The 102,652-nt window shown below is 40.8% G+C and overlaps 3 protein-coding genes and 1 long non-coding RNA gene across 6 annotated transcripts; 3 read left to right on the forward strand and 1 right to left on the reverse strand.

Annotated features, from left to right (window-relative positions):
• Nucleotides 1-15,517: 15,517 nt before the first annotated feature.
• Nucleotides 15,518-19,448, forward strand: MOCS2 (molybdenum cofactor synthesis 2). The gene is made up of 4 exons (XM_056324125.1): nt 15,518-15,665; nt 16,054-16,175; nt 18,545-18,691; nt 18,801-19,448. Exons 1-3 carry the CDS (start codon nt 15,654-15,656, stop codon nt 18,669-18,671), a joined length of 261 nt encoding a protein of 86 aa, XP_056180100.1. The 5' UTR covers nt 15,518-15,653; the 3' UTR covers nt 18,672-18,691; nt 18,801-19,448.
• LOC130142365 (molybdopterin synthase catalytic subunit) lies at nt 18,816-25,800 on the forward strand. Of its 2 annotated transcripts, none has more exons than XM_056324123.1 (5): nt 18,816-18,953; nt 19,842-19,977; nt 20,811-20,964; nt 22,381-22,504; nt 23,674-25,800. In XM_056324123.1, the coding sequence occupies exons 2-5, from the start codon at nt 19,857-19,859 to the stop codon at nt 23,740-23,742; spliced, it is 468 nt and encodes a 155-aa protein (XP_056180098.1). In that variant the 5' UTR covers nt 18,816-18,953; nt 19,842-19,856; the 3' UTR covers nt 23,743-25,800. The 2 variants fall into 2 exon arrangements, with proteins under 2 accessions (XP_056180098.1, XP_056180099.1); XM_056324124.1 differs by having other exon boundaries at nt 18,835-18,973.
• Nucleotides 25,801-29,504: 3,704 nt separating this feature from the next.
• On the reverse strand, nt 29,505-100,265 carry ITGA2 (integrin subunit alpha 2). The gene is made up of 30 exons (XM_056324122.1): nt 100,116-100,265; nt 79,119-79,242; nt 70,974-71,083; nt 69,664-69,755; nt 65,775-65,889; nt 65,278-65,405; nt 63,993-64,141; nt 62,764-62,914; nt 62,176-62,341; nt 60,819-60,892; nt 59,230-59,368; nt 57,056-57,201; nt 56,181-56,324; nt 53,850-54,053; nt 52,928-53,064; nt 51,321-51,460; nt 50,187-50,338; nt 49,017-49,127; nt 48,344-48,426; nt 47,392-47,533; nt 45,682-45,774; nt 44,605-44,681; nt 44,426-44,509; nt 41,106-41,208; nt 40,176-40,286; nt 39,549-39,653; nt 39,109-39,222; nt 36,763-36,852; nt 33,237-33,353; nt 29,505-32,465 (listed from the first exon to the last, which is right to left on the reverse strand). Exons 1-30 carry the CDS (start codon nt 100,156-100,158, stop codon nt 32,376-32,378), a joined length of 3,534 nt encoding a protein of 1,177 aa, XP_056180097.1. The 5' UTR covers nt 100,159-100,265; the 3' UTR covers nt 29,505-32,375.
• LOC130142367 (uncharacterized) lies at nt 33,460-47,383 on the forward strand. 2 transcript variants are annotated; one of them, XR_008819371.1, is made up of 4 exons: nt 33,460-34,063; nt 36,436-36,548; nt 37,428-37,718; nt 46,694-47,383. It is a non-coding gene; the product is annotated as an uncharacterized LOC130142367 (long non-coding RNA). The 2 variants fall into 2 exon arrangements; XR_008819370.1 differs by lacking the exon at nt 46,694-47,383 and having other exon boundaries at nt 37,428-37,732.
• Nucleotides 100,266-102,652: the final 2,387 nt, after the last annotated feature.

Below are 102,652 nucleotides of genomic sequence, written 5' to 3' on the forward strand. Positions count from 1 at the left end.
GAAAATAAGATTGCTTGCACTGTTGGGGATTAGGAGTGGCCTTGTTAGCAATGGTACTCTCGGTGGTTTCATTCACCAAACTCCAGGTAGCTGGCCAGGTACCTGAAATTAGGAATGCAGTCATTGTTAGCTCCCTCTTGAAAGTGAAGGGAAAATCTTTCCAGTGCTCTTCAGCTCACCCCTAACTTCCCCCTGAAAATGTCTCTCTTTCTTAACAGACTATTAAGGCAGCCTAGGGCAAATATGCTTCTCATTTAAGTCCCTCACTTAAAACTGGGTGAATCGGACCTTTACATTCAGCTCATGACCCACAAACCTAATTCACATGCATAAAACTGAATTAAGAGGAAAAAGTGTAGAACTGCAGGCAAGAAAGTGATGCAGCTGAATCCTGTGTGACACTTTTATTCTGTCAGTAGCATAGCGCATGCCGTTGCATGAGCTGGCACCATGCATTTGTGTGTTGGGACATATGGTAAGCAGAGAAGCCACAGCACTGCTCAGCGCTACAGGCAAAAAACTTGCCGGTCTTTGTTTCTTACATCCCCAGACGCTCAGCTAGCAAGAAACAAATGTGGAGAAGTCTGAAAGAAACCCGCAAATATGGGTCAAATAGTGGAACCAGGTTTCCTACTCTCCAAGGAAGATGCACAAATAATGACTTTTTCTGCAACTGAACAGTTTGCAATGTGATAGGTTGAGAAAAAATCTAGGTATGAAGAATCCTGAATGCTGGGTTAGTTCCAGCTGTGGATGAGCATTTTCTGTTCCAAACCCAATACCTGGACAGAAAGCAAAAATCTAGACTGTGCCTCAGCTGAATAAAAACATGAACTTGATTTTTTTGTCTTAGGTCTGACTACAAACTTTTAATACCACTGACCATGTGAAAATGCAGTCAGAACAGCAAGCACACAGAAGTATTTTGGCATCCAGCCTATTAAGAAACAATGACCTGGTTCTGATCCCAAGAATATATAGATTAGCATCAACCCCATTCAAAAAAATTATGTTAGCCTGCTAGAAAGGTAGTTTTTGTGAAAAGAAATTCACCTTCTACTAGTGGTGATTAAGATTATTCAGTTCTTACATAAGTTCCTAAGAAAAGTGTCCCAATTTTAAAATAACCATTTAATCTGTAAAAATCCTCTGGCTCTCATTTCCTCCTCCACAGTCAGTTATTTTATTTTTTTTATTTTTATTAATGAGGGCCCATTTATGGGCTGACAATTTTGAGAAGGCAATAAATGTGTGGTCCTGAGCACAGGGATCCATTGAGAACTGAAGAGCAAGAGCTGAAGCACTCAGCACTTGCTGTGGAAGTCCTCAAAACAATAGACTCACAGAAGAACTAGCCCTGGAAGGGAGCTTGGGACAACACTGAGTCCAAGCACTTGCTCAGAGCAGAACTACTTTCAGTGTCAGGTTAGGCTTCGCAGTGCCCTGCTCAGTTGAGTTTTGAATGGAGACTCCACATCGCTTCTGGGCAACCTGTTCCAGCGCTAGCCCAATCCCATTCAGAAAATATTTTCCTTAACATCTTCAAGGGGTAATTCCCAGAGTAAGAGCAGGCGTCCAATTATCTTGAACTGATTCAGATAGAGGTCCAGTGCTTGCTTTCCCCATCTACACCCCCACGCCCACAAAAAAAAAAAAAAAAAAAAAAAAAATCTCAAGTCTTGCCTAAGCCTTTCCTGGAAGAGATGAAAAAAAGTATTTTTTTTCCTGGAAATCTAAAAAAGTAATGTTTACAGAATTATTCTTCTTCCTTTTACCCCTTGAGAAAGTTGTTCTTGGAAGAGTAGCCACTTCAGAAACTGCTATAGCTGGAAACTCTAGAGATGCCATAGCAAAATGAAAATAAAAGGGGCAGATGTGTTGCAAAGTAACCTAGAGTTTTGTGTTTTACGCTCTGTTGTGTATTGGAATTAGGACAACAAACATCAAAAGAGTCTTCGTTGTCATCTACAACTGCACTCCTGGCAGTTCATTCTGTTTCAAGGCTGACAAAACTTTCAGTGTCTCAATCCAGCAGGAACATAAACAATTATTTTAACAGTCACTGGCTGCACAGCCTTGTGATGAGACCATTGTCACGGCCAGTTTAAATCAATTCTGCCACTGACCCCTGTTTCCCAACACTGTTTACAGTGACTATCCTGTTCTTGCCCCATGACTGAGTGTAACACCGATGTAATGGTGAATACTATTGTTACACACCAACAGGCAAAAGGTACGAGAATTACTCAATTGCAGATTTTACCAACCAAAAGTACTGAACTTTGTAGCTGGAAAATTTGTGATGTGTATAGTTGCATATTATCAATACCTGCTATTTTCCTGTCATATACTCTGCACATTTATCCTTCCTACCAGAGAGATTCTAGTCCCCTGGGATTGCTCAGTGAAATGAAGCTGGGGATCTCCATGGTCATCCCCTGCTTTGGGGAAGGCTAGTGAATTCCCAGCACATCAATGACCAAGGTGTGCAAGATCTGGGACAGTTTTGCAGTGAACATGAGTGACAAGCACACATCAGTGAATATCTGTTCACATTTCTCACCTACAGAGTGGTGTTATACTTACATTTCTTCTGCAGAAATATGTATGCTTTACTTAATAGCATGGACAAAAATACTGGAGTGATAATGTTTTCCCTTAGAACACCTCTCAGTATCACACCCTCCATGAATGCTAACAGGCTCTGTTGCTTGGGACTTTTGTGCTGTCATGCCTTCTTCCCAGCTTGACATGTTTTTAAGTTTTAAGATTATGGTGATCTAGTCCACTTTAGTCTGCATGGTAACGAAATTATATAAATTGGTCTTAAAAATAATATTTAGTAGCATCATTTTATGTATTTTAACCATATTTAAAGCTTCCTCTTGGGGTAGCAGTACTGTGAAAATTTTCATATGCTGTGAAATATTTGGTTTAAAAGATTGTTACTCTATTAGAGGTACTTCAGTTCATACAGAATGAAGTACAATCTGTTCTTGATAGTTTATATTATTTCTCCTCTTATTTATTTAATGCTGAGATACCTTCCTCCACATTTACTAAGGTGCAGCATTGTCTCTGAAGCCCCAGTAGTCTGACTTCAACAGTAAAACATCTTTGAGAGTGGTCAAGACAGAACTAACTTCCAAGATGAATATGTAGGAGCATCGGTTATGCAAAGTCTTTGAAAGATAACTCTGCTCTTCCATCACAGGTCCTACTTCTTGGAGGTGCTGCTCTAACTCATTCATGTGCTGGTAATACGTGGTGTATCTATATACAGTCCTTTCAAATATTGGTCTTTGAATGTGAGGACATGACTTTTATTTCAGAGCTGCCAAAAGCAAAGTGCTGTAATATGCCCTAGCCTCCTAAAGAAACCAAAAAGAAGGATCCACAGTTAGAAGAGGCAAAAAGAAAAATCTCTGTTCAGCAACACATAAAGGCAATGCCAAAATGAAGTCTTCAAAGCTTGCATGTATAGCTAAAGTGGTGCTGTGATTTGCATGAAGCATTAAATGTTTTTTATCTCTGCTGGGTCAAAGAGAATTGTGAAAAGCTAAACCAGGGACACACAAGGTATAAATGATATTAAGACTGGTCAGTAATTACTTGAAATTAATTCTCGCTCTGTTACCTTCAGTTTCACAGTCTCTGAGAGCCTGAGGTCTACAAACCAGACTTGTCACATTCTAAGAGCAAGAACTGGACAAGACAGTAGAAGTGATTCCCAAACCACAGTTCCTCACATACACTGTATTCTTTGTCACACATGGGTTGTATCATAAATAACAACTCCTACTCACTTTGCTGCAGAGAAGCATCATCACTACATTGAGCAACAACTCTGAAAAAGAAATCACAAACAGCTCCATTCTCTCTCTGTTGAAATACAAGGGAAAGATCCAAAGCAAAAGCTCAGACGTATACAGGCTTGCAAGCTACAGGTTCCCACTGACCATATTAGACCACATTAATTTATGCATGGATGAGTGTGTGCATTGTCCAGTCTTAGTAACAAAGAGGCTAAAACTGGACATGACCAGTTTTAAATTGGACTGATGCCGGAGCTGTGTGAAACTAAGATGGGAATTCAAGAGGAGAGGTCTAAAAAGAGGCATTTTCCCTCAGTCCTGAGAAGCATTCCCAAGATGCTTTTACCAAAGGAAAAGTAGGAACAGAAACACTGAAGAAAAGAGTGATTACCTTGGGGACACTGGAGGAGGCTGTGTAGCATTTAAGCCCCTACTGGGTTTGTTACAGCTCACATTCATTTCCCAGGTCTGAGATCTGTGTACTGAGCCCAAAGGAAATTCCATATCAATTTCTACTTTGAAGAGTTCACTTTTACAAGGAAAGCTTTACTTCAAATTAGTTGAGTAATCCATAGGCCCCCACTTAGGATGATCTAGAGATTTCCCCTTGTTAACTTCAAATACCACTTCTTTAGTCCACCTAATCACTTGTGAGTTTTTAATTTGATAAACCAAGCACAGAGTCTAGACTTATTCTCAAAATATAGGACAATTTTATTTCCAAGGAACTACCCCTAGGTCTGCCCACAATTGCAGCCTATGTCTGGGGGTACCAGCACATTGACTCCAGTCATATACATCAGTGGATGATGTGCATGGACAGCAGATGAAATGCACTAAACCTCATGAACTTGCACCTTCATTTCTTTGACAAAAGCATGCCAATCTTTATGCATATTTTTTTAAACTAAATGATGTATTTTTTAAATTCAATATTGAGAGAACAATTATATTCTGGTATCAGATACCTGAAGTTCTTCCGAAATCTGGGTTTACTTTCCTGTTCTTACATTATGAATGGTTTAAAAAAAGACTTTATCAGTGCAAGTTTCTACTTACATACCATTGTTACATTGGCAACCCTTAGTCAGTAGACCCATGAGCAGTTGATTTTGGCATAAACCCCACACTGTTGCTGAAATAAATGATCCCATGTTCCCACTGCTTGTTCCCACCTGTACCTTCTCCCCTGAGCTGGCATCAATGTCCATGCAGCTGCATGGTGAATTGATACACTTTCTTTGCAGGTTTTTTTGGCTGGGGCTAGACGGCTTTCAGCAGTTACCATATTTGAAGGCAAGGCTGGCTAAATTAGCTGAAAGTGCTTATGGAATTAGAAATACTACACATGTACACGCTATGGCAACAAGTGCCTTTGTTAGCCTTTTAATAGAAGGATAGTAAGCATTATCATCAGGTTGTTTGAAGTGTATCTGCTCATTATCAAAAAAGGGGTAATGACTAACCAGTTATCTGCAATACTTTAAGGGTATTATGAAATTTGACAGGACTTGTACATGCAAATTCTTCAGAAGAGACTGTAAATGTCCTCATTGGAGAACGCACATAAAGCTGCAAGAAACTCAAGCCTGCAGATAACCATGCTGTGTGTTTTAAGCATACACGGTATGCTTCAAGCTTTCCAGCTATTATCACTTCTCATTGTTTAGATACACAGGCTTAAGAGGAAGTGACATAGCTATAAATTCTGGCCAGCCAGGAAAACCTGAGTTTCAGTAGTGGTTTTACCCCTGCATCTAAAATGGAAAGGCAAAGAGATTTTTTTTTTTAATTTTAAGCAATATTCACTTTCCATTTGTATGAATCCTGTGGAATTTGATTGAGGGACACCAGCTCTCTAAAAAAGACCCACGTCTGTAATTCCCAGAACCCTACAGAGTTGCTGTACATCAGTACAAAGTACGTGTCTCTCAAGCTGCTACGGGCAGCACTTTAACCACAGTCAAGCATCCTGCAGTGTATCTATGCTCACTGCAAAGGTGGCGAAAAATGGGTTGCTTCTTTCTGACCTTCAGAGCAAACACAAGTCAGGAGCCAGTAGGTCCAGGTCCTGCTGCTGCATGGAAAAAAAGGCTGTGGTTCCCTGGCTGTGGGTGTTATATATTTATTAAACAAAAATGTATAAATATTAAAAATAAAAATCTGAGGAGGCCAGGAGAAGTCCAGACTGAGGAAGGGGAGGCCAGAGGACTGCCTTGAGGCTGAAATGTGCTGGGAAAAAACAACCGGGATCTGCCCTGAACTAAAAAGAGAAAAAAGAAAAGTAACAGCATAATTCTACTCAAATACTCAAATATAATTCATACTAGCAATGTTTGTCTTTACGTGGCAGTTGGAAAAACACTGTCATTACTGCAGTTTGCCCTAAGATCTTTACCAATCATATCACTACTTGATCTCCAAGGCAGAGATATCTGGTAAGTCATCTGAGTTAATCCATGGAAAACATGGTAGTGCTTCTGCTCATGAAGGATTATTCTTTTAATAAACAGATTGTTGTTTTTTTCCTGTTAATTTTCATTTTAATTATTGAATAGCATTACTCCAAACACAGCACTGGAAAAGCAGGAGCCTTTTAGGAGACTTTAGGGCTTGTACCATGCAACTTTCATGTTGTTAACACATTTGGATTCAGTTTATTAAATAGTCCACTTGAACTAATTTACTTTATTTGTGTACTGAAGTGCTAAGAAAGCAAAACTATTAAAACTTTCTTATTTAGATTTATAAGCCATGCAGAAATTATCATCATTCAGACATGAGCTACAAATGCACAATGCCACCTACAAATTGATGGGCCTACTTCACTTAACTTTAGCTGTCTAAAAGGTAAGTGTCTAATCTAGTCCCATATGATCCCTCTATAGTCAGTGAAGCTACATAGACGCCTCTAGACAGCAGACACCTTACCCAGGGTAAGTATCAAAGTCAGACTAGTGTAAAAGACCTGAACCACTTACTGAAGATGTCTCTGCCTCTTCATTAACTATAAAAAAAGCCTAGGCCACAAATTAAGGCTCCTTAAATAACCCTTGAACAGCTAAAATTAGATCAAACGACTCCCATCCTTTCTGAGACTTCAGCTCAGAAGCTTCCCACAGAAATCACTGCCACTCTAGCCAGTGCTGCCATCACTATGCACTACAGCTTCAGTTTATATTCTTTTATTTGTTGTCCTTATTTCAGTTCTCGTAGTTCCTGTGATGCCTTCAAAATCTCTGAGTTGTCAGTACCAATTAGACTTGAGACGCTGTGACTCAACACACATCAAGTGGATCGTGGCACACAGAATGTTATCACCTTCACAATTCGTTTCAGGTACGTGAAGCTATAAGCTCCTATAGCGCTTAGGGTACCAACCCACTCAGGGTTCTACTAAGCAACAAAGCTACATTTTCTGCATTATTTCTGCTGTCTCAGTGTGCATGCTGAAGTCTCAGGTTCCCTGTTTTGCATCAGTAGCCTTACCATCTCCCAAGACACCAAAATTTTCTCCTGTATTGTCAGCTATGTTGAGCTATCTTGAGGTCTCACCTACGATAAAATCAGTCACCCAGAACCTTTAGAAATCTTCCAGAGCCTCCAAGGCATCAGGCCTTTCAGTTGATGAATATGTATTCACCTAATTTGGGCTTCTAGAGAGCTGAACAATTACTTTATGGATCAACCAGGACCTCTTTCATTGTAGCACAACACTTAATGGCTGTGCTGCTCACCTCCCCTCAAAAGTACTCTGAAAAAAAGCAGTGCAAAAAGACAAACAGCTCTAATTCCCCTCTGCACCTCCCCCAACATACATCTGTCACTGAGATACCAGATACTTGCTGGGGCCTATATCATACAAGTATCCATAGTAACCTGTTGCATTTCTCTTGGTAACAGCTGAAGAAAGGAAATAATTACTTAACATAGCTCTGGTGCCAAAACAATATCCTGAAATACAGGTCCATATACCTAAATAACTTTACATTTTCTGGCATGCATCTAATTTATATTTAGCGGACATGAAACACCTGCATGGAGAACATTTTTTTTCTGTGCATAGGTGATGCAGGGAGAGATCTTACAGGTATGAACTACTTCTTTCCCAAAAATAGTCACTTGAGGATTTTGGACCTAGAGTACTTTTGTAAATTTTGCAAGACTAAATTACTGTGCTAAAGGGAGGATATTGTCCTTCCAAATTACCATTTTTTTTTAGAAAACAAAAACCAAAAGATTTTTAAAAGTCACTACTTTCCTTCAGGATTCCAGTAGATTCACATCTTCAGAATTTTATAACATCTGCTCCAATGCTCAAGTTTGTTCCTATGCTATGAAACATGCTTCTGCCTGTGTTGCATTTGTGTTGCAATAAGAACAGAGGATAGTCCTCAGCTCAACACCTTTTCTGATGTTTCAAACTCTGTGTCTTTTGGCTGAGAAAAAATTTTCCTAGGCTTTCTCCACTCCAGAGGGATATACTGTACCATGATATCTCTAATCTTTAAATAATGGTATTTTGTTTCTCTGTCACTAGGAGAATATCCACTGAGACCAAGATTAGTCCCAAGAAGCCAGTTTCTCTAGACCTCCCCAACAGTCAATGGAGAAACAGGCTTTGGCCAGGGACAAGCAAGAAAAGAAGTTAATTTGTTCTTCTGAATCATTCTTTGGAAAAGCCTATGGATTTCCACTGCTTAGAGTCTAGGGAAATTAGCTTCGTTAGGCTAAAAGAGCTTTTTGCAAATACCGTCTGGAGCATTTTAGAAGTTCCTGACAAGTTTCTCTCTCCTTAAAAATGCCATCCAGTTGATTCCAAAGAAAAATACCTTTTATATCACTTCATGCTGTGTGCAGTCACCTTTGTCAAATAACCCTGCAGTCTGCCTGGGTAACCTTCCCCATTTAGCTAACATACTGTTACATCCTTCTTATAGCATGCAGTCTGTCGACCCTTGAAAAAAGCCTCAAGCCTTTGCAGATTTGATTGCCTGATCTTTGGGAGCTGGGAGAGGAAACGTGATTGTTCCTGTACTGTATTTATGTTGGTCAACATTCCTCAAGTTCAGTGGGGGAAGTAAGAAGACAATCTCAGTCCTGGATCCTCAGCCTAACCCAGAGTACAGGACCAATTCATTTGCTTTTTTTAAAAGATTGTATAACTTGTACAAATGGAACAGGTATTGGCTGCATATTTTTGTGGATTTAATAAAAATGAGGTTAAAACCTTGGGATTTTTATTATCCTTTCAAAACTAAGAAGTAATAAACTTTATCAACTTTAATGAGAGTTCACTTACATAACATTATGCAGCAAGGTTAAAAAAAAATTAAAAAAACCCTTAACATCCTCACATCTCTATGTAGTTGAAGTTTACTTCAAGATTTCTGTTGAAAGTAGAGTTTACTGAAAGTAAAAATACTGTTGCCCTAAGAATCGAAAAAGAATAAAAAAAAATTTGGGAGCAGTAACATTTACGAGTTCAATCTTTAGCTCTGTAAGTATAAGGATGGAGTGACCATTGACTGACATGTTCATTTCACAAACAGCTTACACACTGGTCTGAAAATAAGATGTCAGCTGGTGCCCTCATGTGGATGTGTGAGCCTTTATATATAACAGAAAATTAAACTTCTAGTCAAAAGAAAGCCATAGAAACTTTAGCATCTCAATTTTGCACACAAAATTTGGACAGTTCATTTAATACAGGCTTTCATTATTCACTTGCAGGGCCTTATTAAAAAGTAAAAGCTATCAAGTGGCTGGCTTTCAGAACTAAGCATAACTTTTTTCCATGGTTTGGAAAAATTTCAACAGAATATAATCTTTCTTGAAAAAATGCCTTTCTTACTTACAAAGAAAGCATTCCAGTTGTCAGCCAACACAGAGGAGAGTTGAATATGCGCAGGGCATATAGGCTGGTGGAAGTAAATCCAGTTTGATCAGCCTCAGTGGAAGACATTGTCAAGATCTACCCATGTTTTTCTGGAAATGTGTGAAACAAAAGCACACAACACTTCCAGTAAGAATACTGATTCAGTTTTATATATCAACTGTATAATGCTGAACATCTGCAGACTGTCAGCAAGGGTCCTATGTAGATGGCAAAGGGGTAGGTATGGGAACACAGCGCGATGTAAAGCTGTAGCCAACGCCCCAGCTAGGGTCAGCGCAGATCTACTCCTAGTGTCTCTTGTGCCACTGTCTCTTTGGAGTGCTTATAAAAGTCTATGCTTTTTTGACCCTATTACTCAAAAACGCTAAACTTTAAATGTAGAATTAAGCAGAATGTTTGAACACAAGCCTAGCATTCTACAGAATCAGGTATATAATCTTTACATTTTAAGTGTAAGGGAAAGATTAAAGGCAAACCAACTAGAGTAATCCAAAGAGTTAACTATGTGATAAAACCAGAATCTAAACCTAAGCTAGACTGCCATCTGCAGAATATCCTGTCACAACTGTACTGAGTGTGCCCCCAGAGTAGGTAAACTTACTTACCTGAAATACTGCAACAACTTCAGCAAAACTTCCATTCTCAAGCTAAGCAAAGCAGCTACAATGATTGTAAAGAATTGCTAAGTAGAGTAGCTGCAATCCAGGAGTCTGACATACAACTGTATACCTCAAACCCCAAATTCTCAACTGGTGGGTGAAGAAATTGATTTTGCTTTCCTCAGCCACCCACAGATCAGAGGAACTCCTGTGGAATTCCACTGGCTTCAGCAAATCCATTATGACAATTAGAGGTCAAAGGATTTAACCTGGGAATATAAACTAACACTGTATTATGTTATACATAGGCCAGAAAAGCTTACAAGCCAAGTGAAATACTACAGATGAGAAATTTTATCTTTTCAAACACGGAATCAGAGACACGACTTGTAGATTTGATAGATTTCAAAATTCTTCGCACTTACAACTCTTCTGTTGCACAAATTCAGGGTCTTTGCAGGAAATAATGCTTTTTTGCTATTACAATTTTTTTCCATAAAGATACTTTTGGTATTTTAAATATTTAGATTTCTAGACCTACAGTTTTGATATTTAGACCTAATGGGGGCCTACAAGAGGTCAGGAGAGGGACTTTTCACAAGGGCATGTAGTGATAGAAGAAGGGATAATGGTTTTAAACTAAAAAAGAGGAGATTCAGATTAGATATTTGGAAGAAATTCTTTACCGTGAGGGTGGTGAGGCACTGGCACAGGTTGCCCAGAGAAGCTGTGGACACCCCTTCCCTGGAAGTGTCCAAGGCCGGGCTGGATGGGGCTTTGAGCAACCTGGTCTGGTGGAAGGTGTCCCTGCCCATGGCAGGGGGTTGGAACAAGATGATCTTTAAGGTCCCTTCCATCCTATGGCAAACCATCCTATGATTCTATGATTATCCAGATCAAATATCAGCCAGGTAGTCCAGTACAAGACACTTTAAAACATGAGATTCTATGGGTTAAAACTTGTGTTTTCCCTTGGCATCAAGGGTTGCAAGAACTGTTTTTACCTTATCATCATCACTGAATGCCCTAATACCCTTTTCCCATCATTCTTCAGAGCATGTGTTATACTGCTTAATGACCATCAAAAACTCCATAGCTAGCTTTATTTGAATGATGCTGGTGTGCATACTGGTTTAATACAACTTCTAGCTGTCCTTTGGGGCAAACAACAGTACGAAAGCACATCAGAAAATGAAAGAAGTCATCTCTTTAGGAACACTGTAGCTGTCAACAGAAAAGGAAAATACTATACAAAACCTACAAATTTATGGATATTTTAAAATCTTATTAAAGAAGTTACATATTTCACTTACTGCTGTTGCTCAATGAAAATAAAAAGCAATTCTTGTAGAAAAGACTTGCCCATAAATGAGACGGTTGAACAGAAAGGGTTGTGTGCCTATAAATTATAGTTCCAGACTGCTTATAGTCTGCCTTAAAGCTGTGTATTCTTTCTCTGTACTTGCGCAATGCATTTATATTGGAAGGCCCTCTTAAAACTGGGTGATCTATTGGTTTAGGGAGCTAAAGATTAATTCCAGATGTGGTCATGTTCTTCTAGCCCTTCAAAAAGTAACTACTGCACCATCTGTTTCGTAATAGACAATTTCAAAGAGTGCCAAGGGGAATGTTAAAGACATTGGTCAAATGGTCACATATACCTCACACACAGGAATCCTAGAGTTCACAGTGCCTCAGACAGATTCATATTTTCACTTCTTTGTCTCCATTGTTCCACTACGGAAACTCAAGGAACAGCTCTCCTTCCTCCCAAAATAGGAAGATGTTTTCCGTATTCTTACCAGTGTTGACATGTATGAGGCCAAATTCAGACCTGAATTCATGGAATGACTGGAATTCATGGTGACATCTCTCTTATACCTGCTCCACTTTTGGATCCTTATAGATTATTCCAAACAGCTTGCTTTGGTTTTGTTTTTTTTTGGAGGGAGGTTGGGGTTTTTTTTTTGTTTTGGTTTTTTTTTTTGTGGTTGTTGGTTCTTGTTGTTGTTTGGTTTTGGTTTCATTTTTGTTTTAAAGGAACTCAGTAGCAGGAAGTTAATGTTAAACTGATTTTGGATCTGCCTGGCTGCCCCAGAAAAATGAAGGACGCAAGAGGTAATGAAGGGTTATTCCACACAATGATGATTTTTATTTTCCCTGGTTATTTCAGGAAGCTCAAAGTAAAGCAATTGCCTCTGATCTTCTCTATTCAGGGTTATGCATCAATATCTACACCTCAAGTGTATAATAAAAATGCACTCAGGTCTAGCACCAACATAACTTAAATTCTCCACAACAGTAAAACCAGAGTATAAGAAGTTCTCTGAAGACCTTCTAAGTATAAATCAGGACTTCAGAGCAGTAACTCATGATTTATACCAAGTAGTCCTAAGAAAAGGTCTAAAATGAGAACAAAAGGAAACAGAAAATCTACTAGAGATTAGACAATCACCATCTTGTCCAGTTCCAGAGAGTAATTTTTTGCTGCAGGGACATTAAGTAAATCATTGGTGAAAATAAATCAAGATTAACAATATTTCTCCAGTCCATTCTTCTGGATTTTCTAATGCATACAGCCATGTTTTATACCAATTCTTGTAATAAGTTATTACAAAAATAGCTGAAAACTAGCAGGCTACTGCACCCACCTAAGTTTTGTTGACTTTGCTGTGGTTCTCTCCATTCAATAGCACAGTGCAGAATCAGTGCCTTAGATTGTAAGCTTAATGTCTGGATATACTCCAGCTAGATCTTGAAGTTCAAAGTTTGCTGCTGGTAAGTAAGAAATAAATTAATAGGAGTAACAGCTCCTCACCATTTGCCGCTCCTTAGTATTACTGGAATTGAATTTCTCTTAAGCCATGGTCTGTTGGTCTGTTTGGATGGTGAAAGGGAATTTCATACAGTAAGATCTGCACTTTTACAGTATTAAACATTATTAAAACAAAGAAAGGCTGGAAAGTGGAACATGCTGCTTTGGTGGGCTTCATCACAGTTTTTAAAATTAAGAACATTTAAAAAAAAAACAAACCACAAAACAAAACACCCTGAGAGGCTAATATATGTATCAGTGTGGAAGGATGCAATACACACCTGTCACCTAAAGCAAAAGGCCTCATGGCTTAGGACAAGACTTAATTCAAAATACTAGACTCAATAAATAACATTTAGAACTAGACAGACATCGGAGCTACTCAGAATTACACTCCAAACCAGAAACTGCAAAGGAGAAAATGGTGCCTGAAAGAAAAGGCCAAACCAGAAAATATTTTTAGGGAAAATCACGTGGAGCTAGCCTATAGGAATCGCTGAGAACTAACGGTATTGAAATCTCAGGTTTCTACAGAACTAACGTTATCTCTTCCAGAGCTACAGAAACATCTCTCATTCCATCTCATGTAGTATCTATACTCTGCCAGACAACCTACAAAACAAGCCAAACAAACAAAAGCAATACAAATAGAACTCACTCCTGCAAACCAAGCGGTATAGTAGTCACACCACTTGCTGGTGTGATCAGAACAAAAGACCTCCAGAATGAGGAGGTATTTAGGAGAGTTTTAGACATTCATAAATTCCTGCTTCTGTTTAAGAACTTTTAACCTCTTTCTTATCTGTTCTAGACCATAGTTAAAAGATAATCAGTCACAAATCCTACTCTATTCCTGTGCTTTCTAGGTGCAAATCTGCCCTTAACTAAGTCATGCAACACAGAGCTGAACACTGATGCATCCTTTGAAAAATACTCAAGAATTTCCTGGGGCAAGTCAGTAGCTGAAGATCAAATAAAGAAAATCCAGAAATTCAGTAGTAGTAACTCCTCCCCCTCTCTCCTTTATTCCACAGTGGACCTAATTCTACCAGTAAATCTTTGAAAGCTCACTGTTTTCTGGGCTGAGAGGCTAATTTGCTCCAGATGAGCCCAGCACTCACCTACTTCACTCTAAAGACAGACACCTGTGGCACATCTTTTGTGTGGGAAAAATGTGCCAGCCACTTGCTAGCTACTGGCTGGGTCATACGTACCTTGTCAAAGTGATCCATTTAATTTAAGATGTGTAGATGCAAAATTACACAGCCCAGAGAAAAAAGAAAGCAATAATTTTATTCACTTGACACATGCTGTCTTGAGGAGAGTTCAGCTTGTAACAGTAGTTAATCATTCACAAACAAAACAATACGATTAAAAAAAAAATACTACTTGCTCCTCACAGCAGAGGATTAATACATGGTGTACCGGGTAACTGGTACAAAACACACGCTCCACGGAAATAACTGCATTTTTATTGCACATTTTTGGGAAAACTTTATCTCTTTAAACTTTCATTGTCTTTGTACCTCAGAGGCAAAAATTACTACATAGAAAGGTCTCTTTCCTTTCCCGGCCAGCTTTTTAAATGACTGGATAGTAGTGGTTGATTTAAGGGTGGGGTTTTTTTGGTTTTATTTTGTTTTTTGGGGTTTTTTTGGCTGATGGTATTGCATCCAACTAGGACATGTGTTTACCGCTTGACCACCTGCCTGAGTAACAGTAACTGACCACAAACTCTGCATTGTTAGTAACAACTGCAGAGTTTCCTTGGGTTCGCCTGACTGAACGAGCTCTTCCTTCATCGTTGTGAGGTTAAAAGCATGGCAAACAGCACAGACGTTAACACTGGCCACCCATGAGGACTGGGCTTTGGGGCACAGTTGTGCCCTGTGGAACAACTGCCACGTACCTCTCCTTGCCCACATCGCAGTGCAGGAGGTCAGCCAGCCTCTGTCCACCACACTATCCTTCCACGAAGGCAGTTACTGAAAGGATACAGTTGTCCACGGGGAGACAGATGCCACGGCAATCTCCACACGGAAACAAGACACATCCTAGAAACCCTGTGTCAGCATTTTAACACCACGTATACCGATTATGTGCACTTGCAGCGGCTGTATAATGATGGCAAGCGCCTGATGTGCGATGTTTGCGATCATTTGCCATCCCCATGCACTCTGGGGACTGAGCCCACGTGAAAATCTGGCTGTTAAGGTGCCGTCCCCAAACTTGCTGGCAGCGTTTGGCGGGCAAAGCCACAGCCTCTCACCTCCCGCTCCCCCACCGCTTTCCGAGGGCCGCCTGCCGCCTCCGTGATCCACCTGTGGCGGGGAAGGGCCCCGAGGCATGGCTGCGCCCAGCTGGGCCCGGCCCGCCCGAGCCAGGCCTCCCAGCCCCGGAGCGGGGCCGCGCCGCGATGCCGGCCCAGGCCGCAAGGGGCGGTCCGGGCCCGGCGCCTCTCTCCCGGGCGCAGGCGCCGCCGTGAGCCCGCGGCTGAGGGCCGTCCGCCTGCGGCCGGCGGCTCCATGCGCTGCCAGGTAGGTGCAGCCTGCCGGCGCCCCCGGGGAGCGGGGCCCGGCTGGAGGCGAGGCGGGGGCCGGGGAGGGCGACGGGGCGCCCTCAGCGCCTCCCCTCGGCGGGCAGAGAGAGGCGCGGGGCGGGCGAGGCCTGGACGGCGGGAGCGGGACGCGGGCCCTGCGCCGGCTCACCCCCCGGCCTCGCACCACCCCCCCGCGGTTTTTCCTGCTGTCCTGACCGCCGGGCAGGAGGCACGCCACGGCGAGATTCGGCGTTAACGAAATCCAGGGAAAGCCTTTCCTCGCCCCGGTTTGGTTTCGGTTGCTTGCTTGGTTTTCCCGGCGCGTTAGGCGCGGGCGGCTGCCTTGCGGCAGCAGGCCCCGCTCCCTGACGGCGGTTCTTCGGCAGGTGTCGGTGCTGTACTTCGCCCGGAGCGCGGAGCTGGCCGGGCTGCGCAGCGAGGCCCTCTGGGTGCCGCGGCAGGTCACGGCGCGGCAGCTCTGGGAGGAGATCGTCAAGGCGCACCCCAGGTACGCGGGGAGGCTGCTGCTGAGGCGCACCGAGCTCAGCCTGGCTGGGGCTTCTCGGTAAACACGGATTCAGCATGTAAGGTTGAGCGGGAACACGTATCAGGACTTTGATACCGTAAAGACAGTGACATTAACCTGCAGCGAGTGTTTTGGCCAGCTGGAAGTGCTGTAGCTTTAGGTACGCTCAAGGAAAGACTGGGTCCAGTAAACGTACCCAAAAGTTGAGCCTGAGGGGTTCTTCAAGAGGTGTGACCCATTGCCCAGAAGGGCTACGGTGTGATCACTCGCTGCACGTGAAAAGTGAGCGGTGCTAGTAACCAGCAGAGGAGGTGGGATGTCTCCAGGAGGGGTCAAGGACAGTCAGGGCAATAAATAAGACATTCATGATAATGTGCGGGTGTTTCCAACCGCTTATCTTTATCTGTACTGTTAGCCTTTGGTCTGAGCTTGTGGCCCACTCTGGAAGGCAGGTCAGGAAGGGAACTGAAGCCATGCCACAGGCATCCAGCCAGGCAGCCCTTACTTGAGAATGGAGATCAGCCACTTCAAACCTTCTCCGCTTCCCCACACAGTTGGTTGCATTTCATAGGGAGTCCAGTCCTAGAGAGCGCTAGGTGTGCGCTGTAAGGACCCCTGCGGGTGCTGGTGCTCTGTAAGGTTGTCAGCAGAAATTCACCCTGAAGTTAAGGCTGAGGGAAGGTGCTCAATCCTGTCAAGAATGAATCCGATAGTCAAAGGTGCAAAGTGGTTTTGGAGAGGGGAGTGAAAAAAAAAGAAGTTATAACAGAGGTCAGGGTCCTCAGGGCTTAGTGCTGAATGCACTGGAATTTTCATAACTTTGGACTTAGATGCTAAAGTCTTCCTTTAGGCACCACCCTTCTTTATTAGATCTACTTTCAAAGGCTATGACAAAAATTAACTATTTAGCAATGGCATTTTTTTCTGAATGAGAAGTTCTAACCAAATGTTAGACCAGGGGCCTTTTCATCACAGAGAATTGAGACCAAGTGTGTTTTGGGGGAGGAGGCAGTAGGGAATGAGCGTATTTTACTTTGCAGCCTGTTACTTGGTGTCAGAAGTAACAGCAGTAGCACCAGCACCATTGGTTGGTTTGCCGTAGTTTGTCAACTTTGTCCTTTTATGAATGATGACTTGGGGCAGTACGTTTTGCATGTGCAGTTACTTCACAGCGGCCTTCTTGGAAAATGCTTGTGATTCTAGCTTTTCTGGAAAAACTCAATGTAATTGTAGGGCTTTGACCGCAGACTTTTGTTCACATTGCTAATGGATATTCAAACTGCAGCTTGAGTGTACTTGACAATGCTCTTCTGTTCCACCCATTTTACCCAATGAATTAACTTGCAAGTGACATTAATTAGAACCCATCCTTCCAATGGGCACTTCAGTTTCATAGTTGCACTTGGTTCCTCAGTGGTTTGCTTTACTTTGATACAGTCCCTCTCTTCAGTCTGCCCTCTGAGTCAATGCTACTGTGTTTTGCTTAGCTTGTGCCTTGCCCACGGTTGTCGAAATAGGATTTTTACTTGTACCCTTTTGGTGTGCGGGCTTGTTTCTAGGCACTTTCTCCGCTGTCTGTGTCAGATCTTGTAGTCTCAATAATGGTTATCATGCCTGTACCTTCTAAAGTAAAATGTTGGCATTCTTTTTCTGTTGTCTTACTCTTGCTGCCCTCATCTTTACTGTGTCATTGCACTTAGTCATGGAACTGCCTCCCTGCCTCATGGTATGCAGAGCTGTGGATTTTCACATCACAGCAACATCTTATAGATGTGAAATCGAGTATAGAAGGTCTACCAGAAAATGCACCATATCTGCCTGCTTAGTTCTGTAGCCGTGCCTTATCAATAGCAGATTTCAGACCTGTAAGTACAAAAGGCCCAAAGCCTGATAACTGTGAAGCTGCACAGCAAGAGCAACACTGACCACTTCATGAGATATCACAAACAGCATCCCTCAGTGCTTCTTGCCGTGTAACAGAATAGCTTCAGTCCAGCCAGACTGAATCAAGGGAACTTCTAATTCCAAAGTACATGGCTGCTGCCTCTTGAGTTACCTACTTCTTCGTTAGAAGCTTCATTCTGATGTAGGCCTGTAACAAATCCAATTCCTGACTTGTGAAAATTACACTGAATTGGTTTCTCCTTAGCCACCACAAGAAAATTCAAGAGTAGGAGGTGGGTGTTTCTTGCATTTTTGAAAGTGTGTTGGAAGCAGAGTTGCATCAGTCTTGGTGGTATTTACCTCAGCCGCCCTAGACTGTGCATCAGTTTGTTATTTAATGAAATCTTATGGTTAAATGCAAACGCTTTATTTAGAAACCTGTTTGTGCTCCTGCCAATCCCCCTCAGGCTTGCTGTCATCCGGGATCAAGTGGTTTTTGCTGTTCGGCAGGAGTACGTGCTTCTTGGAGATCAGCTCCTGGTCCTGCAGCCTGGAGACGAGGTTGCCATCATCCCACCAATTAGTGGAGGCTGAATTTGCCCAGGCTGTGTTAGGTAGGTATCACTTCTTGCTAAGTTTCCTGTGCAGTGTTGTCCTGTGCTAAAATATCTCACGGATTCTGTTTAATGTTCCAATAATATTTTTTTTTCTTCTTCTTTTCAGGTTTAGGCCCAGAGGTGTGATGCAGTTCTCTCCCTCCACTCCAGTCATCTTTTATGAGAGCATAACTTGCATTTCTTGCTGGAGAGGACCATTGTGCTGACCAGAAACTATAAGCTCGTGCAACAATAAATTATTAACACATATGCAGTAAATGTAAGAAAATTGACAGAGAGGTCAGGCATTGTTTTGGATTTGGGTTCATTGTTTTGAATTTGGGTTTTATGTCTCTATTCTTCCATAGTTGTTTCTGGCTGCCAGTAGATTTCCAGCTTGCCTAAATAAGATAATAATGAGAAACCTCATGCAACTTTTTGGCAGAAAAGATGATACAGAGAAAGAATTCACTGCTGCTTAAAAAAACCCCCTTTTTTGTTTGGTGCTGTCAAAGGAACAGGTGTCCTTAGAGTAGCTTTATTTCTTTGCATGCTTTCAAGTGCCAGTCCATGTATTTACTGCAGTTTGTTCTATTGCTGATGCTCAAAATACTTCTTTTCCTCCTCATTCTTAGATGAACTGATGACTGGTTTCTACTCAGAGAAGTTAAATTTTCTGCTGTGTCACTGAAACAGACTGATAATATGAGGTCCTTAAGGTTTTTGAGAGCAAATTAAACTTCAGGATTAGAAATCTAATCCATGTTTATCAGAACTCATTGTTTCGAACTGTGTTTGATTTCAGGGTAAGATTAGGAGGAAGGGCTGACAACCTTACCATAGATTTACTAGCACAGTGGTCCATGATGGTTGATGGTACTGTTCAACTGGGGCCTTAGACTAGTTCTAGTTTTGTCCTACTGGACCAGACTTTACTAGCATGAAGGAACCTGTATGCATTAAAAATCAGGTCATTGCTTGATATTTGCAGTTAATACTCTCTCAGCAAGGCTGCTGAGAAATGAATTTGCTGGGGAGACTGGCCTCTTGGGGTAAGGAAGTAGTAGATGGTGCATGTTTTCTGCATGAACTGGGGCATCAGCACTGGATATAAAGCATTTGGCCAGTGCTAATACCACCAAAAAAACAAGACCCTGTTTGATTTCAGCTTTTCTGTTGAGCTATGGGTGAAAGTGAAGAAGTGCCAAAAGATTTTATCAAGCTCAAGTCTGAAAAGCTCTCTGTAGATGAAGTATCAGAGCTGGTCATTTCACCATACTGTGGGGCAGTGTCTCTTTTCATTGGTGAGTTTAATATTTCTGAGCTGGATCTCTGGGTGTGTTAATAGTATAATAAAGGGAACTTAGGTTGTCTGCACCCCAAACTCATGCTTCTCAAATAAATAAATTCCTGGACTGAACCCAGGATGTTTATAAAACACATTCTGAATTATTTAGAACAACATCATAGCAGCATTTAAAAGTTGCACTGGGACAAAGTGGTGAGAAGCTTCCCTGCTCTTGTGCCTGTCACAGGACTGAACAGAACAGCAGCTCCAGAGTACAGGACTGCTTGGGAGCTATTCGCCTCCCCTTGGACACAGCTTGTTCAGGGTGGGAAGTGGGATGCTGTGGCTATGCAAACTTGTATGAAAGCTTCTGCAACTCACATCTTGGTTGAAAGTAAAGTACTGTTTTACCCATGGGCTGGTGCAGGTCAAGGCTGATAGCTCTTGTCCTGTTGCTTAATGTGCATGGTACACATGCTGAAACCCCTTTGTACTTAAACCTTAGTGCCACTGGGCTCCTAAATACTGAGCACTTAAACATTGCATGGACAAATGCAATAATAGCGCCTTGGCAGTTAACACAGAAGATGTACCAACCTTGGGCATTACAGACTGCAGACTTGTGTAATGTGTAAACTGAATTCTTGTGTAGTAAAGATTCACTTGTTCAAAGAATCTCTTTAGACAGCCATGATTAGGTGAAGTCATTTAAATTTGCACAGGGCTGACCTTGACCATAGGAGGAGATCCTGGGTTTTACTCGGTATTTGTTTATAATATATTATTATATAATAAATATATAATATATATTTATTCATCCCTTTTGGTTGATAAATGATTTGTCTTTAGGTACTACAAGAAATAATTTTGAAGGGAAAAAAGTGATTCACTTAGAATATGAAGCATACACTTCAATGGCAGAGAGTGAAATAAAGAAAATCTGCAGAGGTGTTAGACAGAAATGGCCGTCAGTCAAACATATTGCAGTGCACCATAGACTTGGGTATGTATTGCCAGGCCCCATCCTTCTGCAAGTGGGAGTATTAATTCTTGTCTAGTGAATGGCTTTGCTTACATAGTTGAAGGACACGCAGGAGTCTTTATGAACTAACACAGCAAAGCTGGCTTCAGGATCAAACTCTTGCTGTGGAGCTAAATTTCAGAAACAGTCTTTTCAAAAATGTGTGTATTGGTAGTGTTTGCTGGAGTCCACATGTAGCCTGCAGGATCCTTGATGCCGGTGCGATGGTTTAAAAGTGGGAAGGAGCGATTGAGATTTCATTCCAGGGAAGGGGAGGCTGTTGGTTGGTTTGGTCTTTTCTTAAGCACTTTCTTTTGTCTCTCTTACATTGAAGTGCTGCAGAATGTTCTTATTGTCAAATTTAAGTCAAATTATGCCACAGGGAACCTGAAATCTTAGACTACGGGGAGGCAAGGGGCACAGTAATTGCTAGTAATAGTTGCCGGAGAGCCTCCTGTTGTTCCTTGAGTCTTGGATAAGCATTTTCTGTTGGGTTCAAAACACGGAATACTAGTGTCTGACATACTTTTGAGCTTTCACTGTTCATAAGATTTCTCACTGAAACGAGCAGGATTTGCAAAGTCTGTTGCAAATGCTTATTTCCCTCTCTCAAATTAATTTAGGAGGTGACTACAAAGGGTAATACTAGCTTTGAGAGGTATTTTTGGTAGGTTTCCTGTGTAATCAACAGAGAGAGTGATTCTCTCTTGAGGGCAGCTCAAAGCATTTAAGCGTAGATTTTTTTTCCTATGAACCATTTGCCAGAGGAGTCTTACTCTAGAGGGAGGGCTGGGAGGCAGCTTTTGGGAATTCTACCCTTATGAGAAGCAAAACAAAACCTTGTGCTACTTCTGTTAAGTTGGGAAAACGACATACCAAACAGGAAAAAATTGTAATTTGAAATCAGAATTTGTAAAAAAATGAAGTCTCATGGCAAAATCAGAAGTTTGAGGCACTTAATTTCTTGTTCCATAAATTCTTCTGCAAACTGAGATGATTTCTTATGTTTCCAGATAAGAACTGGCTGTTCCTAACTTAATGTTCATTATTAAGCCAGCTTCCAGTGAGTTTCCTATGCGTTGTTGCAAGTTAGCAATTTTCCCCTCTTAATTCCATAGACTTTGTTTAAAAAAAAAGAAAGAATGGAAGAAAAAAGCCTGTGTCTGGTGGGTTTATTTATTCTAAAGTGTGGAATTCTCACATCTGGAACTGATTTTGGTTGTGGTTTTCTGTCTTTTAAGAAGTGTATAATCTTTTAGACATGGCTTGACACTTGCTCAGTATGAATGAGTCAGGAGAGCGTGTGGCCAGAATACTGACGTGACATGGCCACAACTTTTGGGTGCTCTTGATGTTAAGCATTAGCTAAAGCTGCTGTTGTTCCTCTTCTCTCCCTAGTGTGGTTCCAATAACAGAAGCAAGTGTAATTATTGCAGTCTCCTCTCCACACAGAGCAGAATCCCTTGAAGCTGTAATGTACTGCATCAATACTTTAAAAGCATCTGTCCCAATATGGAAAAAGGTATGTTTGGGAACAAATTTGCATTTTAGGCCTGTGCCATAGTCCTAGACAGCCATGCTAAAGGAAGGTTGCTTGTGCTCTTAAAGGAAGCAACTGAAGCATCACAGGCGGCAGTTGCTCCTTACAGGATGTCAATGTCTAGCACCAGTGAGTTTCCCCTAATGCAGCCAGGCCCATCTGTGGCAGGTTGGGCACCTGGAAAGCCCTCCCTTGCCTCTGTACAGCTCCTCTTCCCCTTAATGCCATCTTAGGGTCAATGTGAAGGAGCCCTGAGCTTTCTCTTTTCAGTGGCAAAACTTAGTTCTGCGCAGACTTGTGGAAGAACTTTGAATCAGCTTTGCTTTGGACAGCATTGCAGTTTGCAAGTAAAAGTGGCATTTCTTGTGTTTCTTCCACTCATCCATGTGGCCATGGGAAAGCACAGAGCATTAGGCAACAGCACACAATAAAGGGATGAGCAGAGGTCCCAAAGCTAGTATGGGTACACAATGTGTGGAGAGACCAGCCTGGGTATAGAAAGAGCCTTATTGTATAACCACAGTGTTGCGTGCAAGTAGTGAGCATTACCTCTGCCTTCTCTCCCAGGCAGAACTTGTCATGTGGTAACAGCAATGTTCTCTGCTTTGCTCCACTTCTCAGACACCTTTCAGGAAGCTGGAGTTCTTTGATCTCAGTAGGAATAATCAGAGCTCAGAGCCCTGCTGAATTTGCTGATTAGGACTGGACTGCTCGTAGTCCAGTCTGTCCTGAAGATCTGTATTTTGTTAGACATTTTTTTTAATATTGACATTTTGTATATGCTTAAAAACTGTCCTAAAAATGACGGTACATTAGGTTAACATGCCGAAGGATGTTTGGCAGTTTCAGACACAAGTGCTGGGTACTGTACCGTTTTACATCTTTTCTTTTAGATCTGTTTCTCGAATTGACTTCAGGATAGATGGACCCGACTAAATTTAATGGGGCTCAGGCTGAGGTTCAGCATCTGCCCATGCATAAGTTAGTATGTTCTAAGTGTGCTGCCCTCTTTTCTCTTTGCCTGCCAAGTGCTGTATAGTCCTACCGTGATCAGTAAATAACAGCAGGATGGCTGTTGGGTTGTTTGCCCCGACTTGTGGCTGTATGTAGCAAGACTGACAGTATTTCCCATTCTTTGTTTATCTTTACAGGAGATTTATGAGGATGAATATTCTTGGAAAGAAAACAAGGAATGCTTTTGGGCAAATTCAGAAAAATAACTGTACTCTTAAAAATAAAGCGTTCCTAGTGAACATACTGGTGTAGCTTTGAGTTGTCTTTACAGAGAATCTACATGTTTTTAAGCAGGTGTAATAGGTGTTTCACTCTGAATAGTTCAACTAGGACTGAAGGAAATGAGTAAGTAATAATGGGGGTTTTTAAGTGTTCTTGACTTTCCTTTGAAATCATCTCTGTGCATTTGAACATGGAGTCAGTTTTTAAAACAACCTGCCCTAAAATTCTTGGTTGCAAGTATTTAGTCCTCTGTGATATACACTGCTTTAATGCCTTTACATTGGTAGTCCTTGTTCATTGTCTGCATGGGAGGTCACAGGACAACTGATATATTATTTTTTTTTTAATTTTGAAAAAAGTCCCGAGTAGTTTAATTTTATATGACTGTAGAATCAGTTTGCAAGCTTTATGCTATTTTGACATTCTTGTAACAACACAAAAGCTACTTGAAGTAGAGTAAACATTTTGGTACAGACAGAGAGGAAAATATAAACTATACTCCAGAGTTCCTAAATTTTTAGTAGTGGTTACATTCCAGTAGCTCTGCCTCACAGAAACATTTTTACTGTGCAGCTGATACCACAAGTCTATTAAATTAAAAAATATGGACAGACTTTGATTCAAAGTTAGGTCTAATACTCTACCAGCAACAAACTTGCATTAGTAGTAACATGCAAACCTGTAACTGCTTGATGCTAGCCAGAAGATTAATTTTGAAGGAGCTTTATTGGCTATTTAATGAGTATTAGTAGTTTGACTTTCGACATGTTAGGATTCAGAGTCACTGGAATTGACTAGTTTTTCAAAGGAAGTAGAGTCTGTTGAACTTTTTGCCGTTTATATATGCATTTATATTCACATTTGTGATTTTAATACAGTTTTTCTCTTGTTACTGTTTTGAAACCTAGTTAAAAGAGAAAAAGACTGACAGTATGCCTGTGCTTCCACTAGAAACAATGGACTGGTCATCTGAGTAAGATTATTTTATTTATGTAATTTTACTGTGCCATGACAGTGTTTAGAAGATAAGAATTTAAAGTCCCATTGTGTATGGCATTTCTACTAATGCTGAGAGGCAGTTTTATCTAGTCATCATTAACAATGTAGACAAGATAGATACAAAGGAAAGGAAATGAGGTAAATAAAAGTAAAATGATATGATCAAGTGTAGATAATCTTTACATTGCATAACACTTAAACCTCAGCTGTATAATCCAATTCATTGCTTCTGCTGTAAAAATCTACAAACAGCTGCTAACTGCACAATATAAATGGAGAAAAATAAGTTATGAGCTTTCCCCACCCCCTCAGTGATTTGATTCAGTTTTAATACTTAGTGATGTAAGGTGTTTAGACCTCTGTGACATATACTGCTTTAATGCTTTTACATTGGTAGTCTGTTCACGGTCTGCATGGGAGGTCACAACAGGATAATAATCTTACTTGGATGAGCAGTCCACTGTTTCCAGTGGAAGCAAACATACTATGTCAGTCTTTTTCTCTTTTAACTAGGTATCAAAACAGCAACAAGGGAAAAACTGTACTAAAATCATAAAAGTGAATATAAATGCATAAATAAACTGCAAAAATAATCCTGTGTCTGGATTAAGTAAACCCCAGTGAAACAACTTCATGCAAAAGCATGGTTAAACCATGCTTGTTAACTTACTGATACCCTTTTCCTTAGTGGAAGTGAGTGAGTCCTTCCTCTGAAGGACAGCAGCTGCTCCTTGCATGAATACGCAACCTCCAATCCATGTGGGCCCTCTTACACAGGCAGAGCTGAGCAAGTTCAAGGTTGAGTTTTCCTTTGCTTTGGAGGTTGGAGAGATGTCCTCTGCTATTTGAATGTAATTTTTACCGGGAATTGTACAAAACCCTGAGTACAGATCACTTTGTCAAATAATTATTTTTAGTTTTAGAAAAGAAAGAAATACACAAACTTTCCCATTTTTGGTCTTCATTTTTCCACATTCATGTTTACTGTTACCATGCAATTAATTATTGTATTTCACAAAAATAAATGGCTATCTTGCCTTGTAGTGGATGGTTCATGAATGAAGTAAAACTTGTGGAGTGCTTGCTTACTGGTGCTGTGCTCTGATGCAGAAAAATAGTGGTATTTAGAACAGGTAAGTTATACTTGCAACCCTGTGATCAGGGGCACTTCCTCTGTTGCACGAGTGCGTCTCTAGTGTTGCAGTCTCCTGGAAGATTTCTCTAGGGTGACCTTAAATGCACCTTCCCCATCAGCAATGCAGCTGGGAAGGAGGGTGCAGAAAAGAAGAGAAAGAATAATTGTGTACTTCCCCACAGTGACCAGGAACAATGAATGGAAGAGATGTACTGAGTCACAGCTGAGTGTTACAATGTGTGTACGCTGCCATGGTCAAAACAATGAAATGTCATTTTGTGTCCCTAGCTGTGTGTGAGGCAAGTACTGCTTTGTTCTGGAACAATGATGTATCAGTCTTGTGTAACTTTGGGTTCTTCAGCTGGCATCTAAAAGCAAAATGGAAATGCCCCTAGGAGGGATGATGTGCATAATTAGAGGTAAAATGTGTTTCACTGAAATTTAGGTCCATATTCCGAGCTTGGTGTTCCGGCTCCCTCTGTAGGGCTACCCGCTATGCTGGGGCAATATTGCTGTAAGAGGGCAAATTCCTCTGTTCTAAGACAGCTGCCTGAGGCTGTGTCTGGAGCGACCCAGGAGTGCTTCCAGATTTCCAGGTCAGGGGATGAATTCCAGATGTGTCGGACCGCATGTCAGGGAAAGATGTGGCTGCACATGTCCTGGTTTCCCCACATGCAGGACTAGGCTGCTGGACAAGGGCTACCTTGTGTTCTGGTGAGGTCTGTGAGTGGGATGGTAGGCAGTGTATATACACAGTGCAGCCGCTCTCTGAGCTGAGTCCAGCTGTTTCTCTGCCTTGGCTATAGGGGAGAGTAATCCCACCCGTCCGTGGCTCTTCCAGCAGTGTCACAGCGCACTGCAGAGGTGGTGGCTCCAAGTGCAGACAGATGTTCCCGGGAACAGACACTGCAGACCAGAGGGTCATTGTGCGATTCCTGAAGAGATCTGCCAGGTAGGGGGTGTTTGTGGAAGGGACATGCATGTCTTAAGAGCGAGAATTTGTCCTTTTGGGAAGACGTCTTGGGCTTGGCTGGCAACACTTGAATACACAGATGCATCCCTTTGTCTGACAATGTCCATGTACCAGCATTGCTTAATTTTAAGAGTTTCCTGCCCTGATTTTGAGCTTTCATTCTTGCTCTGCTCTCAAGAGAAGCTCAGCCTGATGTCTATACGAAACAGTAACTGACGGATTGTCATGAAATAAAGGGGGAGGCAGGGGGACGGGACTGTGTTGCAAGGCGCCTACCCAGGAGGTGGCAGCCGAGAGACGGCTGTGCGGGAGGAGCAGCTACCAGCCTGCCCAGGTGCTGGCTGTGCTGGGAAACAGGCACTCACTGCGGCTGTCACTTGTGAAGGTGCCACTGTCGCGCTCGGGAGTGAAGACTTTACATTGCTTAACTTTGAGCTTGATTTTTGGCTTTTCTCTTAGCTCACTTTCCCTCAGCTGTTGAAGGAATTTGTGGGTTTATAGACTAACACTTTCATTTGCTCCCTCAAAAACATTAAAAGGAAACAAACTATTAACAAGTGAAATTGTCTGTGAAAGCAGATGGTACTACCCCTTGCCCCCCCAAAAGCTCTGAAAATCAGTCTTGAGCTGTTCCATTAAATGTCCTGTGGAGGTACTTGAAGAAGGAGAGTTAAGAACAGGCTGATGATTATAAATCAGCAGTTTGAGTACTTCATGCCTGTTTTTTAAAAAGAAATGAGCTGTACAATTTGATCTTGTCATGTATTTTAAAAATTAGCATCCTGATCTATATTTATAGCAGTTTCATTTCAACTGTTTTACAAATGAGGACATCTTAAAAACTGCTACCACACCAGAGCCTGTGATTGCGTATGAATAACTGACCATAAATGAAGGTAGAAAGGTTGACTTAAAAGACAGGACTCAACTTTTCTGAGGCTGTATTATGTACATTTGTCACCTTGAAAGGCAATAAAACTTGAGGCAATTAGCTGTAGGTTTTTAGATGCATTTTCTTACCTTAATTTTCTTTAATTTGCAAGCTTTTGTTGTACCTCCATTTTGGATATGAAGGGTAATACACTGTTGTGGTTTAACCCTGGTCAGCAACTAAGCACCACACAACTGCTTGTGCAAACCTCCCCCACTGGGACGGGATGAGAATCAGAAGAGTAAAAGTGGTAAAAGTAGTGAGTTGAGATAAAGACAGTTCAATAGGTAAAGCAAAAGCCATGCACACAAGCAAAGCAGAAGCAGGAATTCATTCACCGCTGCCCATGGGCAGGCAGGTGTTCACCATCTCCAGGGAAGCAGGGCTCCATCACAGGCAACAGTTAGTTGGGAACACAAAGACCATCACCTTGAAGGTCCCCCCATCCTTCTTCTTCCCAGCTTTACATACTGAGCATGACATCCTATAGCAGGGGTCTTCAAACTACAGCCTGTGGGCCAGGTACAGCCCCTCAGGGTCCTCAGTCTGGCCCCCCGTTATTTACAGAATGCCCCCGCCCCCCCCCAGGGGTTGGGGGGGGGGGAACCAAGCAGCCGCAGATGACTGCCTGCCACTTCATCCGTGCGCTGCCCCCCTGGTTAAACAGTTTGAGGACCCCTGTGCTATGGTATGGAATATCCCCTTGGTCAGCTGGGGGCAGCTGTCCCGGCTGTGCCCCCTCCCAGCTTCTTGTGCACCCCCAGCCCCTCGCTGGTGGGGTGGGGTGAGGAGCAGAAAAGGCCTTGGCTCCGTCTAAGCGCCGCTCAGCAACAGCTAAACCATCCCTAAATTACCAGCACTGTTTGCAGCACATATCCAAAACATAGCCCCATACCAACTACTATGAAGAAAATTGTCTCTGTCTCAGCCAAAACCAGGACATACATGCAAGTCAGTGTATAAGGAATGTGGCTTTCAATTCTGCAGAACACTGAGACTTTTGGAGTTTGTGCCTTAAGATTAGGGTCATCTGGTTCTGTATTACGGGAGTGTTAGCTGGTAGCATGTATGTTCATGTATCATGTTTTACTATGCGAAAAGTATAGTGGAGTTGAAAATGGGGGTGGGGTGGGAAGGAAGCTCCATGAAAGTGGCTAGTTTTCAGGTGGCATTGCCTGCCATGACTGTCTTCCTATTTGCAGCCACATTCCCTCCTCTGTTCCTTTCCCATGGTGCTGCTGCTGAAATGCTGCGTTCGCCTTTTCCAGGGTGCGGTCGGAAGTAGCTGGAGCTGGTGTCAGACATGCTACTGCTGACCAATTCTGTAGGCAGTGGTAGTGCAGGGCAGGGAGGTGGCAGAGCACACTGTGACTTCAGATTGCAGTGGTGAGAGCCCCATGTCTATAGGAAGGGCTGACCATGGCAAGGTGTTAACACCAGTTATTCAACCAGAGCTGTTCAATTACAGGTATTTTGCATTGATGTGAACTGACTTACACGGCAGTATAGCTTTACTGGTAGTTGTCATACTCCTTACTATAACCTACAAGACTTCAAATGCAGCTTCTTTGTATACCTAACAAGAGTTATCCCCTTAGGGTTTTGTGTGCAACTGGAACAAAGACATCTCTGGCCTCATTTTATGTAGTGCTTTTTCAGTAGCATTTCTCCTCTTTAAGGATGCTGTTTAAGAATAAATGAATCTGTGTTCAAAAGTATTCTTGTTTTTATTGTAGTAACACTGTTAGGCCGTCAGGTAGGCACCACAGTGATACAGTCCCTGCTCCCATAGAGCTTACATGCTAGCTTTCAGAAGTCAGTTTGATTATAAACTGTCTTGTACATCCCACATCTATACATAGGCTCATATGAAACTATCTGATTTTGGACTTGATTCTAGTCCTGCAAAAAGTCAGCAGCTAGATTTCGAGACCAGAATCAGTCATAACTTGAGTTTGCTGAAGGTATTCCCGACATCTCTTGCTGCAAGCACAAACAAGAAGCACATGCTGAAGTTCAACATTTCAGAATATTATTTCACCTGTAACATGCTGTTTTAAAAAAGTAAAACTAAAAAACCCAAACCAATCCCTTGCACATAATGCAAAATATACATAATATTTCCAGCATTATTTGCAGCTGTGCCAACTTAAAAGTGCAATAGACTCACCCATTACAAAAACTGAATTAGCCATTTAAGTATTAATTGTAGAAGAAAAATAAACTAGTAACTTGAAGTGGTTAGGATACAAATACCTTACCCATTGCTAAGCCTTCCCTTTGTTTTGGGAAAAAGTATTGTGTCCAGGCTGGGGTGAAAAACCTGTGGTGTGGGCCAAAATAAAACCCGGTGAAGACTAGTGAGTTGAATCATTTCTACCTGATAGATAAACTGTTAAATCCCCAAAGAAGCCAGATACTGAACTGTACCACCCACCAAAGGTGGAAGAAGGAAATCTGACTGAATGCCTGACTTTCCCTTGCAAGCAGCACCAGAAATGAAAGATGCTGCCATCTGCTGTGTTGTGAAATTCCCCCTCCAGCCTGGAGTGCATGACCCTGGTTATACACATACGGGTGTAGGGTTTTGTTTTCTTCCTTGCAAGTTTAGACAAGAATTGAGGCAGACAAATTTTTATCTTTACTTTCAGAGCATTTTCCCCTCAGGCTTTATAATTACAAGTTAGGGGCTTATTCTGTAGCTTTATGCAATTGCTGTATTCCCCACCCCCCCCCACCCCACCCCCTTTTTAAATAATTGTTTTGGCCACAGACTAAGCTGATGGCAACGATCTTGTTTGACAATCGAGATCAGAATCTGGATTGTTTTTCAGAATGTTAAAAAAAAACCCTGCCCCAAAACATAACATTTCATAGATACAAAATAAATTCAAAATACATATAAAACTACACTGAGCACAATCCAGCTGTCACTGCAAATGAAACCATTATTTGCCAAAGAGATGGTTGGCTCCTGACTGATTACTGATAAAAGACTAAGTAAAATTTTCAAGCATGCTCAAGCCTAGTTTTTGAAGAATCCCCAAAAAATAATCTGAAAGGTGCCTAAGCATAAAGAAAACATGACTTTGGGTTCTGAATCAGGCACATTTGTTTTACTCTTCAAGTAAATCACCTCAAGTTGGAAACACTGTCACTTGCATGGCAGCATGCGTACGGACAACACACACATCACTTCTTGCAATTGATTATAAGCATAACTGCCAGCTACGAGAGAAAGGCAGCCAATTCCCCTTACTGTTACCAGTCGTACAGCACGGGTCTTTTTAAGACTGAGCTTTCATTAAAACCTGGCAGCATAATGGCATGTGATAAACTTGAGGTGTGTAACCAACACAAAGTAACCCAAGTGTTGTGCTCAGAGCTCCTTCCAGAGCGCTACAGTACTTTACTCTATAAAAGATAAGCTAACTTCATCAAGACATGGACATGTGGGACCAAATAAAATGTGACAGGTAAGGAGGTCATACTGAACTTTGGTCTCCTGGAGGGCACAGAGATGCTAAAGAAACAAGTGCAGTAAACCATTTACAGAGCTTAGATCTTCACTATGCCCTGTCCTAATGTGCATACTTCCTCAGTCATTATCCCCTTTAGTTCACTCCATGCTCTTAGTCTTGCAAAATCTTTCAGTACAGAATTAAAGGCAAGATCTTGACTGTCTTCCCTATTTACGTCAAAAAACAAACTGATGTCAGATGGACTGTGAGCATAAAGCCCAGCGTAACAGTAGCGTTAGGGCTTCTCAAGATGAAATCTGAAAACCAACTGTAACATTGCAGAGAACATGCTGTAAGTGATTATGAAATTCATATTTTCTTCTTGGAGAGAAAGTATGCAGAAGGCAGTTACACATACCATTTGGCAGTATTTCCCCAAAACAATGTACTTCAGTAATTTAATTGTGACCTAACTGCAAGGAATATGGTGAACTTTTGGAACATCTTGCTCATCCAGTTGTCCTGTAGCACCCAGACAGACATCTTCATACATGGTTCCCACTTTATAGATTACTTAAGACAAAGGTTTGCTGGTGCAAATTATTTCTCTAAAACAATAAGGATGGAGCTAGTCAATGAAAAAATGAGTTTTCTTCTCCCAGTCTGGAAGCAGTATTCCCCACACATTCATCATCAACTTAATAGAAAATGTCCTTTACGCATATGGTACTTGTCAACTGAATTATGAACTGATGCTGTTCCACAATAATCTGAAGTAACTCGCTCTGTTTCACTCTGTGGTGGATCAGGAGAAGGGTTGCTGGCACAATATGTTACTGTAAACTCCGGACCTGCCAGTTCTAAGGGCTAAGTTTGTTTGAAAGGCAAAAATTTACATGAAGAGGCACTATAAATCATTCTTGAAAAAAACAAACTGTCCTGCAGTTACTCTTATAATAGAGTAGAATCTGTAAAATATTTCATCTATAAAAAGACACTTTCATTTAAAATGTTTAAATGTTACTAAGCTTTAAGGCACTCCAGCTGAAGAACTGACTGGATCACAACTACTATTGGTGGCTCAGATCTCCTCTCTTTATCCATGTAACTCATCATCTTCAGTCTTTGTCCTTTGTGAGTTCTGTAATTTCATCAACATCTTCTATATCCTGTGTCATTTTCTCATACTGTCTCTTGAAGAATCCAAGCTGTGAGAAGTATTAAAATAACACCACATTGCAGTGAGTCACTGACAGTAATTTCTCAGCTAAGTTACGTAGTGTGATGGTAGAAATGCAAGTGTGCATGCACACACACACAGTATTTGATCTGTAGACAATTCCTAACTCTACAATGAAGGGAGCTAGGACTTACACAGCTGCTCGGTGCAACTAAATTCCAAAACAGCAGTGCTGAGTAGCCTGTCAGTCTATTGATAGTCCCCTTGTCAAGGCATAGGTGTGTCCATGCTGTCTTGGCGCACCAAGGAGCCCTTTGAGCACCAACGCTCTGGCACATAGATAAACTTTTCTCTCCCCTTAATCTAGGTATCCTTTGTAAATGACTTTTTGCCCTTGTCCTACTCTTTTTGTCTGTTTAGTGTATATCCTCTCCCTCTTTGCTTCTAATCCTCAACATTGCCTATGGGGAATATTATGGGAGTTCAGACCCCAGCTGGGGAGCTATGGAAGGAGGCAGGCAGTGTCAAAATGAAAATAGTAAATGCCACCGCCTTTGTTTGGAACTATTGGAAACTCATTTATCATTTTCATGTTGCCATTTTCTATGGGGACCCATTTCAGAATCATGATTTTTAAAGCCCTTGCTCCCATCAAAAGTGCAATGCCAATGCAGTATTATTCATACCACCAAACTGCATGTGTAGTTTTCTTTGGCACCACAGAAGATTCCAAAGAAAATAGCCCAAATGTATTTATCCCTTTCTGCTTTTCTTTTTCTGAATATAAACTACCACTTACTTTCCACAGAACAGCAACCAATGCTAACAGCAAGAGGAGTCCAGCCAATATACTGCCAATCACAACACCAACTGGTATCTCAGCTTTCTCATCTGGCTTCATTATTGTAACCGGGATCTAAAAGCAGAGAGATTTTGCGTTAGAGGTTAATGTTAACTGCATATAAAGTAGGATTTGTAAATTAAATACTTCACTAATCAAGCATAGCTGGACTGCATACGTTGCAGGATCCAGGCACCAGGCAATTACAGCCCTTTCACTGGTCTCCACAGGTACGTGGTTGCACCACGTCACGCGGCAGTGCCAGTTAAGGATTAGGGGCCCTCATCACTCTTGGCCATACACAACAGGCACAGAAGCAATCTCTTTGCAGCTTTCTGCCTCTCCAGTAACAGGAGTTCTTTCAGAGTTGTTCCCATAGTGCATGGACATACTACCACTAGGTAAATCAGACATGCTTATATGCAGGCAGGGAATAGCCTGGTGTAGAGCCCCATCTGCTCAAAACAGACTTCTGCTGTTATCAGCCGGAGAACTTCCAGCCAAGCACTGTCAGGGCCTGTTATCTGTGGTGGGCAGCCGTAGGAGGCAATACTAATCACGGAGGCCAGACACCATCATGCTCTCACTGCGTCTGCTGAAATTTCTCCCTTCCCGCTGGGCAGGTACTTCTGTCTCCTTTGCCTGCTGTTCCTTCTGGGAAACCACTAAGAAATGGTTAGATCTTCCCACATTAGTCTGTGTTCTCCTGAGTCAACTCCATGAATTTACTCTAAGATGTATGGGTCAAACAGGAGTGTTTCTAGCACACCTACACTTCCTAAATGGTAAGCAAGAAATACCATAGAGCTCCCAGAACAACATATGGTGTCTGGAAGTTAGTATTCAGGTGATACCCTGTCTAGGTGGATTGAGTAGACCAATTATATAGTTACATATAACACAGTTGCTCAGGGAGACATTGCTGTAAAATTTATGAACTGTCAAATCTTTGGATTTTATCTTGGAACAATATGCATTTAACATGAAGGAAGTCATGCTGGTTTACTTTCTCAGGGTTGCTTGCTCGGTGTATTTGGTGTAATTTAATCTTAAACTTTCTGGGAAACTTGCATTGGACTGACACGTCAGTGATTTAAGTCATTTCTGCTGGAAGGCTGCGATGTTGCGCTAGGCGTGGCTATGTGTATTCATTTTACTGAGGCAGGATGGCTTTGTGTATTTTCTAACCAAACGGCCATAATGATGATTATAGCAGGTTAACATTCTGTCCTCCAGCTGGCAGTTCTTTCCAACTTGGAAAAAATCTGAAAGCTTTGACGCAAAGATACCTAAGCAGCTTCCCCACATAGCATCACAAGGCAGTATTAGTTCATTTGGCTACACAGCAACCAAGCTTATCCAAACTAAAAACTATAAAAACCATATGTATATGCAGTTTGCCTAGTAATGCTTTCTCCATTAGATTAACAGTGAAGTGGTGCTGTTGTAGAGGTAAATCAATGCCCAAGAACAAATATCTTCCCTAAAGTCAAACTGTAGTCAGTAAGACACCATGTCTGGGATTCACCTCATCTAGTGTTACACCTACAATATGGTTCCTCGGCTTCCAACGGAGAAGGATAGGCTCTTATAGGGCCCAATTCACCCTACTTGTTTCAGGATCATCTTTAAGATGACATGAATTGTGTCTCAGAAACACCTATTCTTTCTATGGGTTTGGGTTTTACAGAAGGGCTAACTCTGATGTGGATGACTAATGTAGATATTAAGTTAGATGAATCCTGCCACCGTCATCTAAAATAACAGGGTAAGTAGGGAAATAAATGCAGATTGCTTCTGCACTGTCCTTTTCCCAAAGAAGTATGAAGGCAAAGACTGGATATCACTCCTGACCTGTCAAGAAGTATATGCAGTACTGGGTACTGACTCCATCACTGAAGCGTCAAAGCAAACCGTCTGCCCTAGGGAGAGTGTACTTCTACCTTTTCCATGACCTCACAGGGCAAGAGGCTATCGAGTAAGGATCAGGCCGTAAGACTCACCAAAAACCACTGTTTCTCAGGAGCCCTGTGGATAGCTTTCAGGGTCTGTTCAGCCACTGCCTCACAGTTGTAAAAGTCCTAGCTGCGGCTTTAGTGGCTGGCTGAGGAATTACCCTTTATTTGTCAACTGACTTATCAACGGTCATTTGAATAATTAAATCCTGGTTCTCCTGAAATCTCCACAGAACTGCTGGTAATGTAAATTTGACACTATCATGCTCCAACTGTGGAAAAATGTTCAGTAATACATGGTTTATGAGCTACCCCAAAAGCCTGTGCAATTAATTGCAATATTTGCATTATGTATTAGAGTTTCATGTCCTAGCAGAAGTAATACCGTGCCACAAAGCTGAGGTACTCAGCACACTTCAAATACAGGCATATAATTCTTCTGAAAAACCATGGCATTATTTCCAGAACTACATATATATTCTCTTTGCTTCTACAGGCACTGGAGGTTTCCCTGAATACAAATGGGTTTATTTAGAGGTTCTTCACAAGAAATTGAATGATCCATGAGAAAACAATGACAGAAAATAGTACTGAATTATGATCTTATCTCCACATTGAGACAGATCAATCAATAACTGCTTTCATACATCTTGAACTGAATTTTCCATCGCCTGTGAATGGGCTATGCTACACATTCTCAAGTTTGAGTCCCTTACTACCAAGCCAGCATCTTGGTCTTCAATGGCCCTGGTTATTCTTATGGATAAAAGAGGCTGGTAAATCCTGTAAAAATAAATCTAAACTTAGTATTCCAAATAGAAAAGTGTTCCTCTCTAGACAGGCCAACAGAACAAGGTACCTTTTTATTACAACAGCACCAAGTGCTAATATATTCTTTAAGTGTTTGTATGTTTACATATAGCAGGTGGAAACTTTAGAAGCATTCTATGCTAGCAGAGCGGTGGTTTGGAGACTTTTATTGAGATTACCTGTGTCCACATTGTCCATATGACAGTCACTCCAAATGCAAAAAATACTCCACATTCTTTTAGAAATGAGATTAAGTATATTTGTGGAGACCTGTGCCAAACATCTATCTAGAAACATCACACTAAATACACTTACAGAAGTAAGACTATAAATCTGATTTGCAAAAATGTTTCCCAGAGCTCATTTATCTACAACAATTAATTCCATTGCAGAAAGAGGTGCAAATCTTGATCTTTTCATGAACAGGAAGCTAAATGAATTTCAGAAGCTTCTGACTGAGTTGTGCGGATAGTCTACAAGATACTTGAGATCTACAGATTCTAATGTAAGTTGGGTTTATATAGCAGTTGGCTGAAAAGAAAACATTTTATTAACTTAAGGAAGGCTGTATATAACCAAAAGGATATATTAGTTCAACATAACTGTCATCAGAGTTTGTAATTTGCTGTGTACTCCTGGAGACATTGAAAATTAAATATTATCACTTTAACACAGTAAAATATAGAGAAGTTGAAAAAATATACTTATCTATCACTTACAGTTAGAGTATTCTCCCCAATTATAAATAACTCAGGGTTATGTGTTTCAATTTTTGCCTCTGCAGAGAGTTGTAATATCTGGAAAGTTGACTGAAAGAGATTAAGAAAAACCTGTAAACAGATCGATCAGAATGCAGCTATTCTAAAAGAATTCTTTTGCTTTAAAATGTAGACTTCAGAAACTGAAAAAAATCACAGTATTAAGAAAATTAAAATGACCTTTTTATTTTTATTTATATTTATTTATGCAAGTGAACATGTCTATGAAAGTAATGGTGTATCAGTATTCCAAACTTACTTTTGCTGTTCTTATTAGCAATGAAAATAGAAAGCTGGGTTGTTTTTTTTTTATTTAATATAAAGTTAAAGCAAAACAGGAATTTTATATATATATATATCCATTTTTATAGTTATTGCATAGCTGTCATTGCTGCTAGCAGAGAAGAGATTGGGGGTGGATGTAACAGTGAGAAAGGGAGAAACAGCTCAGCAACAAAAGACAGATGGGGCTATATCTCTTGCCTTTGAAAGAAATGGAAATTGGATGTCCTTTCCCTCTCCCCCCACCTCCCAATTCTATCCAATACTTCCGCCTTTCCCCATTTATTTTTTCCTATCACTATCTGTTCCTCTCCACTGCTCAAATTCTAACATCACTCCCTCAGCTTAAACAGAGAAGAAGACAAAAATCTTAAGCCAATTCCCATTTGAAAAGGGACCCTGTGCCAGATCCCACTTCCCTCTGTGTGTGTGTCAACGGGAGAGGAGCATGGCTGCAAAGACACTGCAGCTTGCCGCTGCTCTTCTCCCAGCAGGCATGGAGAGCCCCATTTCCTACAGCACCACCGAGAGCAGCCTCAGGTTCGTGGCAGCACGGAGGCACTTGCCACCTGTGCCAAATGCAACGCCTGCTCCGTCATGTTGCCTTCTCAGCCTTTCCTCTGTGGTAGTGGCAGGTAAAGTGGGGAATGTGAGCAACTGTGGGTCTGCAGCCAACACATACCAAATTGACTGTCCCTGCAGCTTGCAGTTATTGCACAGTTGCACTCTGGCCATCTGCCCAAGTGGTCTGTCCTGTGCTCCTAGATGTTCAGAAACCTGCCTGGGTTCAAAAGCACCTTGTTAACTCCTAAACTCATCCTTCTTTGCTTTGCTTAGCAGGTACCAGCAAGCCTGCTACCCCTTTCTTGGACGATGATCAATTGCCACTGAATAAAAAGGCTGATTATGTGCATTATCAAGTGCTTGCAAGATTATTTGCACTCACCATTGACAAACAAATAGAAAATAACAAAATGGGAGATGGGAGGAAAACTGTGGCATGCGATCTTTCCTTCCCATCACCCAGTGGTAAACAAAGTATTTCCACTCACTTTCTTGCAAGGGTAGCAACCTTTTGTTTAGGTCTCCACCTTCTGCCTACCTGACAGCACCAGCAAGTGGTCTTGACCCAGCTGGTTTGAAAAATGGAATCTTTAAAGCCAGACAGATGCTTTCCTTCACGCACTTGCATAAGTATATTACATTATCAACCTGACCTTTTCCTAGTAAGGGCTGAACACTAAAGCTGACAGCAGCCCTGCTGTTAAATGTCAATACCTGCCATAAGACTTGCCAGAGAAACTAAGTAAACTGCGTCATGTTCCTGACGCTCCAGGCAAACCCAGGACACCAAGGCAGTTTGGTTGGTTGCCTAGCTAAGAAGCAAACATGGTCTCATATCTGGTAATTCATGATGAATTATATCCTGGAGGACACATGGTGATTTAAAATGGGAAAGTCAAGACATTACTGATAGATATTTTTAAGCATCCTGTAGGTCTTTAAGCAAGGACTCTTTCCTTGACACAAACTCTAATAAAAACAAGAAATCAATTAAAAAAAAATTTCCACACCTTTTCTAACAAATATAACTGGCAGTTTCATATTTTGATGTGACTTAAAATTATCACTATGTAGACTGTAATGTTGAAAAGCTAAATGCAACATTATTTTCCAGGCTACGACGATACTGTAATCTGCTGTCCTATGTTGAGTTTTGTGGAAATTGTAGCTCCTCTTGAATTAATTTAACAGATGCAGAAAATGTTTTTTTTTTTCAGCTGTGAAGACTGCATTATCACAGCATTTTCTTAGATGTTGTGCTGGACTGGAACTTACTGGCTCCATTATGCAGCCTCACTGCTTATTAGATGCCACTTTTGATTTGGAAAAACACACACAACAATGTAAAGTAAAGGAAGGTACTTCTAGACTGAAATGTCACTTTACGGAACTCTGAAAAATATCAGGAGTTAGGAAATATTTGAGTGTGGGATCCTTCATGAAGATGCAGCTGATACTCACTGCAGCAAAGGTTCCGTTCCAGATTCGGGTGGACACATTCACAAAGTACTCTCCCTTCAGCATAATGTCTTCCAGTTTGCATGCAATAGTACTGCACTTCACATTCTTACAGTTCTTCCAGGGGAAACAGCAAGGAGAGGCAAAAGCACACATTAAAAACAAATTCAAAAAATGTTCTTTTGACATCCAAATTTTTTGCCCTTGCCCTTGCCATTCTGTACATTTACAAATTAAATGCATGCAGGCTGTGAAGTACATGCATCTCTTCGTCTATCTAAGGCAGATGCAGTATGGGTAAGAACATCCATAGGCTGCACTCCTGCACTGTGAATGAGGAGAGCCACCCCCAACACAGCTGTCCCCACAGGTACAGCAGCGGGCTTGTAAGGATCAGCTCTGCACCCCTGTCCTGTAGTACTGCAGCCCTGAGTCTTACTCACCAGTTCTCTGGAAGCTCTGAAGTTCTCTTTCGTGAAAGATGCAGAATAAGGTCTTTTCCCTATTTGCAGTGGATTTATCTGAGCCTGACAAGTAACACCTCTGGCCTAGGAAAGATGGCAGGAATGAAACTGGATGACATCACATCATACTCAGGAGTTCATAGTCATCAAAACAATACATATTTCTGGGATGAGATGGTGGCTGTGAAAGGCTAGATTGTGAATTATACAACACTGGATACTTAGGAAACTAAGAGACTGTATGTAGTTTTGGTCAGAATTAAACAGGTCTTATGGTATTTTTTCCACTTAAACTGACCTGAAGGTTTTGCCCCAGTCTAAAAATTCCGTTTTTAATGTAACCTTCACAGGAACTTGGAGAAGGACCTAGCTGAAGAGTTCCAGAGTCATATGAAAAGTCAGTTGTGGACTGTAAAGACAAGCCACCACATCTACCAAGTAATAGACTAGTGTACTGCCGACACTGTGGTCCTCCCCCTTCTCTTTATGAGGAAGGGACAAGGGGAAAGGGCATAGATTCTCTGAATCCGAGCCATGAGGGAAATTATTATTTATGGTACTGATAAAACCCCACAACACAGCAGTTTAGGTAATTCAGTTCTTTACCTGAGCCGTGGTGACTGCAGTTATGTACATCAGTGGGTTGCCTTTGCTGGTCAGTTCTGGAAGATAGATTTTTACAGATGCCATCTTTACTGGAATATTCCCTGTTGTTACCTGCAAAGCAAATAACTCACAATTAATTCAGGTAGCTATACTTACATATGCATAAATTACTTGTTATACCAAGAAAATCAGAAATCATGGATGAGTATGGAAGAACTGGACTTCTGCATCAATGTTTTTTGTACCAAGACACTACGGTAGTAATTACATTATACCAATAGTAAAGCAGAAAGTGTACTGTATAACTTCAGGTCCCTGTCTGTTTCCTTAGCAAAGCTCATATTAACTGCATGAAATATGTTTTGAAAAACAAATACTTTGCCACAGCCAATAGGCCTGTTATTGCATCCTTTAGAGTAGCATTTACGGGAATGTAAATGGAACATAATTTAACTTTCTTCCACGTTGCATATTTGGATCTAAGTTTTTCTGAGTTACATAATAAATGCTGTGATCTGGCTAGTTTTTGCATCTGGTTTGAAAGCTTAACCCTTGCCAGACTTCAAGTTTCAAAGTCCAAGCCTGCAAAGACTTGTTTTCCTTTATCAACCTGGCAAAAGACAAATACACTCTGTGAAAAAACAGTCTAAGTTGGCCTGACTTTAATCATTAACTATCTTCTAAATAGGTAAACAGTGCAGGACCAATCCCTCACCTATTCTACTTGTTCAGTAAGTGCAAATTTCATCCTGAACTTCATAAACTGTAACCATTTGTTGCCCAGCTATCTGCAAATTTTTTTTTTATTTGACTGATTCAGAAACATCAAAATCAGTGAAATCAGGAATGTTTTTTCAACTACATTTTGGGAGCAGGCTACAGGAGGAGGTAAGGCAGCTTCTCAAACCAGAATCAGAAACATTTACTAACCTTAACTGAGAAGTTGAACGTGGGGCCAATGTCTTCAGAATTATTCACAGTGGAAGGAATGTTATGACCAGAGTATACTTCATAAAAGTTGATGTTGGCAAGCCTAGTTAACAACCATAAAACAATACATTTCAATTTGGCAGCTGCTTTGAAAACATACATTACTGGATGTGCCTTCATGAAACAGGTCACAGGAAAAATCAGCCACTTGCACTGCTGTTTGAAATCGGTTAGGAAAATACACAGTGTACTGAAGCCCAGAGCTGGAGTAAGCATGTAAAGGCAAGACAGGAAGGCTGCATGAGATGCAGGCTCTGCTCGGCCTCCTGCACCCCAGGGTGTTTCAGTGCCATACTGCAAGCTCCTCGCCCACAACAAACAGCGACTTTCAGCCTTGCAGTGGCCTCCCTCTGCAGAAAGGGCCCCGCAACAGTCCCCCTTTGTGCATCCGTAATAGCAAATACCAACAGACTCTAAGGGAGATTCTGGGCCCTAATGCCACAGACCACAGGCAAGCTTGTTGCCACACTGCCTGGGTGTGGAAATGCACACAGCACCCTGCTTCTGTGCATGGTACATATCACATAGCCCTTGGTCTCCTCTGGGCCACTTTCTTTGGTATTTGGTTTCAAAATTCAGGATTTCCCAAGTAACACAAGGTGGTCACAGCCCACATGGAAGGATGTGGTGCAAGGGCCTGTGGATACTTGAGGGGCTCAGCCAGCTGGGACCCTGCTCAAAGGCAATGAAAACATCCCTGTGTATATCCATGTGCTTGCTACCTGTGAGCATCTCTGCTGAACTGTCCCAGAACTGTGTCTGCCCTTCATTGTTAGCTTTCATTAGGGGGCTAATTTGAGCAGTGAAAAAGCAAGCTGGGGAGTGAGTTTACAAAAAGCAGGGGCTATCATGATTCCTGCATCAGCTCTTCTGGCAGCACCAGGTGCAAATCTGTCCTCTACCATTGGCACTATCCCTATTTAATTTGGGTAATATTTGTGCATGAAATCCCAAATTGATACGTGTGCAGTCTCACAGAGGTGCCTTCTGATTAGTTGTGCTCCTCCATGCTGCATCGTGGATCCTGTTCAAGCCACTATACTTCCTCCCATGGGCCCTTTCCTTGAACAGCCTTCTCACAAGGACCCCTAGGAAAAACCATGTGAAGCATTTCCTGCTTCCTTATTGCTCAAATCTCCAGTCCTTCCACGATGCTGTATAAGCTTCCTTGTCCTTGCAGGAATTACTGGTAAGAATGATTCCCACCTCTTCCAGAAACTCCTATTAGGAGGTTTTCCCTAGAAAGACTTCATTTCAGGAAGACAACGCTTTTTTTCACTTTTTTAAGAGGTTGCTCCTTCACTGTATTACCTGCCTCAGGAAGGAACTGTCTGCAGATAGATACTTCCTAAGTGGAAGGCTGTAAAAATGAGCTAACTCCAAGAGAAGCATTTAAAATTGTACCTTGGTTTAATGTGTACTTCCTTTAGTTTTTTTTAAATTGATTCATCTCCAAGGACTACTAATCTTTTTCTGGCAGCAGGGATTCCTTCATGCCTTGACTTGCACATGAGATTGCGTTTTCTCACACTCATGAGATACACCTGAATTCAAACCCCTGTTTTCCCTTGAGTAACTCTTTTATAGACTTCATGCCTGGCCTTTTCTGAAGCCTTGAGCTTCTGTTCATGTTTCTCAGCTCATTAAATTTTCTGATTTAAGTCTGCACCATCCCCTAGGATCCTCGGAGGCTGCTTAAGTTGCTGTGTTAGTGATGTTCTGTAGTCTCTGTGCTGTTACTAACTTTAGTAACACTCTCGAAGCCTCATGCAACTTTCTCAGGGAGCTGAAAGAACTCGCATCGCTAACTCAAACACTTCTCTGCAACTAAAATAATCTCCATGACTCCAGAATCGAAGCACCTAGCTGTGGTGAATGCAGAGTCTCCAAATATTCTGAAACTGCTGCTGCAAAGCAGGTTATTAAACTAATCTGTACTATGGACCCTATTCCATGGCTCAGGTCATCTTTTGCAGCCAACAGTTCTTGTAGTTATGGTGATCTTTGAATATTCATTTCCTGAATTCATTGTTGCAGTGCATTTTAAAGCAGCTTCCTCTTTTTCAAATTTCTGTCATTATTTGAGTAATTACTACTTATTTTCTATAAGTTTAAATTTACAAATTTTGGAATGCCTCAGGATGCAAAAGCATTTTAACACCAAGAACTGGTGACCCAGTGCATCATCTATATGTGCATCATCTATCATGACGATATGTAGTTTATCCTAGAAACTGAGTAATTGGGAAAGATAAACAGATCTTTTTTGTGATGAAAAAATAACATACCCTATCTTGATCTGAGAGTCAAACCAGTGTATTTTTGTTTCAGTTTTAATTTCAGTTAAACCGTGACTGCGATCTTTCTGGTTTGGAACAGCAACAATTACTGTTTCAATGCATCCCAATCACCAGGAGTTTCCAGGGCTGAAGAAAAGGGGCTTCAAGGGATTAGTCTTAAAGGGATGGGGTTTTTTGTCTCTCTCCCACTGCCCACCAGCTCGCTCTCCTTACAAACTGCCCTTCCCAGGGTAAAGGATCCCTCTTGCAACAGCCCTTCCGCAGGGAGGGGAAGGGGCTGACACTAGGACACGGAAGGGGTAGGTGTGAGCTGGAGTCTCTGGGCAGGCACATGGGAAAGTGGGATGTGCCACTCCTGATGCCAACACAGCTGCAGCGAAGGGCAATCTGCCATGTGCCGCCTCAGGTTTTAGTTCAAATCGTTATCTCAAACAGCAAACAAGTGTTTATATTTTTCTCATAAGTTCAGCAGATATGTCCATAATTTCTTTTTTTCTTCACCCCTCCCTCCTCCGTCTTTTGCCTAGAGTTTGAGCTGGGACTTTTTTTTCTTTCTGCTGTTGTTCTTTTGTTTAGTTTTGATCACTTTAACTCCAGATTTGATCCAATGTCACTACACTTGAGCCCAGAGGCCCAACCCTATTATATAGTATATACTCATTTTATTATCAAAACCACCAGCGCTGTTTGGTTTTTATACCACTTCCATTCACATAAGCATCTGTAACAATTATGCAGAGGCAGACACAGATCCATAATTTCTTACTACACATTCCATAATTTTTTACATGTAAAATTATTGGAAAAACGTAAAGTTCTGCTGGTGTTGATAAGGTGGAAATTTCTTAGAACTTCCAAAATGAAAACAAAGTTTCATTGTCTTCTCAGTGGCCTTTCAAGAGTGTTGCTATATTCAAATGCCTTGGCAAAATGACAGTGACTCTGCATTATTCAGCATACCTTGTGAAGTGAATTTCTGCATCATATCGCAAAGGAATTGACAAGATAACCTGGTTGTCCGATTCTTGCTCTTCCTTACTTTCACTGTCACCGAAACACATTTAAGTCAGGTGTTATATTATTTGATACAAATAAGGTATTAATAACTAACTTGCTTTCATACGGTTATATACTTTTACCTCAATGCGTGAAAACGTAGAACTGCCACATTCTGAAGATTTTTCAGGTTAAAATCGAAACTAATATCAAAGGATACCTAAAGAAGAGACAAGGAACACAGAACAAATGAGTTGATGGTGCAACATCCAAACAAATCCTCAACAGCAACATAATCATTTGTGCATGCAACAATGTAGACTTGCCCTCTGCTTCTGAATTCTTCATCAGTTTCTGTGTAACATTTCAGTAATTTTTAACACTCCAGAATTGCTTTGTTCTCACTTTCCCCTACAAACTGGCATTGTTACATAAACAGGGACTATTTGCATTTTTAGATTATGTATAACTAGCTACAAGCTGCAACAAAAGGTGTCCAGGATTGCTTCAATTACATGCTTTGAAACACTAGCACCAACGCAAGCCCTGTATTCACTCTATTCACTCCAACAGGTCCACTAAAGGCCATTAAAAATTCAGAACAAACTTAACTTTTTATATGTAATTAGGGTTTTTTTTATTTTGCTCCCCCAGTCACAGAACCCCTGTTTCTATTCTTTCTAGCAAGTTTGTTATTGCTGCAGTTGATTGTGTTAGAAACCTTGAGGAGTAAGATATTAAATTCCATAAAAACATGGATATCCTGAGATTTATGGTATATATGTGAAAAAAGATAACTGACCTATCCTAGGGTTGTGTGGGCCACCCATCTTATCTCAGGACAATACTGGTTTCTTGGAGAGATGAGATGCACAGAGCAGGAGAGAGAGCTACCCCAAGTTCATACAGCAGGAGGGGTCTGACAGGAGGCTGTGGATGAAGCTCTCTTCTTCTGCCCCTAGCCCTCACCCTCTAGGAGTTACAAAGCTACAGCATTGTTTGAAAGACACAGGAGGGATAAATGTGCTTCAAGATCTTTTTTTTTCTTTAATCTGGCCGGGAGTTGCAGAAGTTTAGCCCTTAGTTTCCTTCTTCTAATGCCTCTGAAACCCAAAGGGAAATTAACTTGCCAAATTTAAGAAATCTTCACCAGCAGTAAATGCAGATTTGGGTGGAAACAACAACAAAAAATCAAGGTTATTTAAATACACTAGCTGTACCTGTTGTCCTGTCCTGAAAACAGGATAGCTTATTTGACAAATGACTGTACTTTGTGTTGTTCCTGTCTGACATGAGACTTCAGTCCCATCACTCTGCAGAGGAAACAGACAGAAAAGTCACGTTAGAATCATGTTTTGATAAAGCACAGAGGAAGTTCCCAGTCTGTATCTTCACCAGGACACACATTAGTTCATATAGGTGTTATCGCAATAATTCTTAGAGATGCAGCAGAGGGGTAGCAGGGCTAGCAGAGAGGCAGGGAGGTGGGACAAGGACCAGTCCCATGCGATTTCTGGTGATCTGTAATGATCTTAGAATTTGTGCTGGACTTGGAAGAAGGAATACAGGCTGGAGAATACAGGTCAACTTCAACATTAACTCCTACAGGGCTTTTTTTACAGCATTTTTACTGAATTTTTGCAGACATATTTACACAACCTGAGAGCTAGTTATGTACTCTCACTGTATAAGTTAGGGTGCAGAGAGGAACTCTACTATACTTTTTGTAGGGAAATCTTCAATACGTAAGAGTTCATTTACTACTTTGCAGAATATTTAGCATGTCATCACCCTACATCAAAGACAAAGTTGTTGATCATAGCCAATTATCATCACTTTGCAAAGAATTAATTAAAATGTACTGTCTTTTGTTACAAGCAGCCCTAGCAGGCATTTACCATTCATGAATTATGCTACAATCCCCACCCCAAAACAACACACATACATTCTCAACTTATGCTTTTCTTCCTGCTTTGAAGCAGGCATATTTTTGGTCAAACGCTTCACTTGCAGGCTGAAATACTTCTAAGCAAATTGGCTTTTGAAGCTAAAGAAAATCCTAGTTCCGGTGTGGTCTTTTGGCATGAATGGAATGAGCAATTTTGCTGCACAACAGGATGGGGAGGTAGACGTGCACCCTGAACGCTGTGTGGAGTACTTCTGCCAGTTGATTGTTCAGGAAAATGCTACTCTCGGGCAGTGATAAATGTTCCTATCCTCCTTTCCTTTCAGTCTAGGGATTGCTCTGGATTTCACCCCTAGGAGTATCATGCACCTCTCCAGTAGCAGCCTGACCACACAAGCCAAGCACTGAAGCCTGGATTTCATCCTCCATTAATTGTTTGGGAGCAACACTTGATTATATATTCACTGCATTCCCCAAAACAATGTGTATAATTCCTTTCTTTTCGCTTTTCTAAGACCAAATTCATTAGAAGAAGAGCTTCTGGTATAGCAATCATTTCAGTCTGATTAACTGTCTTGCTGGAACACATGGCCTTGGCACTAACACTATTTGTAGATCCAAAGTCTGTACTTTAAGGGCACATCATCGATGCTACATGCTTGATTTATCAAATACAGATTCCCTGTGGCACAGCAACTGCATTCAGGCATGTTGTTGGGAGTCAAGATGATGTGGGTGCCAAGGCCCAGAGTGAGGAAAAGATGACTGAAATACTGAGGTGAGGTCAAACTCAACAGGTAGCCAACTTTTATGCTGAGTTGGAAGTGTCTCTCCTTGACCTAAATAAACTGATATGCTGAAGGGAATAATTCTGGTATCCAAGAAAATAAATTGGGGGGAGAGAAGTTTGCACACACATTCTTTCCTGGGATAGGCACCACTAGAAAGAAAAAAAAAATAATTTATTTGAGAAACTAAAAAATCAGTGGCATTAACAGAAACAGTGAGGTTGGGTATCACGTACCGGTAAAGATGATGAAGCGAAAAACAAGTTGTCTGAAAATGTAGCCTGGATTCTGGTGTTATATGCATTTTCCTTTTTATTTCTCAATTTCACGTTGAACGTTAGTCTTCTGTTTTTGCTGCTGACAACAAACTGCTGTTTGCTGTTGGAAAATAAAAGTCCATTGTTGTAAACAGAGGTCCTACAACAGCTGTGGATTGTGAAAATGCGTTGCCTGTAGCCAACAACAAATAACAAGCACAGCAAGACATTTCCTCCATTCTACACACTTAAATGCTGTGCTTTCTAAACCCGTTGACATAAGAAAGTTTGTGATGGTGTTTCTTAAAACCAAATGGAATTAGTGTCTTCTCAAAGTGCAGGACCTTGATTATGTATGGTCAAAGTCACTTTGGTAAATTTTCAAGGGCTCTACCCTGGTGGGAAGGTGGGCAGAGAGTAGGCAGCAGACCCAGATGGCAGCTCCAGGAAGAAGCAGCCCTGTCTCTCTGCATACCGTATGCATGTATCTGCATATGGACTTGGAATATGCGCTGCCTGAATGGTTGACCTCAGCTTCCCAGTGGCACAGCCTCCTGCTGGAATGTCACTACAGGAGGGACCAAAATGGTTGCTGCAGCTCCTGCTGCTCTCCCAGTGTGCTCCCTTTCCTAACAGCAGCCAGCCACAATTCTTCTGAATGCTCACTGGGTCCTTATCCCTAAGTTACCAAAACTTGGGTTTGTCTAAGCTGACAAGAGTCTTACTTCTGTATCTGTGTTCCTATCACACCAGTTTTTCATTGCTTAGTTATTTAGACAGAAACGCTGGGGTTTTTTTACCCCTGCTATTTCTAAGTAGATGTTGAACTAGAAAAGCGTTCTCACCCAGAAACTCACCCAAAGCCTACAGACAAACCAACTGGTGAAAACTTAACACCCAACCCCAACTATTCCACTGATTCAGCTCTTACCCATCATCTGCCTTCTGCTGAACATTCAGAACAAGGTTACAGATACAAAGTTCATCTTCACCACAGTCTTTAATAAAAGGAATCTACAAAAATCAAAAACATTTCCTGAATGACAAAGCTCAACTTAAAAATTACGTACAGACACTAGAGTGCAAACACTTTTGAGGTGAAGCATGCTCTTGGTTTGCAGATCCTCTGACGGCCATTAAAAACTCTGACACATGAACAAGTTAACACTGAGTTACATGTTACTACATGTCAATTGATCCATAAGAACAGTGCAAGCAGGTTAAGGTTAACCCACAATAAATGTGATATAATCAAAGTGTTCAATCTCTCTCTTATGTACTCTTTTATTGTAGGATAAAGTAAAATAGTTAATCTTTTCTATCACCTGGAAGTTCACATCAACCAGCATGTTTGTTATGCTACTGTGGCTGATGTACATGTGTGTGAGCAAGCCCATGCAATATAGATGTTTAACTAAAAGGAACAAAACTTAAACATAAACTTAAGATATACTTTAAAAGGTATAAAGAGAAACAGAAGACACCTCTGCAGGTGTCTGCTTTCAGCACAGTGACTTAACTAGAACATTAGTGTTTGTGGGGCCCACACATTAAGGACATGTGTATAGCCATGCATTTTTTGATAGTTAAGTCTGCATACTTACACTGTAGGCCACAGCTGCTGGAGAATATATATCAAGGACAGGGCTGGAGCCAGGATTTGCAAGGCCAATGTCAATGCGCAAACTAAGTGAATTCACTGCATCTGAAGGTTCCTGTAAAACACATGTTTCTGATGATAGCTCAAAGCACAGCTGACAGGGCAAAACTGGTAATTCTATTGTAAATTGAGAACGCATAGTAAAAGCATACTTGCTCTAAACAAGAACAAGTAACAGTACAAAGCTTCATTTCTTGACCAAAATAATTTTGTGAGATTGCCTAGTGTGGGCTCCTCTTACTAAACAGCTTTTAGTGCCATTTCCATGATAAAACTGATTTTCTTAGGATTCCTGGAGACTCTGTTCATCACAGTCACTTCTGGTACTAAGGAACATACAAATTCTCTGCAGCTGCAGAAGCTGGTCCTCAAAAGCCACCACCAGGTATCTTTCATTCTCACCTGGCTGCAGAAGTCAAATTCCTAGTCCACTCTGCCTTACCATCACAGAATGCAGCTGGGCCCGAGTGACATTAGAACATAATATACCTCATGTCTCCTCTGTTTCTTAGTACTGGATGAATACTCTTCTAGCCCTGTGGCTCATGGCTCCACAATGGCACTAAATATGATCAAGTCAAAGATACTTGCACAGGAACTGAGGTCCTCTACCTGATCTAGCCTCATGCAGGGGGCTTAAAGCAACTCTCAAGGCTGTGTTTGGTCTTTGGTTCTAGAGAAAGATACTGGAGACTTGCTTATTTTAATTTTTTTCCGAGGTGTATACCTAGGGCTAGCATGTACCAGAAGTCTGCCTGAAAAGTTGTTAGTTTGAGAGAATACATTCGCATGTATGTCTTAGATCTTACAGAAGAACCTACTCAGAGGGAAATTAAAATCTATTGAAACTATGGACTATGGGCTCTGTGTTATGTCAGAGCTGAATTACATAATTAGGAACTGCCTCTTTTATCCTAAAAAGCTGTGCTGAATTTCACAGTTACTAGTTTCTTTGAAATCAGAATATGACTAAGTATTTTTCAGTTGTGGGGGATTTGAGAAAATAAAGCATTTTGAGTGCACCATTCATGGAATTCATCTTACAGACATAAAATTCATCAGCATACTCCTCTGATCATTTTTGTCACATAAGACTGCTTGCAATTGCACTCACCAGTACACTGAAGACATCATGAACACAATTCTCTTCATGACGTACCACAAGATCCCTCTGCATGTACCTTTCATTGTTTTCTTTGAACAATCCTCTAGAAGTCACTCTAGAGGACTGGAGATCTGCATCCAATGTTGCATTGTACTTTATAGCTACAAGAAGAGTAACAGTACATCTTTTGCTGAGTATGACTGCCCATGATCTCATTACTATACTCAACATTACAGAGTGATCAGGCTTTGCAAACCACACTATTTTACTTTTTCCATAGTCTGCTAAACACAGAGCAGTCTCAAAATGAAAAAGTTTTCTCTTGTGTTTTCCAAAGCAGTCAAACATGTTTAAATCCTGATGTAAGTTTTTATCCACAGAGAGAACATTAAATGGCAATCAATCCAGCCTCTACTGCAGATGTCTGAGCCTGCAGCTCAGGCAAGAAGCCAGTCAGCAGGGCCAGGATTATGCTAGATAAAGGGGCCATACAACAATATCCCTGAAGTCTAAAGAGACTATAAAGAATCTGCATCTTCTCTTCAATCACATAATAATTTCTGTCTTCTTCTCTTCATAATATGACTAATATGCTGTGGAAGTTCACCATTATTTTACAGCTTACAATCATGAGTTTCTAAAGGTACTATACACAGCACTGAAGCAGTCCAACTGGTGTTATCAGTGACGTTTAACTAAATAGCTTCATGAGAGTCCAGTGCTGTCTCAGAAGTATTTGGTGCTCTCCTGTCCTCTGAAAAGAAGAGCTTCTCCCCATTGACATCTGTACTGAGCCTATGGATTTTTTTTTTTTTTTCAGAAGAGAGAAGAAAAGTCTGCAGTCTGTTGTTGAAACCAGCAGGTTAAAAAAAAAAATCAGCCTCTCACTAATGAAATTTTCTGGCGTTTGTTGAACAGCAAGGATACAGCTCTCCTTTATCCTGTTAATTCCTTACTTCTTAAAGATTATGGAGCCAGCTGATGAAAGCAGGTCTTAAAAACACATTCTCAAGCACTTAAGTTTTATCCTGAGTCCATCTTTCTTGATATTCAAACTAATACATGTTTAGAATTTCCACTACTCATTTGAATAACGAACTTTTAAAGAAACTAGTATAAGACAAGTCACTGAAATACCCTTACCCACTTGATTATTTCTCTTAGCAGGTCGAAATGTAGCCTGAAAACATATTTTGACAGTTATTTCTGTGTTCTTGTTCAGCAGACTGATTTTCTCAGGTTTAAATGAGGCGATTATAGACACATTTGCAATGCTTTGTGACCTGAAAAATATTTTTAAAAAGTTACATGTGATTTTCAAGAGCACTGGGTAACATAGCAGCTGTTGTCTACTACTATCTGTTAATGTGACATTGATTTTGTATTTCCCAGTGTAAACATTTTTTAATGGCACCAGTAAAATTATTTTTCTTTGCATAGATGTGAATTTGTTGATACAGCAGTTTTCATTAATAACAATAAATAATTTATCATTTCAAATTAATGGATAATCAATGTCTTTATTCTAATATTCTAATCCTTCCCTTATGATAACAGAAAATGAAGCCTTTTTCCTGTTTTCCCAGTAAGTAACCTTATTCTGCTCCTCTGGGAAGGTAAAGAAGGGTAATTCTTCATTTTAATTAATACCCTTATTTTTCAGAACAACTTTCATGTAATTAAGATTTTGAAGAACAGTTTCAAAGGAACCCTGCATGTAAAAACAAACACTTCAATCAAAAGTGAAACTCATTAATCAGACCAAATGTCAGAATGAAAGAAAGATGAGCATCTTCAGTAATCATAACTAAATAAATGCTGGTACTCCAAGAAGCATAACTTTCTTTAATGAAAATCCCACCAGCACCAGCAGCAGTTCCATTGTGGGTCAATGGTCCAAACTGATCATTCATTTTTAATAATCTTGCTTCATTATGAAATAAGGAGCAATTTAGTAATGTTTTTCTTCTTACAATGGGAAGCCTCAAGTGAGAAGACAAGCAACAGATAGGAAAGCAACTTGTGTTTTAATTTAGCTTCTCAAGCAAGTAGTGGAAAACACATAGTACTTAGGGAGGCAGAAGATTTGGGTTCTGTGAAGCCTTTCTTCTTTATTTTGTGAAAGAACTCAGATTGCTCTGGCAGAGGTAACATAACAGAAGAGATGGGTTTCTGGCCAGAAAGAAGTGCCGACTATCACTGCTCTCTGTTCTTACCCTGCAGGACAACTCTTTCCCCCATATCAGCCTACCAGCCAGTAAAGGTCCCACAGGTTGTGTAGGAAGTGGTTTCATCTGTTTCAGGCTCAGCTATCAGAATGATACTGCAGTTACTGAAGTACAACCTGCTGTTACAAATACTCTCAAATGAGCCCCATTCCCTGCTGCTGCCCCTTCCCTCCAGACCATGTGCCTGCACAGCACAGTGGGCAGGAGTATCTCCAGGCCCTCTCCATCCCTGCCCAGGTCCCTTCCAGTAGACCCCACCACCTGGCTTCCCCCCACATGCCCTGGCTCTGCCCCCAACACTGCCTTGACTTCTGATGGTTTGATGATACATGCTTAAAAGAGGTTTAGTCTAATGCTGTTTTTCAGCTAGCTGTAATAGCAGTGATGAGGCAATAAGTGTGTTAGCTCCGAACACATGGAACAAAAGAGCTTTTTGTTTTGTTTGTTTTGCTGTTTAACTAACTAAGTGCTCAACTTGCATCTGAACCATTAAGTGCTTCCTTTCCAAATGAGTTTACCAACCATAGCAGAACCACATTTCCATCAGCACCAACTGATACATCAGTAATGTCATCGTCATCTAGGTCTCTATGGCCATCTACTGATCTTCCAAAGAATTGGAGCCGTTGTCCAAAAGCAGAATCTGACCCTAAAATTTTCTGGGAAAGAAGAGTTTGGTTACTGAGTTTGCCACAAGTGTACTTAAGTCTGTAAACAGGAGCCTAAACAATAGATTTTCACTGATACTGCCCATATACACAATGTATTGTTTTAAAAAAATGCTTTTATGGATCTTGTCTCAGATGCTTTTAAGCACTTTTTCCTCCCCTGTTGGAGCAGGCAATGGACTAGATTTTTCTGTTTTGGGAGCAGATCAACTACCTAACTGCTGTATATTAGCTAGTACTTACTGGAAACTTTTTCTATCTCACATTGAGCAACTCAATAGGATGCTTAACAAGACTTCTAGCAAATACTTTCTGCAACCAGGAAGTCTGCATGGAAAGTAGCATTAAAATTACCGTTATATTAACATATAGGATAAGCAAAGGCCCTTGAAAGTATTCTCCTTTAATATTCGTAATTTACAGAGCTGGGATTTATCTAATCTTCATCAATATGGGTACAGAATTATTAATATGGAATAATGGGTGTCAAAAAATGTATAGGACTTCATATGCAGGCACCAAAAATTGTAAGAGGCTCAGACAAAGCATCTTGCGAGTCCTTTTCCTCTGTACGCTTCAGTTATAAGCACCACAACATCAACAATGGCACGCTGACAGCTGAAGTAAGAGAGGCACAAAACGTAAAATAAGATATGAGAATAACAGTACGCCTTTAGGAGGATGACATAGTAGCCAATTGGAAGATAGAAAATCCTTCTGTTTTCCTCTAGCATATCCAAAGGCACTGAGTGCAGCATTACACAACAGTTATTTACCTGAGAATATTTGGTACGTATAGTCTTTTGATATCCATTGTAAATGTAAATTGCTCCAGAGTTCTGGTTTTCCAGTGGTGCACCTATTACGACATCGTTAAAGCCATCCAAATCAATGTCTGCAAGCGTTGCGATTGCTGATCCAAAGCGAGCATTTTCTGTACCCTGGGGACCTTCCAAGAGTTCTTGTTGATCCAAAATTCCCTTTAAAAGAGAAAAAAGAAGAAAAAGCAAAAACACAGCTATCATTGCACCAGATTAGACACAGGAGTAGTATCTGTGTGCACTGTTTTTTGTTTCTGTTTTCCAGTACATTCCCCTTGGACTGCTCAACCCTGAATTCCTTCCCCATTGTATTGCCCATTCAGTTTGCATTATGTCTCAGAGTCTTGGCAAGCATTACACAGCAAAATCAAAGCATGCTATGCAAAGCACTAACAGCAAATATGACCATATGTATGAGGCTTAAATGCTCTCACTGTCCTCATCTGACTGTTCTGAAGGTTTCACAATACATTGAAAAATACAGTTTCCAGTTTTAGATTACCAGTTTTTATGCAGAGGGAATGGAAATTATGTAACTGGACATAATTCTTTGAAACAGAAATGGAATTTCCTAACTAAACTAATGCAAAAAACATGTGTCCAAATGCTAAACTCCTGACCTCTCCAGTGCCAATGAAGAAAGACTGAAGATCTTTACAGTTAAATAATCACATTTGCACTAGCTTAAATTCAACTCTCTGGCAAATATCGTTCTCAGTATCACACTGTGCTTAACACTTTAGAAATACCAGCCAAGTTATTTATTAAAAATTACTAGAAAAATATTACTTGCACAACATGGACAAGTTGCACAAATCCAAGTTCTTTAAAAAATAATAAAAGTTTATTCTTTAATTATTCTTAACTTTTAAGTAATTTTAAACCTAACATTTGATGAAGACTAAAAGTTGTAAGGAAAGTCTTCCCATTTATTTGGTTTTCAAAACATGAAAATAAAATCCTACAATTTTTCTTCTCTTCTGTATTTTGTGTCTAATTCCACAGTCACAAAGACCAATGTCAGCTGTCAGCCATACCACTTCCAGCACCTCCATCTATCTTGGAACTGCTTTAGGGTACAGTTTCCTGTTTCTCCAGGATGATCTGACTGTAAGCTGCCACTGAAGAGGACGGTCCTTCCTCTCTATTTATTTGATTGCAATTTACCTAGTAAAAAGGCCACGTTCCGTTTTCCCTGATGGAAGGCAGGTATTAATTTAATTTGCATATCCAGACATCCAATAATTGATTGAGAGACTGTTCAAAAGTGCCAGAGACTTCACGACTGTTAGTACGGACATTCTGAAAACACCTACTACAGGTCTGAGTAAAAAATACAGTCATTCAAGCATCAGACAGATAACTAGCTTCACTGAAGAAAGGAGACAATACGAGTAAAAGCAACCATCCAGTGTCAAAGTCTATGAAACAATGCAGAAAACTGGCAGAAGAGCATTTACTAGAACTGTTTTGGGAATACTGTTGGGTGTTGAACGAGATTTGCCAAAATGAAATGGAAAAAAATTCATTAAGGAAAGCCTTGAGCTAAGTTTTTCAGAGAAATGGTCAACCTTGTATTATATTTGTGTACAGTGCCTAGCACAGTGCCTAAAACCAAGACTGGGGAGCCACCTAGAGCAGCAGGCCCCTGGTCACTAACAGTGCTTAGCTACTAACTTGCCTAGTGACTCCATTTTGGTCTGTTCCAGCTGGCTTATTCCCAGATTACATGCACAAGCAAGTTCTGGGGAAAGTTTGCAGCTGCTCCTGAAAAGCAGAATAGGCGAGATCACACTGGGAAGGGCTCCATCTGCAGTCTTCTAACCAGGCAGGCTTGGCACCATTTACCCCTGCCCTTATGCCACACTCCGGGAAAAGTACAGGCTCCACTTCTGGTTAAAAAAAATCACTTGCAATATTTCTAATACTTTGAAAAAGACACACTAACAGTGACTTAGAGGCCCTGAAGAGATCCAGGGCCAAAGGCTTTTTAGCATGCATGGGGCCCATCTGCTTTGAAAGAAGTTAGCCCTAAGCAATGCTGGTTTGAGTTAGACTGCTGTACCAGTTGCTGCAGGGCCAGGGATTACTTTTCTGATCATTCTCAGATTTAACAGAACAGATACTGCCACTAAGTACTGCTGCAGTTTGGACTGCTTTTTCCTTGGTAAAACTGTAGCCCAGGGCACAAGAGTAAATCCCTCCAGCTGCAAATAAAAGTATCATCACTTATCATAGATGGGAGGCAGGAAGGCAATTCTAGTTTTGCTACAGTGCCACTCTTACCTTTGTGATGGCAAACATGTATACTCTCCCCTCCTCTTTCTTCAGGTCATTCATAAACATTGGTGCACCCACAAGCAGCACATCTGTCACAGAATCCCTGTTAACATCCACTGAACACACTACACTGCCAAAGTAGGAGCCAATCTGAAATCAGTAGTAAGAGAGTCATGTTTGTATGTGGATTTTGTAAAGCTTAATGTTTGAGCACCTGACTCAGAAAACTTACACCTAGAAATAGTCCAATACTAATAAATGAAACTGCCCACTGGAATGAAATTACTACATAATATACTCCACGGTTTGAAGAATCATATCCTTACCATGTCTCCACTGTTTCTGTCCAGTAGCTGCTGCTATGGCTTTTACCACTTGGCAATAAGAATGCAAACAGAAAATAAGCTATGGGAGGTATATTTTTTCACATTAAACAGGGCACATGAAACAATCCAACCCCTGATTTACTGTCAGATTTGTCTTACAAACAGAAAAAATCAAAACTATCTAAACTTACTGCTTTTTTCCCAAATGAAGTAAAAGAGAATGAGCTTCCAAATCTCTCTTTTGATATTATCTACTTCACAGCTTCTCAGACAGAGTGGAGCTCACTGAGTCTCTCCCAATTAGGAGTGTTGACAGAATGATACATTAAGTGGCTTTGTATATTATCTTTTACCACTAATTGGTTGACTTCCTAAAATACTCTAGGAGTTACAGTTAACCTCATTGAAATAATCTAGTGGTAGAGAAAAGTTCAAGTGGATTCTAAATGCATTGCAAGAAAGAGGAATTTTCGAAACAAATGCTTTTCGATTTACTGCTGTGTTAATAAAAACAGATGCCTGCAAAATCTGCATTCATGACCAAAATATACTTGCCTGCTCGCCTCTCTGGGACTGCACAATTGCGATATTACCATTGCCGTCAACGTCATAAACCACTACTCTGCCAGTATAGTTGGATCTTGGTGCGCCAGCAACAAAATAGATGGAGCTCGGAGTTGAGAGAACAGCAACAGAATAACCTGGGGAGAGAAGCCAACATTTAACATGTGTAAGAGACCATGTCATCAGCTGGTTATCCATAAAGACACTGAGGGTGAGTCAATCTGGTATGTTAGTCGCAGAGAACAATGCTTCCAGACGGCAAGTTAAGTTGTCACACATGCATAAGATTCACTAGTCTTCTGGAGAGAACAATAACATACAAATCAAGTTGAAGCAGGTTTGCAGAATAGCATGGACAATAGTTCCACCTACTCAGTAAAATGTAGACCACAAAAATGCCGTGCTTGTAAAGGAGATAGGAAACAGAGTGCAAAGAGTATCCTTGGAATGAAGAAGTAAGAGAAACGTAAGATGAACATTTGGGGGTAGCCTTCAAACTAGGGAGGAGCACCTAGCTTTTGCAAAGCTTGCAGTGCATTTTCCCACAGCTCACCAAACCACAGCCCAGTGCTTTGGCTGAACAGAACAGGCTATATTAATAGTTTGTCAACTGAAGGGCTTAGGTTGATTGAGCTACTTTGAACATTTTAAACCTCATTCCCATTATTCTAACATTACTTGTTTTCAGGAAACATCTTTTAATACCTGCAAATATTTTAAACACGTATTAGCAATATACATCTAGCATTACTACATATTTTACATTTCTGTGGTTTAATTACAGGAGATTTATTTTAACAAAAGAAAACAAAATCATCCTTTATAAAGACTGTAGTTAGACTGAATAACAGAATCCCTGTGACTGGTCAGAATATGCAGGTCTTTAGCAAGCTGCAGGACAACATGAGGAGCACAGTCTAAAAGGATTATGCCCTGGTCATTATGTATACCAGTCTAATACTTGTGTTTAGACACTGTTTTTCTAGGGAGAGAACATCACTGGAGACTAGAATTTCAACAAGCAACACCAAACCAAGATTTTATTCTGCAAGTTAAGGCCACACACTTCCAACTGATACAGCATACAGCCATTTGAAGTGAGAGGGTACAGTGACAGAGGCCAGTCTAGCAAGCTGTGATGAGTTAGTTGCCCTTTTGTTTGGGCTCCCCCAAGCTGGTCAGAGAGGGCTGGTATGGAGAGTTCTTAGTCTGGGACAGAAGGAGGTAGAAGGGAAATGAAGGAACAGAAAAAGCAGTAGCATTGTTTTCTCCTAAAAGATTAAGGCCAATACTTTAAAAGTGCCTAGTGGAGAAGTGCTGAAAGGAAACGATCCGATCTTTCAGGTCTTATTCTAGAAAAGTGAGGAGTAGAAAGTCTGAAGAGGTCACACATGGAAAATGCTACTGCTTGTTAGGTTATGTTTAGATGTATTTGTTGTGTTGGATGCAAGTAATGCTAAGCCATATGGAAAAGAGCATGCTAATTGCAGAAATAGCATGCATTAAATAACTTCAAAGATAAGAAAGTCATAGGTGCTTTATATACTAGCATTCCTCAGAGATGAATGGCCAGAGCAGGCATGTTGTAGGTTTGCATAAAACATTTCAATGAACAGAGAAGACAAATCAACTGACTTTAATGGATCACAAAAACATGTATCAGAAAAATATATGTGGGTTATAAATAAGACCTCTGTAAAACTGCAGCAATATTAAAAAAACTATAAAACAAACTGGAAAAGGCCAAGAAAAGAGTGAACACAGATGAAATGATAGAAAGTCAATCAGCTTCTCATCCACATGTAACTGGGGAAGTACATATGACTTCCTGAACTGAACAGGAAACACTGAAACAGAAGGTACCCATAATGATCAGTACAATACATGAAGAAGCCTTTTCAGATCCCATGAATTGTTATGTCTCCTTGACAAAGCCTGACTTTTTTTTCAGCTTACCGCACTGATATGAATAGAATTTTAAAAATACAATAAAGAATTCATTCAATGAACTGTTGACCAGTAAGTAAAATCTTTTTAGATGCAAAATTCTTTTAATATTCTCAAATCAGTTATTAACAGAGTCTGGCTACAGCAGAATTTTCCAAGTTCTTTAGTATCTTGCTAAAGGTTTGATACATTTCCAGATTTGTATTTCAGCCCCTTACCTAGGTAAGAGCTATGATTTCTGTCCTGGAGAATCTTCTCAAACACATGGCTTGGAAAGGTGGTGACTCTGTCTGAAGACTCCTGAACTACTGTTCCACTCCAGTCATAGGCCCCAACAGCACCCAGCAGCAGAATATCCTTTCAAAAACAAAAATCAACATTTCAGAAAAAACTATTTTAGAAAAGGTGTGAATGAAGCTGAAGTCACCATACGTGTCCTACATCACTGTGTTTAAGGCAGTGATGGTACAGTACAATGACTGCAAGCAGTTGACTAGAGCTGCTTATAGTTACCAATTACATGCAGGAATTTACTGACCTATTAAGAGGGATTATCATCCCTCTACTACAAGAGGGTAAGTGACTGCTTTAGCTCCCATGGCACTGCAATTCAAGATCAGATAGGTTTATTTGAACACTGTGATAATTTCCTAAACCTGTCCACCCTGGGGTTTGGCTTGCCCAGTCTATGCTTTTCTGCACTCACGATCTCAGAAATCTGAGGACCACACAATTAAAACTGTAAGAAAAAGCCTAAGCCCCTTTTTTCACAACAAAAGTGTCAATGACAGCACACAAAAGCTGATGGAAAAAGATACAAAATTTCATCTTTTTTTAATTAAGGTGTCCTTGAGAAGACAGGTAAATCTATAATCCAAATTAATATGGCTTATTATATAGAATACTTAATACAGAAATACTTCATCTTAAAGACTGCTACACAGAAAACGAACTTAGTTTAGACTATTCATGTTATTAAAATTCTGTACTGAACTGAGATACCATTATAGAAAAAGGCAATAAAAATAGAATGTGTAATTTTCCTGAAGAACCCCCCAAATCTTTCTTAATTTTTGTCATTTCCTAGCTTCAACTGCTTGGTAAATTAAAACTTCAATTTGTGCAAATACAGAAGACTTTTAAAAAAATATTTCATTCATCTTTAAGGGCTATGAGAAATAACTTCCCTGCATTTTCAGTTGAAAACTCCTTGAGCCACAGTTGAATTTTACAAAAAGGACCTACTGGGTCAAGACAATCTTAAAACCGATCAGCATGAAAAATATATCTGATCTGCTATTCTTTGTAATTTCTAAGTGAAATATGCTTTAAACAAATACTATTAAATTTATAAATATTAGACAAATTCTTTTCAGACTTAATTTACTTGTATCTTGGTGACTGCCTAGAAATATACCAGCTTTTCAATATGGTTTCAATTCTTCGAAGTCATTCAACTGCAAAATACTAACTTAGAGCAATTGAATTTTTCATGCTACGTGAACTCAGAAATACTGAAATCATTGGATTAGAACATCTCAAAATCATTATGTGAAAGAAACTGTTACTCAACTTCACATACTAATGTATGTTTTTTCATTTCAGGTATGTACACCGTGTATTAGAATCAATTTTTGTGTTATTCAAGTAAAAAAAAAATAAGAAGGGTAATAGGACATTCTCCTGCTTGTAAAAAAATCTTAAAATTGGCCACTGTGTTTTACTGGTCTTATTTTGTTTCACTTCTAAGCATTCATGTCTATGTAATGACATCTATTTGTACCATTACATAACTACATTCACATACCTTTTTTTGTGAGTAATATGCACTGAAGCCCACCTGTGACATTTCCATTTGGAATGTATCACCTTGATCTGTACCTGGTAAAAACAAACATTCACACATGGTTAACCCTATAAGAACCACACAACAGATCCAATCTTGCTGCCTCTGAGTGTAGGTACATAGGGACTGTACGTTATTTTTTCCAAATCCACTAATTCTGCTAAAACATTGCCAACATTTACAAACAAAAGAAATATGAGAGCTGATAAGCTGTAGACCATTTGGAGGATTTAATGGCAAATTGGTAAGATGGAGACATTACGCTATGAGTCTCTTCCAAAGAAAGGCAGAAGATGATGATAAAGATGGTTTGAATCAATCTGCACAGTCTTGTCACTGTGGCTAATCCTTTTTTATGTTTCCTAGGAAGCACTAATAATACACTGAAATTAGCAGTTTTAATAACTGTATATTCACAACTTTCAAACAGAGTAAGAATGTTTATTTTCATATAGCACTTATAAATATTGTGCTAATTGTTTTGAAATATACTGTGATAGCCAGGAATATTTCCTAAACTAGATGGATAGGGCTTGGGTAATGGGAATTTGACAGAAGTACTCAGCAAAACCCAAGACAGGCAGCTCAACCTATTCCCTTGACTTGATTAGCAGCATGGGCCTGGTAAAGAAAAGATGGTAAAGAATAAACAAAGAAAGAGAAGGGAAGATTTCCCTGGGCACAGGAAGGTTGCAGCCATGAAAAGCCCCTTAGGGCAGGTCACAAGTCTTTCAAGCAAGTCTACATTTGACTTTAAAAAGCTGGCTTTTGAGAGGATGAAGTGCCTATGAGTTGCCTCTCAGCACCTTCCTCCAAAGAGTACACAGAGGACTGGGGTGATGCTAAGGATGGAGCCTGGTATGTGCCACACAGATTGCATTACTGTAGCTTTTCAGTTCTGTAATCAGCAACCTAGTCTTCTGATTTGCTTTTTAAATTTGCACTTGCTCAGCATTCACACAGGTGAATCTGACAAGCTTAAAGATACTTCTACTCCTGTTGGTAATAGCTCCAAATACATTTGAATGCTTATGGACAAACCTCCAGTAGATGCCTGAAGCCGATGACTTGACATAATTTTCAGCAGCTGTGGAATATTACCCACAAACTGCTGAAAATAACCTGAAGCTCAGGCTCCTTAGGGGTGAGGTAGCTGGGGGGAACACCTATGCAAAACAGAGCCCTCCTGGGGAAAAGGGAGTAGACTTCAGCTGCCCCTCATTTCCACAGTACTACATTAAGGTGAAACTAAATAAAATTCTTAGCTCATCAGCTGGGAGATTCTTATTTAATTTTTTAGAGACACTGAATATTTTACCTTCAATACTAAAAATGCGCTCTCCAAGCGTTCCTGCTTCTTCTAGTAGTGCAGCCTCAGATGATACGTTAAAGAAATACTTGTCTGTTGGATGACTAGCAATTCCTTTGATTTCTTTAATTAAGTTTTTAGTATCAAGTTCATGCCTGATTAAGTATCCCAAAACCTTGCGTAAATGAAGAACAAAATAAGAAGAGTGAAGGAAATCATGGTGTCACTCCATTTCCTTCTGTATTATTTAAGTAAATATTCTACATATAAAAACCCAATTAAATTACATTTATTCATACAATTGAAATGTTTATCAGACTGTATACAAGGGACCATTCAGACAGGAAAAATACATAAATCAAGGCAAAGGAGAAAACCACCAAAATTGCTCAGGTAATACTGTTTTTAATTTTTCAGCCAGTTACAGACTAGTTTCACTAGTTTATAAAGATTAATTTAACCTAGTTGCAGTCTCACCAGTGTAACAATGCATGCATTATATATAGCTTATGCACAGAACAAGCACTGTCATACCTACACAGCAAAATGACCTTATAAAAATTGCTAATATATATACATAACTATAGTATTACTTACAGCAATGCCAAATCTGGTTATATTGTCTTCATTGCATTTACCTATCACTGTTTTCAAGTTGGAGCCATCATGTGATTCACCATCTGTCACAACAACCATTACTTTTGTAGCTGTTGGACGTCCTCCCGATTCAGGTGAGAAGGCATACTGTCTGTTACGAAATAGTGAATTTATCACATGTTAATTTATAATGGATGGAATTCAGTATATATACTGTGATGAATATGTCCATCACTAACTTAGAACAAGGTGCACTGCAGTGCTTTTTTCTTTGTTAATTAACAATTTGCAGTAAGAATTTTCAGTTATGCTCCTGATAGCTTCTTCTCAAATATCTGCTCAAAGAGCCATCAGAAATGTAATCAAGGAAGAAAACCACAAGTGAAAACACAAGTGGGACTGGATGGTATTTCTGACAGAAATGTACACTCCAGGGAAAACTATATACTTTTGTACAAATGTTTCTAAATAAAAAGGGTTTTTTTGTCAGACCTATCACTGTTTTGCAACATCAGAGTAACCAGGAATTGACTCCACCAAGGGCAAACAAAATAATAGGCTCCTCAATATTACTGTAGATACTGACTCTGTCGAAGGCTGAGTCTGTTCCTAAAGAAAATTTTCAAGGCCATTTGATTCAGCATGTATTTTGGCCTAGAGTCCTATTGTTGATTCAACCACAAAACAGCATCTTCCTATTAAGAAACAGACCTGGTTTGTATACATATTCGAGTTATAACACATGGGTTTAAGTTTTTTGTATTTTTCATGCTGTCGGTGTTGCAGTGACAAACTGATAAGAGATTTTATTTTCTCTGCAATCAATCAAAGCCTGACCTGCAAACACAAATGTTACCACTGAACTCCTGCAAAAATTTTACTTCCTTCAATGGTTTTGTATCCCACCTGAAAGTTTGTGCACAGTATTTGATGCACTGCCATGTCTAGACATCTTTGACAGCCCAAACAATTGTCAGGTACCAGAATTACTTTAATATAGGGTTTAACCCAACGGTTAAAGACATGCTTTTCAGCAAGTTTAGTTTACATACCCCTGTACTGTTCTGCATAGGGAACTGTAAATGTACCTGAAGGATTCTTCCTGGTGCTGGGAATGTCATCAGAGGCTCTGAGCGCATGCACTCCCAGTGGGAATGAAATTTAGGATGTGCTTGTTGCCTTGTAAGGCAAGTTAGAATAGTTGCACAGTAAACATCAATGTGTTTTACCTTGCATTGTCAATGGCTTTGAAAGTATTAGTGAGATCTCCTCCCTTCTGGTATGTTCCCTCCATTGCTTTAACAACCTCATTCTTTGTTTGATACGTATTCAAGTTGAACACTACACGGGGATCATTAGCATACTGAATTAAACCCACCTATGCAATAAAGAAATTATGTTAGATTATCACACGTTACAATCAGTTACATAGAATCACAACATTTACTTATCAGGTTGGAGTAAAAGATCTGGAGATACACATGAGGTTATACTTTTCTTTTAACATATATAAACCAAATCGATAGTGACACGTTTGGAAAGCAAAGAAAGCTAAAATGCTCTTGCACCTTATGTCATTTATTATGGACTACAATATGTTAATGCAAACAACCTCAAACAGTAGGCATTAAATGTTTGCATGGTTACTTCTGGAAGAGCTGATGGATAGTAGTAACACAAGGAGCTCTGGGAAAAATGAGAAAATAAAAAAATATTCTACAAGCTGACAGCACCTCAATCTCATATCTTCTAAGGAAATCCCAAAGGTTAGTTACTTGACAGCACTGCAAACCCTATTTATTTTTAATACAGGTGAAGCTAATGACGTATGCTAGGATGTATATTTAGTATGAAAGAAAAAAAAAGAGAAGATGCTGAAGATGAAGTTCAGAAAGGACTGAACAGGAAGCCTTGCTTTTAAGCACCTCACTTCCAAAGTAGCCCAAGGAAGAAGGCAGCCTTTGGGAGAGAGATTTCCAGTGCCCCAGTTCTTGTCCCAGAACTGTTTATGGAAAATGGACAACTGTAAAGACAGAAAATGTTTAAAAAAAAGGCAATAAAATCTTCCTTACCATCATCACATTAAAAGGAAAATAGAACCCAAAGATCAGACAGTAACCAGGAAGAAAAATTCCTGTTTAAAAGATGCAGCAACTGGAAAGTAAGAGCTGTATGAAAAGCCCATTAAAAAATCTGTTCTATTTTTACCACATCCCCACAGACTATATTTTAATTACTTTCACAACTAATGCTTGAAAAAGATCTGACTCCCCTAGATATAATCTGTTTTAGTTGGTTTATGTTTTAAATCAAATTACTAATCCCTTTTGAAATAGGTCAGCTGTGAGATAAAATCCACCATATTGAAAGATATAGGACAACTGCATTATCTGTGGCTTTGAGGAGGAGGCACTGTAGTCACAATAAAGCACACTTAGTTTCCTTTAAAATTACTAATAAAACTCATTGCCTTTTTTTTTCTTCTGGTGTTTCTCAGAGATGTCTTTGACTTACCTGCGTTTTGTTAAGGCCTATGTCTAATCCTTGTACAAATTTTTTCAAAAATGCCCGCACTGCATCCCATGGATAAATGCTATTTGACTCATCACAAACCACCACCACATCTATGACAGAGGAACACTCTAAAACAAAAATAAAAAGTGGACATTAAATGCACTTTCAGCCTCAATAGACTTACACCTCTTTGGCTAAATCCAGAAGTGCATACTTAGGTTTCACACAGGCAACGCTTCAGATTAGGAAGGTTTTGCCAGAGTGAGGACTCAACAGAAGTATATGCAGATTTTGAATCTCTGAATTCAGAGAAGTGACTCCATATTCATAACATCATTGGATCATGATTTGTCAGGCTTTGTGTGTCAATCATAGGACTTCGCTATTTGCACACACAATTTTTTAAAAATCCCAAATTAAGTGTCTCTGAGACAATGTCCCTTGATTTTGTTTGATATATTTTTTTAACTGACTCTGTTTTGCACATGTTGTCTTACTTTGAACAGCAGGAGAATAGCTTCTTAGGATCTGGAAACTTGGACTGATTTCTGAACAGACTCCTGTTGCATAGTATTGGCTTCCACACTGCTGTGCCCACAAGGGACCACAAGTCTTAAAAACAACAAAAAGAAAACTATAAAAATAACAAATACTTGTCTCACCGTATCCATATACAAAAGCACAATAAGCAGGATTACAGGCATATAGGATCAGAGGAGCTTTCTTGGGTTATTAGGCCAAATCTCTTGCAATCACAGTGACAGTATAACCCTTTTCATACACTTTTTCACTGAAAGGATTTTCCATTCATGATCATTCTAGTGCTGCCTCCTGCAACATGGCCCCTTACAGACTATATGCAGCTATAGCATCTAGGGAGTGTGACTTGGTCTGCAAGGAATATATGCTGCTTTAAGCAACCTGCTCTACAGATTACTGGTTTAAAGTTGGGGTTGGTACTTGCACATCGCTTACAAGCATGCAGAGAAGTACTTCTATTAACCAGGAGGTGGCATCAGAGCCATGAGCATGCAGGACGCTGCTAAGACTCAGAGGAGCGTTTCTTGCAGTACGTCCTATTGCCATCTACAGTGTGACCAGTCTGAAGAGTTCTGTGATCAGTGCACACACACACATTTATTAATTTGAGAAGCCTTTTTCCCAAGGGAAATTCACTTTTCAGAAATATTTACAAGTTAAAATTTCATCATCATCTCCAGTGAAGGTACAGCCTCACAGCATGCACAGTCAGTTTTAGCTGCAGCTTGCAAGGAGAAGTTTGGCCCTGGCCTCATGTACCCCTCAGCTGCATGTTTCATTGCTTTTTCGGGAAAATAATCTTGCTTCTTTGCTGAAAAGGATCTCTGTAAAAAGAAACGTTTTCAGCTGGATCAACCAGCTGCTTGCACAATAGCCACACCTTTGATATTAGAAGGATAGGTACAAAAGTACCTAGACAAAAAAGACAGATACTGAGACGGTTATTCTGCCATGAGGGTATTTCTTTTTAAAAGAAAGTCATGATAGGAACTCAAGTTAAAAACATAACCTCTGTCCAACAGTTCTGAAAGAAATGATAACTTCATTACATACACTGTCTGATTGCCCTATGCATATGGGAGAGGCTGGAAAACAGAAAATGCACCAACTCTATTTAGAAAAAGAAGAGAAAGTGAACAGCACTATCACTCTTTTCTCAATAAGATTGAAAAAAAGGTAATTAAAGGCAGAAGTAAATGGAAAACAAGTGAAATCACACACTGATTTACCAGTAGCAGACCACATCAAACTATCCTAATGTTATTTGATAAGATGGCAGATTTTCATGACAAGACAAAAGAAGTGTATCTCTGTTATCTGATCTTGAGATAAGTGCTCTTTTTACCTGCTGCATGGGGCATGACTAGACTTCCTGGAAAAGACGGATATTTACAGAGGTGAGAGGTACAAAATAAATTATCTATATTGGTAACTATGAATCTGAAGGAGGGTTACTAGTCTTTATTTTTAATTTAAAGTACTTTTTAGATCAATATTATTTGCCCATTTTCTATTTTTCTTTTATTAATGCTAACTCATTGGAGCAGAAAATACAGATGTTCCAATAAACTTTGGCAATCTTCACTTTAAAAAATAAGGGAAAAGCTCTAATGTTCTAGAATTGTTAAAGGCAGACATTTAAGATGTATCATTAATGCAGGGGTAAACTCAGAGATCACTTATCAAGAACTGATGAACTTGAAAAGCGGAGTACTAGAAAGGGGCACAGACTTGCTCTTAAGGACTAATGTTAAGAAATGTGGACATAAACTGGGAGCTCATTGAGTGGAAGAGAGAGGAGCAGATGGATTGGGCACTGGCTGACTGGCTGACCATAAGCATGCAGCCAGCACACAAAGCAAATATGGCCTAAAGACAGGTGAAAAGAAGCACCTGCAGTTGAAAGAGGGAAATACTGAACACACTATATAGTATCCTGGAAAGACTCATGTGGAATACATAGATCCAGTCATTCGTGTTGGAGAGAGGTGCATTTTAAAAAGCACATTTCAGCCAAAAAACTATTTGTTTGTTTGATAAAGCAAAGGACAAAGGAGAATGATTGTGGGGTGTTAAATACAGAAGGGAGATTTTATTTGTAGGGAGATGGGAGCTGTTTCTTTCAAATAAAGGCACAGCACTGCCCCAACAACAAACGGACAGAAACTTCAATCAGAAATACAGAAAAAAGTTGTTAGCCATCAGTAAAATTCTTAAGCACCGTTCCAACAGGGCTAAGCACGCCTCAGAAAAATGTAATTAGCCTGCGGAAATGACTGCCCTGTACTTGGGATACCTGTGAGAAGCCATCACATGGCATCACACAGCAGAATCAGCAGAACTCATGTGCTATGGCACAGACACACCAGGCTGGGTCACGCTCTGGCCAAGCAGCGCAGGTATGCAGCACAGACTGGTGCAAGCGCATGGAGGCTGAGAGAGAAGCAGCCACTGGAGGAAGGAGCATATGAGGCTGGGAGGAGGAAGGCCTGAGCATAGCTCAGAGTCCATCAGAGGCCAGCTGCCACACAGCATCTCGGAGGAAAGTCCTGCCTGGCAGCAGCTTGTAATTACAAGCAGACACCTTTCGCTTGTTGTCTAATACTTGCCACAACTAAGCCACGGGGCTTTTGGTATTTGTTGAGGTTGAGTCAGATAAGCACCTGCGTCCAGTACCCCATTCTCCACATGTCAAAAAATACTCCTGTTGCCAGCGAGTTCATGTCTTAGCACTGAACTTTTTTTGTTGTTGTTACTTTATGCTATTTAATGAGAGTCAATCAACATATGGATCAAGAAAATCTTTTTAACTGAGAGAATTTCAAGTATTACAACAAAATACAAGTTTTCCTGCATAAGGTGTTTTAAATCACAGCAATTACTGATACTGCTCAGAAGTAGGTATGCATAACACTGTATTAACAGCAATTAAAGGTATTAGGCATAAGATATCAGTATCTTCTTAAACCAACAATCAAGCAGAGCACTGTGGCTGTACTTTGAAGTGATGATTAACTTTATTAATTCCAAGAAAACTGCTGGAAAGGTTGGAATTAGACCTACTTTAAAGTATCTCAGAGAACCACGCTATGTGGTAATAAAGATAACAAATATTTGAATACTTTTGCGATTACTAGGAAGATGAACTGAAAACCACAAAGCTTAAAGTGAGCCTCAAAGGTTTTTTGTCTGTAGTTTATTTTTTCACTTAATTACTGCATATGCCCACAATGTATGCATCAAACTGGAATCCACCTACAGTGTAGCAGTTTTCATGCTTACAGTTAAGACTGTAAAAAAGGATATTAAACTTCCTTTCAATTATGAAATCTGTTTTACAGGTTCCAAGGAGAGTGGTTTGCAGAATATACACATAGAAAATGCATCTTCCTCCAGCTCACTAACCAAATTCAACATATCGCAGATCCATGGGACTAGAAATCCTAAAATCCCAGAACACTCACTATGCAAGTGCACATGGTGGCAAAGAGATCCCATACTGTCTTTTGAAAGCATAATCAGAACTTCACAAGATTTCCTTAAAGATGTCCATGGTGGAAATACTCTTGCCTATGCTGTCTGACTTAAATTGCAGACTCTTTTAATTATATGTTCTTCCATAGCATATATAGATAATGACAAAAGAGTGAATTCATAATTTTCCTGATTTTGGACCCTAAGCAATGACAGCGGGATGGAATATTTTAAAATATGCAAAATATGTATTAATCTATGCCACATAATAAAATACATTTGGCTTGCTCTTATAAAAAAATGTGGAGAATTCTAGTTTCTTCACTCTCCTCAGGAATTTCTGTGTGTCGTGAATACATCCTCAATACGTACCAAAAATCCTCCTGTTTTTGAGTTCTGTATTAGAGTCAAACCAAGGTTCATATCTTCCTTTATCTCAGTCACATTTGGAATATTTATTAAAGCTGAAATAAAAAGAGAATAAGTCATGACAGAATAGTAAATAAGATGTAGAAGCGATTTACTAAGTTAGAATTCCTTTTCAAAAGCTTGATTTCTCAGAATCTAAGATGACTTTTCCAAATGGCTGCATACAACTGAGGCAAAAGAAACAAAAGCTAATCTTTGTCAAAAATCTGCTAACCATTAACTGTAGACATGAATTAAGTATGGCCATTTAGAGTACCTGCCCTCACCAGAGCTGAAGGCAAAAGAGAGGAAGAAACAGTTGACCTATTGAGTATTTTTGGCTGCCTGAGTAGCTGCAGCCAAGCAGCTACTGTTACGTTCCTCAGGACACCGGACTCCTGTATCTAGTATCAGGCTTTAGAGAAAAACCTGGAAGGAGTGGTGGAGGACAGAAATGCTCTGCATCACACACCGAACATAAAGTAGGCATCTCAGCACATTCCCCCACCCCGTATTTTCACTGTATCCAAAAGTGAATCCCATTTTATACTTAGTTTGGAAACACATACAGAGGCAGAAAAGGCTTCATACCCACTCACATACTTGCCCCTCACGCACTCCACATTTCCAGGTTCTCCTGTGCATACCCAGTGTGGACGCCCACCCACCTGATGCCTGGACCTGAGGCTCCCCTAAGCTGGCTGGTCCAGATGAAAGTTTGCTAGTGAACGTACACACACGTGCACCTCTTTTGGGGAAGATCCAGACACTTCCCCCCCTGCCCCAAACCCCCTCCCTCTCCTCTTGCTGCAGCCTGCACCAGGCCCCTGGGCTGTGACCCATGGTCCTGCTCCAGCTGCCAGCACAGAGCCCCTTAATGACATGGTGCCCTCCCTGGTCCCTCCCCAGCAGCTGGTTTTGGGACAGACACCATTCCTGCCCTTTAGCTGGAGGTTAAAGCTGCCAGTTGCTCCAGGAGCTGACTCTGACAGGCCAGCAGCTCCAGCAGCTGGCACCACAGGCTGGGGCACCCATACCCCAGCACAGCTCCAGCGGCAGGCACTGATTTTTGCTCACATACACATGGGGCTCACCAGTAGCTGGCACCGAGTCCTCACAACACGCTCACTCACACACCCCCACCCCCCACCCCCACAGACAGTGTGATTATGCAGAGAGATAGTTAAGAAAAGATTTAATAAGATTGATTGGCCTGGTACAAAAACAAGGAAAAACTGAACAATTGTAGCAAGACATTATTCATTACAACTTACCTTGTAAATTCAATTTTTCACATGTGGTCTTGGATGTACCAACAGGACATGCATAGATATCTCCAGTTCTGTTAGCAGGATAGCCACTCCAGGGTGAGCCAACCAACAACCTAAAGTAACAGGAGCTTCATTAAGTCATTAATGATACTGGAAAAGTTCAGCAGCATTCTTGCACAGCACACTGTAGGTAACAGGTTAAAGAGGCTTTTATCAGATATAGCACCTGAGGCATTCAGGAGTCTTCTCCAGAATTCAGAAGCTTTCGGGCATTCAGAAGCTTTACTTGCATGTTAATACACTGGATTCACCAGGGGCAAATTCAGTGGAGAAGCCTCTAGGGATTAGGGTACGTCAACTATGTATACAGTTTTTTCTGTGATATTATGTTGTAGTGTCAGAATAAATATAGCAAAGATACTAATATATACAGTTGCATACAAATCTAGAAGTGTACACATTGGGGACTGAGAGACAAAAAAATTATTGTCCTGTCAGTTAATGGTTAACTGATTCCTTTTAAGTTATTCTTTTAACCAATAAGAAGCATTTCCTACAGGATCTGCTCAGCAACAGTCAATGCTTATGTCTGAGCTTGAACACTACCACACCTTGACAACACTGAGTCAGAAAGAAAATACTGCAGGTGGTAACAGTCTGCTGCATGAAATATTTGATCCTGAACAAGAAAGTTAAGACTTACGGTAACTTGTGCCTACAATACAACGTGATTCACTTTCTCTGACTCATTCCCTCATCTGCCCTAAGGTTTCCCTTTCAACATCTGCTTCTCAAGACCCCTTTAATTTTTATCTGAAAGCCTTCACAAAATGGGTTAATTCACCCCCCTTTAATTTTTATCTGAAAGCCTTCACAAAATGGATTCATTCACCCCCTAGAAACACTGCTTAAGAACACCTACTTTTCAGCACAACTCTCTGAGAGTGAAACCACCAGGCAGTATAAGGCTGTGTATGGCTGGAAGAGATGGACAATTCTTTATAGTTTAACATGCAGTGAAATAAGGGTAAGCCAAAACACGACCATAAGAAGATGATCTCAAAGAATATGAAAAAATGGAAGATTATTAGAAAGCAAGGACTGTGGGTATTTGCTCCAGGAGCAATATGACTTTTCTTTCATACAGAACAGTCTATGGTAGTGATAAATGCATTTATGGGACAACAAAAGGGCAAGCAATGGGACTCTAGAGTACAGAACACGGAGTTTCATAAAAAGCCATCTTTTTTAGTTGGTCAATAGGTTGCTAAAAGCTAAATTGTCATTCTAAAATTTTACAGGTAGCTAATGCAAATACCTTGCACTATAAAACACATTTTATAAAGTTATTATGTTTCAAAGCAATTGCTATATATCATATTAACTTTCCAGGGACCATCTGATTTTACTGCTGCAATTTTAAAACTAGTTTCAATACAAAGGCTTTGATAAAAAAAAAAAACAACAAAAAAACAAACCAAAACAAACCAACTTTGACAGTTTTAGAAGCACAAGCAAGAGTTTGAGTCCTTTTTAGCTTTCTCAAAGACATACTGCTAACTGCATTTTTTTAGTTCATATCAATTAAACACAAACTTAAAAGCACAGATAATGTTACTCTGTTTTACCAGTTTAGATGGGGGTAACTTCAGATTCTACTTTCTATGTGTCAGAATATCTCAAAAATACTACCTTCTTCTCAATTACCTTGTTGAAAAACAGTGATTATGCAGGCAGCAAGAACAGGATTTCATGTACTTTTAGCATCTCTAAACCTGCAATTCTGGTTCATATAAATACCTCTCTATATAAATGCAGCATATGTTACACTACCTGTGAGGAGGCCTCTGATCTTCTTGTTATTTTCTGAGCCATATAGCCTTTCCTGCACAGTGGAAACCAGAACTACCATAGCTCAGGACTAAATAACCAGAACTCATGAGAAACTACTCCACTGGTCACGTGCTGACAGATGATACAACCTGCTAACACTTGCAGTAACACAGAGGGCTGGAGTGGATCAATGGTGACTGACAGGAGGAAGGCGCTACAGTCTGCCTCCTTGTTACGTACCATGGAGTTATTTACAGTTGTAAAATGCTAACTGGGGTGGATGGGAGAAAGAAAGGGCTAACAGTTTTTGTGGAAACAGAAAACAGTTTTAAAAAGGATGGCAGTACTGCATGTGTAGTACCTGAAACTTGAATTGCTTTTCAGCATTAACTAAGCTGAACGTTGCGCTGTGTACATTTATAAATATTTTAATGTTTTTCCTGCGTTTTCCATAAGGCAAATATATCTCAGAGTCCCTGCTGGAGAAGAGCTACTGTTCAAAGACTGAGCTTAATGGATCTTGGAAGCACCCCCTGCTCTACTCCATCCAGTCAGGAAACACCGTACATCTCTGCATGGCACTGGCATCGCTCTGCAGCCATGGGTTATCCTGAAGCCCAAAGCACACTGTTTCATTTACAGAGTGAGAATGAGAGGAGAAAAGGAGGAGAAGCATCCCTGAGCACTAGCTGAGCCCATATCCCAGCCTAACTACAACCCTCACCCTTGCTATTGGCATGAACTAGAGACAAAACCCATGAACAGAGTTTAGAAACTTGCCCTTTCAGCATGCATATTTGCACTCACTCCATGGGCTTTATGCTGCTCAGCCAGTCATGTGGGCTCCAACCTCAACATGAATTCCAAGGCAAACATCTATTTATGCCAAGGAACCATCACTTTTTACACCCAATCCACTTCTAGAACTTTATATTCACAATTGTATTTTACTTCCGCTAGCCCTAAAACTAACCTTGTAGCTGTTGCATGGCACAAATGGAAAAATGCAAGCCACACAAGACAAACCCTTCTAATTTTAAACACAAATATAAATGCATGCCCACTATGCCCAAAGCAAACAATTTTGTTTTTCATTTAGCTTGCACTGGTCATATTTTACTGGAAGTTATTAGACCCTTTGCTGTATTAACTTTCATTGTAGATTTGTAGGGTCTGTCAAATCTCCATATTGTAGCCATGCTGTGGGCAAAAAAATCACACTCACACAGAATTTAACACTTAGAACTGACTATTACTGACATTGTGATTTTCAGAAATGAACAGAGCTATTAAACCCCTTCCCTTGTTTGATTTAATTAGTCTAACCTGCCATCAATATGCTCCTTAGAAAAAGTTATTAACCAACTTCTGCCAAGCCTAGCCCTCTACTTTTAATTTCCAACCTCAATAATTAAGTAATTTCCTAGGACCTTTATTTTCTTTTATCCTGAGCCTTACTTAAGTTTAAAACTAGCCTTAATCTATATTAGAAATCAACGTCCTACTTGCCTTTGAAAATTAACATAAACCATTACAAGTAGGGAGTTACACAATGCTGCTCTGGGAAAAGGCATGTGTATCTTCCCAAAACATCAGAAGTACAAGAAAGCAGGAGATCTGGCTAGCATCCTGCTAACTACAAAAGTATTTTTTACTGTAATTAAACAGGATGCACATGAAGCAGAGTGAAACAGAATGTATCAGAAAAGAATGCAATAAATGAGTATTAAAATACTTCAAAATGCTGGTTTCCAAATAAACTGTTACCATGTACAGTGTATTAAGGGTCTTTTTCAGCCATGAGTTACATATTTATTTTTACAAAACTTCCTTATGTATTCTTGTAGACTATCTTTACACAATACTATAGTGATTAGCATGTAATATTGCCTCTGATTTTATTATTCAGCTCCTTAATCAGTCTCCAACACTGTATACAAAGCAATGGAACTACATGAAGTCAAATAAAGTTCAGCAGCAATGCCATACCACACAGGCTGCAGGAGTGGCAGATCAAAGTGCAACAGGAATTATTTCTGGGAAATTACACCATGACAAAGCTAGTAAATGGCAAAGTGTGACGTAGCAGAAAACAAAATCAGAATTCATGGTGAAGGGCTGAATTCCCAGCTGTTGTGAAAGCATGTTTTATATTTTCTGGTTTTCTTTTTTTTTTTTTTTCCCCATGCATTTGCTCTTTAGTGTGTTTTTTTAAACACAAAGATGGCTAATAGGAAAAAGAAAAATAAAAGCAGAAAAGGACCTCTTAATCATCTGGCCCTTTCCCTTACAATTACAGGAAGTGATAAATAGATATGAAGAAAACTCTTTGCTTTCATAGATGCTTCTCTGCATACCACAAAACACTCATCACGATCTGAAACTTTCGAACCTTTGAACAAAAGACTCAATATTTTAAAAATTACAGTGAGCTATGGCAAGAGGATTTGACTGACAAACTTAAAAGGCCTAGAAGACAGAAGCCAGAGCTGCTTCTCCAAGCAGGAAAAAGGAAAACCATAGGGCATGCAGACAGGACAGCAAAAGCATTAGAAGTGCTGCTGGCACTGAAAAGACAAAGCTGTAACAACGGCAGCATTTTGTTTAGGAAAAAAAAAAAAGTTGGCAGAAATTGCCTTCCTCATTAAAATCAGAAGGCTTTGGAAATGTATTGATTTCAGCAAAAGTTGCTACAGAAATGTATCTTTTCAGTAAAACATCTTATTGGTCTGAAGAGGCAACACACCACCTCTGGAGAAAGGCTGTTGGGCTTTGATGACCAGTGAGCAGTACGCAGTGATTTTTAAAACTATTTAGTAGTGCAATGATTATCTGATACATCAGTAAGGGCAGTGCATATTATGGTGTCATTACTGACCAAAGTATTTCAGAAAAGAAAAATCCCGTAATACAAATTCCAAAACAAAATTTAAAGATTTGAAATCCTAAGCACACAGACACCACTGAGCAGGGTGGCTGCAACTTGATACCAAACAGTACCTCAACAGCAGACAGATTTTCGTTCTGTTGTGGGATGTATCCACAGACTCAAAGACACATATGGGTAGGAAAAAAACATTTTAATAGCTACATGCAGCTATTGAATCTTATTCACCTGAGACAGATATCAAACCAAATCTCAGCATGGAGTAAATACTGTTCTCTTTGCAGAACGTACTATCAGCTGCAGTTCAGGGCATGCACATTCCAGGTGAACTTGACGGTACAATCAGCCTTTCTGAAAGATTACATTTATAAAATAACAGAATTTGGTCTCAATTTACGGTTCAAATACAGCTGACCTCATGACAGGGGGAACCAGAGCGTAAACTGAATGATGTTTGTGTTGTGGCTAATTACTTGTGTGGTGGACTGCCTCAGCTTTTCTAATTGATGAGTTTCTTTGGTGTTCAGAATTTTCCTTGAGTTCATTAAAGAGCTCCTGTTTTGAAATTCCCACCAGTCACCAGAAAAGCTTCAGCTGTGCTTGACTTGTAAGTTTGCCCTTATTTATGAGCATCACATGCCATCAATGCCCATCGATGCACAGCAGACCAGTGTCCAATTATCCTGGATCATCTGACTCTACACAAAAAGGGCTCCCTTGCTGGTTTGTGTTACAGCTTCCCAACATGTAAAATCCCCCTCTACAGCCTCCCTTCCCGATTGGACTGTCTTCCCTTTTCTCTCTGAACTCATCTCCAAGCAAGAGGGATAACATACTGCTGTATACAGTGCCATTTCTACAAAAAATCTCCTCTGTCATTTCCTATAGCTCTTACTGCCTCAGGAGGCGTATCTCCAGAAATACAACTGAATAATACAGCTGGTATCTGCTGCTTTTTCTGTATCTCTCCTTTCTGCTCTTTGACAGAGTACAGGCGGATTTTTAAAGCTGTATTTAATATAGCAACATGTGATTTTATTAATAGAAGCAAGGTCTTGCAAGTGACGAAACTTCTGGTGGATGTCAGGTTCTGGATAAGCTCTCTCTTGGAGAGAAGTGCCACCCCAGCAGCTTTTGATGTGGTAAGCAGCTCCACTGTGCCTGAACAGAGTTTTCAAGTACATCACATTCTTGATGCACAATGATGGTCCCTTCAAAAAAGCATATGGTGATAAATGCTCCCCTTTGACAGAAAGGAGCATCCAGATCTTATGCAAAGCTTGGACTGTTTATCTCACTCTTAGTTCAGCCATATCAACAAATGCTCTGCAGACAGACTGCAGCCTCTGCATCACTTATAGGAGACACAAACTACGGAACAGCTTGAGTGCTTTCTTTTTTTTAAACAATGCACACAAGAAAAACCTCTGTTGCCCCAAGAAAAAGAAAATAGCCTAGAAATGAAAAGAACAAGACAGTAAACCGTGACTTTTTTTCTAAGCTTGTCTAATGACTTCTTGAGAGGGAGACTGAAAAGAGCTTTTCTTCACTGAACAGTCTCTAACAAACCAGTTACTCAAACAAGAGCTGACAAAACTCTCCTGACTTCTGGAGCTATGGTCAGACACCATGCAATGAATGAACAAATGATGAAGTGCCTATCTACAGAAAAGCTTCCCAGATGCATAATATTCATATACTTGGGAGAAGATAGGAAAAATTAATCCATTAAGTTACTTTCTTTCCTGAACTCTACCTCACGTAAGTTGTAGTGGAGAAGTTTTTATAACAGAAGTAAAAACAGAACAGGGAAACGTAAAACATAAATAGCTTGGTTGAGTCTGGAACTTAGTGCTCCTGTTACAAGCTGACAGAAAAACTTACATGAAGGATAAAACACAAGACATAATTTCTCCATGTATGAGCCAAAGCATTCAATTCACTTGAGACAGACATTCTTCTTCTCCTTCAATGGCTTTATACAGAAGCTTTAAAAAAAGAGAGCTCTGACCTATGGATGACTAAACACATAATTAAAGCAGGCAGAAACGCAGTGAGAAGCCACCACAACGTGAGGCAAGGAGTGGGGGTAGGTTGGGAGCCTACCCAATGGAGCGAGAGGACATGCCAAGCTCTTAGTTTGGAGGATATAGCTCTGCTCTTCTCTTACTTTGCCTCCTGATCACTAGTGGTAAACACAGTTAACACTGCAGATGCAGTGAGATCTAGACAGCCTTACATCTTTGCATACGAAACCAACTGCAACTGCACAGTGTCTCTGTGCAGGGCTATGCATAAATGTCTCAGCTCAGTATTTTTTATAGTTTTTTCCAAACTTTTAACTGTAAAATACATTTTCATATGCTTTTCCATGGGTTTCAGATTAAGTTGTTACTTACTATCCATCCATCATCATTTAAGCAAACACGCCAGTTTGTGGCGATTTTGGTTCTGACACTATTTCAGTCTAAGAAGAATGACACAAATGACACATCTAAAAAGCTGTCTCAGTTTATGATAATATATATAACTTGCGTGACTTTCCACTGTAGATTTAAACCCATGTATATACAGATAGCCACTTACAAATAGCCACTTAAAGTAGTTGAGCACCACTAAATTATTTATAGACATACAGTCCTTGCCATGGAAGATGCGTTAAGCTTTGTGGTTGCTGAAGCTGCAGAAGAGGAAACAATCTGTTTTCCACTAAATGGGTCTACTCTGGGTTAATACATTAAAGACCTTTTTGAAACCAACATTAATAGAAAAAATATTTTAATAATTATTCATCAAGCCCAGTGCTGTGGCAACAGTGGATTGCACATCAAATTTTATGGCTGAAGAGATGAAGTGGACATAGATAGAGCTTTTGCTAGATTGTGTTATTATATACATCCAAATACACTGTCCCTTGAGAAGCGAACACTTAACACTCTATCAGACACAAAATGACATAAATATAAGTTCACTTAATTTTAATATTAATAACTAGATCTTGCCAGGCCTAATAATTTGTTTTAACTTCAACAATGCTAAAATGGAAAAATACCCAGCATATATGTAATGTGTTACAAAGATGCTATTGGTACAGGGAAGGAATGAAATGAGTTAAAATTCTACAGAAATTGTGAGTCTGAGGAAACTGGTGTACTGGAGATGAAAGTAAAAGATTAACAGAAAGACCTCAGTTTACACAGCATAAGGGAAAAAAACCCTGAACATGCGTAAGTCTTCTGAGTATTTCAACTTTTGTTTTAATAACTTAAGTATTTATTTGTAAAAAGATAACTCTAATATAAAAATTAATTATCTGTAACACATTTAAATGAAACATGGAATTATAAAAGAAAACCAAGTTGCAACATTTTTTCCTTAATCTTTTAACTTAAAAGATGTTCATGTAACAAGCTGTTCAAACTGCTTACCATTTGCCTTGTTCATTTATAAACTGTTGAACTGCATATCCAAACTGCTCTCTTGATGGACCAGAAAATATTTTTGCTTTTAGGAGCCCAACATTGTAGGCTTCACAGCAGTTATGAAGAATGCCTGTTAACAGAAAGATTATGATTATCACAGAAACAATTAAAGAAGAATTTTGATCCCTGTGAAAAAGGCTCTTTATCTGTGCCAGCTCCCCCGAGAAAAGAAAATAAAATGTAGCCTTTGACACATGCAAGAAAAAAAGTCTTTTCCCTGCAGTACCTATCTGACCATGCGTAATGCCTGTATAGCACTCTTTACACGCGTTATAATATTGTGGGTAGACATCAAGGACTCATTCACTGTTTGCCTTAAAAAAAGTTGCAGCATTACTAATAGGAATGTTTTAGCTGAAGCGAGGCAAGAAACATGATTCAGATGTCTGTTATCCTCCTATATCCTAAGGCATAAATTAAGCATATAGCACAGCAAACCCATAAAAGGCCTGCTGAGGTTCATTAAAATCATAGAATCACAGAATCATTCACGTTGGGAAAGACCCTTAAGATCATCAAGTCCAACCATCACACCCAGCACTGCCAAGTCCAACACTAAACTATGTCCTCAAATGCCACATTTACGTGTCTCCTAAACACGTCCAGGGATGCTGATTCCACCACCTCCCTGGGCAGCCTGTCCCAATGCTTGACCATCCTCTCAGTGAAGAAACTCTTCCTAACATCCAATCTAAACCTCTCCTGGTACAACTGGAGGCCATTTCCTCTTCTCCTATCTCTTGTTATCTGGGAGAAGAGACAGAGACCCACCTTGCTAACACCTCCTCTCTGGTAGCTGTAGGGAGGGATAAGGTCCCCCCCCCCAAGTCTCCTCCTCTCCAGGCCAAACACCCCCAGTTCCCTCAGCCACTCCTCATAAGACCTGTGCTCCAGACCCTTCACCAGCCCCCTGCCCGTCTCTGGACACGCTGCAGCCCCTCCGCGTCCCCCTGACAGTGAGGGGCCCAACCTGAACACAGGAGTCGAGGGGCGGCCTCGCCAGTGCCCAGTGCAGGGGGACAGCACTGCCCTGGCCCTGCTGGCCACGCTGTTTCCCACACCAGCCAGGGTGCTGGTGGCCTCCTTGGCCACCTGGGCACACGGGGGGCTCATGCCCAGCCGGCTGCCGACCAGCCCCCCCAGGCCCTTTCCCCCCAGGCAGTTCCCAGCCCCCAGCCCCCAGCCCGCAGCGCTGCGGGGGCTGGTGTGACCCACGGGCAGGACCCGGCACTGAGCCTGGTTGAACCTCACACAACTGGCCTGGGCCCATCGCTCCAGCCTGCCCAGACCCCTCTGCAGAGCCTCCTGCCCTCCCGCAGATCAACGCTCCCCCACAGCTGGGTGTCACCTGCAAACTTACTGAGGGGGCACTTGATCCCGTTGTCCAGGTCACTGATAAAGACATTAAACAGAACTGGTCCCAGCATTGAGCCCTGGGGAACACCACTTGTGACTGGCTGCCAACTGGATTTAATCCCATCCACCCAGCTTTTATTAAAATGAAAATGCACTGACTCTAACTGCTAATACTGTTTGTATTCTAGTGTCTATCTGCATCAGAAAACCTACATTTTTGAGGCACTTTGTTTTTAGTCCAAACAGTCTGAACAGTTGTCTAAACAGGAAAACTTAGAAATACAAACATGCAAGATAGAACTGCATTAATAAATCATCACACTTAACGCTGAAAGTCCACTTTCCTATGATCAGGGTATTAATTGCTTTTACTTGGGCACTTGCATGCCTAGGAATAAGGGTAGGCCACTCCATGCCATTTTCAAAGGAACTGACAGTGTGAACTGGGGTCTCAAGTGTCATGAGTTTGCAACGCATGAGTGACCACTGCTCATTTATAAAGAACCTGATTTCTTTCCGATCAAGAGCCGTAGGTGGACATCTAGGATAATGTCCACTACAGAAGCTGCAGGAAAAGGGCTGGAATCCTCTATTAGCCAGGAGCAGATAACTCCTCCCCCAGCTTGAAGGTAGAATGACTGAGACAACAGTGGAATCCCTGGAACAAGCTACAGCCCACCTGAGGAACACCACAGGGCTCCTGACAACCCTCCAAAAATGGCAGCAATGGAAGAAATCACCACCTATGGTTGCACTGTGCAGTTACTCCCCAAGGTTCACAGGTGAGGCAGGTTCACGGAGTTGCTCATGGGTTAAACAACATCCTTCACACTTCCCCTCCCTTCCTGTGTGCCCAGACGGAATGAGTTTTTTTATCTGCTCTACACACAAAATGTGCCTCACCATACTTACTTAGCATGAGTCACTGTGTAGTAAAGTGGCAGCCTTTATGACAATCTCTTATAACAGTGAACGTTTAAGGAGAGATGTGCCAATCTTTGGCATCTTAAAAATATAAAATTCCAAGCACATCTCTAGTTTTGATGGGCAGAGAGCTCATGATTGGTATGACTCTCTTCCAGGTCCCAGAACCAGCTCTAGAAGACAGGAACAGTGATTATACCCGCATAAAACAACCCATCACAGTAGCTGTAAGAGTAATAACAATAATGACATCATAGTGAGAACATTAAAATCACAACCGCAGGTTTGCAGACAAAGCTTACAACACGTAAAAAATTTCAATGAATTTTGTACCTTTGCCCACATAATAGAAAACATGAACATTACTAGCAAAAGACTAAATAAAACTCACACAGCTACTCCTTTTTCACCACAAACTCAAAACAGGAAATAATATACTAGTTAAATCAAACAACCACTATTTACAGCTGACCTCTGGAAAGCAAAAAATCACCCTTCCATAAAAGTACAGCTCCTTGAGAAACGTCTCTTAAGAGATAAATGTATTTCCTGAGTAATGTTTAAGATTGGAGAAGAGAATGTGTACATACGTATCACTCTGTGTTTTGCAATACTTTTGTCACTAAACATGACCTCATATATCCATAGTTCATGTCTGGGTTTTGGGAAGAGGGAAAAGAGATGGGTATTGACTATTGCCAGCAATTCTTCCATGATCTAATATACTTGCATTTTACCAAAACATTTTGCTCATGTCACATCCTAGATTTGGGTCTTTTATTTTCAAATTATATTATCCTCAGTCAGAAATCAAGCACGATTTAGCAGTGCCCCATTCTTAAGAGGCCACAGGATACTATAATGCAGTGCCATCCTGCACATAAACACAGAAGAATAACCCTTCAAGTTATGTGATGCACATGAAAATAAACCCTGGTTTTCCAATGAAGAGCCAGAAGTATCCTAGAATGATAAATATTTTCAGTCTGACCCCAAATCCAATGACATCTAGAGAAAAACTCTTGACTGACTGGACTCTTGTTACACAGTTATTAGCAAATCACACAACTACCCAAATGGTAACTGCTAAATGTCTTCTAAGTGCACTGGCCAACTTTGGTGCAAATGCATAGAACATCTTTTGAATTGTGGTCAAGGTGACTGTTTCATTAAATGCTAGAGCCAGGGCAAAAATTTCCACAGTGTGATAAAACTCAAGAGACCCGATTTCATAACCAACAGCCTGAAGGGAAGTCCTCGTGCTGGTTCAAATTCCCACAGGGCACTGTGACAAGTCAGATGCGGGTCAACACAACGCTTGCTGTGTTACGCATTGCCTGTGCATCTCCTGCCCTCTCCCGCCATGGGCACTGCAGCATCCCTCCCTGGACCTTCCAGGGCCACCCTTGTTGTCCTCCTTTTGCCAAGGTGGGGGCTGATTCCAAGGAGGAAAGACACTGCCTGGTCTAGCTCAGGGATGCTTCAGCTCCTTGCAGTTCCTCTGGGCCTCATCACAACTTAGGAAAGTAATGCTCTTTTTTTCTCCCCAGCCTCCCATTCCACCTCATCACTGAACCATTTCATCCATCTCTCCCACTTGCTACAGGGGCTTGATTTTATTCTTTTTGATCATTTGCACTACTGCAGCATCACAGAATTGCTCTTTGAGGGCAAGGATTTCTACCTGGAATAAGGGGAAAAATGTCTGCCAGACTGCAGGCTTTTTCTCAAAACTGCCTTTATCATCTGCATCTTCTGGACAGGCAGCCAGTCAAGGACAGCAAAAAGAAAAGAGAAAAAAACTAGTAAGAAAATGACTGCTGTCATTTGCAGTATTCTTAAGAATCAGCTTTGCCTCTCACTCCTGACTGCTTTGTAAGATCCATGTAGAAAAGCTGTCAAATACACCCTCAGTCACGACAAACTGTCAAATGAACCATAGTTTCAGTATATTTCAATCACAGTCATTTTAAATTCCACATTTTTATAATCATCAGCAAGGTTCTGATTTTTAGATCTACTCCACACAAACCCTACTTGGTTTGCGGCTAGCAAGTACATACTTGCATTTTCCATACTAGTCATTTTCCTGACATTTTCCTCCTCCATCTTATATAGTGCTTACACTACAAGAACATCTTTTTATCCATTTTGTACATCCATCCACAGTATTCAGAACAAGAAATTCAAGCATTTGTAGCAAAAAAAGAGAAAATGCTAAGTTTGCTTCAAACCTATTTTAAGCCTGTGCCAGAATAAGAGGGTCTCTTATGCATTAAAAGGGTGCCAATCATTGAAGCATCTAGGTTCAAAGTACTGTATATTCTAAGCTGGAAAGATTCAGTATCTGTTGCTGCCTTCAGGCAATGAACTTTGATAATTTAAGAATCCTGAAATAAAGAAAACGAATTCACTATCTGGACTTTTAATAGCTTTTAGTGACAGACTTCTACTTTGTGACTTAATGATCACAATGAGAGATTAGTTCTGCAAGTAAAAATCCACTTCCTAACTTCTGTCTGCAAATGACACTTTATTTACAGTCAAATAAATAGACCGTGTGAAACAAAGGAAGCCAGATACAAGCCTAAAGCTTCTGAAGGTCCCTCTGAAGACTTCAAAAGCAGCAGTTCTTCTCTGCCAACTGGATAGGGGGCTTAGGTGCTTTGGTTTAAATACAACACTTTCATCAAGCACGGAAAAGAAGAGTTAGTGAAAAATCCTTAACTGGATAAAAGGAACTGTAAGCTTTCCAATAAAATCCAGTACCTCTTTGAATCAAATTTTTTTGGGGGGGAATTCCTACATTTCAGGAGCTGCATTACTGCAGTGTGTACCACAGCTGCTGTAGTGTAGCAGCATAGCTTCTTTTATACTTTTATACCACCATTTTCTTGCTCCTAGTAGGATCAAAAATAATACATGTTCTGACTGTGCACCTTTGAGCCTGAACATGTGGGAATTCTTCTGTAACTATAAATGACATGTCTAACCATAGCTATAACGTCTTCTGTTTGGTGCCGTTGAAGTACAAGCTGAAGCAAGTTTATTGAAGTAATAGCTCATATTAGGTACACCCAGTTCATAACTGTTTTGATTTTGTAAGCAAAGCTCACAGCTTCAAGTGAACAAGCGGAAAACATCTCTTGGGTAATCAATCATTTAATGTCACGATTATGATAGCTGTCAGATTGTAACCTCTTATTCAGATTTATCAGTACAACAAAAATAAAATATTTCATTGGATGCAAAGAAAAAGAAATCTGATTTTGTGTCTTTATTTCATTTGTAAAATAAGTTTATGAAAGTTTAATAAAATATACTAAGAATATTATTAGTCTGCATTTTGTGTCCTAAGTGTCATAAGAAACATGTCATTTTGTTTTCAGTGGAGTAAAACTGGCTTTTCAATCACTTTATACTACATTTCAAAGGTGATGCTCCAATTCAAGATGGTAATATATGATAGAATCCCATAATCATAAAGACCCAGTTATGCCCAGTCTCATGTCTCATTAAAACACCCAGCCAAACAGAGTCACTCACTACTGCTTTTATTTATAGCTGGCATCAAACCGGCCTAGCTATCACACTATAAAGGAAAAAGAAGATGCAATGGAATTTGACTGCTGAGTCAGTAAGGATCCACCTCGTGCTAAGCATTGGTTTTACATGTATCTAATATTAACCTTGCCAGTAGGAAACTTCACACACTTTTTTTCCTTAATGGTATGGTGTTCTCTTCTTCAAACAACTATTAGTTATAGAACCTTGTTATATTTGTTGTGTCATCCAGCTAAGCAGCCGTTTGTCTTCGTGAGTGAACATTCACGCCAGTAACAATGCCAGGAGAGAGAACAAGGAGAAGCCCCCACTGGCAGCTCCCCTCTGCTCAGTAACATGGCCATGGCTACAACCGTGCCCCTCATGCCACCCCCAACAGGGCAGCGGGCCCAAAGTCACCAGCACACTAGGGGATTTGCAGGTGGAAGTTTGGGTAAGTGTGTAGTTACAGAAGAGCAGCAAGGCTGTGACCTGGCATTACGGTAAAACCAAAACAGTATTACATGCATTCTTGCATGGGTTTTTTAGTCCATGAATTGTTTTGGAAAAAAGTATTAAGAAACCCCCACTAGATTATTGTCTGCTTCCTGTAGCAGCTTCATAGATTGGCAGCCAGTAAGATGTGCACAGCCTACGCTGCCTTAATTGCTCAGTGTAGCATTTTTTAAAGTATCTGCTCTTTCCACAACAGGGTTTTACTTTGCCTTTTATGTTAATCTGCTCAAAGAGAGCCACAACAAATTCTACAAAGAAAATTCTCTCCTTGGTCTCAAAGAATTCTTCCTCCAAAGAACACACATTAGCAGAGCCCTGAAGCCTGTCAGACCTCACTGGGGGCACAGAAAAGAAAGGGGTGGGAGGGATGAGAGAACTCGTAACTCTTGCTTTCTGCTGGCTTCATCTCATAGCAGACTGCACACTCTAGTTCAAGGTTTCCCCATGACTGAAGTATTTCTCAGGGCTCTCTTTGGGGTGGATTTTCTGGTGTTTTGTATTGTGCAAGGTCACACTGCATCTCCTTAGTTGTCAGGGAATTTGTGAAAGCACTTTTGCCTCACTCTGATATCCAGCTGGTTCTTTTTTCATCCCTCTGCAAAAACTTCCTGAAATTGACTCATAGGTTCCAAAGTCAGTAAGGGAGTACAGGCACCTACAGATACCATTTGCACTATAATCACCTACTGTCCTTGAACTATTAGGCAGAAGGTGGAATGAAGGCAGGAAGGGAAAGTAATAAAGTTATGAAAGAGGGCAATCAAGTAGTATTTGCTTCATATTAAACATTTTACTACTTTTTATTAAAAGACAACATTTTGGTGTAGGAGTAAAGTCACTCCCTTATTATTCTGAACATGTGTTATGAGAGCAATAATCCAACTGGAATTAGTCAATTATTCTTACAGAATGAACAACCCATAATTTGAACAGCTTTCATAATACAACGTGTTTTGAAGGTTTTAGTCACAAGACTGTCAATACACAAAGAACGAAACAAGCAGCAGGCAGTTACTTTATTCTATTGAACTGCTGTACAGATATTATTCATTGTGACTTTCAGAAGCCACTGAGCAATTCTTACTGCAGTGAATTTGCTCAGAGAGCAAATCTGCCTTAAAAAAAGAAACACTTTTTTTTTTTCTAACACATTAGTCTTCAGCCTAATTAGCTTTACAGTTTTGCTAGAGCATTGTGTGCACGCACAGGTAACAACATCAAATGAAGGTGGTTTTTTCCCACGTAAAACAAGCAATCCTATATTGTTTGCACCGTTAGGGACTTACAAGCATAAAACACTTTTTTGATGTATCTTTAGTATACTTAGGGCTATGTGGAATCCAATGCACTTGATGCAGGGAAAATACAGGACTATTTATAATTCAGTCTGGTAGTTTATTCATTACGGTCAACAGAACTAAAATTATTTTCTCATTAGTTTTCTCCTGGATACTTACTTCTCTATTTTTTTGTTATTTTTTTCTTCAATATGCACAAAGTTATCAGTATCTACTTGCCATAGTGAGTATGTATCTTTAGCTCATGTACTGAAACAGCAGTCTTATAATCACATTTAATCTATTTTTATTTTAAATCAAACAGATTTCTTATTGAGAACAACCTTCTAAATAAAGACAATGTGAACTTCTGACCGTAATCAAGAGCAGCGAAGAATGCGAGTTGCAAGACACTGGATTTTTTGTACTAGAAATCAGAGTATTTTATAATCCTCATTTCAGTTACTTTGTTGGTATTTCATTATGTTTACAGAAGCCTTAATAGGCAAGTCTTCATTTCACTGCTTCATCTATTTGCTTTACTTTCTTTTATATTGAGACCGAAGTTTTCTTCATATGAGGTACAATATCTCTAACTATTTAATACTTAACAAAGTATAACATTTAGGGTAGAAGGAAACTGTAGGCAACCAAAAAAAAATACCAAAGACCAAACGCAAAACAAAACAAAACCAAAACACCACCGCCAATCCCAAAAAGCAATCAACACAAAAAATCCACCCAGAAGAAAGAAAAAAACCAATGCCTCATTTAGTAACAAATCCTCCCTCCCACCAGCCTTTGTTCTCTCCTCTCCCTCCCTTTAACAAACTTCCTTGGTTTAGTTGGCTGACTGCTTCTTCCTGGAAGTAGGTCAGCTTCCAGCCTGAAAGTCTCTTGAGTGTGTGAAAGCCCAAGTCACTGTCTTTCAGTTAACAACTGTTTATGATCCAAGAATCTGCACCAAAAAGTTAGCAATAACCTGCTATAAAAGCAACTCAAACATGATACAACATCCAAATTGTGAATAAAAAGTTTGAGATACTGAGATAACACAACTAGGTGCTGTCTATTTTACTGTTGTGGCACTGCTGCAGAGTAAGAAATCCAATTAAATTTACCCATGACTGCATTACCCATGGCTCTGAAGGACTTGTCTTTCTCTTGGTAACTCCCTGTTTGTGGTCTACACAGTGTCCTCCTTGGCTCCCAAAGCAGACAAATAAGATGCTCTTCATCTGGAATTAAGAAATCTCAACAACCTACTGCATACACTTTGACTGATCTCAAAGTAATGGTTAAGAGCAGTTCCAGCAGGACTGACAACTTACTATGTGTTTTTAATAAAGACAGCAAGTATTCAAGCCTACTCAAATTTATTATCATGGCATGTTTCTATCATTAAGTTCAGTGGAAAAAACTTTCTTTTACAGAAGATGCAAATAAATTTCATTTTCTAATATAAACTGCGTTTTTTCTTTTATCTTCGTGCAAAACATAGGATTGTTCCAACTTTGTCCTTAAGAGCACCACAATGTGTTCTCAGTGATACCATGGAGCAACTGAAAGTACATGAGGCTAACAAGCTGAACACACCTATACGTTCTATGTGCAGTTAGGTCACCGGCTTCACAAGTAATGATGATAAAGTAACACTTTGCATGCTTCCCTATGACAAAGACTGACTCTTCAAGCAGCATTTCACTCCAGCAAATTATCTTCTTGTGTCCACATTATCAGTTGTTGACCCTTTTTTAAAACCAGCAACATTTCCAAATATAGACAGGGAAGCACGAGCCACATTATGACTGTAAGAGAGGAAATGCATGTCATCATACAGAAGTTGATGAGACTGCTGTCTCTGTGCCCCATGTGCTGCATTTGCCCATCTCAGCTGCTATGAAAACATGTTTGTACACAGATGAAAACGCATGTTTGCAGACAGGTATCAAGAAGTGGGAAAGAAACCAAAAGTGTCTGTACTTCCCTGCACTATCACACTCTAGGCTACATGAAAATTTCAGTGTATTATAACGTATTAGTGTATTATACCACATCATTGTTCAATGTGACCTGAAAAGGCTAAATTAGAAAAAGGCTGAGGGACTCGCCATTACCATCAATCCCCTTACCACTCCAGCACTGCTGCCGACCATGTGAGGACTGCAGTGGTTAGAGAGTGACCCTGCCATCATGCTGTTCAGGATACTTTTACCCTGTTCCTCCTTCACAGATTTTTAAGAGCAAGACAGGAGCTCAGCATTCTGAGCTGTACACAGACCCAGAAACAAGAACAGCCTCAGCTGTAAAAAGTTTGCTGCATCAGCTTCCTGCAAAAAGAAAACCTCCAAAGCACCACAGGATATATAATATAATACTTGGAAGAGCTATAATTATCACAACTTTTGTTTTCCTATAGCAGACTTAACAACTATTTCCCTCCCCTGATTATAAGGGGAGCTAATGGCTCAGCAGCCTCAACAGTAGGTAGGTGGTCCCAGTTGCTCACCTGAAATTCCTTCTTAATGCATACTGAAATGATTAATTCTGGCAGCAGATAAGGCCTAGGCAGAATACGGGCTCATTAAAATGAGGGAAACAACCCAGGAAGCCCAGACTTCAGTAGCTGCCTAACCCAGAATAAACCTAAAATAATGTCACCTAGGTTTCACAGCACAAATTTGCATAAAAATTCCGAATAAGATACAGGTGTAGAAGCACTCCTGAGAGCAAGGCGTCCTCTGGCCCTGCTGTAGGCCCAGCTCTGGTATCACAGCTAGAGGTGACAAATGCTTCCTGATAAAATAACTTCTGCTCTAAATAATTAACTGACTTAACAGCTAAATAACTGATCTTTATGCACTGTCTATCTGCATGAGTAGTCCAACCTCCATGCCTGGGAATGCCACTGCGCACCCGCCCCGGGATGAGCCGAGACCCAGGTTCAGTAGCAGAAGTGGAGAGCTCTTCTCTTGCCCGGTAGCAAAGATGCTTCTGGGAAAGTTTGAAAGGTAAATCTGCATCACCATGAGCCTTAAGGGAGAACTAAGCCCATGTTTCCCAGGCAGCTATTACCATCACTTCTCAGGCAGCTACTTCTTGAAAAAAAGCTGAACTAGACCCCTGCCTCCCAAAGCTCTTCCTCACCACTGACCACTGGGGAAGGGGGCACCTCACGCAAGTACCTGAGAAAGATGGAGTTTAAACGTTCCCCTCGACCCACTGCTTAACTGCAGGAGCCTTCCTGCTTTGCAGGCAAGTATTTTTCATGTACTTTAAAGGCACCTAAATGTCTCTGCTGGGTTGAAGGCACCTAACGCTGCGCTTTGAGGTGGGGGGTACCAGGATTCAGGTGAAGTGGGGCTGCGGCAGGTACTCTCACAGCCCGCAACCGCAGACTCCAGTGTATCTGAGACGCCTGTGGTCAGGTGATGACAGGCTATCTCTAGTCAGAGTTTGGAAATAACTTACCTTTTTTGTAAAATGCAGCCATTGTACATTTTGGGGTCAGAGAGAAGGGCCCACGTACATTTAAGAAGAGTTTTCTTGAGATAATACTTGCTTCCACAAGTGCAGAACAGTTGCTTTTTGTCTTCAGAGAAGCAGAGTCTATTGTAGCTGTCAACTTCTCAGAAAGACAACTCTAGAGACTCTTAAAAGTATTTTTTTACCATTCAGTATGATGAACTGGCTTTGGGCAGTTTGGAAAAGAAAAAACAAAAAAAGAGAGAGCACAGACAGGGAAATGAAAGGATATCAGGCTATAGTCAAATGGATAACTTATTAGCAGAGCTACTAAAGGACTACCATCCAAACAGTGCTGCTGGATTTTTTTCTCCATCTATTGTTTTGCCCATATTAACAGTCACTTCATTTTCAGTCTTTTCTGCTATTCTAAATCTGACCTATATGCATTTCAGAAATATTTAAATGGGAACTCTCTTTGGTGGGCACAGTTAGATGAAGTGTCAGGCCACTTAAATGTTTTTCCACTTCGGAAAGGTTAGCTAAATTCTCATTCGAGAAATTTCAACTACACTTGATTTTAGCACCTATAAATCCAATCAGTTCTACGTGTATCTGAAGTACTGCACATACAGTACTTCTGAATTTTGTACTACACAGTAGGTGTGGGAAAATTACTTTTGGGGGGATTAGAGAAAACTGGGACCTAACAGAAGTATAGTATTATAGGAAGCTTTTTAGAGTAAGATACAGCTATTGCTTTCAGGATGGTTGGCACACACATAATCTACTTTACTATGCTGACAGGAGTAACAGAGGGTGGAACAGAGTGGAGACCCCACAGCCGGGCTCTGTTGTGCTGCCTGGTGGAACGGAAACTTGATGGTACTGCACAGCTGATAAGCTGCATAGCAGTTGTCAGATGAAGAATACATGAGAAGATGTCTGGTGCTGAGACAACCATTGTGGCAAAATTACTTTCCTCAAATGAAATCATCTCACTGTAATACTAACACACACCTCCACCCCAAAGTTACCTGCCTCCAAGGTACTACTGAACCTCGCTGGGTACATAATAACAACCAGTAATAAAAATAGGTATGACTAGATTCACTCAAGCTCCATGTAAATGTAAAGAAAATGGACTGGTCCCGAATGTAAGTTCAAAGCAGGGGGGTAGGGGGGTGGGGAGGGCAGAGAACTGTTGTCTAAACTCACAAATTACCACAAACTGATTCAGCATTTTTTTAAAGTTGTTACGAATGAAGGGACTTCTAATCAAGGGAGTCAGCCTTGGGAAGGACAGGAAACAAAGAACGGATGGGGAAAAGAACACCGTTATCTGAAGTTACGCAGAAAGAAGCCTCCAAGCGAGGAAGTTCCGGCCACAAGAAGACACAAGTCAGTAAGGTGTTGAAACCCACAGCAAGTTGGTTGAAAGCAAGACAAAGGTAATTGTGGTACTGGGAGATCGCAACCTCCAACTCAAATAGCTGCTCTGGAACAGGGCAAACCCCAACTTGGGGAGCATGCATAGCTAGTAAAAGAACTTCAGTAGTGCTGTTTGAGGGTGCATTCTAGTTTGCATTAGAAGCGAGAAACTTGTAACTTATTGCATGTATGATAAATGAATATGCAATATAAAAAGTGGACAAATGAGGAGAGAGGTTAGGGAAGACTCGATCATAACTTCTGGGATCAGTCCATGGGCTGAACCTGTCTCCCGCCCCACAGGGATGCCTAATGGCTAAGAACTTTATAACTACATCATGCCAGCTGTTATTAAGTGTGAAGTTTTAAGCTTGTTTTGCAGTCAGTGTATTATCACCACCAATTCTCAAACCTTACTCTGTCACAAACTTGTATTCTGTGTAATAAAAATCTTCAGCTGAAATTCATTTTGTATAAGTCTCCATAGATTCTGAGTAGTTGTTACAAAGGATTTGACTCCATGATGTTGTGAGCAGGAGTCCCTGAACAGATTACTCAAATCACCCTCTGATATAGTGGCCTGTCAAAACTCTGGTAGCGGTCAGGCTGGTTGGACACAAGGGTCTCATCTTGGGAAACTGACAGGCTGATCAAATACAAAGGGTCTGAGGAAACCCCACTGTTTAACATGACAGTAGGAATACCGGATTAAATTGCTCCGTGTTCATCATTAAGGCGCTATTCTTACGGTCTGATTAGAATTTACAGTTAAGAAAGCAGAATTGGTAAAAACCTACTTAATGCAACATTGCTCCTTTCTTCACTGAGCAATTACCATTCTCCTCAAATAGGAAACGGAAATAAGGATACAGGCACAGAAACATGTGAGTCATACCTTCCATTGCAATAATATCTGGTAACCATCTAGGACACACTAGTTGCCCAGGGACAAGATACCCTACTTGCTTCTGCTTCAGACAGGTGTCTACCAATGGGATTATTCTGTGTTTTACCTTCCTTCTTGTAGCATGTTGCTATTAAGAAACCAGGTCTCTAACTCTTGACACAGGTTGCCCTTATTTGGACACTTACATAGACATTTACTCAACTAACAGAACAGGACCAGCCAAGAGTAAATTTAGGCTTAAGAGTCCAGTAGTTTACTGATCTGCAGATTATGTAATGAAGTAGAATTTCTTACCCAGTATGTGTTCATGTCTCCCTTCAACTGTGAAAGCAACAGTCACAAGAACTGAGAAGTTGCAAGAAGTGACTGCTGTGTATGTGGAAGAGGTAGACAGCCTATTAGATAATCCAGCTGGTTTACATGTGGGCAGCTGCCTTACTTCAGGCAGCACAGAACAGGACACAGACGCATCCCCAAGACACTGCTGGGTTCACAACTTCTCATAACGGCATCCATCGCTGCACTAAACTCACGTGAGCCAAGCTGTGGGTTGATTGCTCCTCATTCAGGTAAGTCGTCTGATCTTGCAGACTGCTGAGGTAGTTGTTTACTGGGTAATCCAGTGGGTCAGACAGCCTGGGCATCCGCAGTCTTATTGTTACATACCGCTTTGTATCACAGCCTTAACACAGCATCAACTGCTGCCAGTTCTCTTGCTTAAGGGTTGCTATATTCGAAATAGGGAGCTAGACAGGCAGACAGATAAAAGGTAAAACCCTAATGTAATCTTTCCTCACCACCAACCCATCCCACCCCCCGACGTCCATTATTTCCTTAGGTATTTCCACTGTGTGATACGCTCCCTTCCAGAAGTGTGTTGTTAACAGTAATTTTCCTCAAGATTTCTTTATTGTCTGTTCTTTAGAAATAACCAATCACAGTCACACAAGTCTCCCTGGCCAATAAAAAGAACATCCTGTATGAAATACAGGAAGAATGATGAACTTAGAAGCAGGATTCAAAGGGTAAAATAAATCCGGAATAAGGCAAAAGAGTTCCACCAGGGCTGTGCATAACTTCCAGGCCCTTCACCCTGTCTACCAGTAATTTGGAAGGGACAAAAGAATCCGTGACATTCATCATGTGTGACATTCAACCATGCAGATGCCATTCGGTTATACACAAAATGTCTTCGCTCATCCTGCATTCTAGAAGCCTGTGTTGATCTTACTTCTTTGCCTGTATAATTCCTCTTTTAAGTCCTGAATAATACATGAGTCTCATTAGATTTTTAAAGAATATGCTGCTCCAGGAGAAAATAAAAACTGACTTAGTCCTCTGAAGATCCTGAAATGCTCCCAGCCTGATTTGGAAGTGATGGAAATGCTCACACTGATTATGCTGGCTCTACTAGATGCCTTTAGTATTTGCCACCTCTAGAAAACGAGTGCAGCATGAGGGATGCACACTCACACTCAGCTAATATAGACAGAAGGTATCATTTATCCTACAGAATTCACATTCATTTATTTTTATTATCCTTTTATCAGTGCCTTGAGAAGCGGGTATGTTCACATAACTATTTAGCATAGGTATGTGTCAGTCTTTCACCTAACGGCTTAAAAATAAAAATCTTTCTCTGTTATTTTTTTAAACCAAAATCAAAACTAAGACTGAGGCAGTTCTCTTATGTCGTTGACTAATCTGCATGGGAATAGTACAGACAACTTATTCACACAAAAAATAAGCTTATCAACTTGCTGTCCTCTTACTGTACAGGGTCTGAAATCTTAGCCCAGTGCAGTATCACAGGGCCAGACACGACTAGGCGAAAAAGAAATCCTAAACGTTAAAACTGCTAATAGAAATGTCCTAAGCCAAGCAGATAACATGTGTTGGTATGCAAGTGCATGGCCACGCCGATGAGAATCCCGCCTGTGTCCCGTCTGCATTTCGGCACGGTCACCATGGGAACGGGAACCGGCCACCGCAGCCTAACAAAGGAAACCTTCACATGAAAGCAACAACACTGGGTACACAGACTGCCCAAGATTTCTGCTGGGGAAAATGACTTGCTTTACCCAATGGAAGATACAGAAACTCCCTCTTACCTGCATTAAGCCTAGAGGAAAGTATTTTATTCACATTTAGCTGTATTGACATGAAGCCATTATGCTGGCAGTTCCAGTTATTGGCCCTCATAAAAATACATTATGTGAACTACATGCAAAAACCACTTTCATTCATTCATTCATTCAAGATTAACAGTAACGAGGAAAGACCACAATTATATAGTGGCTAAGAAACCCAACAAAACCAAGGAATATCAGTCCTTTTACTTCTTTGACTTCTTCCACGAAAATTCTGTGTTACTGAATCAAAGAAGCAAAGACCAATTGAAAAACTGTCCCAGAGCCAGGCAGCACACAGTTAAAACTTGTTGGTAAGGTCTTATGTTGATTTTGCCCAAATTATGCACAAATACATGTTAACTGTTAAGGTGATAGGAAAGTTATGTTAATACCCTGTATGCTTTCTAAAATAAGCATCATCTGTACAAAATACAAGTCCTGTAATACAGTATGAATGAGGCCTTACTTCAATGTGCAAAGCTACGAAAGGCAAAACTCCAAAAATAATATATAATAACACTCCTACTACCTGACAAACTCTCTTAGAAAGTATGAAAAACTAGAGATAATTTCAGTTTATGAGGCACTCCCGTTTCAGTCCTGTTTTCAAACAATTGCCAGATTTTTGAATGATTTTTAATACTAACGTTACTCAAATACAATAATAAAAAAGCAAGGTAACAGAAGATGAGCACAAAGAGGGAGAAAGGCAGAAGTTAAGACAGGTTGTACAGCTGTAAGTTGCTATGTGTGCAAATCCGTTATGATCACACACTACCTGTTCACCCAGACTTCTGGCTTCATTTATTGCACAAAGTGTGCTATTTTCATTTGCTATTGAGTTATCGCTTTTGTCCTTACTGCTCAGTACATGGCCCTGTACTTTTTATGAATACTATTTTAACCTACTGAATTAGCAGCTTCCTTGTGGATTAATCTCTACATACCTTGACCACAAGCACCTTAAAGTACTGGCAAGTGACAGAGAATTTCTTTTTCAACAACCGAGTGAAATGAGAGATCGTCCTGAGCCCCATTAAAGAAAAGATAAAGGTCAAAAGTACTTGCTGTTTTTGAGTATCTAGTGATACAGCTAAAACCTTATTTTTTCAGAATACTTAGCACATTTGAAATACAATTTCCATTGACTTCATTCACAGCTGTGAATACACAGCAGCTTTGCATGTCAAATTGCACTTCCACAACCAGCTCAAGCCAGTGGAAGTGCTGGCTACCAGTGAAAGGGACTCTTCCAGCTTCCCTCCCTCCTCTGGCCACAAGTTCTGCCTGTCCCCCGTGCCAGTGCTAATGCTTAAAAAAATTGCTCAAGTGAACAGGATTGGTTTAGCTCATCTCCAAAACTGACCTGGCTCAAAAATGGGAAAAAATTATTCAGGCAAATGGGTCCCTGACCTGCTCCCCAGACCAAGCCCCTGTGGTAGCACAGGGAAACCGGTGGGAACATGCAATCAGGAGTGGATGAAATGTCCTTGCAGCATCAGCCCCAGATTGAGGTCAGCTTAACCAGATCATGAAAATGCAGCTTCAGTTTTGAGAACCGAGGGCTGAGCAAAGAGAAAGAGATGAACACAAAAGCTCCAACCACGTGTCAAAGATTTGATTTAAATGACTCGCCTGAAATTGCACTCTGCTTTTGTGCCAAAAAAAGGAAAGAATCCAAGTTTGAAAAGAAAAAAAAATACAACTTCCCTTCATCCTACCTTTCTTCCTCATTCATAGAACACCTTCTGACTTCAAAACTAAGTATGGCAGGAGCCCCAACCTCTTCTCTGATCATACTACCTTACCCTGTCCACAGGCAGTGACAGCATGATGCATTAATGCACAGAAGGAACAAATCCAGGTTGCTAACTTACTTCAGGCACTTCCTAAATTTTGCATGCTAAACTCTGTTTTTTGATCACAACTTTCATCCCACTTTAAACAAAAATCATCTGAAAGAAAAAATCTATAGTGGGATCCTCTCCTATTCCTCTGTACAGCTCTACAGCCCACTGCCAACAAGGGCCCTAGGACAACAGGATGTTTTTCATCTGCATGGATCAGATATGTACCAAACAGATGAGGGCTTATATTTGGAAATTCTGATTTTCTATCCAAAGTTGCAGAGAACCACCACCCCCCAGTTTCAGATAAGGCTGCTTTCTCCTCCAGGCTGCCTGGGTCCCATGAGGCTTGAGATCTCATGGTCCTCAAATGGTGCATGTGTGGTGTGAGACCCTCCCAGGAGTACTGCACTCAGCTTTGGGGCCCCCAGTGTCAGAAGGACAGGGACCCATCGAGGGAAGTTCAGAAGAGGGCAACAAAGATGATCAGAGGGCTGGAGCATCTCTCCTGTGAGGACAGGCTGGGAGAGCTGGGGTTGTTCAGCCTGGAGAAGGGGAGGCTCCAGGCAGACCTTAGAGCAGCCTTCCAATACCCAAAGGGGCCTGCAAGAAAGCTGGAGAGGAAGTTTTTACAAGGCCTTGTAGTGATAGGACAAGGGGGAAGGGCTTCAAGCTGAAAGAGGGTACATTTAGATTAGATATCAGAAGAAGTTCTTTACCGTGAGGGTGGTGAGACACTGGCATAGGTTGCCCAGAGCAGCTGTGGATGCCCCATCCCTGGAAGCATCCAAGGCCAGGCTGGATGGGGCTTTGAGCAACCTGGTCTGGTGGAAGGTGTCCCTGCCCATGGCCAGGAGGTTGGAACTAGATGGTCTTTAAGGTCCCTTCCAACCCAAACCATTCTATGATTCTACGAAAAGGCATAACCCTTACTTAGCCATGATTTTCCACTTCAGAGTTACATAGTGCAAGGCCTATATACTTCACAGAGCGGAGATTTTAAGGATGTGTCAGAGTTGTATCATTCACATCCTTGGTTGCTGGAGGAAGGTTCATGCTGGGCTTTAATATGTAGGCCTGCTGAGATAGGTGAGGTCTTACTAAATATTATTTCCTCCACTAGACATGGTCCTTCAACACTATGACTTGAGAATTAACTCAGAAATAAATTATTTTCAAAAAATGGAGAACAAGCTGATTCACTCAGAGCCCAGGAATCAGCTAACAGCATGTAGTACAGACAATCAGTGGACCAGGATCCAGAAACAAACTGGAAAGCAGAACGCCTCAAACAACAGAGACCGCTGTAAAAATACCAAATAACATGAGAACACAGGAGAGAGTTTCTGTGTTTGCAGGCGTAGACCTAGTCCTCACACAGAAACAGCTACACCGCACTACAACTCCAACAGCAGAGGAAGTCTGACAAGCTCCACACCAAGGATGGACAGAACTTGTATTAGAATCAAGCTGATAAAAATAGATTTCTTTCCAGAGGAACACAGTTCTCCAAAGATTTGTTATTTGGCCAAATTTAGGTAGATATTCAAGACTATACAAAACAGCACCTTCCTGCCAGATTTCAAATATCTCCTCTGAAGCATGAAGGCACTAGAACTTTCCAATGAAAATGTTACCACAACTGAGAACAGGAAAGCTACTGTATTGTCCACTGACCTCACTCTCAGAAAGAGCTGGGCTATTTTGACTCTGATTTTTAAGAACAGGCTAAGGGAAAAACTTAAGATGTAAATTTAAGGAACTAGATATAGCAAATCTCTAAGCAGCCAAGAGCAGCGTGTTACAACATAGAGCATCACACTTTGTTGTACAGCCCTGTTAAGAGGAATAACTGTAAGTGAAGGATTTAACATAACCTGCTTCTGTATGCTATATACTTTCTGATCAAGGAGTAACAGGTTTGGTAGCAAAGTCATGTTATCAAAATGGTAGTTCTGTTGGATTTCTTGTAGCACCTAAAAAGTCAGTTTTCCAAACACAGAAGTAAACACCAACAATGACTAACCCACACCCTTCCTAACCGTTGCATTACTTTTAGTTTAATGTGGAGACACAATAAAGCAATACCCTATGTGGGCCATTAAATACCGCTGACGATTCAGAAGTGAATATACTGACACAAAAATCAAGTTTAAAATAAACTTGGAATATTTTCTTGAAGTACTGACTAATTCAGCTAAGGTAGCCCAATTAAATTCACAGATATCAGCTTTGAAAGTAAAGCAGTTGATGGGAATTTAATAAATTTCAAAACAATTCTGCATAAGCTACAACAGTACTATCACAGCAGGACTCCCAGTCGCTCAGGGAAAATGCTCCTGTTCTGAAGCTTTTTCTTCCCTGCTACTTCTACAAGATCAAAAAAGCCTAATTGAGTATTAACTCAGCAATTACATCCACTAACATCAAATGTCACGACACATCTGAAATCAACACGATGACAGCTTTCAACTGTATAAATGAAGACAAATCTCTGACAGCGCCTGAACAAAGTAGACCTATCCCACTTCTGTCAGTCTCATTGCCAGGGGAATCCTCCTCTTGCAATCAGTCCTTATCTTCTGCTTTCAGCACCACTCTATAAACCTTTGCAAGTCCTAAGAGCCCATGAATTCGAGAGCATGATAATGGTCCTGGTGCTGTACAGTGACTGTAACCAGGAGAATATAGGATGGATTAAGCAAAAGTGCAGGGTGAATGTTGTGCCCGTTGATACTGCTAAGATTATTTTTTTTTATTACCAGATCGTTTGCATACTGTGTATCTCATCACAGGTTAATATTTTTGTGTTTGATGTCATACCCTGCAGCCGCACATTCCACTGTAGCGTTTGCTATAGTTACTGAAAGAACAAGTTAGAACAGCTCATCAGTGAGAGCTCAGTTTTAAGCTGCTTCTTCACCGACTTGTTAATTAAGGGTTTGTGAGAGTATACAGTAATGTTTAAACTCTGAAAGTGCTTGGGAATTCGCTCATGGCAAGTGAATATGATGGCTTATAGTTCCCAGGAAAATATATGTAATGGTGATTTAGTCAGCCAAGAGAAGGAGGCGATGGTTCAAGTTTCCCTGTCCTTTTCCAAGGAGCGACATCTGCCCAACGGGGTGGGAACAGACCTAGAGGGTTCTTGAAAATTAGGAACAGCATTCACAGGGCGCGTATCGTCCCCTTTAAAAAGGCACAATCGCCATGTAGCCGTACACTCCCACGGCAGGCTGCCCCCGCTCCCCTCCCGCAGGCGCCCACGCTCCATTGCACGGGAGGGCGAACCCCACGCCAGCCCGGGAGCTGGGGCGCCGGACCCGCTGCGCAGATGCCGCCGCACCGCACCGCACACGCACGCACAGCCAACGCGCCCCTGGCCCGGACGCCACACACTCGCCGCCCGGCTCTGCCCCGTCCCCGGCGCCGCGGTGAGAGGCAGCAGCTGCCGCCGAGGCCGCCCCCGCGCCCCCCGCCCGCACCGGCCGCCCCCCCGGCGGCACGGGGACCCGCCCACCCCCGGCGCGGAAGCACCGACCTACCCAGCGCGAGCAGCAGCGGCAGCGCCGCGCCCGCAGAGCCCATGGCGCGGCGCGGTGCGGTGCGGTGCGGAGGCCGGGCCGGTGCCGCTCCCGAGCTGGCCGCTTCCCAGCGCGGCACTGCGCACCACCTGCTCCTCGCCACCCCGAAATACCCCTCCTCCTCCTCCTCTTCCTCCTCCTCCTCCACGCCCCCTGCGCGCCGCGGGCGCGGAGCCGGACGCAGCGCCCCCACTGCCCCGCAGCCCCGGTGCCGGCTGGCGAGGGGCCGGGGCCGGATGCTAGCGGCTGGGCGCTGTGCTGGGGGCAGGGCTCCGGGAGGCACCCGGCGCCCCGGGACGGTGCTTTGGGGGGTGCCTCTTTCCGAGTTTCGGGGTCAAAAAAATGCAGAATCCTGGTAAAACGCGGGTTTACGTAACAGCGTCGAGCGGCCGCCTTCCTCGGGGATTAAATGGCACATTTATCAGCATTGAGCCTGTATCCTCTTTAAGTCAAATTCCTGCAGAACATGTCCTCAGCTGTGAGGGAGCGCAATAGGCTCCAGGAGCCTTGCCACGCAACTGACCCGAAGCTGGCAATGGTGGCGAGGAGGTATTGCCTGTGCGAAATACTGCCGGCTTTGGCTTGGGTGCCAGGCCAGCATCCAGCGAAGCTACGTGAATCACAGGGAGGCGAGGATTTCAACTTGCTAAAAAATCAGAAGTTCAAAGTGCAGGTACCTGTGCGCTGCAGCTTTCAGCCTATCTAACCTTGTCAGCACTGTTTGAACACTGCATATTCGGAGTATTTCACGAACATTCATTTTCTCCATCCTGCAGTTCTGGTAGATACCATGAAACACATTCATATGGGATGTGTTCTATTTTGTAGCAATGATTTCTGCTGAATAATTCTGAACTTCTTGGCATTAACTTTGTGTAATGAAAAAGACAGTTTGCCTGGAAAATTGAAATAGAAATGCTTCCTTCCTTTCCCCTTCTCGGCATCTAGGTCATCGTCCTTTAGGTGTGACACAGACTGTAGCTTTGAATTCAGGAATTCTGTAGAAGTACATGTGTTCGCTCAGTTTATTTCTTTGTAACATTCTGAGCCTGAACCATAAGTTAAAATTAAGGAGCCTGGCCACAGGTGGTATTGTTCAACAGGTATTTATTTGGGCATTGGTTCTTTAAGGACACCCTGTACTTCAAGAAAGCTCTGCCAGGACATAAAAGTCATTGATGGAAGTATAGCAGGGACCTGTCCCTGTATAACTCACATTGGTTTCTTTCATTTATTTACTTTTCTAGGAGACACAGACATGTTACTCATCCTAGCGCATGAACTTGCACATGGACTCACTGTTTGTGAGCTCTTCCCAAGACGCTGTCACTTCCGAACTCCGAAACCCTGGGTCAGTCATTTCCAGAAATGACTCAAATGTCTCACAGAGCTGTCCCCGGCTTTCCTCTCCGTGGTGTCACCCAAGCCCTGCAAACAGATGCGCCAAGGCACAGCTACCCAAGGCAGAAACGTCAGCTTCAGTACCAAGTGTGACAGTTGGCAAATGGTGATCCAGAGAGCAGCGCTAGCTGCTGCCTTCCCATCTGTGCTGGGTGTGTAGGTGTGTGCAGCTCCAGGACAAGGAGGAAGATCTGTACTTCTTCAAGGAAGAAGAACACTAATTAATGGATACTAATAAAAGGACAATAATAATAATAAAAAAGCACAGCATAGAGAAATACGGCTTCTTAATAGATGAAATAACCCTAGAATTCCCCTCTGCCCCACCCTACAATAACCTCCACAGACTAAGATGTCTCAGTTTCCTACAAAACAATGTCTTTGATTCAGTTACATCATTGTAATTATAAATATACCCTAAGGATATGAAACTTTCGTCCTCATCCAGACACAATGTTGAAAAATAGTTTCTCACACACAAAGGCTGTCTCTCAGGGTGTTGCTTCTCAGACCAACATTTGTCTGTATCTACAAAGGGTAGGTCATAGGAGAATAAATACTGTGAAAATTATTGTATTCCCTGACAATATTCCCTTAGATGAATACTTGTGTTTTAAATAGATTTTAAGGCATTTGATAACAACCCTCTCATATAATTCTGAGCTGTGTGTTGAGTATTATAGAAAAAAAAGATTTTCTATATTGTGCAGTATTTCACCTTTTTGACTTTCTTCAGCTATTTTATACACATTACACTTACTCAGAAAAATTGTTATAATAGTTAACCAACACTGATAAAAAAAAATCCTTCAGAGAAGTTTGGTTAGCACTGTTTATCTTTGCAGTTTAAAATGGGGCCTGACAGACACCCTTTGCTCTACATGTCCTTGTTGAACAGTGATGTGTGTCCTAGCACCCTGTTGTGTCTGCTTGTTAGCGATCACAGGGACCCTTGGCAAAACCGCCCTATCTGCCCGAGCTGATTTGCAAAGTTTCAGGCTTGGTTCTGTGCAAATATGGATTGCTAGCACACTAGAAGAAAATACAGATTTCTTGCACATTAGAAGAAACTGTTTTGTTAGCAAGTGCCAAACAAA

Source organism: Falco biarmicus, chromosome Z (genome assembly GCF_023638135.1).
Source record: "Falco biarmicus isolate bFalBia1 chromosome Z, bFalBia1.pri, whole genome shotgun sequence".
In the NCBI taxonomy this organism is placed as follows: Eukaryota; Metazoa; Chordata; class Aves; order Falconiformes; family Falconidae; genus Falco; species Falco biarmicus.

Coding starts and splice junctions, on each gene's coding strand:
- ITGA2 (XM_056324122.1), bottom strand. CDS start 100,158: ATGGGCTCTGCGGGCGCGGCGCTGCCGCTGCTGCTCGCGCTGG. Junction 39,223..39,548: donor TCAGAGCTTCCAGAGAACTG/GTGAGTAAGACT, acceptor TTCCCCTGGAAG/AACTGTAAGAATGTGAAGTG. Junction 36,853..39,108: donor GGAACGGAACCTTTGCTGCA/GTGAGTATCAGC, acceptor AATCTCTTTCAG/TCAACTTTCCAGATATTACA.
- MOCS2 (XM_056324125.1), top strand. Junction 16,176..18,544: donor ATCGTCAAGGCGCACCCCAG/GTACGCGGGGAG, acceptor AATCCCCCTCAG/GCTTGCTGTCATCCGGGATC.
- LOC130142365 (XM_056324123.1), top strand. CDS start 19,857: ATGGGTGAAAGTGAAGAAGTGCCAAAAGATTTTATCAAGCTCAAGTCT. Junction 20,965..22,380: donor GCAGTGCACCATAGACTTGG/GTATGTATTGCC, acceptor TTCTCTCCCTAG/TGTGGTTCCAATAACAGAAG. Junction 22,505..23,673: donor CTGTCCCAATATGGAAAAAG/GTATGTTTGGGA, acceptor TTATCTTTACAG/GAGATTTATGAGGATGAATA.